Raw genomic sequence first — 144,179 nt, 5'->3', positions numbered from 1 at the left:
TCGTGCTGAGTGAAGAGGGCCTGTGGTTAATGGCGTCCTCTGGAGCTGGGTGAAGGAGACCTGTCATTCATCTGGGCACTGTCCTTGGCACATATTAGATGCTCAGAACAAGGCATTGACTCAATGGGCTCCTCAATAGGGATGGGTCTCATTGGTTTTAGAGGGATTAAAAGGCTATGAACATGGAGCTGGAGACAAAGCCAACCCTTTAACCAGGGACACGACCCTGGCTTTCCTGTCTAAATGTCCCAGGTTCTTCTGGGGAACATAAGCAGTGGGTTCTTCTGGGGAACATAAGCAGTGGGCCGTTGGCTTCTTCTTAAATGACAGCTCCGGTTCGATGGTGGCAGCTGGTGAAGGAAACTTCCAGACTGTGGTCAGGCTCTGGAAAGACAGTCCAAGGCAACCAATGCTGTCTCACTGGGTACTGGCCACAGGGCTAGGAGGCCACACCCTGAGTCTTCTTAAAACTTATCAGTTTTACACATCTATAACCAGAAAAGGTTGGATGGGCAGAAATTGAATTTTAGAATTAACTCAGTAGTTTAAAGTAATTTCTGTGTTTATGTCAGAAAGTATTTTATCTGCAGCCCTGTAACCCATGGGGCAAGAACAGCTTTTAAGGAGGAAACTCCCCGGAAGTTCACCTGGCACCCCTGGGAAGCAAATGAAGGCAGCTGCTTAGCGTAGCATTGTTTCTGCAGCTTTGAGTCACCACAGGAAGAACCACCTGCCTTAGGATGTTTGACTGACAGTCCTGGCGTGTCATTTAGGTCACTTAACTGATGGTCCTGGCATGTCATTTAGGTCACTTAACTCCTTGGCGTTTTCTTCCCCCGTGAAAGGATGTACGGTTCACTCAGTGCGCTCACATGCTCTTACCAAGCCCAGCCTCCCCCCTGACCCTATGTTCTCCACCTGGCTGAGTTTAATTGAGCCAAGAAGACTGTCAAGTCTGGCAGCCTTGAAGCAGAACAGGGCCTCGGAACTCTAGTCTGTGGTCACAACACAGAGATAGTTGACTTGAAGACAATGGGCTGTTAGGCCTTGTTTGACTTAGCAGGCCCCTCAGTCACTCCAGGAGGCTCACAGTGCAGTCAAGAGGTAGACAGGAGACATCTGGGGCTGCCTCTGCTCACAATGGCTCCTTCTCTTTCCTGAGGCAGTGTCTCAGGTTGGCCTGGAACTTACTTTGTGGCCAACGATCCTTGTCCCCCTGGTCTTTTTGTCTCCAAGGTCTGAGATTACAGACATGTGCCGCTAGGCATGGCTTCTAGTTTTGTACGGGTAGAAATATAGTGTAAAATAAATAGAAAGCATAGCACAGTATACACACACCGGTGCCACCTACCTACTCTGTAAGGAGCCAAGTGTGGTTTAACTCAAACTGCCACTGGCAAACATTTCTGTGGCTCAACTTCCGTGAAAGGCCAAGTTTATTCCGTGCCCCCTCCTCATGACTGTCACCCCATTGAAAGTTATTTTCTCTTAGGAACCCTAAATGACCAAGCCTGGCACCCCTTTCTCTTCCCACTCAGCTCCATTGCTCTGTGCTCAGTCATTGCCTTCTGTTTCCCTGGCCTCTTTATACCTGCAGCACTCAGAGCAAATCAAGGATGGGCCATCGCTCTACCCCAGAAGACCTCAACGCTGGCTGAGGCTAGGGCCAATGGGGGCTTAGAACCGAAGCCATATGCGCAAAGGCCGTGTGACAACATCCCTAACCGAGCTGTGTGGAGGGCACAGAGAAAGGATGCAGGCTTGGGCAGAACGGCAGCGCTGGTTTGATTCTTCATCATCCTGTGGCCTCCTCATGAGTGAAGAAGAGAGAATGATAACGCTTGTAAGGAATGAAAGGAGAATTCATAGAATACCCACAAGTCTTCAGTTCCCTCTCCAGGAAGAAAAGAAAACCACTTCACAAGGCAGCTTCAAAATGGGGATGTGGACACTGGTAGAATTACTAAATGGATGCCTTCATCAAACTCCTCCTCTCAGGGCTCAGCAAACCACATGGAAGAGGAGGCAGAAAGATTGTGAGAGCCAGTGGAGATGGAGGCACAAGGAAACTGTCTTTCAGATACAACAGGACTCAGAGAGATAGTGGCAGCATGCACGGGGTCCACACAGTGCCCAGGCAGATGGGGTCCCACCACTAAGAGGGCAAAGTGAAAGTTATCCCCCATCCCCAACCAGCTCTCTTCAGTTGATAACTGCCTGCAAAGTGGAGTCTCACCGGATAAACGAACCACACAAAGGGTCAGGCTCCATGCCCAGCAGGGGATGAGCTCAATGATATTTGGAGAGGTTGTTTTGTCTCATAATGCTTTGTCTGGACATATTTTACCTTACTGGTCATTTTCTTACATGTTATAAATTCTGATTTTGTGTTTTTATGGATTTTCTGTGTGCACATGGGTCTCTGCTTGTGTGTGAACTTCTCATGCTTTTTGTTTTTCTCCGTTTTGTTTTATTTTGGTTTATTTGTTTGCCTGTTTGTTTTCTTACTAGTGACGTGGGATGTCCTTCTGTATGAATAAAGCTGCATTGGCCTATGGCAGGGCAGAATATAGCCAGGCTGGAAGAGATAAAGAGTAGGCAGAGTCAAGGAGACACAATGTAGCTGCTGAAGGAGAAAGATGCCACCAGAACCTTACTGGTAGGCCATTGCCTCGCGGGGATACACAGATTAATAGAAATGGGTTGATTCAAGATGTAAGAGCTAGCTAGAAGTAAGTCTGAGTCATTGGCCAAATAGTGTTGTAATTAATATAGTTTCTGTGTGATTATTTGGGTCTAGGTGGCCAGGAAACAAACGAACACTCTCTGTTATACTAGAGAGAGAAGTAAGGTGTGAAATTAGACGAGTGGGAGGTGGGACCTGAGAGGAGATGAGGGAGAGAAAACCATGATCAGAATATATTATATGGAAAAAAAAACTATCTTCAATTAAAAAAATACATAAGCCATAGCTGAAGAGATGCCTCAGAGGTTAAGAACATTGGCTGCTCTTCCAGAGGACATGGGTTTGATTCCCAGAACCCACATGGTGGTTCACAACCACCAATATTCCAGTTATAGGTGCTCCAACACCTTCCAGTCTCCTCAGGCAGTGTGCACACGTGTGATACATGGACATATATGTAGGAAAGATACCTCATACACATAAAATAACAAAACTCCCAAAACGAATAAGAGTGTGTGTGTGTGTGTGCATGTGCACGTGCGCGTATCCGTGTCCGTGTCCGTGTCTGTGACCATACAGAGAATTGGCTGGATATGTTGAGAGTAAATCACGATTGGAACCTTCAGGAAGAAACAGGCCCGCTTCCTGCCAAACTCATTCAGCTTCATGACCAAGTTACCACAAGAACTTGTTTGCTTCTGAACACCTGGCCCACTAGTACAGCCATCAATTTGGAAAGTTTGGGTCCCTGGCATAGCCATCCCTCAGAACTTCTCCTTTATCATCATAATTCTGTAATATAGAGCCCTATTATGTGTTTATAACGTTGGCTTTGTTATTCCTGTTTTCATGGCTCCTGGCAAAACTTAAATCTAGACTCTTACCACAGAAGCATCCTGTGGGGATCTTGATGGGACCTGAAAAGCCGTCTGCTGTTCTGAAATTTTGGCATCTACACGCAATGAAGGTTTGTTTCCCTCTAGAGATGTGGGTTACCATTCGTCAAGATGGACCTGGGAAGACAGCAATAATTTTCATCTCAAGATCAATGAGAGTGGGAACTGTTGGCGTGCCCACGGGGCTTTGCAGGTTACCCCATCATTGTGACCACACATGCCTTACTTAGGATGCTCACACATCTCACGTGCTCACACTCATATGTTTGGGACACCCACAGTCACACATACACAAATTTACATGTACTTGGAGTATTGCATACATGTTCACACACAAGACCCACAAACACACATGCTCACTTCTAAGTGTTTGCACGTGCATGAGGTTCACACATCCGTGTTTGTATATTCGTGCATTCCCATATATACCTTTCACACATTTGCACACTCACTTAAATTTGCATATCTATCCTTACACACTCACAATTCTCACCTGCATTCATATGTGCACATGCTCACTTATTCACCCATGTTTGCACACACACACACTCACAATGATCACCTACACGCATACATGCATATATATGCACACTTATATAGAACAGATTACACACTCATCCACTGTTGTATATACATATGCACACTTGCATGTTCACCTATCCCCAAACACACAAACTATGCTAAGGTATCACACTCCCCAAACATGGCCTGTAACATCTGTACTACTACATGTACTACGGTCCTATAGCGCCTGTGCTGCGTGTACTACGGTACTACACCTGTAGTGTATTCCAGAGTCCAGCAAGGGCCTGGAGATTGAAATACACACACACACACACACACACAGACATGGGTCATCCTTGAAACAAGAGCACCAAGAATGCCTCTTTATTGTGTTCCAGGGCAGCTTATAAAGCGTCATCTTGACTGATGGCCATGCCCTAGCTCTTGGGATTTTTCAATTTTAAGTCCACTGGAAACCACTCCCCTGCCATCAGGAACTCATGAGGGTCTTGTGCCCAGAGCAGCTGCAAGCACAGGAAAACAAGGTGTTTACTCCAGCAGGCAAGGGGTCATAGGAAATTCAGGGTCTGAGGGTCTGCAGTCCCCAACAATGGGCTATTTCCACCTGTTCCCCCACCATTCCACCCCTTATCCCCAGTCTGGTTCCTCACTCCCTTTCAGAGCATACAATGGTGCCTTCATAGCCTTTTCTTGTTCTTCAGAAACACAGGCCCTTCCCTCTGTCCAGAGTTCTCCTGCCCGAGGCTGTTCTTGTCTACACATTTTCCCCCAAGGCCACACTTTGAGAGTACTTGGTTTGTGGGGGTCTCTCCCAGCTGGTGCCCAGTGCCAGTTGCCATGCTGACTGAGCATGGCCTTGCTCAGCATTGTCTTCTTAGTCTTCCTCCTTGTGGTTGAGGCTCCTGAACCACTAGAACCCTTCACAGGACCGCGCTGTCCTTGGCAACAAGCCTTCCACGACTGTCTAAAGCAGATGCGTTTCCAAACTATGGGCTCTGCCTCCCTGCCCTGCCCTGCTTCTCTACAGAGCCGCTCCCTGAAGCTGCAGAAAACAAGAGAGCACAGAGGTGGCCCTCTTCACAGGTGTGTGGCAGGCAGGTCCATTCAAACATTCACGGTGGATGTTTCCTGCTTTGAAGTTGCCACGGTCTGTACTCAGGAGTCCACCCTGAAGAGAGCACAACCACATCTGTTTCCTCCCTTCCAGGGAGCAGGCTCGGCACTGCCCTTCTTGCCTGACGGTGCCCAGGGCTGTACACAGCATCTGCTTCCCACTGATCTTCCCAGCGGACCGACTCCCACACAGCAGGAGACTCCCAGGGGACCCAAGAAAGCAAGGAACTTCAGGTTTCACTCAGGGTTCACCAGGTGGGGCTCTGAGGCGTTGCTTTCATCTCTGACTTGGCAGGGCTTGCCTCCCGCACCTGGCTTTAGGATGTCTCCAAGATGAAGCACTAACATGGGACCAATATCAATATTTTCATGTTGTTATCTGGTCGTATAACAAAGGTCAATTTATAAACTTCAGAGAGACCTGCACAGCTGACACTAAGTCCTTCCTTCCTTCTTTCCTTCCTTCCTTCTCTCTTTCCTTCCTTCCTTCCTTCCTTTCTTCCTTCCTTCCTTCTTTCCTTTCTTCCTTCCTTCCATCCATCCACCTTTTCTTCTTCTCTCCCCCCCTCCCTCCCTCCCTTCTTCCCTCTCTGCCTCTCCCTCACTCTCTCCTTCCCTCCCTCTCTCTTTTATAAAGTATATCCAACAGAAGCTAGAGAGCAGCTTGAAGGGTGTGTGCATCACTTCCTTGGGGTGGATTTTAATGTCAGAATGACCATGGGCAGGGCTGAGGAGAACCAGGTTCACACACAGAACAGCCTGCAGTTTTAATTCATTCCCATCCATATCTGGCCTGTTGTGGGTGGGTTACAAGGACAGCAGGCCCCAGCACAGATGACAGTCTGTCAGCTGCCGAGCTTTCTCCTGCAGCAGCCAGGCAAGAAGTTAAATCTACTTGAGAGAGTCTTATGACTGGCGTCACCTAATGCCTGTCACCTGAAGGGTGGCCAGACAAAATACAGCAGGACCTTTGACGGATTCCTGTATCAACATATGATACAAGGATATCACCCAGCCACAAAAAGAAACACAGTACTGATACTGGCTGCAAGTCTTGGAAATATTATGATAAGCGAAAGAAGCCGGTTGTGAAAGGATAAATAATGTATAATTACATTTACACAAACAGGTGTAGAGAATGGAGTAGATTTGTGGCTAAGGCTCAAATAGGAAGTTATAAAAAAATAAATAAATACTTCAGCAATGGCAATAAATAAAAGTAGACTAAATCTGCCAGTTAAAAGGCAGAGACTCTAAGCCTCTCCATGGGCCATCTGCCCTCCAGGTATTTTCTTATGTAGATCTCCAGCTCCGGTCTCAGCCCTGTGTTCCAGTTCAGGCCCCCAGAGCTTAGCACAACTGACTCCATGAGGGATGAACCATTCAGGCCATAAAACTCAGCACATAGACAGCACCACCTGCCAAAGTGAGAGCAAAGGCCTAATCCATCAAAGTCCATAGTCCTGGGAAAGTCTCTAATGTACTAACCTTGCTTTTCTGTAGTTCCGCTTCTGACTAACTCTTCTTGTTAACTGAAGTGTGTCAACGCAGGACATGGTTTTTGTGCTTAAAAGCTCCCCTGAGAAAGGCTCAGGGCTACACTGGGATCCCAAACACCCAGCATAGCTGCTGGCAAATACAGATTTTTCTATTGGCTTAAACCCATGCACGAGCAGTCTTCTCTAGTGGATACCCCACACAGCATCCTCATCTGAGACATCTCAGGCTTACTATGGCCAAAACATGGTGAGAACTTGCGCAAACAGCTCCTTGATTTCCTTCTACTTCAGTCTTCCTCAGCTCCAAAGCCATTCTTGGCCTCCCGATTTTCGCTATTTCTCCAGGATCTGCTCCTAGCAAGTCCCGTTATTTTGTCTCATCTGCCCGAGTCTGTCCATCTCCATCACTGACATCCAAGTTCACATCCCCAGGATTTCTCTAACTTGTCCCTCTATGAATCTACCCAGAGTCTCTGCTACTCTTATTCCCTATGCAGATGAAGGGGAGTGATTATATAGTATTCTATATTAACCATGTAATATATCCTGTATTTCATAGTTTATGATGACAATAATAAAACCACCCTTGTGAATCTCCCTCCAGTGAATAATTAGCAGAATGTTCCTATAAAAATCTTAAATATGGATATTTCATCTTATTTAAAGCTTTGGACTCGCTTTATGGTTGAGACGCAATCCCGAGTCCTGGCTTCTCTGGGCTACTGTCACGCTTTTCTCTCTTCCTCAGAGCGATTCACCTTGCCCTTCTTTCTGCTCCTAGACTATGTCCCAGGGTCTTGGTACTCACTGGCCCCTCTAGCCTAGATCTTCTGAGACCTGGCTCCTTGTGTTACCTCAGATATCACCTTCCCAAAGGGACCAGCTGTGACCACTTTGTCTCAATGTCTACATGAGGCCTGACCAGTTTTCTTCAGAGCACTCACCATATGCTAAGGTACCTATTAATTTTTCTCTCTCCTTACTTAAACTTCATCACAGCACACAGTCCTTGGGAATACATGTCTAGAACAAAATTGGCACCCTTTAAGCATTTTTTAAGTAAACAAACCCACACACTGTTGTCTTAGTCGGTGATAAGGTACCACTGGGAGGGTTACACTTCCACATCACTGCTCATCACTGAAGGAAGTCAGGGCAGGAACTCAAACAGGGCAGGAACCTGGAGGCAGGAGCTGATGCAGAGGCCATGGAGGAGTGCTGCTTGCTGGCTTGTTCCTCGTGGCTTGCTCAGCCTGCTTTTTTATAGAACCCAGGACCACCAGCCCAGGGATGGCACCACCCACAGTGGACCAGGTCCTTCCCCATCAATCACTAAAAAAATGCCCTATGTGCTTACCTACGCTAGATCTTAGGGAGGCATTTTCTCAACCGAGGCTGCCCTTCTCTCTGACGACTATAGCTAGTGTCAAGTCGACAAGAAAACTGCCTGCCCACACCTGAACTAGGCTGTGCACAATGGGTTGCGGCTCTGCCCCCTTTTCAGTGGACTCCTCCATGAATTCATTTCAGTGCTCATGTTACCCTTTTATGAAAAACCGTCCGAGTGATTGATTTCTGAAACTCCGCAGGCTCCAGCGTGTGTGCAGTCTCGCATCCCTCATCTAGCTTGCTTTGAAGCATTAATGACAGACGGGTTTGCAGGTGAAGCTCGCTCCTGAGGGAGGTATGCAGACGGACTAAATTCTCTTTTGCACATGACTGCGTGGAATTTGGCCCAGCCCTGAGTGTTTCTCCCTCAGTCCCCCTAATGAGTCTGGGCAGATGTTAACGCACGTCATTTTGTCTGTTTTCCTGGGGTCATGAAGACGGCATCGGAGGCACCTTCCCACCTTCGTCTTAAACGACAGAAGGTTCGGATGGTGAAACAGTCTTGTGTTCCCCCACGACTTCTCATTAACCATGCAGTGGCCGAGGAGGCTCGTGCCTCTCTTTCATATTCTCTTCTGCTTAAGCAGCTGGAAACAACGTTCAGGGATCCTCAGACTCGGTGTGCAAAACAGTGATTTGCGCTGTTGTTTAAAATGCAGGCTTTTGGGCCCTTACTCCGACCTGGGAACTTTTAAGCAGGACCTGAGATTTGTACATTTTGTCCCACATCAAACACAGGCCGCATTACCAGCTACACTGAGGCAAGCTGGGGGAGGGGGAGGGACACCAGCTGAGTCAGCGTTTGAGACGCACAGTTCTTCTTCCTGGGGTCTGGCCAAGGGCCCATCATTGCCAGAACAAAAATCCCCAAACCTCTGGCATACTGTTCACCGGTGCTGTAGAAACACCTGTCTTCTCAGCCTTACAGCTTACTAAAAGCCTCCACTCTGTGAAGGTAGCCATTAACAATTTGCCTTGGCGCCTCTTGCCAAGGACTGTTCCTGTTGTTGATAGCCCTAGTTTATGCCCTCCCAAAAGACCAAACACCACCAAAAGGGGTGAATACAATCTCAGATTGTCTTCTCTCCTTCACAGAATTGACGTAGAACTGGCTCCGCTGGCCCTTTCTCCCTGGATCGCCTCCCAATTCTTGCATCTCTCAACAGCAGCATTCCCTTACAGAAAGGAAGTGGTTCGGACACAGAAGTACCCAAGGGCTGTTTTAAATAGACTTTTAAGAAGGAGCCGGTCTAGGTTTACAGAAAAATTGAGCTGGGCATGCAGACCTCCCCCTTCTCCTCTGGTTTCCATGTCTTTAAACATCTTCTATGTTCTTGGGGTGCCTTTATCAGGATGGGTGAACTGAGATTAGGGCCTGACTGTCTATTAGTGTCCTCTGTCTACACAATGTCACAACACAGACATTGGCCTTGACCTGCTGGGTCACGTGTATCAATCACAACAACACACAGGATCGGCTCCCTGCCTATTCATTTCTCCCTCCTTTTCCTCAAATGCTATTTTTAATTTTAACAGATACCCTCAAAGGACTGAAACCAGCCCCATCACTCATTCTCTGGTTTTTAGAAATATAATTATTCCCAACGTATGAACCCAGATTACTCTTTGAACTTGACGTGATGGATTACATTGCTCCCACCGGCGTAAACAGCACCTGAATGCTATCTCTCAACGCCCCTGGCAGCCTCGCTCATGGCTGGACTGCATTCCAGAGCTGCTGTGACCCGCACTGTGTGTCTTCTTTGAAAGGCCCCATCAGCTGTCACAGTCGGATGAGGATGCTGGGCCTCCTCGGCACCAGGAAAATTTTCATTAAAATGCATAGTGGACTACAGCTGGGCCTGAGGCATCATAGTAGACTCGTTCCCCAAGGTACGACCAAGGCCAAGGTCGGGGGCCATTACGCTGTCCCAGACACCTGACTGGGGTAGGTAGCGATGTTCCTGGGCCTACTTGGGTGTCATAGGAGAGGGTCAGCAGGAGGCCCCTGGAGACTGCTTACACTTGACGACCCAGCTTGGAGAGAGTTGAAGCCTTTGATTCCTGTCCTCACATCTGCCATGCCGTCCCCCACAGCTTTGTGTGTCAGAGACTGAGTCCTCGGTGTGGGGGAGGGGAATGGCCAAAAGGTGACACTGCCCTCAGCTGGAATTGACCCCACACAGTTCCTCAGAGCCCAGGGTGTAAAGGAAAAGGCCAAGCCTGGCCCCTCACCTCTCTAGCTTCTGTCCTCAGCATGCGCTCTTTTCTTTCCAAATAGTCCATCACCATAATGTCTGGTGCCCCTCACCGTGCAGCGAAAGAGCTCTCATCAGAGCAGCGTGGAGGCAGTGCTGTGCTGTTGGCCCAATCAGGAACTGTGAACCACTCTGATCTCCTTTCATTAAGCACTACCTAGCCTCAAGCATTTTGTTATGGCAATGGAAGAGACTAAGATACTTACTGCACCTGTGGATGAAGAAAATGATCCTGTCTCTGAGGCCATCATGGATACTGACTATCAGCAAAGAAGAGTGTGAGAACAAAGTTCCCATTCTGAAACCTGTGTATTTAAATTTTGATGGAAAAAAAGGGGCTGCATAGAGAATAATAAGTTAGCTGGAGGGAACTTGTGAGCCTTTCCCTCACACACAAACAATGGAGCCTAGTGTCCGTTTCCTTCTCTTTGTGCTTGACTGAGACCCAAATGGCTCACTGTCCCTCAGTATGTTCCTGCTACCTCCCCGCTGAGATCTCATTGGCCATGACGCACTGCCCTGCTCGAGTTAGGACACTACTGTCTTTCTTCCCTGTGGGAATGTGTTCCCGGGGCCAACTCCAACAACGCTGACCTGGGCATCTCTCGGGTGGTGCTGGAGTGAGCTACAGGCTCTAGTCCCGCTGCTGTAGCCTGGAGTCCTAGCTGTCATCCCCGTGACCCAGCAGAGGGAGCAGACAGCAGAGCCACTGGTTGTGGCCACACCATGAATGGTTGGACAGCGACACCCAGAATATCGGGTGTAAATACTTCCTCCACAAGGAGTATGGACAGCCTAAAACTGGTCTTCAGGCAGGACACACACAGCCCTGACCCCTTCTCAGCTGGCTGGTGCCCAGCTGGAGTCATAGGAACCCACAGAGTTCTGAAACCTGGGGTTTGTGTAGCTGGAGTTCAGCGAGCATCTTATGGGAGGGAAGAGGGAAATTCAGGAAACTCTGGGCTCCATGCTTGCTTCACATCCAGGCAAGAACAGTTCATGGGCTTGAGAAATCAGAGGAGCCTAAGAGGCACAGCCAGAGATGAGGGAGCCAACCAGACAAGAATGGAGCTTGCTATTGGGACCTTCTCCCTCCCCAGCCTGTCCTCCTCTTTCTCCACGATGTCTCTGCTATCAAAGGATGGAGGGGTTAAGAGAGAGTCAGTTTGTGGACTCTTGTCCTGTGACCAGTTAGGAGAGTTGACTGGAAGCCTTGGATGTGACAGAGAAGGACAAAGAGAGTCCGTTCACAGCATCTGGACCACAGTCGTGTTATTATTTGTTTCACTTTGAATTTGCAATGCCCCCTGCCTCTACCTCTTGAGTATGATTACAGGAGTTCACCATTACGCCTGGCTTTGTTTTGTGTGGATTGTTTGGTGGTTCTGGGAACTGAACTCACAACCTTGCATGTGCTAGACAAGCCCTCTACTACACAGCTACACCCTAGCCTCCATCTTGTATTTTAGTGCCAGCCTTATTGAGATAGCCAGCTACTCACCATAAAAACCTTTGTACAGCAATAGTTCAGAGAGTTGTGCGAGCATCTCAGTTATCTACACAGGCATTTTTCGTGACTCTGAAAAGAGAAAAACATGCACACACCGTGTATGCATTTACAGCTCCTGGAAAGTTCTAAGCCTTTTCCTCTCTCTACATATTCACTACTCTGAAGACTTCATGTAAATGGATTCAGACCAAATGTATCTATTTTTAATGTCTGGTTTCTTTCTCATATGGTTCAGGTTGTCCCATGTATCAGTGTTTTGTTGCTTTCTTATGATTGAATAATAATCTCTCATACGGACGTACCATATTGAGTTGATGCATTTGTCTGTAGAGTTGTTGACATTTTTTCAGGTTGCATGAATTATGTTGTTATGAAAATTTGTATATGTTTTGTGTGTCTTCTATGTGCTGGGTGTGCTCGCCTTTTTAAACAATGAAGCATCACCATGATGTGTGACCTCTGGTCACACTTGTAGCTTGCCCTCTTCCATGTCCTGGGCTACGTGCAGTGCCAAAGATGTGCTCTACATCTGAATCCCTTGATGTGCCACTCTGAACCAGGGGCAGGTCAACAAAGAAGACAAAGCCTTTTGACTCTTCTGTGCCCCTCCACCCATTCTGTCCCCTCTGCTCCACCTTGGCCTGGCACATACTGGGGGTCTATTTCACATGCCAGCTAATGAAACACATCAGCCTTCTGCCTCCATGCACAATGGAGCCAGGTCATCTATGGAACATACCCGCTGCACCCTGACACCCACTGGGGTGTTCTCCAGTTGCAATCAGAGTCCAGCATCCTCTGAACTGGAGCAAAGAGCAGCTTGTGGTTCTTCAATACTGCTTACCTTTCTCTCAAACTGTCCAGCTCTGTGTGGACATCTACGGATGATGCGCAGACCCTGGGATCCCGTCACAGATGAATCAGACATCATCCCCTCCCTCACTGTCTTTCTCCAATAAATCACCTCCCTCTCAAAACCCGCAATTAGTCTGTCAAGGCTCACCTCTCTTCTGGAAACTTCTATGAGCTAACACTTCCCTCTCTGATCAGACAGTTGCAGCAGGAAGCAAGCTGGTACCCAACGGGCTCTTCTGTTCAAGAGGCACATGGGGCTGGGCTTAGCTCTCACCTCAGCGGCATGAACTGTGAAACCTAACAAGTTCGTCAGTGGTTGTTCTACATCCTACCCATCTGTGGCGGGCTCCACAGGACACTGGCCACGGAGTAAAACTCCTGTTAAGGGTGCAGCTCAGTTCCGGGCTTGTTCCAGGTCTTTCTGAGGCTTTCTCACTTTCACCATTGCTTGGTCATGTGACATGCTGACTTCCTGGTGGTTTTGCATTTCCCTTTATTTATAGTCTTTCAGGCTGACTGTCTCCGAGATCCTCGAGGCACTGTGACCGCTGACTCTGGAGTTCCCGTTGCCTGGAAGAGTTTCTGAAATCACACTAACTCCTACCTTCATTACCCACAGTGGGCAGAGAAGAAATCTCACCACAGTGGGTGTCTTGCTGTTTCCTAGTCCAGACAGGGCACCTCAGTGCACAGAGAAAGGGATGAATGGACCAGATGGTCACACTCAGACTCTAAGGTAGGCATGGTGATGTTTAACGTCCTGCCCAGCCAGCCTGCCTTCCCGAAGGCCTTTACCGTATCAGGGCCCAGAGTATCTCCCTGTACCTTTGGTCACTCAGCTACTAGCTTCTGGGGTCATCTCACTAATGGAATCTGATGGTTCCCAAGAAGAGGGAGCCTGGGCCTGGTAGTTGTTCACAATCCTGTTGTCACCTGATGTCCCCAGTCAAGTGCCTGCCATCAGCCTGAGGCTGTCACCTAGAGGTCTCAAAAATGCTTTGGCCCCTCCTACCCCTCACTGGTATAAACTGAACTCGTGTGTGTGTGTGTGCATGTGTTCATGCGTGTGCAGGTACATGTGGGGGACATGTGCTTGCATATGTATGCATGTGCACATACATACACACGTATTGCCTCAGATGTTGTTCCTCAGGTAGTCCTCAGTCCACCTTCTCTCTCTCCCTCCCTTCCTCCCCCCTTCCCCCACCTGTGTGTGTGCATGCGGACAAATGTTCATGTGGATGTCTATGTGTATATAGGTTTATATATATGAGGCAAGCTTTAGATGGCATTCCTTAGTTATCCTCCATCTTGTTTGTCTGTTTGTTTATACAGGGTCTCTCTGGGTAGCCCTGGCTGTCCTGGAACTTGCTCTGTAGATCAGACTGGTCTCAAACTCACAGAGATCCAACTGAAACTAAAGGTCTGTAACAGTGGTGTATGCCTAGCTCACCTTGCTTTTGAGAAAGTCTCTTACTGTCCGGGAGATTGCCAAGTAGGATAGGCTACTGGCCTGAGGGCCCCAGGTTTTCCTCCAGCTTCCCACTGTTGGGTTTATAAAGATGTGGTGTGTCTGGATATTCATTATTTCTTCTTCTTCTTCTTCTTCTTCTTCTTCTTCTTCTTCTTCTTCTTCTTCTTCTTCTTCTTCTTCTTCTTTCTCTTCTTCCTCTTCTTCCTCCTCCTCTTCCTTCTCCTAATCCTCCTCCTCTTCATATGTGTGCTGTATTATTCATGTACATGAATGTGTGCACATGCCTGTATGCATGTTGCTGTATGTATTCATTTATGTGGGTGTGTGTGCACCCTGTGAAGTCAGAGATTGAGTCTGTTATCTTCCTCACCTGTCCTATATCTTATTTTCTGAAACTTTCTCACTGAATCTGGAGTTCACTATTTGTCTAGCCTTGTTGGCCAATAAACTCCAACTATTTGCCTGTCTTCACACACACACACACACACACACACACACACACACACACACACACACACACTGGAGTTACAAATGTGCACTGACTTTTATACGGGTCTTGGAGATCGGAATCCTGGTCCTCACATTTCTGTAGTAAGCATTTTTATTAACTTGATCCATCTCCTCAATCCCCTAAATCCAACTTTTAAAAACCAGATTTTGGGGGCAGCCTGGATAGCTGAGTGGTTTAAGGTGTTTGCCATCAAACATGATGACCTGAGTTCAATTCCAAAACCCACAGAATGGATGGAGAGAACTGACTCCTAAAAGTGTCCTCTGACCCCAACACCCATGCTTTTTACAGGGTTACATAGAGGACTAAATAACACACACACACACGCACACACACACCATAAATACATGAATTAATGTGTGTTTTCAAAGAAAGAGTTTTAAAAAATTAAGGTGGCATATACTCCAGCTTCTTCCCACAATCCGACTGCACCAACCCTAACAACTCAGGGCGGCCCCATCCACAGAGCTCACTGTCAACATATCTGCTTCACAGAACATGCCTTGTGCTTGACTCAAAGACCAGATCTCTGACTCCCAGAGGCTTACAGCCTAAGGGTGGTTAAGTTACCTCTATTCTGCAAAACACCAGGAATTGTAGGAGGGGTAGGGCCCTTGGAAGGACAGAACAGATTCTGCTTGGAAGATGCAGGAAGGAGTTGAAGAGGGGGTGAGTACTGGAGTTGGAGGTTGGGCTGGTAAATGCAAGGGGACATCTCACAGGTTAGGGTCAGGCACACAGTGTCTCAGCCGTCAAAGTCAGATGGAGGGCAGGCGCAGGAATCTGAGGTTAGAGGTCAGGGATGGAAGGCAGAGGGGAAGGCTGGGACGGTGCCAGCATGTGCACAGTCTATTGGTGCCTTGAAGAACAAAGGTGGGCTGTCCCTGGGCATGAGGCAGAGTGGGTAAGGCAGGCTGGAGAGGGTAACAGTGGTACTACAATAATCCAGGTCAGGAACCTTTATGATACCTGGCCGGGGTAGCAACTGGGGTAAGGAAATGGTCACACAAAATTCAGTTCAGCAGAAACCGGGAAGTCACAGTGTGCACCATGGGAGATGTTCTGGAGGCAACACCCGCAGTGTCCAAAGCTGGTAAGCACGCTGTCTCTTCCACATGATAGTCTTCCGAGTGGCACAATGTCTTCATCAGACTTGGTGCTCACACAGCTGATACAACCACAGAACAGGGCAGGTATCAAATTTTTGAAAACAGGGAACAATGGGAGAAATTGATCTTACTGGTGATTAAATGAGGTGCAAAGAAATGGCTAATTACCAGGAGATGGTCCTTCCAACCAGGGGGAATATCGTCTGCTGACTCTACAGAGTCCCTGACCATGTACCTAAAGGGTCATTTGGGTGTGTGGTGATCCTGGCCAGCTCTGCCAGGCCTCTGTTTCTGCAGAGAGGTACCGCCATATTAAAAATGGCTGCTCTGGGCTGGTGAAATTACTTGGCTAGTAAAGGTGCTTGCCACCAAGTCAGATAACCTGATTCCAGTCTGAGAAACCTACAGGGTAGAAGGGGAGAACTGACCCCTTCAAGCTGTCCTCTGACCTCCACATCAGTCATATACACACATACACACACACACACTCTAACACCCCAGTTCTCAGCATAGACACACACACACATGCACTCATATATATGCATGCATTCTAACACCCCAGTTCTCAGCATAAACACACACACACACACATGCATGTACCTGAACACCCCAGGTCTCAGCACACACACACATTAATGTATCCCAATACCCCAGGTCTCAGCATAGATACACACACACACACACACATGCGTGTACCCTAACACCCCAGGTCTCAGCATACATATGCACACACACACACACACCAACACCCCCGGTTTCAGCAATGTGCTCCACCTGGTGAGCACAGTTCCAGTCTAATCCCAACTGCCTTGAGCTCAAAGATGGAAAGCTCAAAGACAGGAAGATGAGTGGGACATGTCCCCACACCTAGCTGCTTGTGTGTGAGGAGGAGGGAGACCTAGGATCCCTGGAAATCCTGCCTTATGATTCCTCCCAGCATCAGGTCCTCTCGCACCTTACTGAATCCCACCCGGCCCGGTGCCCTCTATTCAGAATCTCATTCAGTCCTCAAACTAGTGTTGGAGACATCAGTCCTGACCTGTCCTCCAGGCCTCTCCCTCCTCGTGAGCCTGTGTGTATCACTTCAGGCTGAGAGGCCATGGATGGCCCTCAAGTTACTCCCCATATAATAACATAGGCGCTCCATTGAGATTGAGAGTCCTGTAGAAGCCAGGAGCGCTGGCGCATGCCTGTAATAATCCCATGACTTGGTCACTGATGAGAGGACTGTAAGATTAAGGGCAGCTTGAGTTACATAGCTATGCATGTCTACGTCTAGTTTAGTGCTGGAAACAGGAAGGCCACCCAGGTCCTGGCCATTCCCCATATTGCACAAGGTCTCTGGGCACCAGCTCTGTTTCTCGGTGTGTGATTTGCCTTAGGACCAGCAGAGTTCTCCAATCTTCAGTGCACCAAGGGGAAGTTGCTCTTCTCCCCAAATCAGGCTGCCTGGTCCTTCCAGCTGGTGGGGTCTCTGCTCGGGCTCCTTCTGCCTTGTGGAGAAAGACCCGGCTGTCTTGGGTAAGTAGCTGAAGCGAGTGGAGTGTGGAGCATTGAGTACGGAGCCAGCAGACCAGACAACGGATGTTTGGTTTGGGCTTGGCTACAGGCGTTAATTGAAAGTTGGCACAAATACAAACTCCTTGTTTCTATGTTTCTCCCAAACAAACAAGGTTGGGTAAGAGTGCCTTCCTTCAACACCTTGCAGCCTGGTTCTTGTCTTCCTCTCCAGGGAGGTCCACGAGGCACCCATAAAGGTGACTAGTCCTGGCAGACAGAGTCTTGACCATTTACAAAGCAAGTCTAGGCTGGCTATATGGATGACCCAGTCACACATTCCAAGGACTGAACAGCGAGTTCAGATGGGAGAAACCATTAGGAAACTTCAATGGATCACCCATAGCATGCTCCTCACCCTGGAGAAACCCAAGGCCAAGAGGCTTAGTCCCTTTTCCACTATGGTGACAAAACAGTTGAGGCCAGGTAAGTTATAGGGAAGAGACAGTTCTGGAGATCTGGTGAGGGTGACTCTGGGGATGGTGTAACACACCGGGAGTATCCTTGGAAGAGTCTTGCTCTGAGAGCGGGGAGGGGGAGGGGGCGTGCCAGGCTTGCTCTTACAACCACTGACTTACTCTTAATAACCGATTAATTCCTTAATCACCTTGACAGAGTGGGACTCTCCTGACCCCAAGTGCCCCAGAAAGACTGTTGCCCTAGGGACTGAGCCTCATTTTGGTGGGGACAAGGCACATGGGAGCCACAGCAGAAAGCACCAGTGTCCAGTGCTGGACACCTGTCTCTGGCATAAACCCCTTTCACCCCAGACCATTTAAGCTTACTCTGTACTTACAATAGAAAATGGTCTTTCCAAAAATGTTGGTGTGGTGTTGCCTAAGAAAGCACAGCTAAAATACATTCAATAAAAACTCATGGAGCTAGAACTGATGTCTGGAATCAGCCAGTGCCCAAGTCTGGGATTGAAACTTCAATAGCCAATTTTTCTCAAATCCGTTTCTGTAATTTTTGTTTTTTTCCTGTGGTAGAGACTGAGCCCAGGTCTTGCCCACGCCAGGCAAGCACTCTACGGTTAAGCCACACCCCAGCCTTCGACACAAACTCAGTAGAGAGTTAATTTTCAGACTCTATGTGTGGTTAATTTGTAGTAAAATGTGTGGAAAGGCCATAGGCCCAGTCTGCCTGAAGATCTAAAGGACAGGTCAGGGCAGAAAGCAGCTGTTGGCTGGGATTTTCATCCAGGGGAAGCAGCCTGGCCCAGGAGCTGTCTGACACCCTCCGAGAAGTGGAGAGCAGCGAGGTGCTCCTGGGGAGCCTTTGGGTATGTTTTTATTGTGTGTATTTCAGCTGTGCTTTCTTAGACCACACCACAGTCACTTTTCTGGAAGGGGTTTCTCTCTTGGAATTTCAGGGCAAAGTTCTAGCATCTAAAGTGCGAGGACAATCCTTGACTCCAGGCACGGGACTCACTCCTGGAATCTCAGACTCTCAGTCCTTGGGAGGCTGGTGCAGAATAATTGTCATGCATTTCAGGCCACACGGACTTACACAGTGAGTTCCTGGGATAGTGTGAGACTGATCTCAACAAACAAACAAAGCGGGGAAGAAAAAGAGAAGAAAGGATCCCCGAGGCTACACAGAGGTGAGCGTGTGCACACGGAGGCCAGTGCTGACCTCAGATGCATTTCTCAATTACTTCTCCACCTTAGTTTTTGGGACAGTTTCTCCCTGAATCTGAAGCCCACTGATCGGTTAGACTGACTGTCCAGCCAGCCCCAGAGATCCTCCTGTCTCTACCTCCCCGCCATGAGGGTGCTGAAAATCTAGCTCATGTCCTCCCTTACGCTTGCCCAGAAAGCACTTACTAACTGAGCCATCTCCCCGCCCGTGAGTTTTTTTTTTTCTGCTTTGTTTTGATTTTCAAAGAAAAATGATCCATTTCCATAGTTCAGGCCTGTGGTTGCTGACAAAACTTCAGGACAGTGTGCAGAGCAGGCTTTGGGTGTGTGCCGAGGGCGGCTCCTGGCTGGCTGCGCAGTTGTGCGGCAATTCTACTCCTCTCCACATGGCTGGGCGTGGTTACGGTGTGGGGGAGAAGCTGGACTACTGGTTCGTGTTTTATCTGGTCCACTCTTTTTGCCTCCCCAAGTGAATCCCATCCCCAGTTCTTATGCATTACCATCTTGGTACTTGTGAAGCAGTTAAAGATAAAATACGGACTCAAGGAATGGATTAGACAAACCTTCAGCCACCCCAAGTTAGAATGGCGCTTCAGTGCCCATTATCTTCCAAAGGACTTCAACCCAACACACATGAAGAAAGCATTGTGAGTCTGCAATAACAAGCAATTGGTTTAAAATAAAAATCCAGAAGCTGGATATGGTGACTTACACCTATAATCCCATCACTTTGGAGGTTCGCTAAAACAGGAGGAGGACTTACCAGGACAAAGCCAGCATGAACTGCATAGTGAGATTCTGACCCAAAGTTTTGTTTTTTGGTTTGGTTTGGTTTTTTTCAAGATAGGGTTTCTCTGTGTTAACAGCCCTAGCTGCCCTGGAACTAGCTCTTGTAGACCAGGCTGGCCTTGAACTCACAGAGATCCGCCTGCCTCTACCTCCCACATGTTGGAATTAAAGGCGTGCGCCACCATTGCCTGGCCTGTCTCAAAGTTCTAAAATCAAAATTTCACGGATAAAGATATATGAATGACTACAAATAATTTTATATGTTATTTTATTTTAGTGTGTGTGTGTGTGTGTGCGCGCGCGCACACGCACGTGTATTGTGGAGGTCAGAGGTCAAGTTATAAGACTAGTCCTCTCTACCTTGTTATTTCCAGGAATCAAACTCAGGGCATCAGGTCTGGTAATAGGCACTTCTACCTACTAAACCATCCCACTGGCCTAGAAAACCTTAATTTAAGACCACATTAATTTAAAAATTTGTTTTAAAAATAAAGTAACATTAAGATATCTTTTCACCTGAGATTAACCAAATTTAAAAGACCAGCCACATCAAGTACTGACAAAGATGCAGACCAACTGAATTCATACGTTGCTGATAGGATCCAGAGTAGCACAACCATATTATCTGGCTACTTCTTGTTACAGAAGTCACAGGTAGACTTACAATATCAACACAATTTAAGCTTAAAAGTACCCCAAGCCCATGTACTGAAGGTCTGGCCCCTTGACAGCGGCTCTGCTGTGGAAGGGCAGAACTCAGGAGAGGTCGAGCCTATGTGCCCTTAAGGGGATGTTTGAGACTCTGGTCTCCCTTTCCTTCTCTTCCGGTGCCCCAGACACTTTTAGGTAAGCAGTATTTCCTGCTAGCTGTCCCCTAAGCCATGCACTGTATTGTACGGGCACAAACCTCAGAAGCCTGTAAGCCATGCACTCTTTTGTGCATGCACAAACCTCAGAAGCCTGTAAGCCATGCACTGTATTGTGCATGCACAAACCTCAGAAGCCCGTAAGTTGCTTACCTCAGGTGTTTTATTCCAGCGACAGAAGCTGATGAACAGAACTATGACTCACAGACTGCACAATGTCAAAAGACATTTCTCACAACAAGACTTGTGTGCAAATATTCACAGAGGCTTTGTTCCTAGAAGTCAAAACTTTCAAGTGACAATTCCCACAAGTCCATTGTCCACCAACAGGTGACTGAAAACCCTGGCATAGCCACTGAATGAGAACGGCTCACCATTGATTGATTTAAAGAAAGAAAACTTCCGACTGCGTAAGCGTGTGTGCGACTCTCAGACTCCATTACAGTGAGAGCGAAAACCCAGACAGATGACTCTGTCTGCACAGAGTTCCGCAGCCACGGAGCAGCAACGTTCATCTCTCGCGACATACTGGGTGAACACGCGCTGGGCCAGATGTGAGAAGGTGAATTTGCTGCGGAGGGCGTGAGTGGACTTCGTGCAAGGTGAGGATGGTCCATACCTGGACTGGGGTGATTTCAATGTCAGCCGCAGTGCGCGCACCCAGTGTGAGGCTCTGAGTTCAAGCCCAGAAATAATTCAGAGGCACACGCTTGCACGTGTATCTACTGCATGTAAATTAGCTAGTTAGCACACTAAAATATTTCAGTCATCCGTGGAATATTGTCTCTTCAAAGCTGGCTGGCTTTCAAGAGGATGTGTCGGGCATCGGTTCTGAGATTTAGCATCCATCACAGCACACTGAACAGGAAAGACCGTGGTTGCCAAGTTTTCGTCAACGGGACTGGATTTAGAATTACCTAGGAGACACACCTGCTGGCATGCCTATGAGGACATTTCCAGTGAGGATTAACTTAGCAGGGATGACCCACACTATCCTGTGCACTGGGTTGAGGACTGTATCAAAAAGGGAAAAGCCGCTGAGCGCTCTCCTTCCTGAACCCTGGATGCGATGAAACCACGCCCTCCCACCATGATCCACCTTGTCCCTCTCAAACCCCAGTTTAGATCCAAAGCGAAGCAAGATCAGCATGGATAAATAGAAAACAAGCTATATGTAACAATTATAAACCAGATGTATTGTAATTATACCACATGTTGAAAGAAAAAGAAAGTCCTTTTAAAATCTCTATAAATGACACATCATAAACCTAATCAATATCTTTTTAAAAAAGAGAGCTGAGCTGGGAATGTAGCTCAGTTGGTAGAGTACTTGCCTAGCATGCACGAAATCCTGGTTTAGACCGCTGATTCTGCATGAATGGGCCGCAGTGGGATGTGTCTGTGATCCTAGCAATCAGGAGCTGGAGGCAACGTTGTGGAGAATTTAAGAATAGCCTGGGCTACAAAGACCTTGTCTCAAAGAAAGGAAAAATAAAAACAAGGCATTTGAGATAGCCCAGCAGGTAAAGGCACTACCAAGCTGATGACCACATACACACGCTCTCTCTCACACACACATACACACACTCTCTCTCACACACATACACACACTCTCTCACATACACACATACACACACTCTCTCACACACACACATACACACACTCTCTCTCACACACACATACACACACTCTCTCACACACACATACACACACTCTCTCACACACACACATACACACTCTCTCACACACACACATACACACACTCTCTCTCATACACACATATACACACTCTCACACACACATACACACACTCTCTCTCATACACACATACACACTCTCTCACATACACACATACACACACTCTCTCACACACACACATACACACACTCTCTCACACACACACGTACACACACTCTCTCTCATACACACATACACTCTCTCTCTCACATACACACATACACACACTCTCTCTCATACACACATACACACACTCTCTCACACACACATACACACTCTCTCACATACACACATACACACACTCTCTCACACACACATACACACACTCTCACACACACATACACACACTCTCACACACACATACACACACTCTCTCGCACACACATACACACACTCTCTCTCACACACACACATACACACACTCTCTCATACACACATACACACACTCTCTCTCACACACATACACACACTCTCTCACACACACACATACACACACTTAAGGAGAAGAAGAAGAATGAGGAGGAGAAGGAAGGAAGAAAGGAAGGAAGGAGGGAGGGAGGGAGGGAGGGAGGGAGGGAGGGAGGGAAGGAGGAAGGAAAGGGAAGGGAAGGGAAGGGAAGGGAAGGGAAGGGAAGGGAAGGGAAGAAGGGAAGGGAAGGGAAGGGAAGGGAAGGGAAGGGAAGGGAAGGGAAGGGAAGGGAAGGGAAGGGAAGGGAAGGGAAGGGAAGGAAAGGAAAGGAAAGGAAAGGAAAGGAAAGGAAAGGAAAGGAAAGGAAAGGAAAGGAAGAAGCAGCTAAGAACTTTGTATGGTTTCTCTGGATCCCGATTCAGCTGTCTGTTCACCCTCTGTCCCTAACCTTTCGCCACAGAATGAAAGGTAGTCTGTCCAGTCCATCCATTTGAAAGGGCGTCACATGTCATTTTTAAGACCAAACTCGTCTCATTTCCTCATCAGCTCACTGCAGAAGTAAACATGGCAGAAGGGAGTTGCAGAAAGGTGAGCACAGCAAGGAAATTCTAAGGTGATTTAAGACACACCTGGGCAGGAACCATGCATGACTCAGATCCAAGAGCCGACATCCCTGGTTCCAAGACAGGCATGTTTGTGCGATGTGACCACACACCTTCCAATAGAAAGGTATTAACTATCCTCAATAAATAGAATGTCAACAGCTGGAAAAATAGACTAGAAATATTTGTTCAAGCAATCCCATTGTTTACCACCCAATTAAAACTAACCAAAACTGCAGTGCACCCAACATTCTTGTATTTCATGTGATGGTTTTTGCCAATATATACTAAAGTAGTTTCTGTGTAAACAGTGTTCTGTTTGGGAATATATTCAGGCTGGCTTTACACTCAGAGCAATCCTTCTGCCTCCACCTCCAAGCGCCTAGGTGACCTGCCCGCATCACCACACCCAGCTGATACTAAGAAGATAGTTAAAAGTCCCTTTTTATTGAATACCTGTTCCCCTTCTGGAGATCTACTCAGCTTTGTGTATGAAATAGTTCCTGCAAATCTCTTGCAGTAGTAAGACACGCTACAATGGTTGAGCAGAACGGGACTGCAGCGACGCTGGGAAAGAAGTGGCTAAGTTCAGAGCTGCCCTGAAAATGGAAACTAAAGAGGATCCCAGAAAGCAGGATGACCACAAGGAAAACACAAAATCAGGTCCTTGGCTACTTTAACAGGTGCTTCTGCTGTGTGTATGTGTGTGTGTGTGTGTGGCGAGCATATGTGTGCACATCTATACATGTGTGCTTATGTCGTGTGTGTGTGTATGCATACATGTGGTGTGTATGTCAAGTATGGGTGTGATTATGTGAGTCTTGTGCCCAACCAACAATGTTTTTTCAGACATATTATTTTCCTAAGATTTGTGTGTGTGTGTGTGTGTGTGTGTGTGTGTGTGTGTAAGCCCACATGCCAATACCCGGATCCTTACAGACAGCAACAGCCTCAAGGGTTGCAGCTACAAGTTCCCCTTAGAGTTTGGCAAACCTGGCAGGCTCTTCCTGAAGAACTAGAAGGACTGTGGCTGAGAAGTCAGAGCCATATCCTGAGGCTGAGAAGACTGCCAACACCTGAAAAACACCTAAAAACAGGCTTAAAGGAACCCAACAGGGACTTAATATCAGAAGTTAGTGCAAGTCAGAGTCTCTAGCCATACACACTTCCAAAGCATCATAACTTAAAAATGACTAGACAAGGAAAAAAGCAAGTCAAGAGTAAATGAAACCCAGGATGGAGGCCACAAGAAGCCTTCGGGTAAGTCAGATTCTGAGTTTACTGGCAAGTGATTGAAACCAACCAGTAGATATGTTAGGAGGGGTGTAGGAAAGGGTGGGAGGAAGGAGCAAAGAGACAGACTCTGGGTGGAGAAATGTGGATGCTGAATTACAGCTCTGAAAATACAGTTCTGGGGCTGACGAGCTGTCGGCAAGGCGTCACTGAGACCATGCAGTGGTGAAGGACTGTGAACTTGAAAACCTGCAGGCCTCATAATCCCAATGCAGGGGTCTGCAGGCAGGATGGCATGTTTGAGGTCAACCTGACCTACATGGGGTGGGGGTGGAGGAGGAATTACTTCTTGAAGCACAAAGAGAAAAGGAAGTTTTAAACATTGAGTGGAAGTGAGATGTGGTACACACTTGTAATCTTAGCACTTGGGAGGTAGAGGTCAGAGAATCCAAAGTTCAAAGTCACCCCTAGCTTCATAGCAAGTTCTAAGCCAGTCTGGGCAAATAAGTAAGTAAGTAAGTAAGTAATAAATAAGTAAACAAATGTCAGGGCTAGGGAGATGGCTTGGTCAGCAAGGTGCTAGCTGCTCATCTCTCCAGGTCCTGGGTGAATGCCAGGCACTGCAGTTTCTATCAGCACCCTCAGTTTTTGCAGGGGAGAGCTGCTTGTTCGTCCCGGCTGCCCGGCTAGCTTTGACCCAAAATAACCACACAGAAACTGTATTAATCAAATCACTGCTTGGCTCGTTAGCTCTAACTTCTTATTGGCTAACTCTTACATTAATTTAACTCATCTCTATTAATCTGTGTATCACCACGTGGCAATGGCTTATCAGCAAAATTTCAGCATGTCTGTCTCCAGTGGATCCATGGTGTCTCTCTGACTCCGCCTTCTTCCTCCCAGCATTCAGTTCCATCTTCCCCGCCTACCTAAGTTCTGCCCTATCAACAAGCCAAGCAGTTTCTTTATTCATTAATGGTAATCACAGCACACAGAGGGACTCCCGTATCACTCAGTATGGGGCAGACGGTCGAATCCCTGGAGCTTATTAACCAGTCAGTCTAAAGATGAGCTCCAGGTTTAGGGAGAGACCCTGTCTTGAAAAATAAAGTGGAGTGTGGCTCAGGGTATAGACCTCTGGTCTTTGTGTTAATGTTTGTGGGAGTACACATGTATACACACATACAAACATGTACATACATATACCACACATACACACATAAATATGTACATACATATACTACACGCACATATATACATAGACACACAAACATGTACACATATGCACTACATATACATATACACATACAAACAAATACATACATACACACAAATTCAGGCAAAATAAGACATTTTTAGTTAAATACTAAGCAAATTCCTTGCAGATAAATCCTCATGACATGCAATCTTATGTAACTACTTAAGTATACTAAGATTCTGTAGTTATTTTTCTTTCACTCTTTATTCTTTGGGGGCCATCACCTAACTCCTAAATAAATACACGGAGACTTATTCTTAGTCATGAATGCACAACCTTCGTTTGACTCGTTTGTAGCCATCTTTTCTTAGATTATCCAGTCTTCCTTTTGCCTCGTCTACCTTTCTCTATTCTCTATTCCTTTCTTTCCTTCTTACTCCACAGCCGGCTGTGTGGCTGCCCCCTGGGTGTCCTCTCCTTCTCCTTCTCTTCTATTTATTCTCTCTGCCTGCCAGCCCTGCCTATTTTGCTTCCCTGCCTAGCTTTTGATTGTTCAGCTCTTTAATAGACCAATCAGGTGTTTTAGACAGGCAAAGTAACACAGCTTCACAGAGTTAAACAAATACAACGTAAAAGAATGCAACACATCTTTGTATCATTAAGCAAATATTCCACAGCATAAATGAATGAACACATCTTCAACTAATATTTCACAGGATTCATTGCATTGCATATTTAAATTGAGTAGTTTACAGTATGTAATTACACCTCAATAAAGCTGTTTCTAAAAGCTTTGGGGGCTGAAGATTCAGCTCAGTGATGAATGCTTGCCTGGTGTGCATGAGGCCCTTGGGTTCAACCTCCAGCACTACAGAAATAAGTAAATAAATAAATTAGCAAGTAATTCTGGTCAACTTCTTCTAGTCTTTCTCCTCCTCACTGTCTCTTTCTTGCTGAGGTTTGATTGTAGGATTCCAGGTAAAACTGTTGCATGATAGTAAAAGAGATGCCAAATTCCCAATAGATATCTTTAAGTGGAGACTGTGCTTTAGGTTTTTGCTACCCAGACCCAAATAATCACGCAAAAACTATGTTAACTACAACACTGCTTGGCCAATGACTCAGGCATATTCCTAACTAACTCTTATATCTTAAATTAACCCATTCCTATTATTCTGTGTATTGCCATGAGGCTGTGGCTTACTGGTAAGGTTCTGGTGTCCTCCTTTGGCAGCTATGTGGCATCTGTCTGACTCTGCCTTCTCTTTCCCTGTATTCAGTTTAGTTTTCCTGCTTAGCTCTATTCTGCCCTAACATAGGCCAAAACAGTTTCTTTATTAACCAATGGTAATAAAACATACTCATAGCATACAGAGGGGAATCCTATATCAGATATCCCTGACTATCTGGTGACATTATCTCTTTCCAGAGGAGAGTCCACCTGCAGAGGTACAGACCTGAGCTCATGAAAAGAAGCCTGTTTAGTCAGTTCATCTGTATAGGGAGGACCGCTTGGGAATGTTGGGCATAGCTTTTGAGATTTTTGCTGTTAGCTCTCCTCTTTTCTGCCTGCTTATCCACAATAGAAACATATTTATGTTATTCTTCAAAGTGAAGGGAAATTTAGGAGGCAATGGTGGGGAGAGAGTTGGCTTGGAAGACCTGAATTCTGGGTTCTGTAATGTAGCTATCAAAGATAATGTACATGAAATCCCTAGAACTATGTTAGGGTGCAGTAGTATATGCTCCATAAAGTGATAGCTATTGTTATCATTAGCAACAGCATTACTGGGGGTGCTATGACTTAGGTATGGCTTGAAGTGCATCTCCCCAAAAGTTCATGTGTGAGAAGCTTGGTCCTCCATGTGATGATGATCAGGAGTGGAGAAACCTTGAAAAGACGGGATCTGTAAATAGGCCTGGAGGGCTTTATGTTTGGGGGAAAAATGAAATAGCTCTCATGGGACCTGGCTAGTTCTCAAAGGGGTTGATATCAGAGAGCAAGAGCCCGCTCTGCACTCCCTCCCCCTTCACTGTCTTCTGTAAAGCCCTCACCCAGCTGAGAAGAAGCCAGTCCTTGCACCCAAGCCTCCAAAACGTGAGTAGATAAACCTCTTTTCTGTGTAGATAAACCTCTTTTCTGTGTAAGTGTTGGGTGCAGGAGTTTGTTATTGCAATGAAAACTGTACTAAGAGGGGTCCAAATAAGCCAGAGATTGGGGCTCTACCACACAACTAGCCCTGTAAACCACATCTTAGCTCTATCTACTGAGGATGACTGTGAAGATCAGTTAGATGCTAGATGATCAGACTGTAAAGCACGGGACATAGAATCCTGACCTTTGGTGTCTCTTCTGACTCAATAATCTATCATTTGCATCAGGCCAAGGGGTGATTGTAAATAATTACTATAGTATAGAAGGCAATGAGATTTTCCAATGATCAGAGTTGCTGTAGCAATTCTGATGTTATTTGTAAAGTAAGTGTGGTAGTTTAAAGGAGTTTGGTCCCCATAGGCTCATGCGTTTAATACTTGGTCCCCAGTTGGTGGAACTTTGGGGAAAGGGATGGGGAAGTGGCCTTGTTGGATGAGGTCACTGGGGGTGGGCTCTTAAATGACACGATTTAAGAATTGTGTTACTCTCTATTAACTCTCTCTGCCTCCTATGTAGGCTCTCGGCTGTTCTTGCTACCACGTTTCACTCTGCCATCATGGACTCTAACCCTCTGGAACTCTAAACCCAATTAAATGCTTTCTTTATAAATTGCCTTCATCACGCTGTTTGATCAGGCAATGGAAAAGTAACCAACATACCACACCAGCTGTATTGCGGCTATGACCCCCATAGCCTTGAGCAGAGCATCATGGCGGCAGGGATGTGTGGCACAGGCCATGTACCTCACAGTAGCAGAGACAAAGAGATATGAAATACACTCGGTCAAACACCAGCTTCTGGTGACCTATTTTCTCTAGCTAGGTCCCTCTAATGTTTCCAGAACTTTCCAAATGGCGTCACCTAACTGATAACTTTGCCCCTGGCACATGAGTCTATGGAGGGCATTTCTTAGTCAAACCACAGCACCCACCTTGTATAATAGCCAGTGTAGGTAGCACAAAGAGAAGCTACATTTAGGGCCAAAGTCAACTAAGTTTTGTTGTTGTTCAGTTGTTGTTTTGTTTGTTTGTTTGAGACAAAGTCTTACTATGTTGCTCTGGTTAGTCTCAAATTTACAGAGATCTGCCTCTGAGTCCTAAGGCCCGGAATTAAAGGCATACCCCATCACACCCATCACTATCAAAGTTAACTAATTAAAGGTTTGGTAATATGATCCAATATTACCAATATTACCAATAAGACCCTCCTTGTATATGTTGAATGTCCAAATTTGTCTTCTACTATCAAAATATTATACACATATTTAAATATATGCACATATATGTATATACACATACACACAAATATATATATATACATACATACATACATACATACATATCCTGCCAACTTGCACCATTAGTGGACTGTAAAAAGGAAAACACGGTTCCATTAATCCAATCACTTCAGAGAGAGGGTCAATGAACTTGCAGACATATAAAGATTGGGGAAGTTGAATTAAATGAACTAAGCCCATCTGTTTGAAAGGGTTAAGCTCTGCCCACATGTCATCAAAGAGCAGGTCACTGAGCTGTAGAGCATAGCCGAGGGGACTGAGCATCTTCAAAGGAGTCTTGTCATCTTAAGCACAATGAGAGTGGCCCTGGTGCTTGGCAACCCGCCCAGTTCAGGTGGCTTGGGGTTTCCCACATCACCATAGAAAGTTTTCTTAACTTCTGGTGTTACGTTAATTATTGGTTCCGTTTTCAAAGGTTAACCCGTGCCAAACATAAGCTTTTCTTGTGAAAGATGAACTTTGCCTTCAGACCTTTTTCTCAGTAAATTGTAAGGACTCTGGCTTCCAGACCCCACAGTGATCGATAAACATCCTTGACTTTCCTCCCTTCTGAGTGTGTTAGAATTCCAGGGCTCTACAATTCTGACTATGAATCTTTGACTTGGCTCCAGCTAGGTGCGTCTTTTCCTAGTTGAACTTGATTCAAAACAGTTGGTTCTAAAGGGACATTGTTTACCGTCGTAAGTCCGCTGTCCCTGTTTCCTCCTCACAGAAAGCGCCACTTCCTCTAAAGCACACCACACGGCAGAGCTCTGGTGTTTCTTCCTTAAGAAACGCTGTCAAAGACCAGAGACGATCTGATGGACATCACAGAAGTGACACCCAGAATCCAGTGTGACATTGTAGGAGACAGATGTGGTTTGAGCCCCCAGAATGAAGGAAGGGAGGGAAGGAGCGAGGTCTTCCTAAGTCACTGTCATCCCAGACCACATAGGCAGCCAGGAGGCAGGAAGACGCTGTTCTCCACAGATTTCCAGAGTCGCTGGTGACTTGGCCAGTGCACCTGCTGCTGCACACTGGCCGTAGCTGGCATTCCTGGGCCTGCCTCTGCAGAGTGTGATTTGGGGGTCTAGGGACCCCTGTGGAGTCTGATGTAGGAGGTCAGAGGATGAAAACTCTGTATTGTCAACAAAGGCATAGGTGAGTTGAATTCTCCCTAAGGTAGCACCATAACCCTTGGTTTCTCTATTTCCTCTCTGATTCTCTGAGAGAAGAGACTGTGTTCATAGTAACAGAGAGGCGTGGCCTGCACAGGCCTGGCCTGGGGATTAGGAGTCCGATGGCTGGTGGGTCATTCAGGCCAGTTTTAGAGGACAATCTTTTCTTTAGAAAAAAATTATACATTTGATTTAAACCAATGTTTTAAACTATTACTTTAATATATAACCCATATATAAATAATATGACATTTTATGTTCCTTTTAATTTACTCTCTCTTATATTACTGGGGTACATGTTAACCAGTCTTGCATCTGTGGCACAGTGACTGCTTGATGACAGTGAGCTTCCTTATTTCACAGAGCACTGGGGGGTTTGCTGACATTTTTGTGCTGGAATTTGCAAATATTTGTGTTTTCTTGTGTTTTTCATATTGAGTTTTTTTGTTTACAACTGGATTTGAGGATGAATGCTATCAACTCTTCTATATCTACCCCAGAATAGTTAATACAAGATTAAAATTAAGCATCTCAGGAATGTTAGCACAATGACCTTCGAGAAGCCTTCTGGGCTGATGTTTCTCTTTGGGGAAGGACCTGACATTCAGCGTTGTCATTCTTGTTTGTTTGTGTGTATGTTTTGAAACCGAGTTTTGTAGAGCCCAGAGCAGCCTTAAATTCTTGACCTTCTTACCATCATCTCCTGGTACTGAGATTACAGGTGCACCACTGCACCTGCCATGAGAATTGGGATTACAGGTGCACCACTGCACCTGCCTGTGAGTACTGGGATTACAGTGCACCACTGCACCTGCCATGAGTACTGGATTACAGGGGCACCACTGCACCTGGCCATGAGTACTGGATTATAGGTGCACCACTGCACCTGGCCATGAGTACTGGATTATAGGTGCACCACTGCACCTGGCCATGAGTACTGGGATTACAGGTGCAGCACTGCATCTGGCCATGAGTACTGGGGTTACAGGGGCACCACTGCACCTGCCATGAATACTGAGATTACAGGGGCACCACTGCACCTGGCTGTGAGTACTGGATTACAGGAGCACCACTGCACCTGCCATGACTCTTTGTTTTGTTTTAATAGATAAAGAATCATACCAAGGTTTTTTAAAATTTTGTCTTCTAAAATAAATTTTAAGAAATATGTTTTCTTTTAAATTATTTCCCCAAAGTGTAGCATTTTAATTAGCATATGTGTCTTGTCTGGAAATCGTCTTTCCTTCGAGTGACTAGAGATTTTGGGGCTGACTCGAGGGTACGTGTGGCACTGATGGACCTCTGTTGTCGCTGGGCCCCTCTTATCACACTGCCTGGACCTATTTGTACTGAGGGTATTTTTCCTCCCCTTTAAAGAGATAGCTTTAAATTCTATTGCACTTCAACAATGCTGTGGAAAACCAAAAAGAAGATTTGAAAGACATCACAGAAGTGACAGCCGGAACCGAGAGTGACACTTCAGGAGACAGACTTGACTCATTCTGGGAAACGGCTTCCTTGGGCTGGGTGTGGCTTAGCATGTTGTTTTGTTTCTTTTGTTGAAGCAAACATCAGTTAAAACTCAGGGTGAAGGGAAGGCCTTCCCCATTACAATGCGTCTGAGTCCTTGTTTGAACGTCCAGTGTCACCACCCCGCCCCCCAGGCTGTCCTGTCTCTCTGCCAATCCTTTGATGTTCCACTTGAATGGTTGATGTAGGAGTGTCTTCTATCTATCTGTTGCTTTCATTGGTTAATTAATAAAGAAAACTGCTTGGCCTGATAGGTCAGAACATAGGTAGGCAGGGAAGACAGAACAGAATGCTGGGAAGAAGGCAATGAGGCAGATGCCATAGCTCTTCTCTCCGAGATGGACACAGGTTAGAATCTTCCCGGTAAGCCACTGCCTTGTGGTGCTACACACATTAATAAAAATTGGCTAATCAAGATGTGAGAGTTAGCCAGTAAGAGGCTAGAGCTAATGGGCTAAGCAGTGTTTGTGTGTTGTTATTTCGGGTGTAAAGCTAGCCGTGCGGGAGTCTGGCAGGACGAAAAGCAGGCCTGCTCGCCTCATCACTACGAATGGTGCCTTCATTCTGTCCTGCAGCTGGGGCACTCAACACCCCATGTGACTGAAGCATCTACTCATTTGTATAGAATCTAAGCACATTAGATTCTCAACAAATACTTGTTAAGTAAACTGATGTCTAGTCCCTCAATTTCTGGCCACTCCTAGCAATAGATAGATAGATAGATGATAGATGATAGATAGATAGATAGATAGATAGATAGATAGATAGATAGATAGATAGATAGATAGATGATAGATAGATGATAGATAGAAGATAGATAGATAGATAGATAGATAGATAGATAGATAGATAGATAGATAGATAGATGATAGATAGATAGATAGATAGATAGATAGATAGAAGATAGATGATAGATAGATAGATGATAGATAGATAGATAGATAGATAGATAGATAGATAGATAGATAGATAGATAGATAGAGGTAGATAGATGATAGATAGATAGATAGATAGATAGATAGATAGATAGATAGATAGATAGATAGATAGATAGATAAATGATAGATAGAGATAGGTAGATAGATGATAGATAGATAGATAGATAGATAGATAGATAGCTCCTAAAGGCATAGAAAATATAAAATAAGACCATAAGAACAGGGGTGTATACTCTAAAAATTCCCAAGAGGGGCATACCATCAAGAAAAGGTGTTTTCAAACTACCTAACTGCACGAAAAATCTCAGGAGACAACAGGACGGGGTCCCAATTGCCAAAGGTGGATGATGCCCACATTCCTGAGTCACAGGTACAGCCCATCAAAGCATATGTTCCCGAGCTTGTAATACTACTCATGAATTTTAAAGCCCCACTGATCACCTTTATGCCAGTTCCTAGTAACTCATACTGGGAATGCAAATAAATGAAAGAAGGCAGCATCTTTCCCACTTCCCGTGTGCTGAGCATGCCTCATGGTAACCGAATGTGTAAAGAGGGCACATTTTATTGTGTGTATTCCTACTGATGGACTGAGAATGGCCAAGGCTGGGGCATAGCTCTCTGGTAGAACTCTGGCTTAGCATCCACAAGGTCTTGGGTTTAATTCTCCAACACAAGGCAAGTAAATAAAAAAGGAATGATGGTGGGCCTAAGGATATGGCTCAGTCAGCGAAGTGCTGGAAAGCAAGAGGAACTGATTTCAATTCCCAAGATCCATTTAAATTCAAGTGTGCAGGAGGTGCCCTGGGAGACAGAGACAGGAGACAGGAGGGTCCTTGTGGCTCACTGGCTAGCTAACTTGGCCAGATCGTGAATCTCCAGGTTCAGTGATAAACTCTGTCTCACAAAACCAGACAGACAAAGATAAAGATCCCTGGCCTCTGAACACGTGTTCAAATAGATGTATGTGTACCTGACACATACACATATACATAAACATGCGTGCTCACACACGTACACACACACACGGGGTGGGGGACACTGGAAGTTTAAATAGGTCTTGGGTTGTTGGATGACAAGAGACTCTCAGCACCTCCTGAGCTGGCATACCTGCAGCCTGCTCACACTCAGAGTTGTCTCCAAAAAAGGGTTTGGACCTTGCCGGGAGCTTGCGTTTCTCTTTTCCACACCTACACATCATTTGGCCTCCACACAGAAATGCAAGAGGAAACGCATGCTGTCTAAATTGCCACATGGTCAGGCATCTTCCTATGAATCCCCTCACAAGTCCTGAGGGATGGAGGATGCTTAGATTTCATGTACCTTTCCCACTCAGTTTAAAGGACCAAGGACGTGGGAGAGGAAATGTGGAGTTATTTGGGGACATATTCAAACAAGGGGAAGGAAATTCAGCAAAAGTCCCAATACTGTATGACTTTTCTAAGAATACAGAATTAAAAGGCAGTTTTTTTTTTCAAAAAAAAAAAAAAAAAGATAAGAAGGACCATTTGAGATATTCATGATGGAGAATGGCAGCCTTGAGCACGGGTTAGGTGGAAGCCTCAGCTTGGCTGACTGACCACTATGCAAGGCCATGTCCCAAGGGTGGACAAGCCGGAAGACCAGTTAGGACAGTGAATTCCAAGTCAGAGTGCTGGAGAGTGACAGAGGGGAGGTGACATTTGCACCCGAGCAACTGAAGAATGGAGAAAGTCAAAGACAGGGACAGCTGGCAGCTTGACTCTACCAGATACAATGAACCCCCTCCTGCTCACCCTGGAGGTGTGGGGGCCACCATTTCACCAGTAAGTCAAGGGTGGGGAAGGGAAATTTGAATGAGGCCTGGTCCTTCACAGGCCCTGACTCCCTTCCCTTCTACCTCCTTCCATCAGCTTTGGGCAGAAAGGATTTGGGGACAGAGTGGCAGATGTCCTTGTGACACTGAGCGTCCCATCTGTGCAGAGCCTTCGGGGCAGCTTAACATGCTCACTAAGGCTGAGGTGTGGCACTGGCAAACCTGGGTAACTTTTACCTCAAAATCTGACTCAGCCTTAGAACCATGAGAAACAATGGCTGACTAAGCCTCCCCTCCTGTGGTCGGCCCTACTCAGACCCAGGCAGCAGGTGAAAGTCACGACCGCAAGTTTCTTGGGGTTGGGGGTGTGGCTCCGTGGTAGGACACATGCCTAGCATGCACAGTATCCTAAGGTTGAGCCCCAGTGCCACCAAAATTGTTTTTCTCTTCGTGTTGACTCATCTCACGGTGTTGACCCTGAAAAGTGACTCTGACAGGGATGGTGTGGTGTCCACACTTGGAGCTCCACCCCCTCAGCTGCCCGTGAGAGATGAGAGGGGCCCACAGCCCTCCGCAGCCCTCTCCAGAGTCACTCCTGGGGAGGCATAGACAGGCAGCGTCTGCAACAGTGTTGTTAGCAGGCTGGGGAAGACCAGACTCACACCACACAACATGTAAAGCCACGAGGGGTCAGATGCTGCTGGGGACCCTAACTTTATCACTCTGACCACCCACAACTGCTATCTAGTGAGCTTGTATCATCAGCCCCAGACACTGTAGCAATCCTATTATCACCTCACTTCCGCATAAGATACCAAGACCCCAGCAAGTAAGGCCTAGGAAGCTTGGGCAACTCACACAACTACCTACTGCAGAGGGCAGGCAGTCTGGCCCCCGAGCCCAGGCTTCTCATCTCTGTGTTCTGGGACTTCTCCTGTTCTGGGACTTTTCCGAGCTGGTCACTAGCTAGAGTTGTGTGACGCCGATCTTCAAGTCCATGCTACAGTGCTTTTGTGTACCATTGGCTGCAGCAATGTCCCCATTCTTCGGAAGGAGACTGTCTCTTAGCTCTCTCAGGGAATGGGTTCTCAGGTGAAGTCCGTCCTCTTGTCAGAATTCACAGCTGTGTGAGGAGGCAGAATGTGCTTGAGGCAAGCATCAGACCCTGAGACTAGCCCAACCCCAACATGCCGCCCGTAGAGTAAGTCCCACAGATTAGAGCTCATGTTTGTAATGAAGAATTACATCCTGTCTCATCCGTCTCTCTAATATTCCTAGTCCATTCCCCAACTCTCAGGGTACCTCCTGACTGCTTCTGCTGAGGTTCCTCCTCCTTCCCAGCCAAGCCTATAGCTGGTGTTTGCCTATACTTCCCTCCCCAGAGTAGCACAGGCCTAGGTTCTCCTTGTCCATATCCCAGAGAGGTCTGCCAGCCCTCCAGCAGCGAGTGGACCTTCAGCGACTGCCCACCAGGAACTCCAATTCCTTGGTCAACAACCACCATACTGCAGTTTGTTCACGTAGTTTATCTAGTCCTTTATCTTGGTTTACTGTTTCCCTCGCTGTTGTATGAAAGACTTTTCCTGGAGGGGCCACACTACACTTGTCTATTCAACCCCGAAAGGGAGCCCACTTCAAAGTAATGGCTGCACTGAAGCCCAACCTGGTGAACCCTGAGTTTTAACTGTAGTCACCAGCAGGAGTAAGGGTGAGGGGTTCCTTACAGGAGCAGGGATGGCTAAACAGTAGCTGCTTCGCCCAAAAGCCCACCCCAACATGGGTGATGTCTCACAAAAGCTGAATCCCTGGATTTTTCTGCATGACCTGCGGGCAGCTCAACAGGTCCAAGAATCTCTCCACAGTGGGGCCCCCACTTACTGCTTCCATGACCTTGGAGAAGGGCCTGTAAATTTCATATTTCTCGGGCATTAAAGTTTGTTTACTTCCTGAGTGAGCGTCCCCTCTCTACCCCCTCCCCCACCCCATTTAATCTGAAGGATATGGCTGTGAGACCTGTGCCTAGAACACAATAGGCTTCCTGAAGGTGGGGGTGCAGGTGATGGGGTTGCTAGGATACTGAGATGGCGGTGGAGATGGCGGGAGTGATGGTGCGGGTAGCGGTGCTACCAGCAGTGATGGTGAGAGTGATGACGGTGTCTGCGCTGGTTCTGAGACAGTAGTGGTGAGTTAGCAAATGGTCAGTAAGCTCCGGGGGGGGGGGGTACCCCAGCACTCTGCACTTAGAACATCTACTGTATGTCAAGACCCCTGGGCTCTCCACTGCCACAGCTGGCTCCATCTGTATACGCTTTCATTAGTTTACAAACACTGAGGTCTATCACACGTGTGAAGCTAGCCAGGGGAGGGTGCCGGAGGCCATGTCCTTCAAACTCTGGTATTGATGAGTGATGGGAAGTCCCCAGAGCAGGGAGACTTGATGTTATCAGCAGCCAGGGTTTTAGTATAAAAATAAAATATGCTTGTGCTGAAAGAGTATAAAGAAAACACACACACACAATTAGAACCACCCAGAAGTAACCAATTTTAACATTTTGAGGCCCTTCCTTTTAGGTGTTTTTATGAAAATCTCCAACGTGAACTGACAGCCTGTTGTCCTCAGTTGACAGACAGATCAAGGCCTCACAGGTCTCGGGAGATTGACCCCACTCTCTTTTCTCTGGAAAATTCCCTTTCTCCCACGAAGTTCAAGCATTGCCAGCTTTTGCCACTGAAGAAAGCCCCTCTCCATATTAGCTACACTGTCCTGTGCAGACGGAGCCCTGACGTGCGGCAGGGGGTGGCCCAGTGGTGCTCACCATGCCCAGCAAAGACCTCATGCCCGTCACAGGAACTCCGCTCACCTCCTCACACTCAAACACCAAGGAGCACCGCTTGATGCCACCTACCGGTCTCGGTTCCAGGAACACAAAGGAGAGTCTTTGCACTTGTAGGTCTTTTTCTCTGACCCACTGATACTCCATACTGTCATATGCATTTGAAGAGCATCTTTATTGTTATGTCTGTACCCTCAGGGATGCGGTTTAGTAGCTGAAGACCATCTTTATTGAGTATGTCTGTACCTTCAGGATGCAGCTTTGTAGTTGAAGACCATCTTTATTGAGTATGTCTGTACCCTCAGGGATGTGGTTTAGTAGCTGAAGACCATCTTTATTGAGTATGTCTGTACCCTCAGGGATGCGGTTTTGTAGCTTATTTACATACAAGATGATTTGAGCAGTGTCTACAGGCGTTTGGGTGTTGTTTTTTAAAAGTAGGGGTTATAACACAAAAGAAGTGCAGAGAAAACTCTAAAGAGAACCTGAAAACTATCACAGGGAGCATGTCTGGATTCCTGCATTTGGAAATGGAAACAGGAGGGGACCCCGTCTAAAACAAAATCAAGCAAGTCAAATGCTAAGTCCAACTAACTCTTATTTCATTTCAAGCAACAACCACTGAGTTCCACAGAGGCTCGCCAGACCAGGAGGGAGCCAACCAGAACATGCCGGATGTCCACGTTGTTTGAAGATTGAAGCAAGGCTTAGTTAGGTGCCCCTTGACCCTGGATATGAGGTTCCTCTCAGAGGAGAGACACGAGATGAAGTCAAATTGGTGATGCGACCTCACCACCCATTCAACTCCTTGGCCGAGCGGTGCCTTCTGGGTACACCAAAGAGGGCGGGTATGAGGAGCCATCCCCCAGAATGCATTTGTGCTACATATACAACTCGGCCCTCCATGCCTTTCATTTACACTTTTTTCTTTTGTGTGTGTGTTCACACCACAGAATACAGTGTGCATGTGGAGGTCAGAGAAGAATCTGTGGGAATCAGTTCCCTTCTTCCAACATGCGGGCTCTTGGGATCAGGCTCAGGCTTGGCAGCAAATGCCCATACCTGCTGAGTCATTGTGCAGGCCCCTTGCTTTGTTTTTATCTACGCAATCTTTAGTTGTACTGTCTGCTCTGCTGAGTGACTCGCCTGTTTATGTTCATGTTGTGTACTGCAGTGTAAGGTCTAGAGAGACATAGTCTCTCTCTCTCTCTCTCTCTCTCTCTCTCTCTCTCTCTCTCTCTCTCTCTCTCTCTCTCCTGCTTTATTCTTTGCTCTAGTTATGCCCAAATCTGCGAAGTCCCCACACTTAGCTTATCATGGCTGGCCCCCACAGCTCTGTCTTCAATATTTGAAGTAGGTCTTGGCATTTGACAGATATTCAATATCTGTTAAGTAAATTCACTAAAAATTAATACATTTCAAACAAATTGTGGTGGCTAACATGACAGTCTCAGACATTCATGTGGCCACACCTTGGCTGGATATAAAGCCACCAGCTGCAACACTGTGTGTGACAATGCAGTCACTGTGAAACACAGGGTACAAAGCAAGGCCATGCCCAAAACTAGCCTAGTGGTGAAGGCGGCCACAGCACAGGAGGGCTGCCCCTGTGAGCGCGGGCATTACAGACGTGTGGCTTCTAGAGTGGAAAGAAACAAGCCAGGTGTGGTGATTACACCTAAACTGCAGTTCCTGGAGGCTGGGGGGGGGGGGGGGGATCAAGAGTTCAAGGTCATCTCAGGCTACGTGGACCCGGTCTCAAAACAGTTATAGCAATCTTTTGATCCTCAGGTACAAGCTGAGCAGTAACTGTAGGCACTCCACTGTTAGCGTCCCGACCAGGGCAATCACGTGGAGTCGGTACACATAGACACTGTGGGGGCCTTGGAAAGACTCTGGGTTCAGAGGGCAGAAAAGGAGGAACTGAGTACATCCATCATGCTGATAGAGATTTATGACTTTGCAACCCCGAGAAAATGATTCAGAAACTAGTCAGGATGATGTCTTATTGGGCAGGTCCTTCTAATTAACTCCCTAGTTTTTTTCTTCTGCAACAGTAATTTGAAATAGAGAAATCCAACAATAATGGCCCAGCAGCATTGCCTGGTCATTACAGACCCTGTTTGAATGTGACAGGGGAACACTTCATCTGACCCCAAACCAGATCTCAGTCTCCTCGCAAGAAAACATCAGATAAACAGTGGCTGGGATTCTTCAGAAATGTCAAAGCTGGTAGATGCAAAGCCAGACAGAGGAAGATGGGCAGGCAGAAGATGACGTCCAAAGTGGCACCTCATCCTTTGCAGCTTTTGACCCAACAGCCCCGGTGGAAGAGAGGATATGAGGAACAACGGGTGCATCCACAGCCCCTCAAGAGCCTCCAGGCTCTTCCACAGCAGCCCCCAGCCTGTCAAGCTGCGGGGAGGAGGCCCTCCTGGTGTGGCAGCTCCTTTAAGAGGCACGGTTCCTTGGGTTCCTCTGAAGCTGGGCTCGCAATCTCCGCTGCAGTTCCATGTCTGACCAAACCCTGACTCTTGACAGCTGCTTCCAGAACCATCTTCCTCAAGCTGGGTCTATGCTCCCTACCCTTCTTTCTCAAGTTTGAACCAATTGTTATTTTCAGCTCTTAGGTGAGGGCCAGTATTTGTACAGCCTATCAGTTCCTCACTGTATGCTGTGATGGCTACAAGACCAGGAAGCCTTCCTGCCGCTATATCAGCTCCTTCCTAAGTAGTCATAGAATTGATGCCAGGATCCCTATGGGTACCCAAATCCACAGATGTTCAAGTCCCCTATATAAAATGGCCCACATTGGCAGAGAACCTACACACATCCTTCTGCATACTATAAGCCATCCCGAGATGATTCATAACAGCTAATACAGTGTAACTGCTGTGGAAATGACAGCCATGCTCCGTAGCTATGACAACGTAAGGGGAAAGGTTTATACATGTTGATTTTCAGAACTTTCTAGAATTCTTTTCCAAATATTTTTGATCTCCATTTGGCTGAATTCCTTAGATTCTGAACCTACAGGTATTTCCAAATGTGTCTGACATTTGGCCGGGAAGACATGACAATGAAAGTTGGAAAATATAATTTAGTAAAAAGCAAAAGATTTATATGATCTGAAGAGAAACCAGAGTACGGAAAATACAATTTAGACATACAATAAAAACCAGTGTTTCCAAATGGCACCACCTTCTGTCCCCCTACAGCAAGGCTGCCCAGAACAAGTGAGAACCCCTAGGGCCTCGCTCATGTAGTCTCAGTCCCAGCAACCTACACGGCCAGCACGTCCAGGACTCTCATCGATGCCAACAGCCAGGCAGATGACAAGTGAGCGCTACTTGTGCCCCATGCTGGGCTAGGTCTCCCTCAGGTGAGTGTTCAGGACCCAAGGCTGGGGACTGCACGGCCTTTAGGACTCGGGAAGGGAGGACACAGGCAGCTCTGAGAACACAGCTGTAATTCTGCTCCAGCACTGGGAAGTGCCTTGAAGGGAGGGTGGAGAGGTCTTAGCGGCAGGAAGGTGCACCAGCCCTGCTGCTGGGTGAAGCAATGAGATCAGGAAGGGTGAGGGACTGAGTCACCATAGCTGAAGGGTTCTCTGAAAGAAAGAGGAGGCCTTTCAGGGTTCAACACTTCCTTTCCATCTGGTCCCACCAACTTCCCAGTGAAGATTTCAGACACAGGACATCTCCTGCCCTGCCTCTCACTTTCTGACCTTGCACAAGGCATGTCTAGCACTTTCCCCAGAAGGGACAGGCAGCTCCTACATGTAGGCATTCCCCCTAATTCAATGCCCCATGGCCTCATACCCTCACAACAGGCTGTGTCCAGTCTGGTCCTGCCTGCTATCAGAGTGAACTTGCAAGACCCTGACCTGATCCAGGGCTGGGGAGAGAGAGAGACTATTAGCATGGTCTGGCAGCTCAACCTTATCAGGCTGGTTGGGGCCTCTGTGGAGCTCTCTCCTGGGCACCGGGAGCTGAGCCATTCTAAACACAGTCTGTTGGAACCTCAGGCTCTTCCTCTGCTGGCAGGCACTGGCTGACTCCTGTGATCCACTCAGGCTCACAGCCCACCTCCTCGAAGTTTCCTTTGCAGGCCCTCTCAGTGGTACCATGGTTCCTCCATGTGCATGAGGTCTTGGAGCACGCAGTCGCTTTGATTCACGGTAACCGCAGCTCTTCAGCCATTCAGTGTGGGCTGAGAGCATGGGGGTGTGCTGATTAAGACTCACAAGCTGGCGAAAATGATCTAAGCCACTGCTTTCCACACAACAGTCTCCACCCTGAGGAAATGCGGCTCCCTACCTCATGACCCTGAAACATTCACCACCCAAAATGGCAAGGCCAGTGCCTCGCCAGACCTGTTGGGGAGTCCTGTAATGGTATCCAGCAATCAGTCACATGGAGAGATGCATGCACTGGTGTTCTTAGAATGTTCTGGAAGCTTGTGCCAGCAACAAACTTCATGTTGAAGGAGGTTCTAGAAACGACTGTTAGAGCTGGTGTCTTTTCGGCTGAACTCTACCACCGTCTCATTACCACAGACATCGCTGGGCAGCCCACAATGCTCCTTAAGCACATCTGACCAGAGGATCACAGGGCACTAGCTAGGGAAAGTACTGGCCCAAACTGGAGGGCCATTTGCACATTTATGTATGTATTTGTTTGGTTGGTTGCGTGTGTGCGTGTGTGTGTGTGTGTGTGTAGAAACTGACTGTCGTCATGGAGTCAAGACTTTTATTCAGAATATTATTTATTCAAGCTGAAGGTGATTGCTTCATAATGCAGGGTCACAGGACACTCAGGGGAGGATTGGAAAACGATTACAAAAATTCTTTTGAAGTAGATTAAGATGACAGAAAACTGTAATCATCGCCTGCAAATGCACGTGTAATCACACTGAAAAGAGGTGAAGATCTCCAGCCTGCTTGCCCAGGTGGTAGGAAACCCACACCTCAGAGCCAGGCAGCGCAGGGTCAGGTGGGAATGACCAGAAGACACTCGGTGTCTACAGCTGCTCACAGTGAGACACAGGGGAGCAGACCTGGTCTTCAGGCCAACGTCGTGGGCTTTTCAATGTTGCACAGGGATTGGATCAAGAGCGTCTCATCTCGCTGGACAGAGCTTCCCGGGGAGGAGTGACGGAGACATTACAAGAAACCTACTGGGGCTGCGCCTTCTGTTTCAGCTTGGCAAGGCTCTTGAGACAGTCGTCCCTCCACTGCCTTCTGGCAGCTAAGTGTTCGGGATCATCAGGAACCTTCATGCACATGTCCTGGGAGAAGGAAGGAGGAAGAAAAACAGAGAACACATGCAGAGGAAATAGTCTGCCAGAATTTGTCTGTCATATTTATGCCAGCCGTATGGACACCACTTCCAGTCACAGAAGCACAAATCCCACAGTTAGTTAACACAAGCTCCAGACCTCCAGAGATCCCCAAGACAAGCCAAAATGAGCTGCCTACCTTAGGAAATCCTGGGGACTAGGATGCAACTATGGACAGTCAGGAAGAACTAAGGGTCAAGACTGCAGCTACTGACAAAGCCCCGCCCACAGATGGCACGGGAGGGAGGTGGGCAGTATGCACCAGCTTGCATTCCCAGCTTCCCCTGGAAAGTCCATATACCTGGTTAACTTTCTCCGCTGTGGCCCCTGAGAATTCTGGAACAGGCCCGAAAGTCTTGAGGACCCGCTTCATTCCATCACTATATCTGTCGCAGTAGCTGACAATACCTGAAAACAGGAACCCACATGCCAGCATCAACATTCTGCCGCTCCAAACTGAGGCCTGTTCAGAAGGTTCTGCCCCAGGAAAAGGGAATCTACAGAGAAGAGGCAGGAGATGAGCAACCTTCTAGCCTGGGCAAGCAGGATCCTCATGAGTCTATCCTAGCTTTCTAGAAACTCCTGAAGAGCACTGGGCCCCTCAGGCCTGCCATGTGTCCCACACCAATGCATCTCGGGGATCCTCGGTCAGGGCCAGTCAGGGGTCCTTGGTCAGTACTCTTGGGGGACCTTGGTCAGTGGATCTTGGGGGTCCTCAGTCAGTGCATCTCAGGGGTCCTCCATCTCGGGGGTCCTCAGTCAGTGCCATTCAGGGGTTCTCAGCCAGTGCAACTCAGGGGTCCTCCATCTCGGGGGTCCTCAGCCAGTGCAACTCAGGGGTCCTCCATCTCGGGGGTCCTCGGTCAGTGGTGCTCACACTCTGACATGCAGAAAGTACCCTTTCAACCATGGACTGCTAAGGGTGTGTCCTGGGCTTCAGTGCATTTTTCTCCTTCCTTTTCCCTTTTTCTTTTGCCTCCCACCCCTTTTCTTTCTTTCTGATACAAGAGCTCATGCAGCCCAGGTTGTCCACATTCAAGTTCTGGGACTACAGGCATGCGCCACCACTCCTGCTTCCTGTGGAGCTGGGGATTGAGTCAAAGATGCTATGAATGCTAAATAAGGACATCTTCAGGCTGCTCTCCTTCCCCCGCCTTCCTTTTTAGAGATGGAGTTTCATTCTGTGGCCCACGGCCCACAATAGCTTTAAACTCATGGTAATCCTCTTGCCTCAGCCTCCCAAATGCTGGCACACTACAGGTGTGAACCATCATGAATGGCTTCAATTCATTCTTCATGAACCCCAGATGTCAAAACTCAAGTCACTCCTTCCTTATCACACACTTAAGCCTCAAGGTCAGGTTATACCTTATCAGGTATTTACGAGGTGGGGAGACCCACATCAGGGGTTGTTTTCATCCCTTGCTACACTTCCATAAGGAGGGCTGGAGCGAGGCCTGCCTGAAACGCTGCTCATAGGCCATCCCAGCCCAGCCAGGCTGATTGGTTTCTCCACTGCAGGGTTTTGGTGGAGAGGTGAGTGAGGAGAAGGGGCACACAGTCAGCGCGAGCTGCTGCAGCTGCTGCAGGGCTGAGTTGGCTGATTAGCCATGGAACCCAGGTGAGCTCCGAAGGAAAGCACAAGCCTGGTCTAGCCTGGGAACCTTTCTGAAGTGTAGCCACTGGCCCTAGGGCATTCAGTTCCCACTTCTTCCCCTACAGGCTAAATCTTGGGGCTGCAAGAGTAGACACAGGTTAAAGATAAGATAAGCCAGAAGCCAGGCCTGGGACCCCAGAGGCCAACGTGTTTATAAGTCCTGGCTGTGCTGATTCTGGCCCATACTTTTCCCCTTTTGTGGTGCTGGACATGAGTTCTACCGCTGAGCTGGCCCTTAGGCCCGAGTTCAGTCTTCCAGAGCCACAAAGCCTCAGCAGTGGGTCACTGGAATAGAATCTAGACACAGCTACAGTGTATTCATTTGGAGTTGAGATGAGCAAGAGACACCAAAATGAATATATTTGAAAGATGTCAAATGATCACAAAATAAGTATATTTGAATAATAAAATAAATATTAAATATTAAAAATAAATGTATTTGAAAGATGTTAAATGATCACAAGTTAGTTTGCTTCCATTGTTATGACAAAACTTCTAAGATGCATGTGTCAATAAGATGTGTGTGTGTCTAAGATTCGTGTGTCAAAAAGGCAGTGAGAGCGGCGGCGTAGGGACTGCGCTCATCACTCATGCGCACTGCCATTGCGTCGGGACTGCGCTAATCACTCATGCGCACTGCCATCACGTTGGGACTGTGCTCATCACTCATGCGCACTGCCGTCAGGACGGCTGGGGCCAGACCTGCCTTAGCCACACCATGCACAAACCTCACATCTGCGATGTCCCGGCTCTGCCAGGCTGATTTATTTCTCCATTGCTTTGGGCTTGTGGCAAGCAGAACCTCGTGGTGGGGAACATATGATGGAGAGAGCCGCTCACCTCATGATGACCAGGATACCGACGGGAAGAGCCCAGCCTCCAATAGCCCATCCAAGGGCACCCCAGTGGTTCAACTTGTTTCTAAATGGACCCCGCCTCTTTTAAATAAATTTATTACATTTGTGTGTATGAGAGAGAGAGAGAGAGAGAGAGAGAGAGAGAGAGAGAGAGAGAGAGAGAGAAACTGCATGTAGGTCTTGTGGGAGCTGGTTCTCTCCTTCTACTATGTATGTTCTGGGAGTCGAATTCAGGTTCTCAGGCTTGATGCAAGACCCTTTGCCCCCCCCTCCCAGCCATCTTAATGGCTCGGGATTCCACCTCTTAAAGGCCCCATGTTCCTTTCCAAATAACACCATGAGCTGGTCACCAAGCATTCCACGCAGAGTCTTTGGGAGACATTTAAGACCAAAACCATCACAGAAGAAAGTGAAAAATTGATTGTGACTGCATATTTAATCAGCTTATAGTGAAAATGGAGGCCCATTCCTTCTCAGGAGCCAGCTCCATCTCCCCAGCCAGTGTAAGCAGCAGCCTGAAGGGATCTGATACACAGACCATGTTTTATCTCTGGGTTACTTTACATTCCTTCAACAAATGCTCATCTTCCACCATCCTGAAATCATGCCAATCTCACAGAGATGTTCTAGAACTTTCTCTACTGCCTTTTATAAAACTCCTGAAAATTTAAAGGGCATCTCTCTCTCTCTCTCTCTCTCTCTCTTGCAGATTTATTTATATTTTCATTTTATGGATATGAGTGTTTTGCCTGCATGTATGTGTATATATACACTATATGCAAACTTGGTGCATGTGGAGTTTGGAAGAGGGAATTAGGAATGGCTCTTCCACAGCCCTTGGAAAGTTTAACTCTGCAAAAGCTAAATCTAATTTTTTAAAAGAAGATTTATTCCTATTTCATGTATATGGGTGTTTTGGCTGCACATGTGTCTGTGCCGTGGTTGTGAGCCTCCATGTGGATGCGTGTGTGTCTGTGTCATGGTTGTGAGCCTCCATGTGGGTGCACGTGTGTCTGTGCCGTGGTTGTGAGCCTCCATGTGGGTGCACGTGTGTCTGTGCCGTGGTTGTGAGCCTCCACATGGGTGCACGTGTGTCTGTGCCGTGGTTGTGAACATCCATGTGGGTGCACGTGTATCTGTGCCGTGGTTGTGAGCCTCCATGTGGGTGCACGTGTATCTGTGCCGTGGTTGTGAGCCTCCACATGGGTGCACGTGTGTCTGTGCCGTGGTTGTGAACATCCATGTGGGTGCACGTGTGTCTGTGCCGTGGTTGTGAGCCTCCATGTGGGTGCACGTGTGTCTGTGCCGTGGTTGTGAGCCTCCATGTGGGTGCACGTGTGTCTGTGCCGTGGTTGTGAGCCTCCACGTGGTGCTAGCAGTACAACTCAGATCTCTGGAATAGCAGCCAGGGCTCTTGACTGATACTCTCAACTCTCTAATTTCTTAAGAGGTGTATGTATAGACAACGAAAGCATAAAAAGGAGTTGATTTTCAAAAGATCAGAGTTAGCTTATCTTGCTGACGCAGTTCGCTATGTGTGAGCCCTTCGGGATAAAACAGGGGGTTTACCTGAACCCTAGCACCTCCACCAACAGGAAGCCCCACTGTCTGTTGAATGTTTAAGCCAAGGCACAGTCCACCACGCCATACCTGGCTGACACCCCCCAACACTAGGTGTTCAGGTTTCTGGAGAACCATCACTATAACCTAGACCAAGGCGTCTAGTTTTGACCCAGCTCATGAACCCACACCTACATGGATTCACCTGACTTATGAGAGTCTTCCGTACTTTATGAAAATAGGTCAGAAGGGCCCCAAAACAGAGTGGCAATATTGAATGTCCTCTAAGGACAGAACTGTCAGGGAAGCGGCCACTCCAACACCAGCCCTTGTCTTTCGGCTTAGTTGCCCCCACCACCAAGGATGGCTCAACACAGATAACACCTCTAGCTGGCTTCCTTGTCAAAACTTGGGTTTAATAATAAACAACCAGTTCACCTGGAGGGGGGTCTGGGGTTCCACATTCTGAGATACTGTCCCTCCACAGAGACACCAAAGAGCTGCCAGAGACAGGCAGGATCCGGAATCTCAGCAGAGAAGCCAGGCCTGCTGCTAGGGCTTCCCCTGCCGTGCAATCAAAAAATGACCTTGTCTGTGCTTACTCTGTACTTCTCCCTCAGGCCTGGGTGAATCTTTGGGGGAAAATTAAGAAAAGTAAAAATGAACAAAAACCCTGGAAGAGAAATAAATTAAACATAACAAGCTGGATAAAGATAACATTTTAACGGTGGATGTGTAGCTCAACCCAGCATGTTACGAGGTTCTGGGTTCCATGCCCCAGCACCACCAAAAAAAAAAAAAAAAAGAAACAAAAGGTCATTTATTAAGCAAACGAGTATTTGGTTTTTTGTTGTAATTGTTTTGTTTTGTTTTTTGTAAGAGTGGTTTGTTGTTGTTGTTTTCGGTTGGGTTTTTACAAATAAACCTAAAGTGTCCGCACTTACTTTAGAAAACTGGTAACTTTTAAGGCCAAAAACTCCTGTAAGTCCAAGACTTATGAAAACCACGTCAGCAAAACAGGAAACCTCCTCCCCTCCCCAGTCTTGACACACTCCGGTGACACCCGAGAATGAGGGCCATTGGTTCCCAGCCAGATCTCATAACTTCCTAGCTCTGGGCTTTGGAACGCTCAGAAGTTGAGAACTGCATCCAACCCCTATTATCATATGAAGCCAATTAAGCTTTCTTATCGTACCGGTTTTGTTTGAAAAATTGTCGTGGCCTCCTTCCTGTCTGCCACCCTACTGAGCCTCGAGTGTCTGGTGTCATTGCTTCTGTTTCTGTTTATTTCAGATTCAAAGCTGTTCTCAGTTCCCTCCTATCGATTTCTCATAATACCTTAACTATCTTAGTTCTCTCAAGAAAAGAGAAATACGGCGGTTATCAGACAGTGTCCATGCCCATTTCAATGCTTGGCTGTGCTCCCCGCTCATAAGGGCTGGCTGGAAAGGCTTCTGGAATGATCCAAGACATCCCAACGGCACTTGAGAACTCTGTTTCACGTGAGCGAAGGCGTCGCCTAGGTGCCTTCTCCTCACGTTCAATGGTTACCCTCCCACACAAAGCACGGGAGAGACGCCCTTCCTCCTTTCAGGAAGCCTCGGGTCTTGCACTGGTATTGCAGGGCCTGTGTAGTGGGTCCACTCCGCAGAGCGTACGTTCGCCTGCTGTACTCAGGGCCGGGTCTGGGAAAGCTGCCTTGGGGAGTACAGTTCATTAACTAAAACGTGAGCTCACAGGACAACAGTCAGATCTGAGAGGCCAACAGCTCCAACCCATCACACAACAGGCATTTCCTCTCGACGTCTACCATGCCACCTAAATTCACCCAGGACGTGAGTCCTCCCTTCCCAAGTCACTAGCACCGGTTACTGGAAAGTTTTTTTCTGTCACATCAGTCACACACTGAACATAAACCTGTCTGCCTGCCAGTTCCAGTCTTTTGTTCTGGCTCCACCCACTCAAAGAACAGGCAGGGTGTGGTGATGCACTCTTATAAACACTAAGAAAGCTGAGGCAGGAGGATTACTTGACGTTTGAGATCAGCTTGGGTGACATAGGAAGCATCAGGAGAGCTGGAATTAGAGTGGAACCCTGTCTCCAAACAAAACAAAACAATGGGACACATTTATACCCTCTTGACCCTCCCCCCAGGAAATCTCTTTTGTAGCATGAATTCTAATAGGTATTAATAACAAAAACCCAGAGTCAGATATTAGGGGGTGAAAGCTGAAGGATCAGACAAGCAGTACAGACAGCCACGAGAGAGACCTTTCACCTCTACCAATGCTCAGACCAAATGGGTGATCCTGTCCCCAGACTGCTCCTCAGACTGCATCTGAGCTCTTGTCTCCTCCTGCCGTATGTTCCTCTCTCCACCCAGCCATATCACTCCTGTCTCCACCTCCCTAGTGCTGGGATCAAAGGTGTGGGATCCCAAGTGCTGGGATCACCTTTGTATAAGTTCTGTTTCTCTTTTAGACAGATTCAATCTTGTATAACCCGGGGTGGACTTGAACTCACAGAGATCTGTCTGGCTCTGTCTCCCGAGTGCTGGGATTAAAGGTGTGCGCCACCACTGCGGGGCCTCTGGTGCTTTAGTTCTGCACTCTGATCCTCAGGCAAGCTTTATTTGTTAAAACACAAACAAAACATCACTACACTCTTTTCTCAATATCTCTTGTGACATACAGTCTTGATCTACAGATTCCTTTTATCTTTCTAAGTCTCTTTTACCACTTAATAGGACTCTGTTAAAGTGTCATACATAATTGGATATGTTTACAGCAACAGGGCAGTAAAAAGGTAATAAAGGTTACTTGCAGCTCAGTGGATAAGTGCTTGCCTAGCATGTAGAAGGCTCTAGGTTTGATCCCCAGCAACACACACACAAAAGAAAAGCAAAAACCATAAACAACATTTCCTATTGTGCCAGATATGGCTCGTGCCTATGATCCCAGCATGCAACAAGAGAATTGTGCATCTATGGCTAGCCAGGGCTATGCAGTGAGACTTCACCCAGGACCAAAAAAAAAAAAAAAAAGGTTACATTTTACTATTATTTTAATATCAAGAGATAGCTAACGTGTAGGCAGCATCTTTTTAGATTTTGGTGTATCACTGCATTGGTGTGTTTTAAGTTGGTATCAGTAGATCGTCTTTGGATCATTTAACTGGAACTACCAGGTCATACTGATTCCCTTCCAGACAGTTATCTGACCTACCCCATCTTGCCAGGCCCGTCCCATAAAGCACCTGGCTTGTGACTCCTGGCCTTCAGGAAGGCCGGCCCTCTGCAGAAGTGTACGCCCACAGGCACTTGTGCATGGGCACAGGACAACTGCATCACTGGGCACTACTCGGCACTGCCTCTCATCTTTGTTCTCCGTCTTGCCTCTGCAATTCACTTCAACACCCCAGAGAATCCGCAACCTCTCTTCCATCAAGCAACAAGATGCACGGCAAGGCCCCCAGCACAGCACTTCCTTTTCTTCCTTTTGGATTCCATCAAGGACTTCCTGTGGTCCAGACCCCACGTGGACTCACATGTCAGTCCACGGTGCTCTGTGCCTCAGCCCTGAGTTCCTAGGGTTGCTCAGAGTTCTTCTAGAATCTGCCATTACCACGTTGTTTAAAAAGAGACAGCACAGGCGGCAGATAAGAAAGCTCACAGAAACATTGCACACCACAGAGCCCCATCTCTGTCCCGCATACCTTCAGCATTGAGGTGCATAGTCTCCAAGGGTCCAATGAATGCGTACCGCATGCCCAGCCCATCCGACATGACCAGGTCCAGGTCATTAGGAGACACTATTCCTTCCTACACGGGGAGAAGGCAGTGACACACAGTTGAGTTCTTTAGAAAGGCAATTTTGTTAACATTGCTTGTCCTAACTTTTTGAGGGCAGTATCCCCCGCCCCCCCCTCACTCCACAAAAAAAAAAAAAAAAAAAAACCACTTGCACTTTAATATTTTAATGGAATTTTGTACAGCCAAGCTCTCCTGTATGTGTGGGGTCCTGAAAAAGGAGTTTTTACAGCACAGGTGCTGAGACCTTCAATCAGTCTGAACCCCTTTTCCTCCTCACGAGCCCCACATATCTCCTGCAGCATTGGAGACAGTGAAGATAAAGTAGACCCAAGTTAAGGTGTGTGTGTGGGGGAGTTCTGGATATTTGATCAGGAGGTGGGAGCACGTTTAAACACCCCAAAGAATGGGAAGTGGCTCGCAGGCTTCACCTGCCTGCAAGTCGGGCCTTGTTCAGCTTTTAATGAGTTTGTGGGAAAGGCCATTCTTTGATGAAACACAGTTTAGGATAGGTTTGTTTGCTGAGGTGGGGCCCTAGAAGTTTCTGCAGATGTGAATTGCCAAGCAAGAGAAAAGTTGTGCTTAGGAAGCCAGCCAATTGGTGCACATGGCTTCAGGTATGGGGCTGAATTCACCATAGTGGCGGTGTATTCTGGTGACTCACTGCAGGTCCACTCCCTGCTGAGGACCTCTGTATTCCGAGCATCTCAACTCTCCGGAGGGTGGATATGAGGAAAGAGAAACATGTCCCCCAAACTCCTGCTGGCCAGACTGGCAGTACCCCTGTGGAGCCTGCCGCTCAGGGACTCTTGCTGAGCAGTTTCTTTCAGAGAGAGCCATCAAGACTTGATATCTGTAAGACCACTAACCATGCCACCTCTCCCATAAGCAGCCCTGGGAGGCCCCGGTCAGCCCGCAGCTGGAGGACAGAGATCTTATCCAGATACATCCACACACAGTCACCCTGTACACCTTGCTCCCGGTGACAGGCTCAGGCAAGCAGTCCACCAGACATGTCACCTCAGTCTGGGTTTGGATCTTTCCCTGAAAGGAAAATATCTGTCTAACAGCTTTCTTAAAAGAACAAGCCTTGCCAACCTGAAGGAGGGCTCTGAGATGTCTTCACGGTCCTCCAGAAGCCCCTGGGATTTGGGCATCAGGGGCTGAAGAGTCCCTTGCTGGCCTGGTCAGCGGGCACTTTCCACTTCCCAGACTCCAAGGGTAACAAGACTTAGAGCAGCTGGGAAAGGGGATTTGCAGTAGTAACTCCCCACCACCGCTGCTGTACCCCAACAAATAAAAGAGACATAGGGAGTCTTGGGTCTGTGTGTTTGAGGGAGAGGACAGAGTTGCAGAATCAAGAAGAAGATGGAGCCCACCATCCTAGAGCGACAAGCATAAGTCAGGTCTGACTAAGCAACTCAACTTCAGAGAACCACTTTCCATCGAGCACGTGAGACATGAATACAGAAAGATGTATGTGCTCAAGATGCCACACAATGCGGAGAACGATGATAAAGCAAGGCCTGGCACCAGCTCACTATCTTCTTAAAGACAGACACCCACTTTCTGTAATACCAAGTCCTGGCTTCTGAGATCGGCCCTCTGTTTATGTCCCTCAGCAACAGAGTTTGCCTTTTGCACATTTCGCGTTGAGCATTTGCATACAAGAATGCGTTCTCGTGTGACTAGATTCTGTTTCTCAATATCACGTTCTAAGATGCACACAGGGATGGGGTGAGGCTTGCCTTTCTACTCGTGCACAGCCCTGGGATTTATCCACTGCGCCACAAAATAATAATGGACGTAATCTATATGTGCCTGTAGTTTGTCCGTTCTTGTTTATTCTAGGGTGCAACTCCTATACACAAGGTGACAGAAAATATTCTGGAACACAGCCCCAGCCTATGTCTGAGAACAACTGTTGAGATCATGTTCCATCTTCTGCTCTATTAGGCAATGTGTTCTGCTCCCCAGAGCATTGCCTCATGTTCATGGCCTCAGGCACCAGCACTGTGTGCAGGGATTTTCATCACTCATTGCCTTCCAAAGACAGGGTGCTATGATGTATGTAAGTCCTGCTGACCTGGAAGGGCTCCGTGGCGTCACCCTGGGTCTCTTGCTACTACTAACCTCCCCACCACTGTGTGTTTATTTATAGAAGAACAAAGTCATTTATTCAGTTCAAAATGCTGACAAGGGTCGCTTCCTTTCGTTCTCAAAAACAAAGGGGTAGGAAGGGAGGGCACCGAGAAGCAAGAATCCACAGAAAGCCCACGGTGATGTCCAGAACCATCTAGAAGATCATCTGATATGGGAATGTCCTTCCTAGTTGCTTCTTCCTACCTGGCCAGCTCTTGCTCACCTGAAGTGGGGTTAGGGTTCCTGTACTCTTGGGACCATGGGATGTAGTGAGAGGCAGTGTGTGGTCTGAAGACCCTCCTTCAACCTAGAGTTTCAGCTCAGCATTCCAAAATGCCTGAAGTATTCACATTAGCCTCCAAACTGTGACAGATACAAACACTGAAACCACCGTATGCTCACAATGCTACCCGGCTCTTCTACAATTGGATTTAGTACTTTTAGAGTTGACTTTAAAAGAATTTTAAATACTCAATGAGCTACCCAGATTAGCTAACTTATTTTTTCCCTCTTTTTCCTTTTTGTTGGAAATAGAAGGAACCCAGGTCTCACAGGGGACAGGCAAGTGCCCTACCAACCCCCAACAGCTTGCCTTTCTTTCTGGTGCCATCTGGAGGGAAACAATCTAACAATCTATTTCCTCACTCCTCCCCCATAGCACAGACAGAAAAGGGAAGAATGTTTTATTATCTTCACTTCTGCAATTCTTTCTGCCCTGTGTGGACTATTCAATGGAATTCCTCCAGCCTGTGATTCTACCAAGAAGCTAATCTAGAGGAAGAAGGCACGCACGGGTCCTCAGTTTTGCTCCTGGACTCATTTCCACCCCAACTGTATAAAACTTGCCTGATGGTCTGTATAACACATGTCCTCGTGGCGGGGGGGGGGGGGGGGGGATAGGAACGAGCGCGGACAAGTGACTCCTGGAACCCAGATGGAGCCCAGCACACTGGATGGAACATGGAACCTGATGCCAACCCAGCTTAATGCTTATCAGAATAGCTATCGGCGCTTCCTCCATTTTGTGGCAAAATTCTCAAGACACACGTACAAAGGACAGTCCCAGGAGGCTAGACGAGTCCTAAAAACTCACACAGAGCAGCAAACACTGCCATCACTGTTTGGTCAAAGCCCGGCTTTTGTACCGCATTCCGAGAAACCTCGGGGTGAGGAGGGCCCAGACACAGTGGTAAGGAATCCCCTTTCAGTGGGAAACTTCTGGTCTGGCCTTTCTTTAAGATCTGGGACTTACCACAATTTCCACTGATTCATGGGGACTAGGAGGGGCCAGACAGTCAACAGAGAAGCAAGAAAACGTGGGGCAGCAGATGAAGTGTTTGGTCACTCTGACACACATTTTAAGCATAATTAAAGGTTTGGAGGTGTAGCAGACAGAATTCTATTAGTGGGGACACACAGAAACGCTCTCGCGCTCTCTCCCTCCCTCTCTCTCTTCTTTCCTCTCTCTTTCTCTCTTCTCCCTTGGTGTCTACAGAAAACTTGTTACAGAATATGACACCTCCCCTTACCAAAATTCACAAATAAAATGGGATGAAATTGTCCTAAAGCCTAGGTACTTCTTCCCATAGACTTTTAACTCACCACTTGGTGACTTACAACACCTAACACAGCATAAACACTATGCAATAATTTGGTCCAACATGATCACTCAGTGGGTGAAGGTGTTTGTGGTCAAACCTGATAACCTGAGTTCAATCCTTGGGTCTCATGTGGTAGGAAAGAACCAATTCCTGCAAGATGTCGTCTGACCTCCATATCTGTGCATGAATGCACTCACCCATACACACTAAATAAATAAATAATATTAAAAACTTGTAATAATATCTTGTTTAGAGAACAAAGAATGAAACTCTGTACATGTTCAGTTTTTAAAAATATCTTCAACCTGTAGTTCTTTTATCTGCAGAAGGAAAACACACAGATACAAAGAGCTCACTGCATACACACATGTACAGAGATTTAGTACCAAAGAGTTGGCTTATGTGACTGTGGGCTGGGACTGGCACGGTGCACAGTATTTAATGACTAAATTCCGTGACCTTCGCCACTTTAGGTCACCAGTTGCATGTGCTTATTTCCCTTTTTACTTGATCATCCACGCTTCTCTTTTCTTATATATGGTTGTTTGCCCTCATTTTCCCTTTGCTTTTCTCATTTTAATCTTGGCCACCTCCCCTTGTCTACGTTTTAAAAATAAACTCCCAGTTCTGTTCTTCCATTTTTGTTTAGCTGATTCCCCCACACATGGTCCTGAGTTGTCAAGCATCTCTGAGCAAACAGTCCTTACTTGGCCACCATGGTCACTTTCAGGAACCCAGCCTAGCTCCTAGGCATGCAGATAGGGTTCTCTCTGAGTTCCTCCCCTGCCCAACCATCAACCAAAACTGTCAGGGTGTAAGCCCAGTGTCTTAACTGAGAAACAACAGAAAAGTGAAGGGTAAAGAGTAGAAAGTGGTTGTATCATGAGTGAGTTCCAGACTGTGATGAGCACGGTAAAACTCAGGGCTCTGCCATCTTCAGGCACCTAAGAGGGACAGGAAGGAAAATGGATTTGTTTCGATATATCCGGCCATTGGGAGGTTACAGATCAAGAGGTCACATCAGTCCCTATGTATATGGAACAACCCTGAGCTTCAGCAGTTTCTCTGGCTCCCATGGTGTTCCCAGGTAGGTTGGCTAAGACACCAACAGGTACAGACTTAACTCCAGCAGGAGCCAAGCTTAGGGCTGTCCCTCTTGGAGACACTTATTCCTGGAGCCCTTAGAGATGGTCCAGAAACAGAGAGTTTCATTTGGATCTGGAGGTTGAAATTGAGAACTGATTGGGCACGGTAGTTTACTGATTGGAGCACTGGTCTTGAAAACTAAGGGCTAGCACAACGCAGGTCTCACAAGAACTGAGATAGGACCACGGCTTAGTTCTCTCTACTGGTAGAGTCTTATATACTGGCGTTTTATTTTCTTCTCCACACATCACTGCTCTTCTCTGCACCACAAACGTGATGCAGAGAGGAAGGGATGCTATAGACCGTTCAGCGGTCCAGAGCACATACTGCCCTTATAGAAGGTCTGAGTTTGGCTCTCAGCATCTACATCAGGTGGTTCACAGCAACCTGCAACTCCAGCTCCAGGAGTAAGAGCAAAAAAGACCTGCTCTAAACACTCCCACCCTACCCATCCACCTTCCAGGGAGATGTGAGGCAAGAGTAAATCTTACTAAGGAGAAAATAAAAGACGTCTGAGAGCTGCCTCATGACCCATAGTTACTCACGGGTTTGGGAGCAGCATGACATCTTGCCAACACTTACAAGAGTTCTTGGAAGCAGGACACAGACATTTCTACATGATGACACGGGCAGATTTTGCTAACTGTGGAAAGGCCTACTGAAGCCCACACTTAGCTCATACAACAGGACACTGAATCATGCCTAGAAAACACACATTTGTCAAGAGCCATCCGAAAGACACTAAAGAGCTTGAGTCCTTCCCCCAAGTCCCGCAGGGCAGGGTGAGAAGCAGCAGGTGGCCCTAACTGGTGAGCCTGCTGGGGACAAGTGGCAGGAGAAGCACATCTCACCCTCAGGGACATTTTGGTCACACAGCAAATGATGAAAATTCCATTTCCTGGCCTGGAGAGCCCATACCCCAAACTATCTATGAAAAGACCCCAGGACAAAAGCACAGGAGCAGAGGAGTCAGAGTCACGGTCAGGACAGAAGCAGAAGCTATTTCAAAGCAACCTGCAATGGGAGAAACATCCGCATTTAAAAGTCAACCAAATGAAACACCGAAGCCATTAAACATCAACAAATATCAGAGCACAGCATTCATGTTAGGAACTAGATGGATGAAACCCTAACTAAGATAGTATGCTGTCAGTGTGTGAAATGCTTTTATATCCTACAACCTTACTGAACTTTCAGCTCCAATGAACCTGTGAACTGCAACTTTACCTGTTCTAACAGAGGTTTGGGGAAGTCCTTAGTGTTTTCTGTATACAAGATCACATCATCGGCAGAGGTGATTTAAACTCTTTCCAATATAGATGCCTCTTATTTCTTCTTTTTCCTAGTTTATCTGGCAAGGATCCCTATCATGATATTAAGAGAAGCAGGAATATGGGCAGCTTCTGCTTTTCCCTCATCTTAGAGGAAAGGTTTTTGACTTATTGATATATGAACTCTGAGTTATGATGCTTGCTGTGGGTTTGGTATACATGATCTTTGTTGTGTTGAGGTATACTTTATCTTTCTTTTCTTGGAGACAGGGACTTACTATGTAGCCCTGGCTAGCCTTGAACTCACTATATAGACCAGGCTAGTCTCAAACTCACAGAGATCTACTTGCCTCTGCCTTCTAAGTGCTAGGATTAAAGGCACATGCCACCAATCTGGCCAAGGTACACTAATTTCTATACCTAACACATGGTGTTTGTTAGTTTGTTTTCACCGTAGAAGGATGCTGAATTTTGGCAAATGCTTTTTAACATCTACCCAGAGGATCACATGGGCTTTGCTCTTTGTCCGCTGCAATGATAGATCACATTTCACGGATTTCCAGGGGTTGAACCACTCTTGCATTCCTGGGACAAACCCCACTGGATCGTGTAGATGATGCTCTTGGCGTGCTATTTCTAATACTCAGTTTGCTACTTTTTACTGAGATTTTCAGAGAGCCAGGCTACATATCAGTTGCTCTGCTTCTGGGAGCATCTCCTGGTTACTGCTGAACCATACACTGTACACTGTGCTGACTTGGAAGTGGGGTTCTGGTATAGTTCTGGGCTCCCCCAAAAGCCCCCCTGCTCAGAAGTGTAGCCTGCTCTCAGTGCCTCTGCGTAGAGCAGCACCCACACGGAGCTGTCCTGATAAACAGCCATGCATCTGCTATAAGAACACAACAGCCCGACAGATGCGTTGCCTCGGCACTGTCACGGGACTGAGCAGCTTCGTAGGACTCTATCCGACAAAGCCATGCGTCAGGAAAGTCATCAGCCAACTCCACAGGGGTGAAAGAGTGAAAAGAGCTAAGCCTAAGAAAACTCTGACTCCCTCTGGCAACTTGGTGGCCGCAGTAGACACATTGACCACTTGACTTTCTACACAGCTGAGTGCCCTCAGTCCTGCATCCTGCAGGTAGCCAGGAGCTCTCATTTCTGCATGCTGCTGGCAGCTAGGTACTCCCAATTCCCCTTGCTGCAAGCAGGATATCTGAACAAAGTGTGGTCTCCAACCCTCCCCAGAGATGGAAGTACATTCCGGGGCTCGGTCTAGAACCCTTCCTGGAGCTGGAGGTACAGTCCCGGGCTTGGTCTACAGCCCTTCCTGGACTGGAGGTAATTCCCGGGCTCTCCATCCTCCAGGTTCCTGCTTCTCCTCCCGTAAGCTCTCTCTTCCTGACAGAAAACCTGATCACAATTTGCATCTCTGCTCAGGAAATGGAGGGGTGGAGCATGGCTGGTGTTCCATGTATGAGCAATGTGACCAGGAAGCAAGCCCGAGTGAGATGGGGTCTGGCCAGGGAGCTTGTGATCAGAGGAGCAACTCTCACCTCCTACAACTCCAGCCTTGCTTTGTTCAACCTGTTTGTTTTCGCTCTTGTTTTTGTTTCTTGAGACAGGTCTTATTTAAACCCAGACTGGTCTCAAAGTCCCATGGTTTATGTTGTCCTGGGTATCAAAACTAGTGCCTAATGCATGCTTGGCAAACACTCTACCAAACGAGCTGTATCCCAAACCCATATCTGTGCTTTACTGAGCATAAATTAAGACTTTAAAAAAACAAACAACTTTTGAGCTGGGAAGTGGAGCCGCACACCTTTTAATCCCTATACTCACAAGGCCGAGGAGGCAGATCTCTATGAATTCAAAGCCAACTTGGTCTACTTAGCAAGCTCCAAAACAGCCAAGGCGACACAGTGTCAAAAATCAATTTTCACATCTCTTTTGGAACAAGCAGAGGCATTCAATGCTTTAAAGTGGGGCTCAGATTCATACAGTATAGAAATCATCAGAACGTGTATTGAGTAGAAGTCGGTATCCATGGGAGACCTGAGTCCCAGATAAAGAGAGAGAACAAAACACATAAAAGAGACAGAGAAAAATAAAGAGGAAAAGCAATCAAGAAGTGAAATGTCATGTATCTCCATGCGATGGAGACTCCATCAACTACAAGCTAAATTGGCATAATATTCTATTAAGGAACAAAGAGCTGCCAGCCCCCTAAGCTACCCCAACAGCTGCAAAGTGCAGAGATTCTCTTTGGGTGGGTAAAACACAGTCTAAGGAGACTTTCAGGCCCAGGCTTCAAGGAAGCCACATCCAAGGCTTCTCCAGGGTTGACACCCACTAGGAAACCCTGGCTGGTCACGGGCTGGGAGGCCTACAGACTGCATTTCTCATAAGCTCCCAGGTGAGGCCCAGGAAGTCCTGAGGGATGCCACCTACATAGACAGGATGTGAGGGCCTCAGCTTAGAGAAGTGGTTCTCAACCTGTGGGCTGAGACCCATTGGATGGAAGGGTCAAACGACCTTTTCACAGGGGTCGTCTAAGACCATCGGAAAACACAGATATTTACATTATGATTCATAACAGTAGCAAAAATCACAGTTATGAAGTAGCAACAAAAATAATTCCATGACTGGGGGGTCACCACAACATGAGGAACCGTATTAAAGTGTTAGGAAGGTTGAAAATGCTTAGAGCAGCCCTGGGGAGAGCGGCTCCACCTGAGACAGAGGGATAAATTCAGAAGCTATCACCGTAAACTACATGTCGGACACAGAGACTCCCACCTGGTCTTCACCACGCCCCAGTGAGACAGGTCCATTATCATCTCCACTTCATAGACCCTGCAGCAGAGGCAGATGGATGTGGCTCTCAGTTCCTAACCAGGCTGTAGTGTGTGGACCAAGCCGCCTAACTTACTGTTTGATTTCCTATTGTGTAAAGTCTAAAATAACAGCACATTACTCCTGATGTTGAGACCTGACTGGCAGATCTGAAAACATCCGATCAGGGGAAATGGAAAGGAAAGCTTCTCCAAGCTCTGAACATACACGGGGTGTGTGTGTGGGGGGGGGGGTGACTGCGATGAGCAGGAGATTGTGCCCGGTGGGCTAGGCTGAGTCCTAACTCCTACAGCAACTTCGGGTCCATGCTACAGGTATCTGTAAGGAGCCTCAGCAGCTAATCTGACGATATGATCTTTGAAGCTCACTTGTTAACTGGAATAATCCTCCCAGCACCTGGCACTGGGGTCTGAAATGAAGCTCAATGCTGAAATTCTGGAACCCCCAGGGTGTCTTGATCAGATGCCACAGACCACACCCCTTGTGAAAGGCTAAGAGGCTAAGAACTGAATCCAGTATCTCGGGATGCAGGGGCCACAGACCGTCTCCCACAACACAGCACTGTACCTTGTGTTGGCAGATGCTGGAAGATTGCATACACGGGCTGACCTTCCTTTTCCTGCCTGAAGACTAGCCTGGCCAGGAAGGAAAACAACTGCCTCTGTCTCTCTGAGGTTTCACCAACTAAGCCGGCCTACCACAGCACGGTGGCTGAGATGCCACCACCCCTGAACAGACTATGTCGCCAGCTCTCGTCCCTCTCTTGAGTCCACTTAACTTCCAGTAGGAATGGTTTATGAACTACTATCTATTTTCCAGGTCACTCATTCTGCCTAGAAATTATTTTTTTTTGTTTTTTTTTGTTTTTTTGGTTTTTTTTGGATTTTCGAGACAGGGTTTCTCTGTAGCTTTTGGTTCCTGTCCTGGAACTAGCTCTTGTAGACCAGGCTGGCCTCGAACTCACAAAGATCCGCCTGCCTCTGCCTCCCGAGTGCTGGGATTAAAGGCGTGTGCCACCACCGCCCGGCCTGCCTAGAAATTATTGTCCCTCAAATATGTCCTCATTTCCCTCTCCCTGAGAAAAAAAGGGCACGTGCCAGGTGTGGTGGCAGATACCTTTAATCCCAGCACTCAGGAGGCAGAGGCAGGCAGATCTCTGTGAGTTCAAGGTCAGCCTGGTCTACAGAGTGAGTTCCAGGACAGGCTCCAAAGCTACAGAGAAACCCTGTCTTGAAAAACCAAAAAGGAAAAAAGAAAAAGGGCACATAATCATCTGAGGGGTTATTGGGCGCCGTGTCCTGTGAGGTCCTGGTGGGAAAACAAATAGGTATGCCTTGTCACTCACTTGTCAATCTATTCTTAAACATTTCAAGGGTGAAGAAAATGCTTTCTCCTCATTCCCGTTGAGCCCCAAGAACAGCAGTCCTGCTAGGGATTATACTACTCAGAAGGACAAAACCCACGGTAAGCAACTTCCAAGGCTTACCAACCATCAAAGCATGCCAACAGGCTGAGAACCTGCTAATGGCTTCATGATTCATTCCAGGCTCTCCACCTACCTTTCCCTGATGGGGAAAGAACTGATGGGCAATAGACTCAGTTATTGTCTGGCCAAAGACTTTTCATCACAACACAACTTCCCTCACCGTGTTAATGCCTCAGGAATATGAACTTGAAATTACATTCCCAGCCGAAAGGATCTCATCACCCAGTGACTGAGCCCTGGCAGGGAAATGTTAGTGTTTCTAGACTGCAGACCTGTATGCCCGGCATTTACCAGCTCAGGAAGGTCTTCTGTGTTCCAGATAAGAAGCCAAACTAGAAGAGAGAACGAAACAGGTCTGCCATCTATGAGACAATACTACAGACCCCAGTTCCTTCATTCCCTTGGATACCATTCTTCTCCAGAAGGTGTGGGGCTGTAGCAAACAGGTGTGCAAAGACACAATAAGAACATGCCTCTCGCTACCGCACTTTCTCTTTCTTACCTAGAAATGCTGCCGCAGCATGGGATCCTTTCACAAGTACCTGCCTCTGCGAGGTATACCTTCACAAGCACTTGCTGTGGACATGTCCACAGGGGAGTCCTTCCCATGTCACTCCTTACTTCTCTTAGGATTGGTCTTGGTTACTTAGCTACAAGAATTCAATTATGTCCTCCATTGTTAGTGACTTTAAAACAGGAAAATATATAGGTACTGATAAGTGAAAGAAAAGGTTCTGCTGTTTGGAGATTAAATGTCCCACAGAGGCCAATGTAGTGAAGCCCTAGTCTCTAGCTTGGCACTCCTGGGAGATGGTAGAGCCTACCGCAGTGGCTCTCAATCTTCCTAATGCTGTGACCCTTTAACACAGTTCCTCATGTTGTGGTGACCCCCAATCATAAAATTATCTTCACTAGTACTTCATAACTGTAATTTTGCTGCTGTTATGAATCATAATATAAATATCTGTATTTTCTGATAGTCTTATGTGACCCCTGTAAAAGGGTTGTTTGACCCCCCCCCCAAAAGGGGTTACAACAGACAGGTTGAGAACTACTGGGTTAGTGGGTCATAGGGAATGTGTCTCTGAAGGAGTATATGACCCTGCTCTTTCCTCTTCCTCTTTTTTTTCCCAGTCTGGTCACCAGAACATTAACAAGCTTCCTCTTCCACATGTGGACATGCGGTCCTGCAACAGGCTCCAGACAGCCATGGGCTGAGCCCTCCAGGACTGGAAGCCACAGTCAGTGTTTGCTCTCTAAAGGTGCTTGTCTCGGGCATTTTGTCACAGTCATGGAAAGCCAAGTGTCACAGTTTTGCTTCTCAAAATAAAATTTACAAATAAATAAAATTGACAAACCCCTAACCAAACGCAATGGGAAAAAGCAGACATAAAACATGAATTTCAGAAATAAAACCAGTGACATCACCATAGACTCAGAAGCCATAAAATGGATAAAAGTAATATCACCAAAACTTTACACTTAAAAAATGTAATACCTTGAAATAGCGAACCCATTTCTGAGCAACCATAAGCAATCCAAACTGAAACAAGAGGAAAACAGACAGAAATTCTACCACTAAAGAAACTGGATTTGTGATGTAAGGTTCCTAAAAAAGATTTCTCCAGTCTCAATTAATTCTGCTTTGATCTACCATGTAGCTCTGCTTTGTGACTTCAGAGAGCAAGAAGACAGAGCACCCACGGGGAACTGGAGAGGCGGGGAAGCCACCCACATATGGAAGCACATTCTGTTCTCTCAGTCCAGGTGAGGGTCAGGCATTCCAGCCACATGTGGAACCCAGCCCAAGTTTTCCGAGCAAAGGGGAGCTCCGAGGCCTTTGGGGCCTGCCCACAAAGGGGGACTAAGTAGTCCAAGGCTCACTCAGGTTATATGATGAGCTTCAAACAAGCCTGCCCTTCTTAAAATGACCTTGTCCCCAAAAGCCAGTGAGAGAGTAGGAATATGGGAGGGAGGAAGGAAGGGAAGGGAAGAAGGGGGACTGGGAAAGGGAAAGCTTTGCAAGGCCTGTGACTAGCCTCAATTCTGCTTTTGATAGCAAAGTTACCCTAGAGTTTTGAAGCAAACTTAGAAAACCCCAATCCAAGTTGAAACATTCCAAACAAGCTGAAACACCCCAAAATGTAAACTTAAGTTCAGCAGGCTCTATCTGAAGTTGTGAGGCCTCACTTAACTCCTTCCAGGCCAGAGGCTGAGAGCATAGCAGCCAGATTTGCAGCAGGAGGCCAGGGCTCTGCAGAGGTTTGCCCAGCCTTTGCTGATTGTAGTGGCTGAAGAGGAACCGGGCCAGAGGCAGCACAGACTTTCCCATAAGAATGTATACAACAGTCAGGTACCCTTCAGCCAAACCCAGCAGGTATAGCATCAGACACACTTCTGTGGGAGAAGGCTCATGTGGCTGCCAGTTACTGTGGGGAGATTTTTCTCTAGTCACCTCCAGATAAACCACAGTCTATCACTCAACTTTGGAAAGCTACAGAAAGGAAGGGGTCTATGTGGACACACAGAAGCCCATGCCAGCAACTGCTTCATCAGAGAGCCAGTATCCAGGGTCCCCTGCTCAAGGTCCATCGAGAAGAGTTAAAGAGCTGCTGCTAGGCTGATAGGGTAAAAGGAAACATGCTCCTGGGTTCCACCCTATGCTCTCTGCATGCCTTCCACCTCCCAGTCCCCGGGTAGAGCCCAGAGCCCCACAGACTGGAGACACTGTAGCTCGGCCCTAACAGCCTTCAGACCACCTTGCACTGGAGCACAGATTTTCCCTAGAACCACAGGAACGGCAAGACTTTGGGTTCTAGCCACACTTCCTTAACCTTCCCGTGTCTAGACAGAAGGAGCTTGCAGGGCAGTGAACTTAGCATCCCTTCCAGTGTGCTTTCCTCCAGCAATATAAGGAGATGCACCAATGCTGCTCAGATCTTCCAGCCTACAATCAGTTCCGCTGTGTGGTCAAACACAGACAATTTTTGTGAACGTCTTCTGCCTAAGTCCTACACAGGTCTCTACATTCTTTCTGAGTTGGTTCACAACTTTCAGAGTTGTGATTTAAATTTAAAAACAAAATTAAAACTTCACCAGGCAGTGGTGGCACACACCTTTAATCCCAGCACTCGGGAGGCAGAGGCAGGTGGACCTCTGTGAGTTCGAGACCAGTCTGATTTAAACAGCTAGTTCCTAGATACCCGAGTCACACTGAGAAACCCTATACTGAAAAGCCAAAAACCAAAACAAACGAACAAAAACCCTAAAAACCTAACAGATAGAAAGCCCAAATTGCTAGAGCACTACTTGTCACCACGCCGTACTCCAGTACAAAATCTCTCGAGTCTATTAGACTGCTGTTCTATCTTAAATAGACCTCGAAGAAGGTATTTTAAGTACAGGATTCCTTTCAAATATCCTGATACTGATTGATTTCTGAAACATTCTCAAGGAGTGTGATTGCCCAGCACGTACACTGCAGGTGTGGAGTGGGAGGCAGATTTCAATGCTGAGTCACGGCACAGTGTGCACCTCGTGTACGGGCAATGGGGTCACGAGGTGACTCTAACAGGAGAGTCACACATGGCATGCACACCTGTTGAAGCCTGGAGGAAATGTTGGAAGGAAATACAACACCCACAAAAGATGAGGTACAGCTGGCTTCCTGGTTCCTGTCCTGTGCCCTCTGCAAGGAGCTGGGGTGCTACACCCAGTAGGGATGGTCCAGCCGAGCCCTGTCCCCCTCGCCTGAGAACCAGGCAGTCCTCTATATACTTCACTATGACCTGCATGGATGCGGCTGCTGTGTGTCTGACCCGTGAAGCAGACAAGCCTATTCCTAACAAGTTTAGTATTTATCATGGTTTTCCTCAGTTCTTGAAATAAGCTAACTTCTTCAAGGGACTATAAATTTACTTTGTACAAAAAGAATACTTTCTCATCCTGAAACATTTTGACACCAAGAGGTAAAAACTGGTCTGGGAAAACACAACATGTCACACACAGGTAGTTTTGTACAAAGGACAGGAGAGGTTTGCAATTGTGTCTTGCTATCAAATAGTGACTTAGAGAGAGGGATCTCTCAGACAGACAGTGAACTGCTATGTTGTATTCTGTTTCCAAGTGGAAGGCCCTGGGTCTCCAGAAGAGAGCAAGGAGCCACGAGTGTCCTCTAACTCTGACAGACTTGGAAAGTGACTCCTTCATGACTCAACCATGGAGACTAGAGAAGAAGGAGGGGAAGAAGACAAGGAGAGGGAGAAAGGGTGGGAGAGAAGAATGGAAGACAGGACACAAGGAAGGAGGAGAAAGATGGGACAGAGGCCAGGAGGAACCAGAAAGGAAGGAGGGACCCAGGCACGAACCTCCACCAGTCTCCAGGCCTCGCCGATGACCGCGTACTGCAGGCGGTTCAGGACGAAGCCGTCGACCTCCTTCAGGACTCGCACAGGGGTCTGCCCGATCTTCCTCATCAAGGCATAGGTTCTGTCCATTGTGGCTGCAGCCGTCTCTGGGTGAGGGACTAGCTCAACCAGCGGGACATAATATGGTGGATTGACCTTAGGAGAAGGAGAGAAGAGTAAGAGAATGAAGGCCATGGCTGACAATGGGTGTTGCTCTGGCCCACCCCAGCTCACCTATATTAGGTGGCAGGTGGGGTAGGGACAACTTTGAAAATGTCCCTGGCTTCCACATCCAAAGAGAAGACTTGAGAAAGGAACGCATGCCCAGGGCACATGCACGCGGGGCGGGGAGGGGAGAGGGATGAGGTAAATGTGCACAGAACTGTAGGGGTTTGTTTTTGAAAAGTATACACAAGGTGCACCTTGCCATCCCATATACAATTGTGGAGAACCCCAAGCCTTCCAGACTCCCCAGGATAATAAGGTTTCTATACTAGTAATTGACATAGCTTTTCCTGTCCCCACTGTCCGAAACCACTTTCCCATCCTAGACTCAGGTGTGATTCATGTGTGCAACCCCAAAGCCTGGGAGGCAGAGGACAGGTAGACACTAGCTTCAACCAGCCTGGGCTACACAGTAACCCCTGTCTCAAATACTCCTTAGACAGAACCTCCCAAAGCTTGGTTCTTCCCTGGTCCCTCCTTATACACCTCACCCACTCTGGCAAGCTAATGTCTGAGAATTGCAGAAAACCCAGCACCCTGGCAGTCTCACACCTCAGGGTGCTAGAGACAGGAAGGCCTCATCAATGGGAGGGACCCAGTGGAGATGCTGGTGTGGCCCTCAGCTCCGGTTTTCTCGGTTCATACTTGGTTTTTTGGCTATTCCCCATAAGAACTAACAAACACCCCCCCCCCCAAAAAAAAAAAAACACAGCCTAGCAGTGCCTAATCAGCCTGTACTGTGACAATTTGGTCCATATTTAAGGGGGTAAGCCTCCTTCAGAAATGGAAGGTTTTCAAGATGGATAGCCAGTAAAACCCAAAAGTATTCATGTATTTAATGCCTCTGAGCCACCCCCTTAGAATGGTTAAAGTGGTCAATTTTATGGTATGGCTACCACAATTAAAAGTAAAGACATTAAAAACAGTATTCTGATCTCCCCAACTCCAGCTCCAAATTCTGGCATAATCCCTGCCCCAGCTAGTTATAGGCTGTGCAGCTAAGGAAGCATAGTGGTACAAGCCTTTAATCCCAGCACCTATCAGTTATGAGGCAGAAGTAGCTAGGCTTCTGTGATGTCGAGGTCAGCCTGGTCTACACGGAGAGTTCCAGGCCAGCCAAGGCTATATAGTGAGACCCAGTCTCAAGAAAAAAAAAAGTGGTATATCTGACATTGGACCCTTCAGACTCCTGAGATGGAACCTGGTCGCTTGCCTCTCCCTCCAGGAGGCTCCAGGTAGGTTGGTCTCACTCTACCCAGAACACTTGGCTTCTGACAACGAAATCAATCCCTGTTTGGAGTCAGAGACGAGCAGCAATAGTGCCTTGGACCATACAGTGGATAGAGGAAAGGGCAAAATGTCCCACGACAGAGGAAGCCGATGTCTAACAGTCTGCCCGGGATGGTATTCTTCTCATGGGTCTAACCAAGGCAGGGTAATCCCTGGTAATACCCACGGAAGTCTCCTTCCCTTCCTGGGGAATGGGGCCATGGTCTTAAACACTGCAGGACCGTCATCACCCACAGGCCACGGGGGCCACTCCTCTCAAGCTTCCTGAGAAGTGAGCTGGAAACCCCCATCTAAACATGTTCTGTACCCAGCCCTCTTCCAGCCGGCGCCAGATTGCCCAGAAGCAGGTGTGCGCATCACCGCAGGGTTCCCTCAACCAAGGCTGTAAAATGATAGGACTGACTTGATGTCTACCCAGAGGGTATCACCACAGAAAAGGCACAGGGAGCTGGCCTTTCATCCTCCCAAGAAGCTGAGGCAGGAGGGTCTCAAGCTTCAGAACGACTTGGACTACATGGCAAGGCACCGTGGAAATAAGAGGGTCGGAGGTGGAGCACAGTGGTTCAGCCCTTACCTAACACACAGGAGGAAGCGTGATACACTGGCAGCAGACACTTTATATAAGAAAGCGGGTCTTTATCCAGTTCCAGGAAGAGGCGCCCCACAGCTGACCAGGAACCTGGGTCCATCCCAGAGTCTGTGGCCTCCTTCTAGGCAACCTGACCTATACAACCAAGCACTGAGAGGCCAGACACTCTGATCCCACAACACATCAGGAAGGAAGATGAAGGGAAAGTTTTTTAAAGTGAGGCCAAAATATAAGTTAAGTATGGTGCTCTGCAGTGTTGATGGTTGACCTACACTGTATGGTGGGGACATGGAGAGTGCCTCGGTGCCCCCATGCCAGTCTCCCTAAAGCCATCAGCACACACAGCAACTCTGGCTTCCTTCCTACATAAGGAAAGTTGACGTAAAACCCATCTGAGGACAAGAATGGCATAGCAGGGAAGGTGGGTGCATGAACAGCCTTTTCTTTCTCGAGGCTCAGGCAGCGGATCTTCCATGGCCTCTGAAGAGGCAGTCCAGGAAGCCCCTATGAAGCCCACGAGGCCCTCACTGCTGACAGCACACACCCACTGTTCAGTACCTTCCACTCACCCTGGAACAGAGATGACCAGAAATTCTGCCCTGACCCTGCAAAAACCATGCCCGAGAGAACAAGGGGCTGTCCTAACTTGCTGGCTGGAGCTTCCCTGTGTGGAGGTGGAGGCCACAGTCTATTGCAATGGTAAATATCCACTGTGCCAAGGCCCTGCAGGGGCATGACCAGGCCTCCTCCTTGACATCTGATTTCCTGTCCAGGCAAAGATCCCAGAAGACTATAGGGCTAAGGACGTGAGCTCAGCCACTCTGGTCAGGACTGTGGGATTAGGAGAAAATGTAGATTCTCAAAGACTAAGGATGACTCTTGAATATTTAGGACAGTCCATATGACTCGAGATGGCCCACAGTAGTATGACAGACTCCAAAGACAGTTAACTTTGGTGATCGGATTTGCTTTAGTTAACAACATTTTGGGCTAAAACAGCACTTCAAAAAATAAAAGATTGTGTGTGTGTGTGTGTGTACACACACACATGTACACTCTTCTTGTGTCCTACCAAGACTAAGACCTACGGCCTTCTGCAAGCTGAACAAGGCTCTGCACAAACAGATCAATTTGTAATGGCTTTTCACTTTGTTTGTGTTGTTATTTTTTTTTTTTGAGAATTCTGTAGCCCCCTGCCTCAGCATCTAGTCCTGGGATTATAGGAGAGAACCATCGTACCATATTTTAGAGAGGTTTGAATTTATGCTTTAGTTTATGTATTTATCTATTATTCTTTATTTTTGTCTTTTAATAATTTTATTTTTTGAAATTAAATAAATTACACCATTTCTCCCTTCCCTGTCCTCCCTCCAACCTCCCCCACGCACTTTCAAGTTCGTAGCCTCTTTTTCTTTGTTGTTTTACATATCCCTAAATACAACGTCCTCGGTCCATATAATGTTATTCGTATGCATATTATTACTTCAGTGTTGACCAGCTGGTATTGGCTAACCAATTGGGGGCCACTGCCTTGGGGAAGACCATGTCTCCCTCTCTCAGCATTCTGTAGCTGCCTGTATCTCTTTGTCTACGGTTGAGGCCCCATGAGCTCTCCCCTTCCATGTTAGTATTACGTCTACAGGTGTCGTCCTTGTTTAGGTCTTGTAAGACTTCAGGAGTGTAGCTTCTCAGACATTTCTAGGAAACACAGCATCACAGCAGACTTCCTGTTTCTCTGGCTCTTCTTGTTGTTTCTTCAAACCCAGTGCAGGGGTTGAGCTACAGGTGCACTCATTGGGACTAGGTTCCATACAATCTCTTGTTCCCTGCATTTTGATTGGCTGTGGTTTTCTGTAATAGTCTCTGTCTGTTGCAAAGAGAAGTTTATATGATGAGGAGTAAAAACTATACTCGCCAATGGGTATCGGGCAAATATTTCGAGTATAGTTAAGAATTACGCTGGCTTAATAAAGCGGTGGTAGGGGCTGGAGAGATGGCTCAGTGGTTAAGAGCATTGCCTGCTCTTCCAAAGGTCCTGAGTTCAATTCCCGGCAGCCACATGGTGGCTCACATCCATCTGTAATGAGGTCTGGTGCCCTCTTCTGGCCTTCAGGTAGACAGAATATTGTATACATAATAAATAAATAAATAAATATTTAAAAAAAAAAAATAAAGTGGTGGTAGTGTGTTTCCCTCAAAGATCCATGACTTCACTGGCCCTGAGTAGCTGGCTAGGTTTCCAATACCAGGCAGATTTCCCTCTTGTTGAGCAGGTCTTCAATCCAATTAGACAGCTGTTGGTTACTGCCAAGGTATGAGTGCCCCTATTACACCCTAAGAATTATGGTGCCACACTGGTCACTGTTTTAACTCAAGGGCATCATAGCTGGGTAGGACTGTTGGCTGCTTCCCTCCCTTAGAGGCTTGCGTGACATCATCTGAAACATGAAAGCTGATTCTCAGGGAGGAAGATTTCGGGTCAGATCCAGCTTGGGTCCTCCAGGTCCTGTGTCAAAGACCACTGTGTCTTCAATATTTATTTATGTTTGAGTGAAGGTCTTATAAATTCTGGCAGGCCTTAAATACACTATGCCACTGAGGACCACCAGCTCCTAAGAGACCCCTACCTCCAGCTTTTGAAAGTTGGGGTTACGGTCATTTGCTACCCCACCCAGTTTCATACAATGCTAGAGATCGATCATGTACACTAGAAGAGCCATCTACCACCTAGACTTGCCTTGTGCCATCTTGTAGTGCCTAAACAAGGTGGAAAAGTCTTTCTGAGAACACACAGGTGATTTCTGAAGTCTCGGATTTAAGTAGTGTTCCTTTTTCAACTTAAATGTTTCCTTTAACCAACTTAAATGTGAAACAACTTATTCGAAATTGATGGCTTTCTTACAAGCGAATGCCTTCCACTGCAGTCATCAGTGGCTGTTCTCCAAGGGACTTTTTGTGACATCTCTCTATCACAGGAAAAACTACAACTTCATGGCCTCGATGCCTGGGTGCTTTCAGTTTCTGTCCCTGCCAACCTTAATGTCACTTGCATGTTTTGTAACTGAATGCAGCCATTTCTATTCGATGACCTTCCGGTTCTGGGGCGGCGACTCCGATGCTCATTCATCTTTCTTTCAATGGTATTTCACAATACAGCAAAAGCTGGAGTCTGGGCCGCCTGTGTCATGACACTGAGTATCTTAGTGGGTGTCTAGTTGCTCATCCCTTTTCTTTACCCTGACCAGTCTAGCACCTCCTCTCAACTGCTCTTCTCTGGAGGAAGACTTTCCGTGCTCCCAATTCCGTCTCCTCAGGCTTCAAGTACGGCCCTATGCCCTGTGTTGTGGGGTCTGGCCTGTAGGAGGCCATTTCTCTCCCAAAGCAGCATTGCCAAGGCTTCGTGTTGCTGCTCTGTGCCTACATTCACACAGTCCTTCAAAGTAACATTATGATCCTCCTGAACACTGCTGGTGGGGCCCTCCACCCCAAAAGGCTCTGGGCATGTAAAATGTTTTAAGCTCTGGCACTGTGCTTAAAAATCTAAATTTCAGAGCTTTTCAGACTTGGAGATTTTTTGGATTAAGGATGTTCATTTGGTAAAGGCTATGTAAACATTCCAAAGTTCAAACTCTGAAATACTCTTAGTCCCAAGCATGTTGGTTAAGGGATGCTGCTATGGTTTTGATAGGAGATGCTCTGTGGAGTTGGATAGATGGATGGCTCAGCATTTAAGAGCATTCTGTTCTTCCAGAGGACCAGGTCCTATTCCCAGAGGCCACATGGCAGCTCATAGCTGTCTGTAACTCCAGTTCTGGAGGATCTGATGTCCTCTTCTGGCCTCTGCCTACACCAGACATATATGTGCACAGACATACAAGCAGGCAAGTCACCCAAACACATAAACTAAAAATAAATAAATCTTATTTTTTAAAAAAAGGTCACACACACACACACACACACACTAGCTCATGTGTCTGAACACTTTGTTCCCAGCAGCTGGTGTTGTTCTGGAAGGTTCTGGAACCTTTAGTTTTCCTCACTGGAGAAAGTGAGAAATGGTCACTGTGCAGTGGGCCTTGAGGCTGACAGCTGACCCCACCCCCGGCCTGTTCTTTGCTTCTCTCCCCCATACTTTCTCTGCCAGGATGCCCCTCATAGCAAGAGCTAAAATAAACACCCCTCTCTTAGCCTACTTCCTGTCAGATATTTGGCCACATCAACAAGAAAAGCAACTAACACAGGTACCCCATCTGTATTCTCTAATCTCCAACCCCCAACCCCGTGTGTGTGTGTGTGTGTGTGTGTGTGTGTGTGTGTGTGTGTGTGCTCTCCCAGCGATGCCATCACAGCCCCGCCCCACATACTCTCCCTGGCTCCTGCCCTACGGCCTTTGCTTGTGCAATACCTCAGCTTCGAGCAAAGTTCCCATTAACCCAGTCAGGCTGGCCCTGCTCCTCTGTATAGCTTTTGGCTGGTGATGACACCATATGCCATCATATTTATCATGGCTGGAGCTACGGTGGCCTTCCCACCCAAACAGGCTGTCCTGGTTCTGCACGGCTGTACTGGGTTCAGAGTCAGGACTCCAACATCACTCACCGTGTGATCTTTAAACCCCTGTGCTTGTTCCCTGTCTTTACAAAGACACGGTAACCTCAAAAAGACTCACTGAGCCCTCCCTCACCTGCTAATTGGAGCCTGTGACCCAGCTGACCAAATAAGGCATTCCTGGTGAAGAAATATGCTTACTCAATTAGAGTGGATGGGGAAAGGGGAAGCAGCAGAGATGGGGGGCTTCAACTCAGAATTCTGTCAGTGACACCTGGAATCTGCATTTTAACAGATCTGATTCTACTGTGAATGACCTTCAGTAAATGACACAAGGCCAGTGACACACACACCTATAAACTCCTACATGATATAGACATTTTTAAATCTTGTGTGCATGTGTGTAGAGGGGGTGCCTGTGCATGTGGACATGAGTGCACACTTGTGCTAGCCACAGTCTGAGGCGAACTGACAACCCCTGGCATCAGACCTGGCCTTCTACCTCGTTTGAAACAAGGTCTCTGTTGCCTGCAGCTGCACACACAGGGCTAGCTGGCCCTCTCTCTTGTCTCTGCCTCCCATCTCCCTGTAGCAGTTCTGGAGTTACAGATGCACACACTACTATTCTTAGTTTACACGGGTTCTCGGGTTTCAAACCCGGACCCTCGTGCTCATACAGCACACACTTTATCCACTCAGCCAGCACCCAACCCCCGTGGACATTTTCACTGCAGCTCTTTTACTTTGATAATGGGGCTGCTCACCTAGCCGCTAGCCTTCTACCACATGAGTGCCCTGAGGGTTAATGGATTAAATACTGCCTGTTTTATGCCGTGCACAGATAAAAGTCCAAGGAATTTTGGATCATATTCCTTTTTTTAAAATGATGACATTGTACAATTCTAAATGTATGCAAAACTATGGAACTGAATTTGTGGTATGTGGATTACACCTCAAAAAAGCAGTTCAAGATACCTGCAGATTCATTGCAATCTATTGCCCCTAAAAATAGAATGCGATACAATCACGTCCCCAGGCTGACCACACTCCCAAGGGTTGGAGTGTACCCTGGTGCTGGACTAGCGAGTGAGAGGACCTGAGTCTGAGCCCAGCACCACAAAGGGGGAAACAAGCCAACAATGTACTCACAGGATGAGCGACAATGCACTGCTTCACGTGGGCCAGGCCCGCAAACAGCTTGGAAGGCAGCAGACAGGAGCTGGAGCTGCTTAAGACGACTCTGTCGTCCACGAGGCGATCCAGCTGGGCGAAAATCTTCTTCTTCAGCTCCAGGTTCTCTGGAGCACATTCCTGCAAGGGACACATTTGGAGGACGACTTAGGGTCAAGACAGCAGTCGGGCTGTGTTTGCTTTAGCCCTAAAATGAACAAATCTGGAAATGATGCATCGAGGGACCCATAATCCTAGCATAGGGCACCTTGAAAACAGTTGAGGCAGGAAGTTTTACTGGTTTTCTTCCCCAACCTCCAATCCGCAAAAGGCTATGAAACAGAGTTCTGCCTTTCCCAGAAGCAGGTCACAAGATCTGCAGGAGATGCCCTGCACACACAGAGGAGAGGAAAGGGGCATCTTGGCTTGGAAGACAGGGAAACAGACAGGACGAACCTACCCAGAAGGCCTTGCTCACTCCTTAGGTCAGAATCCCTCTGTCCACTGTTCATCTTAGCAGCTGGAAAACTACATGGGGTTTCTTGGATCCTCACTTCCCACTAGTCCGGTGCCACATAAATCTTTATTAAGTAAATGTGAATGTTCCTATTGGTCTCTGTTTTGCTAGTGGAACCGCAGCCATGGACCTTGCCAGAGGTGAGAAAAGATCATCCAGCTGCAGAACTCGCTCCACTACTGGTTTTAGACAGGTCTGAACATTCTCACCCTAAGAGGCCTGGGCTTGGGGTCAGTTCCATGGGTTGCATCTGGAAGCAACTCTGCCTCCATTTCCCAGAACCAGGGTGCAGGGAACCTGCCAACTGAGAATTCTCACGATGCAAAAGTCCGTCCAGGAGAAGAACCCTACAGCAGCACTCACAGGGGCCCTCCGGCGAACCGCTACAGCCCGAGTGCTTTCGTCAGCACACGCTTCCCCTATCTGCCCGACCATCACATCCACATCTTCAAGGGAAAATCTCATCCTCCAATGAACAAACGCACCTGTAGCTCCCAGAGGCACTCCGGGACCCATTCCTAATCGGGAGCCCTCTGGAAACAGTCCTTTGTTTTTAACAACTGCAAAGCACTAAATGGGGTGGGCACCCGGATAGAAAAGATAGCGGAGTGAATTTGGATTAATTACTGCTGATAACAAGCACTCTGAAATTCTAATTACAGGGCTGGGTGGGACTGAGATGGCAATCGCAAACAGCCCAGGCTGGCCACAGGTGAGGGGTGTTGCTGGGAACTTGGAGTTGAAGTGGACACCCTGCTCTGGATGGAAGCATCGCACCTACGGGGATCACACTGAGGGTCACTCTTAGCAAAGTGGGTCCCTGTTCACCTGGGAGGCAGAGACCTTCCATCATAACCTTTGTAACATTCACTTTCTTCTCACAATGGCTCGAAAGCCAAGGATTAGAATCAATGAGGTGCTCCTTAACTACAAAATCTCAAACCCCCATCCCGGACCTTGTACAGGTGGGACTGAGGTACCCCGGTTTTTCACAAACATCCTGGTGATTCCTTAAGCTCAGAATTACCATCCATAAGTTCAGAGCCACAGTGCACTGTCACTACTTAAAAAGAACGGGTACACCCCACACTTGGTAGCCTACCGATGCCAGGATCCCCCCCTCCTAGCTCAGTGGTTCTCAACCTTCCTATTGCTGTCACCCTTTAATACAGTTCCTTGTGTGCTAACCCCCAACCATAACATTATTTCGTTGCTACTTCATGAATGTAATTTTGCTACTGTTATGAATCGTAATGTAAATACCTAATATGCAGGATATCTGATACGCCACCCTTGGTGGAGTCATGACCCACAGGTTGAGAACCACTGTCCTAGTGACTCACACCAATCAACACAATCACACTAGCACTTTGGCCACTCCAGTGACTCTAACACCCAGCCAATTTCCCTGGAACATTACATTTATGCAACAGTTAAGGTAAAGAAATTCAAGAGCCCAACTGTAGAAACTTAGTGTCAAAGTGACATCAGAATCACTCCTCACAAATAAAAACTGTCAGCCAGCCTAGAATCCCAGCATCCCATGCGGGGAGAGGAGGTCAGCCAGCCTAGAATCCCAGCATCCGGGACTGGAGGCAAGAGGACAAAGAAGGTCAAAGCCACCTTCTGCTGCACAAACAGCTTGAGACAGGATGAGGCTACCCTGAGTCTCAAAAGAATATATAACAAATAAATAATAAATAAATACACCAGGGGCTGGAGAGATGGCTCAGAGGTTAACAGCATTTCTTGCTCCTGCAGAGAACCTGGGTTCAGTTCCCAGCACCACGTGGTGGCTCACAACCACCTGTAACTCTAATTCCGGGGCATCCGATGCACTCTTCTGGCTTCTGTGGCTACCAGGCACACACATGGTATACAGATACACACACAGGCAAAGTGCCCATACACATAAAAAAAAATTTTTAAAAATGTTTTTTAATTTTATTCAAATGGGAAGGGGTCCACACTGTGTTTGTTTATACTTTTTAAACCTATAATCAGGCCACGTGAAATTTTATTACAGGAAAAACCATATAAGCATCCCATCTCATACACAGAAGCAAAGAAAGGAGTCATTTAAGAACTGTAAAGCCCATTGTGTTCGGTCCGCTTATCAAAACGGGAAAGGAGCTACAGTAGCTGGCTGTTCCTACTGAGTCACTCCTGGATCAGTTAAGTCTGGAAGGTGGGTTCGGTTTAAATGGAGCCTTGTAGTCCAGCCAGAGGTGAAGACCGAGGCAGGGCTTGTGTGAGCTGGGAAAGAATGGGCTCGTTGTGCGCCACCCTGCAGACTCTCCTCTGCAATTCTATGCCTTTCTCCAGATCGTTTGATCATGACAGAGGCAAGAAAATCTGAACCACGGGAAACCCAAGCCTCCTGCAATTATGTAAGGGTTTCCAGTGGCCTGTTGGCTTGGCATTTGGTTGCTCTTGCTGTGGTAACCAAGTTGTATGAGACGGAGGGAGCCACGGGCCTCAGGCTTCGGTCCAGGTCACGCGCTGGGCTCAATTTCCTGTCATCCACTAAGGTAGCCCAGGTCTATAAAAGAGAGTGGGCCATCTTAGTCAAGACCTCAGACCCCCACAGGCTGTAATCCTTGCCCTGAGGGCTGCAAAGATGAGGCAAACAGCTATGGCAGAGAAATATAGATCCACACCGGCTCTCATCCGCACCTCCCTGCTTCTCCAGTCAGCCCGCCGTGGGCGTACTTCTATAAAAAGCTACTACATGTGAAGTATTTGCACTGACTGGCCTCACTGCTTGCCTCTAACTAATTAAACTCTGACCACATGTCCCTACAGAGCTGATTTACTATGTTTGTTTGGGTTTATTTGTCTGGAGGGAGTGGGGCTGCCACATCTAACAAAAAAATAGGCTCATACACAACCGACACCACAGGCATGACTGGATTTAGGCAACAAAATTAAATGGTGAACCCTTGGGAAGTAAATTGTGACAGAACTTCCCAGTCACACAACTCTTAACGGTTGTCAAAATCAGTTTCCTCCTTTAGTTTGTTTGAGACATGGTCCCGTAGCCCAGGCTAGCCTCCCATTCAATACGTAACCAAGGCTGACTCAGAACTCCTGACCTCCTTGCTTCTACCTTTCTGGGATCCCAAGCATAAGCCACCATGCCAGTTTTACTCAGTGTTGGGGATCAAACCCGGGGCCTGGCAACTGAGCCACATCCCTGGCCCAACTCTCACCAGCTTCCAGGTCCAGGTAGAAGCTGCAGCTAACAGGTGAGGCTAAACTTCAACACTGCCTTCCCCCGCCCACCCCCCAACCAAAGAAACTGAATGATGGGCGTAAGGTTTCCACTTACAATTGTTTAAAAAGTAAATCACAGACAAATGTCAGTGTCTCGTATATAGGAAAAGTTAGCTGGGTTGTCGAGGACGTATCAGGACTGCACTCTGGAGAATCTGCACAGTTGCAGCAGGTTGGCTCACTGGACAATTCCCAGAGAGAACAGGGCACAAGGTGAGTACCTGCTTGTCAAGTCCCACCACTGGCCACAGGACACACATTCCCACAGATGTCCGCCATGAAGGGCGAAGATGAAACTTTGCTGAGGTTTTCTTTTAATGGCCTCTACCCTGCCCTGCCCCACCCAGTCACCCTACACAATTGAAATGGCATTCCATGACTCATGTAAAATATCTGAATGAAAATGTCAGTGTGCTTTCCAAGAAAGCCCAGAAGTCTGCAGTACTTAAGGTATTTTGCACACAACATGGTTCCAGGAGCTGCTTTTAACGTGGGGGAAGAAGACTCAGGAAGGTCAGGCAGAGAAGCTGACAGAGCCCAGGGGACAGTCACTACAGGGCTGGAGGTGAGAGCATAATGGAGAATGTGTGGCAGCTAGATGTTAGCATTTAATCTCCTGCTTCCGTCTGTCCAGTGACCACCACTTTCTCTTCAGTGCTTTCCCCAAGAGCACAGTCTTTAAAAACTATCCGCTGACAGGCGACTGTCCACATTCCTGAAGAGGAAGACAGGAGAAGGGAGAGGGGAAAGGAGAGACATGAAGGGGACAAGAGCTTCCCTGCTTCAGAAGTAACTGTGTTCAGAGGAAAGAACGTTCCTTTCCAACCTCCAACATCTCTGCCAAACAAATGGGGCTCATTTCTCCCTAAAAATCCAATTAAAGTTTTGTTTTTTGTTTTGTTTTGTTTAAGTATATTACATGTGCTCACTCTGCTAGACTAGAGGTCTTCCACAATAATCCCAAACAAATTATACCCAAGAAAAATAGGGGGGCACAGTGTACTGGGCAGTCTGAAGGAGCAGTGGGGTAGAGCATACTGGGCAGTCGTGGGGAGCAGTGGGGTACAGCATACTGGGCAGTCGAGGGGAGCAGTGGGGTAGAGCATACTGGGCAGTCGTGGGGAGCAGTGGGGTACAGCATACTGGGCAGTCGTGGGGAGCAGTGGGGTACAGCATACTGGGCAGTCGTGGGGAGCAGTGGGGCACAGCATACTGGGCAGTCGTGGGGAGCAGTGGGGCACAGCATACTGGGCAGTCATGGGGAGCAGAGGGCACAATGTACTGAGCAGTTAGGGGAGCAGTGGGCACAGTGTACTGAGGGATCAGTTCCTGGAGCTTAAGTGTTCTGCTTATGGAGATTAGTGCTGTCTGCTTTAAAAAGCAGTGCTGCCTCAGGTGATGTCACAGAACCTCAGAGGCAAAGGTGGCACAGCGCTGTCCCTCCAAACATCTATTCCCATCCTCATTCCTGGGATATTTTTGTACCTTTTATGAAATCATTTATTTACAATTTAGATGCTTGACATGAAAAAAAGAATACAATAAAAACAGTTCACTTACATCTTTATTTATGCTATTGGCTTATGGAATTTCTAGTATTTCTCAGGAGGAAGAGGTGACATTGGTCTGAGTGCCATGGGCTAAGCCATTGTGCCACTGGAGCTCCAAGAGAAGTGACATTCTTAAATACTCGTTATTGAGACTTCTTTTGTTTTTGTAGGGTGTTTTTTGTTTGGGGTGGTAGAGTGTGTGTGTGTGTGTGTGTGTGTGTGGCTAGCCTTGGCCTTGCCATGTAATTAAAGATGACCAATAACTCCTAATCCTCTTGTCCCCACCTCCCACCTCCCAAATGTTAGGATTACATATATGAACCATGACACCTGCCCAACCACAGTAAAGCAGGATCTTATTCTGTAGCCCAGGCCACTTCAGAACTCACTCTGTAGCCCTGATAAAGCCCATCTCTGCCTCCAGAAGGCTGGGATTGCAGGCTGTGCCACCACACCCAGCTGCTACATTTTGAAGAAGACACTTTGCAATTTCCATTAAGTTAAAAAAAATCCATTTTAAAGCCACAGCATTTGCTTTATTTAGTGCTGACAATCAGAAAGCTTGCCTGTTTCTTTCCTGATTCCTTTATCATCTGTTCAAGCTGTCACCCTCACCTACGGCACTGAAGAGAGCACATGCCCCACACCTCCTATGTCCCCAGTGGCCTTGCTGTGTGGCTAAGGATAACCTTAAATTCCAGTCTCACTGCCTCCACCTCCCAGCTGCTGAGGTCACAGGCATGCACCGCCATGCCTGGCATTGGCGAAACTTGGCCTTCTGCAGTCGAGGCAAGCACTCTACCGTCCCCAGTCCATTTGTGTTGTGCTGTTTTCTTTGGGACAGGATTTAGCTGAATAGCCATGGCTGGCCTGGAATTGGGTATGAAGACCAAAGCAGCCTTAAAGTTTTAGAGATCCTCTTGCCTCTGCCTCCCACAAGCTGAGATTATATGTACACATCCCTCATTCACCTTTGTAAAGAGATTTCTAGTTTTGTCTGTTACGTATTGAATACTTCAACCTTTAAAAAAAATTATTTTCTTTTTGAAAAAATTGAAACCACACTGATTTTTTAATGGCCTTATTTGGTGGTTTGGGTGGTCAAGATTTCTCCTACAAGCCAGGCATGGTGGCAAACACCCAACTCTCAGCACTCGGGAGCTAGAAGCAAATGCATCAGGAGTTTGATGCCATCATGGGCTATACGAGACTTGTTTTAAAACATAACAAAATGAGATTTAAAATATCTAATACAAACAGAGTCACTTTAACCCTCAATTTCTAATATAATGCTAGTCTGTGTCAACTTGAATAGTCAAACATGAGTGGCTGGCAATACAATATTCTTTCCTAGGCTCCAAAAGAAACCAACCAAGTATTCATATGGTGTGTGTGTGTAGGGCAGAAAGAAGTCATTGGACCAGGGTCCTACACCAAAGCCATGACGTTTCCTTGAAAATAACAAGAAGGTAGGGTAGGGACCCCATATTAATAGCCTGCCTCACAAGGCCACACAAAATGAGTCTAGTGCACAGCTGCGCGTGATGTTAAGACATGTGTACTGGTTTTCTTCCGCGGTTGCTGATCCACAACTCCTTCCCCAAGGCCACCCCCATCCTGCCTTTAGCTGGCCATAAAGAAATCCTCTGACCTCTCCTGACAGATAGTAAGTTATACTCCTCATTCCAGAAGAGTCTTGTCCGTGCCCTAGAGGAAGGAATGCTGTGTGGAGCAGCCAAGCAGCCTGCTGAGGCCCTGGAGTCTGACTGGTACCCACCCATACTGCTGCTGTGAGATTGGACCCTTTTGTCCAACCATATTTCAATACCGTTGTCCTTGCTTCAATCACACTTTCTCAGGGAAATCTCCCCAACACTCAAAGGACAGGGTTCAGATGACCATCTGCACTGCTAAACAGGCAGGAGGGAGACTGTGAAGGATGCAAGCCCAGGGAGGCTTCTGGAAGCTTTGGTCTCCTCTCTATCAACCGCGGCCTTTGTGATATGCTTTACAATAAACTAGAATGGAACAAATCAATCCAACGCAGTCACCGGACTGTGGGAAGCCTGGGTTACAGGAGGAAATGCAGCAGGAAGTGAGACATGGTCCCACACCTGTAAATCACAGTACTAAAAGGCAGAGGCAGGAGGATGTTGTGTAGGAATCCCACCTCAGCTACATAGTTCCAGGAACAACAGCCACCTTGTCTCAAAAACAAACAAACAGAAGTGTAAAGAAACCAGGAACTTCTAGAAAAAGTGCAGGAGTGGGGGAGCAGCCTTAGGGGTTGGTCCACCATCCGCAAGACTGTCAGACCCAAGCGGGTAGACAGATCTCTGCGGCCCCCAGCCAGTATCTGCTGCTGTGGAATGTGGAATGTAGCCCGCTGGATTTGCAGGAAGTCACTTCTGAAGTCTGTGTTGACTGCCTGCGAGAACACAGGGACAGTATCACCCGGGACTGACACACGCCTCTGTCGGACCACAGTCCTGATGTTTTATCTCCCATCAAGAAAGCCAGCAGAGGAGTGGAAAGGGAGATGCTTAATCTAAGTGCGTAGGAGGGATTGTCTATTAGTTTATTGCCATGACCTTTGGCCTATAGTAGAATGCAACTCTCACCAGGGTTCCCCACAGGGAGGAAAAGAAAACATATTGTGACCCCAAAAACAAGGTAGATAGTTTCATGGGGGGAGGGGGACACTCCCATGTGGAAATAAACCTTTCTCCATATTGATATATGTGAGAACTTCTGGTTCTAAAACTATGAGGTGCTAGAAAACCTAGTCCTTCTTCAAACACTGGACAATTCTAAACAAAACAAACCATCCTTTTAATTGAAGTGCTTCACTGATAGAAAGCTAAGAAAATCATCTTTAAAAAAAAAAAAAAAACCAAAGCAAAAGCATTGGAGCAGATGCTGGGGCCACAGGGTCAGGAGTCCATTTCAGTGTGTGGATGGGAGCTGGTTCAAAAACCTTCCTGAAAGGCTGAAAAGATGAGACATGTTTGAAAACCATAGCCTAATCATTAAGACTCAGGTCAGTGAGAGACACTGTCTTAAAAGAACAAAATGGCAGGCTCCTGAGGAACAAAACCCAGGGTTCTTCTCTAACTCCATACGTGTACTCAGACATATGAACACGGCTACATAGTTGTGCCTGTACATACACAAACACACACATGGACACATAGGTGCGCCTGTACATACACAAACACACACATGGACACATTCAACACAAAATAAATAAGTAAATATAAATGAATGAATAGATTATGTCTTGCACGCAGGAAGACATAACATGGTAAGAGTCTGGGGGTAGAACACTTGCCTAGCCTAACAGAGGCTCTGAGCTCAACTTCTGACACCAAAAACATTAGCAGACAAGCCGGGTATGGTGGGCATGCCTTCAATCACAGAACTTAGGTAGCTGAAGCAAGGGGATCATGAGTTCAAGGTTCCCATTTCAGGAAACCAACCCCCCTCAAAATTAATATTATGTGTATGCACATGTACGAGATACATGTGTGTGCATGTGTGTGAAGTGTATTGTGTGGGTATGTGTGTGTGTAAGCGGTTAGGTGTTTGATGTGTGTGCCTGTGTGCACACAGAAGCCAGGGGAGGTGTCTAATGCCAGGGGGAGGGTCTCTTGCTGAATCTGAAGCTTGAGATTTCTCTCCTAAGCTGCATCCGACACACCCCAGCAACCCTTCTAACTACCTCCCCACCTCCCCCTCACCCTGCCCCATCACTGCTGGAATTATAGGTATGCACAGGCTCTCAGGCTTGCACAGCACGAGCTCCTAACCGCTGATCCACCTCCCCAATCCCTCTCCTCATTCCTCCTTGTAGCCGGTTCTGTGAGTTAGCAGAGCAGGGACATTCAATGTCCAGTGCGCTGACAAAGGGCCTGAACTAAGTCTGGGCAGACAATCAGTGAACATTGTCACTAATTAAAGAAAACCTGTGGGACTTGTTGATCTCATGCCATGCCTTCGGCTTGAGGACTTCAGTCATCTAGTGTGTTCTAACATGCTGTCTAAAGGAGCTGCAAGAAGAAACACGAGCCCTATTCCTGCCTTCACTAGCCAGTCCTGGACCCACGTGTTTAAAGCATGCTCCTGTCACCGTGGCTTGAGGGTCTGGGCTTTTAGCCTGTCTGACTTCTGACTTAGGGTGATTCTGCTCAGGGTCTGAGTACAAAGGCCCCTTTCCCCCTGGAAGAGTGTGTTTGGGATTGTGGTGGTGGCCACAGATAAACTGGGTGTATCTGTGGGACTTTAGGAAGGTGGATGTCTGAGAGAGGACAACTTTAGCATTAACGTGTGTTTTCAAAGCACCCTGGTTAAGGGATGGACTGGGAGCGGGGGGGGGGGGGGGGAACGGAGACGGATCTTTGCCAGGACAACAAGAAGATGTGGGGAGCTTGCCAAGAAACATGTTCTAGGAGATGGCAGACACAGAGGCAACTGACTTAAAACAGGGCAAGCAACACTTCTGGTGACTGAAGAAAGCAAAACCACACTGTGGTGCCAATCCAAACTGCCACTTAGCCGCTGGCCTGTTGTCATGACAACAGACACGATTAATGCCGTGCTCTTGGTAAAGTGAGAAGACAAACAGCATCCCCGACTAAGCAGAATTCCTGGGGGAGAACAGCACACACTGCCAACAGTTCTCACTCACCACCAGGGGGCCGGCACGATACACAACAGTAGATACACCACAGCACACACCAAAAGCTGGATCTACTGGGCTGGAGAGAGGGCTCACAGACACCTATAACTACAGCACCATGAGTATATGATGGCTTCCTCAGTCACTGCACTCACGTGCACATACACATACATATACACAACTTAAAAATAAAATCTTTAAAACCAAAAAACTAGCTAGGTAATGGTGTCACCCCCTCCCCCCCCCCCCGCCTTTAATCCCAGCACTTGGGAGGCAGAGGCAAGAGGATCCCTGTGAGTTCAAGACCAGCCTGGTCTACAAGAGCTAGTTCCAGGACAGGCTCCAAAGCTACAGAGAAAGTCTGTCTCAAAAAAAAAAAAAAAAAAAAAAAAAAAAAAAAAAAAAAAAAAAAAACTTCTCCTAGATATAGGGAAATAGCAGAATGAGTTGTTTTAGACAAGTTATTGTCTAAATAAAAGAGAAACGCAAAAGTTAATAAAAGTTAATCCTTTCCAGGCTAGGTGTGGCTGTGGTGCACACCCATTATTCCAATACTTAGAAGGCAGAATCAAGAGGATTACAAGTTCAAGACTAGCCTGGGCTACAAAGTGAGACTTTGTTTTTATTTTTAATAATTCTCACTTAAGATATTGGAAAGCATTCATAAGAGTGAAAAATTAAAAGCCAATATCCACATAGGGAGGAATTCAGAGACAAGCATTTGTACTCATCTTAATTTTCCCTTATCAATGAGTAATTGTCTATTTCAAAGTCACAGGACTTAGATGGCCAGCAGAACTTTTAACTTCCTCAGAGTGCTGGGGGTGGGGGAAGCAGTCTAACCCTCCCAGGGTTGTTTCTTAGGAATAATCGTGACAAGAAACAGGACAGTCTTCCTAAGAACTGACGCCCAGCCTCAGCTCAGCTCCGTCTCCAAGTACATTAGGGAGACCTGCTTCCGGCCTTCTGGAAAAGTCTCTAGAGGCAGAGCATCAGCTAGAGCCCTGGCTCTTTCACTGGCAGTGTCTCACAATTTAGAACTAGGGCCGAATGACATTCAGAGAAGTCAGTCTTAGCTGTGAACTCTGAAATAACAATAATTAACATGTCCGAGAAATTAAAAGAGTTTAAACATTTTTAGAATATAACAAAACTATTAGAAAAGATACAAATAGAAATTCAACAACTAAAAAAATACAATTAACTTAAAAGATGCATTTCAAAGCAGATTAATTAGACCTAGCTAAAGAAATAATAGACACATCAGGATAAAATATCCAAACTGAAGGATGGAGAATGCAGGGAAAGCAAGGCAGACACAGAGAAATGCTACATAGTAGCTCACACAGTAGCTGCGATCCCAGGAGAGGAGTGACTGTGGGTGGATGGGAAAACACGCAGGAGGAGGAAGTCATTTCCGAACCTGACTGAAGCAGTTACTTTGTTTATTTGCTTAGGTTTTCAAGGGTCTGCTTGTAAGGGTTTATTTGTGAGGGGGATGAATGTGCATGTGTGCACACACAGAGGTCAACCTCCGCCTTGGTGTTGAAGACATCTCTCCCTGGGACCGGAGACTCACTGGTTAATCTAGGTTGGCTTAGCCAGCAAGCCCCAAAGATCCTCCAGTCTCTGCCTACCCAGTTCTGGGGTTACAGAGAACTGCAGTTCTCATCGTTTCAAGGCAAACATTTCCCAACTGAGCCATTGCTCTAGTCCTTTCAAAGACCTTTTTAAGGGACAGTTTGTCTGCTACACTAAGCATAGAGCAACAAAACACTCCCTCTCGAACAAGAAAGAAGGTAAAGTCTGACACTTGAGGCTCTCTTCTGACTTCCACGCATGTGCTGTAGCACACATACACACTTTTTAAAAATATATATGCCTAAACTTTCAGTCTAAGAAAGGAAAGTTCCCTTCCAATGGAGAGTTTACAAAGTTTCTGTAGCATTGGCTACCATCAAATTAAAGCTCTCATTAACAAGAAACTTGCCCAGGGAAGTGAACTGCTGGGAGAATACTTGCCCACCAGCAGGAACAGTAGCCGATGCTGCAGATGAACAAAGTTACAAGCCTTTGTGGTTAATAAGACTACAGGAAAATAAAACTTCTGAAGTCATGAGTCTCGGTCTTAAGTGACAAAGGGCCAAGAGATGAGCACTTAGGCGCCAGCACCACCAGCATCGTCAGGTTCTCTGCTGGTCTAGCACTCACAATGGCGGACCTCCCTTAAGGAAGTGCAACCCTCTTCCTTTGGAAAAGTGCAAGGCTAAAAACATGAATGAGAGGAGTCTTGTTCCCCTAACCAGTGCACTACAAGACTTGAAAAATGATTCCCCTGAAAACCTGAGCTTAAAAATGACTGTGTCCAGCTGGGTACTGCAGAGAATACTCATGGTCCAAGTTATCTGAAAAGCTGAGGCAGGAGAATCCACTGAGCCCAGGGTCCAGGGCTATAGTGTACTGTGTTGATCTATGTTGATGTTCACACTTAAGGCGACCTCTCAGGAGTGGGGAACCATGGGACTGATCAGAGTGGGAAGATGCCTAGGAACAGCCTGAGCAATGTGATCAGACCTTGTCGGCAGTGGTGGAGCACGCCTTTAATCCCAGCACTCGGGAGGCAGAGGCAGGTGGATCTCTGTGAGTTCGAGACCAGCCTGGTCTACAGAGCTAGTTCCAGGACAGGCTCCAAAGCCACAGAGAAACCCTGTCTCGAAAAAAAAAAAAAAGATAAAGCAGTAGCCATTGTTGTTGATGTGCGCTGTGCATCACTGTGTAACTTAGAGACCGCTCACGACAAGTTAATGTGACTCGCCACTGCATTCACGTTGAGCAGCTAATTTTAGCTCAGGATCTCGAGGAAGCAAGCCCAAAGGCAGGGCCAATCAAGAGCTAGCACATATCATGCACACAACTGTCCTCGTAAGGACAAGACCCCCACTGGCAGCAGAGACACTCTACCTTGCAATAGCTTTTGTTGCTGAGAATAAACACAAGTTAGTGTCTCCTGGCCACAGGACAGAATGACAGAAAATCCTTCAGTGCAGAATGACTTCCTAATCTACTTATGGAAGCTACCAGCAGTTACCACAGCCACAGGAAACGCAGGGAAACAAGCAGAACTGAGGTTGTCCGTGACATCAAGGATCTCTTGGAATACGATACAAATGTGTTTTTGTCTCACTGACATGTCTGAAAGCAGGAGCCCTGAAATTCTCATTACTGAGCTGAAGTAAAGGGGAACAAGAATAAAAACCTCATCCCTGGAGGAGGGGTGAGAACAGATGCTGTCCACCCCAGGGAGAGCCAGGATCCCTGCAGAGGCCACCCTGGAGACATGATACCCGAACGATGGTCAGAATCTTCCCCAAACTCAAAGGTCTTAAGCCGTAAGTAAGAGATGAGCACTTTTGGGAAGGAGAGCATGGAACCAGACCTTTGTGAAGGGCATGCAAAGGGAGGACCAAGTGCTGAGGATGGAGCAGACCTGGAGAGGAAATTCCACAGGAGCCTCTGGCCAACTAGTCATCGTCTTAAACACATGGTATTACTGACAGAACTGGGAATCTTTAGCGCACCTAGGGTAACCCAACTTCGGGATAGAATTTTAAGGTTTGGAGTTGCTATGGTTACCCTAGGTAATCATAACTCAGATCTGCAGTGAAAGCCTAGCAGAAGGAAAGGTGTACCAATGCCAGACTTAAAAACTGTTTATGCCAGCATAAACTGTTATGTCCTGCTGGAGATGGCTAGATTTTAAAGTCACAAGGCATACAAAAGGCAAGAAAGATTGGCAGCAGGCACCCAGAAAACAAAGTGATCATCAGAGACTCAGATATGGCTCAGACATTGGGGTGATCTGATGGTAATTTAAATAATTATGATTAATATGCTAAAGCATTCATGAGAAATTGATTCATATGTGTTATTTCAGCAGAGACTCAGAAGCCATGAGAAGATGCCCAAAAGAATGCTAGAAAAGAAAACAACAAAGAAACAGAGATGAAGAATGTCTCTTGACAGCTCACCAGAAGACACGACTCTGAAGACAAAGGTGTCTGCATCCTTAAAGACTGGGTTGGTTGACAGAAATCATCCAAAACAATGAACAGAAAGGCCGAGAATGAAAAGAGCATCCTGAAAAGAGCATCCAAAATTGCCAGTAACAATGTCAAGTAAACATGAAACTGGGGGCATTGTGGGTGAGAAGGAGATGGGAAGGGTGGGAAGGAAGTCATTAAAGGCTAAGAATATTACACTTAATGAAAACCACAAAGCACAGACCCCAGGAGGTCAGAAGATACTGTGGGGTGGGGAGTATCTGTGGGTGTCTGTGTGTGAGTTTGGGTCTGTGTGTGAGCTTGTGTCTTTGTGTGTGTGAGCTTGTGTCTGTGTGTGTGTGTCTGTGTGTGTGTGTGTGAGCTTGTGTCTGTGTGTGTGTCTGTGTGTGTGTGTGTGTCTGTGTGTGTGTGTGTCTGTGTGTGTGTGTGTGTGTGTCTGTGTGTGTGTGTGTGTCTGTGTGTGTGTGTGTCTGTGTGTGTGTGTGTCTACAAGAGAAAATCAGATCCACTGGAGCTGGAGTTACAGGTGGTTCTGAGCCACCCAAAGTGGGTACTGTGGGGACACTTAACTCAGGTCTTCTGGAAGAATAACAGTACTCTGAAACCCTGGGCCATCTCTCCAGGCCCTGTATGTATTTTAAAACCTCCCACACTTCCTGTACCTAGATACATTACATTGAAAATACTGAGAGCTGCAAACAAAAGGAAATTTTGGAAGCAGACAGGAAAAGTGAATATATACAACAAAAGTAAAAGTTACAATAGGTTTTCTTAGAAAGGGTACAAAATAGTAAACAATGTAGTTAGATCTTTGTTTTGGATCTTGGGGGATTTACTTCTTTAGATTTTGTTGTTTAGTTTTGAGACAGGATCATACTATGCAGCCTTGGTTGGCTTGGGACTCATTATGCAGACCAGGCTAGCTTCAAGTTCACAGAGATCTCCGTGTCTCCTGAGTGCTGGGATTGGTGTGTGCCACCATGCCTGGCTGCAGTTACATCCTTAAATTCTAGAAGAAAACCCCTGCCAACCCAGCCTTGCATAGCAAGTCTTCAAAACTGAAGAAGTAAAACCATGCCTGAAGAAAGCAACAACTTAGGAAATTGGTTCTTGGCGTATCTAATGCAGCTACAAGAAAGATCAGAGGAAAGTGCATAGGTAAAGGAAAATAACCCCAGAAAGAAACTTGGATCGGGACAAAGAAGAAATAGGATCACAGAAAGTACAGCACAAGTTTTCATGCTGTCAGTTGTTCTACAACATAACTGACCAAAGTGGGAGGTGCAGCAACGCTCATATGAAAGTGAAGACAAGACAAGAGATCCAGAGATGGTGAGCTACCCCGCGGTCCAGAGATGGTGAGTTGCCCCGCGGTCCAGAGATGGTGAACAGTCCAGTGGTCCAGAGATGGTGAGCTATCCAGTGGTCCAGAGATGGTGAGTGGTCCAGTGGTCCAGAGATGGTGAGCTATCCAGTGGTCCAGAGATGGTGAGTGGTCCAGTGGTCCAGAGATGGTGAGCCGCCCTGTAGTCCAGAGATGGTGAGCTGCCCAGTGGTCCAGAGATGGTAAGCGGTCCAGTGGTCCAGAGATGGTGAGCGGTCCAGCTGTCCAGAGATGGTAAGCGGTCCAGTGGTCCAGAGATGGTGAGCTGCCCAGTGGTCCAGAGATGGTGAGCGGTCCAGAGGTCCAGAGATGGTGAGCGGTCCAGTGGTCCAGAGATGGTGAGCTATCCAGTGGTCCAGAGATGGTGAGTGGTCCAGTGGTCCAGAGATGGTGAGCTGCCCCGCAGTCCAGAGATGGTGAGTAGTCCAGTGGTTCAGAGATGGTGAGCAGTCCAGTGGTCCAGAGATGGTGAGCAGTTCAGTGGTCCAGAGATGATGAGCGGTCCAGTGGTCCAGAGATGGTGAGCTATCCAGTGGTCCAGAGATGGTGAGCTATCCAGTGGTCCAGAGATGGTGAGCGGTCCAGTGGTCCAGAGATGATGAGCGGTCCAGTGGTCCAGAGATGATGAGCGGTCCAGTGGTCCAGAGATGATGAGCGGTCCAATGGTCCAGAGACGGTGAGCTGCCCCGCGGTCCAGAGATGGTGAGCAGTCCAGTGGTCCAGAGATGGTGAGCTATCCAGTGGTCCAGAGATGGTGAGCGGTCCAGCAGTCCAGAGATGGCGTGCGGCCCACCAGCCCACAGCCACCCTTGAGCAATGACGACACAGTCTCTAAACTTCAAAGTTCCATTTGTTTGGTTTCTGGAGACAGTCTCTCTATGTAGCTGTGGATGACCTGGAACTGTCTGTGTAGACCAGGCTGGCCTTGGACTCACTGAGATCCTGCCTGTCTCCCAAGTGCTAGATTAAAGCATGCCCCACCATGCCAAACAAGACATTAAAAGCTTTATTTTTCAGAAGTACAAACAATTATTGATAGATAGAATAATGTGATGGACAAAAGCTGAGATGCACATTTAAGCATCTGTATCGCGAGTTGCACTGCATGTGAATGGCCTAAGCACCTCAATTAAAAGGCAGAGGTTTGGGGGTTGGATCCTGAAAGGTAAATGTGTAGCCCTAGATAAGTCCAAGGGAAAAGAGGGGAAACTGCCATGATCTGGGTATAGCAGCTCCCTCGGGTTCAGTGTGGGGATCCCGGCCATGGGAAGAGCTATCATATAGGCCGAGGTCGTTTTGGGTCCTTCCCTTCAAAATGAAGTAGTTCTCATGGTACCCTGTTAGTTCTTAAGAGACATTAGTCACAAAAGAGCAAACCCACCCGCTCTATCTCCTCCTTACATCTTGTCATGTGATGTGAACAAAAGGGCCCTAGTCAGAAAGCCTAACGTGTTGAGACTTTAACCTCTAAAACTGAGCTGAAGAAATACGCTTTCCTTATCCCTGCCCCGGGGCTCTCGTGGGTAGGATAAATATCTTTTCTTTAGAAAGTACCCAACTTCAGGCATTTTGTTAGAGCAAAGGAAAAAAATACAAAACGCATTCTTGTAAAAGGTAAAGGAACTACATTGTGTCTGAAATGGAGACCTCAGAACAAAAAACACTAATGAATAAAGAAGAGCAAACATCCTGGAAAGAAATGATGGTAATATTCCAAGAAGATACAGCAATCCTGAACAGTAACACCTCGGGACACACAGAACAGGGGTGGGAGAAAGAGCAGGGACACACAGAGCAGGGGTGGGAGAACTAGCAGGGACACACAGAGGGCTTCAGGATAGTGGGAAGACTCTGGTGCGATAGTTAAAGGCACAGGCCAATGTGCTCATGTCTAAGCCCACAGAATAAAAACCACCAAGAGTGAACCCCAACTTGAACTATGGACGGTGAATGACATGTTTCATTGCTTACCAACTGCATTCACTGGTGTGGGTAGTGAAAGGTGTCCTTTTAGCTACTGTGGTAGGATGGTCATGGGAAATCACTGTATCTCCTTCTGACTTTTACTGGCAAACCAACACTTTTCTCAAATAAAAAAATATATATTGGACAACATATTTTGGATATTAATTACTAATTTCCTTATAAAGATAAGTGCGTGCGTGCGTGCGTGTGTGTGTGTGAAGTAAAAACTAAGAACTGGGAAGAGAAGCAGACATATCCTCAGGACAAGCAGACAGAGACTGCAATACAACAGCAGCTGTCAGTCATATCAGCCAACTTGATTTGTTTGACCACCTGCAGGCCACTCCTCCCAAGAGCACATATGAACTAGTCACAAAGATGGTGCATATCTTGGCCACAACATAAAGACATCATCCAGGAATGCTCTTGCATTAGAACTGATGTAGAAATGTACAACAGAAAAACAATTAGGATATGCTCAAATATCTAGAAATTAATTAATACAGATCCTAATAATCCAGAATGAAAGTAGAATTAACATGGAAAATTAGAATTGCTTTGTTGAGACAAGGTCTCACTCTCTATCCCAAACTAGCCTGGGACTCACTATATAGCCATATATATATATATACACACACATACATATACACATAGCCTACGCTAGCCTGACTGGAAATTAGAACATTTTAATTTATTAAAATGAAAACAACACATAAAATAATTGATTTCAATTAAAGAAGAATTGAAAGGGCAATTGATAGTCGTACATGTGTATGATGAGAAAAAAAGAAAAATAATTAAATTATTTTGGCTCCTTTGGCCCTTTTGACTTTTTTTTTCTAAGTTCCAACTTCTCTATTTGTGTGTTTATTTATTTTGCAGTGTAGGGATAGAGCTGGGGATGCTAGGTAAGCATTGCCAATGAACCGCAGTCCAGCCTTTGAATTATTTAGATGGGGTTCTGCTATGTAGCTCAGGCTTGTCTCAGATGTAGTGTTCCTATCTGTGCCTCTGCAGTTCAACATATATTTTAATTGATACATAAAAATAAAAAAAATTAGGGGGAGGGAAATGGGAGGCAGGGGCGGGGAGGAGGCAGAAATCTTTAATAAATAAATAAATAAGAAAAAAATAAAAAATAAAAAAATTGAGGCTGAGGATATGGCTCAGTGGGTAAGAATGCTTGCTATGCAAACATGAGATTTTATTAAATTTCAAGGCTCTCCCTTAAGAAACCAGAAAAAGAGAACTGGGCATGATGTTGCTTGCCTGTGATTCTAGTGCTTGGGGGTTGGAGACAGGGTGTCAGGAGTTCAAGACCACCTTTGGCTACATAACAAGTTCAAGACCAGCTATGACAGCTTGATTCTTTGTCAACAACAAGCAAGAAAACAAGATTTCAGCAAACTCATTCTAAACACTGGTATTTCTGTTGTGGGCTGGAGAGCTTGTGCAAAGTCCTGAGTTCGATCCCTGGCACTGAGAAATCTCAATAATCATACAAATACTGTAAACAAAGGTGATATGTTGAACTTTAATACACAACAACATTATGAAATCTATACATGTATCAAAACATTACACAACACCCTACAGATATGTATAAGGTGTGCAGGTGCAGAGATACATATGCAGGCCAGAGAGGACATCAGGTGTCCTCCTCCATTGCTCTCAGCTTAGTCCTTTGAGGCAGGGTTTCTCACTGACCTCAAGTTTGCCATCTGGGGCCAGGCTAACTGGCCAGTGCACTGAGAGCCTCTAACGCTAGGATTACAGGGCACACAGCCTTTACATGGGTGCTGAGCCATAAGGGAATTTGCCAGGAAGTCCCCTCCTAGAAGTCTCCACAGCACTGAGAGCTGTGGAAGACAAGAGATACCCAGTGAACAGTTCATGGAGAGCTGGACAGAGCGCCACACTATGGAACCCGCCCCACGTTCTAGCAGTAAGAGGAAATGACGGGCGAGTTTTAAATGATGGAGACCTGGAAATCTAAAACAATGGCAGAAAAGAGGAGGAGAAGCGCATCCAAAACGAACTCAGGAAACAGAGTCACCTCACGGTGGCTGGGTGGACATAGGGGTCTGGAACTGAGGACATGTGCCAGGCATCTGGCTCAGGGAGCTGGCAGACGGAGTCGCCCACAGAACTCTCCAGACTGAAGATACGAATGACTGCCTTGGAGTAGGTGGATGTTAGGATATGCTTTCTGCACTCACACAGTAAAAGCGATGATCAAATCTGTGGCATGAAAACAAGGCAACAAAATAAACTATGACAGGTTCGAGCGCTGTCCTCAGGAAAGTTCTGGAACCCTTCCAGCCTCTGAGGCAGAGAAGACTGTCAGTGTCCTGCCAGTGTGAATATTTCCCTGGCAGCGTCCACCATCCAAGAAGCCATTACATAGCAGCACAGGCCATTTATGAGCCCACACTTAGAATAATAGCTCAGCAGCTGCCTCGCTCTTCGCCATATTTCCAAGCACAGATCACAGGTTTCACCCACTCAGCCTTGCCTGGGCCTGTGGCTGTGCCTAAATCTAAGGCTCCCATCACAGGGAGCCTCCAGCCAGGCAGCTCACTTAATTCCGGCCAACCACAGGGGAGGTCACCAGGTTTGCTCCTTCCTAGAGTAATGGGTACACAGTTTTATCTTCTAATACCTGCAGGAATGTGCCTCCCCATAGCCTTTGTTCTCAGAAATCAAAGGAGAAAAAGCAGAGAAATGTCAGCATCTGTTATTATCACTAATATCCAAGCATTTCAAGTGATACCTGGTACCTGGCGAGGTACCTCTACATTTAATTCTCAGAGTGAGGCTAGGGAGTCTTGGTATGTATGGTGCCTTGGTAAATACAGAGGCATGAGGACCCGAAATTGGCTACCCAGTACCCACATTAAAGCTAAGTGTTGTCACAAGCATCTGTGAGCCCAACCCAGGGCTGTGGAGCAGCAGAGACAGGCAGATCCCTGGAACTCCTCAGCCAGCCAGTGGACCAATGAAGTCCAAGTCTAGTGAGAAAGCCTGACTGCAAAACTAAGGTAGACAGCAAAAGGAGACACCTAGTGTCAACCACAGGCCTCCACACACTCAGAAAAACACACTACATATGTGCAAACATACACACATGTGTTACACAAACACACAAAAAAATAAATAAGGAAATTTCAGAGTAACCATGTTATAGTTTGGATTTGAAATGACTCCCAAAGGCCCGTGAGACAAAGGTTGAGTCTCCAGCCTATGACACTATTGGGAGCTAGAACTCTTAGGAGATCAACCCTAGGGAAAGGACACTGGGACCCTTGAGTGGGAGGAGCACGATCTTAAAGGGAACTGTGTGATTGGTCCTCTCCTCCCCCTCTTTCTTCCTGGCTACCAGGTGCTCCCACCATGGGGAGACCAGTGCTGGAGACGACACAGCTCATATTCTTGCTTTTTTCACATTTTACAAATGAGAAACATTTCCTGAACCCATGGGGCTAAGTACCCACCAGTGGTGAGACAACACCAGGTCTATCTGGTCCCAGGCTTTGAAGAAGACAACTAAACTCAGGTTCCCACTGAGAAGGTCAGCTCTTAATGACTCTTACGTCACTCATAACTGACAGACACCTGTGTGGGAAGCCTCTTTAAAAACTAAGTATGTTTGCATCTCTACAAAAGCAATCCTTTGTATCACTACAAAGAATTTAGGCAGCCCAGTGGTGATAGCGCACGCCTTTAATCCCAGCACCAGGAGGCAGAGGCAGGTGGATCTTTGTGAGTTCGAGGCCAGCCTGATCTGCAAGTCCTGGACAGGCTCCAAAGCTACAAAGAAACCCTGGATCGAGAAACAAAACAAAACAAAACAAAAAAAATTAGGCAAGTGTCTCTCGAAAACATATCATAAAAGTAATATTTTGTGGGATTTCAGGGGGCAGGGAGGTTTACTCCATACCAAGTTTAGTTCAAGTTCACAGTGTTTGATTTTTACCTAGGAAAAAAATAAATGAGATTCTGTTTGCATGTCATTCTGAAGGGAGCCAATTAGTATGAGAACTTAAAATCTGTCTAGCACACTCCCCACCCACCACTCCCTCTTTCCTCCCCTCCCCCTCCCTCTCTTCTTCTCACTCTCTCCCTCCTCCACCCACCTTCTCTCATTTTCTTTCTGAGTCAAATGTTTTTTTTTTTTCATTTTAATTTGCTCTTATTTTTCAATGACATGAGGAAGAGACCTGGTCAGTTGTCCTCGTCAACTTAGACCATGAAACCCAATACATGAACAAGTTCAACAGAACCGCCATATATGGGCTGCCCATGCATGCTTTAGCATTGCCAGGGCATAAATTTAAAAAGAAAAATTTCATTTCAATGATATAGAAGTTGAAAACCCCATATCTGAAATGCTCCAGAAAAGAACAGATCCTCTGGAGCATGTTGTGAGCTGCCTGGGGTGGGCTCTGGGAACCAAACTGGGGTCCTTCACAAGAGCAGCAAATGGCCCTAACCTCCTATACATGTCTCCACCCCCATAACTTTACTTTTATTCATGCTTTGTAGCTTCTAAGTTGGCATGTGATATAAAGACATGTCCCCCTCAAAATAAGCCCTGTAAGAGCAAGAAACTGTACCATGTTCCCTGGGATCTGACGGGACCTGTCCCCAATCTCTTCAGGACCCCACTGCATCCTGTATGCCCCAACGCTACAACGTTCCTGCTCCGTGGAACTGAAGGAATCGAAGGCGCTCTCTCTCCTGTGCTACCTGTGATGTGAGGCTATACCTCTCCTATTTCAAGGCCAGATCTTGACTGCCTGTGGCCGTGAACCGACTCTACCTAATAAAGCTCACCTACAGAGTAATTTCACTTCCTCTTCCTTTCTGTGAGCTACCATGACATCTTTAGCTCTTACAGGCACAGACAAAACCTCTGAGACCGTGAGCTAACGTGAGGCCTCCCCTGTCTACAGACAGCTCAGGAATGTTTTCCCAGTGACAAAGGCTTTCTCACACGTGCCTTCCACACATACCCTGAGATTTTTAAGCATACATACGTATAAATGGAATGCAGTTTTATGAGAAATTATTGTAAAATTTTCCATTTGTGCCATCGTGCCCATACTGAAGATGTCTGGAGTTTTGGAACAGTCTGGGTTTTAGATTTTTAGGTGAGGGGTGTTCAACTTGTACCAACAACAACAGTTTATGTAGAAAAGCAAAACAATTTCTTCACCAGCCCTTCCCAAACATTCTAAGGCGGACAATGGCCACAATTTACAGGATTCAGACTTTTAAGCATCCCAACTATTCTCCAAGTTTAAAGGACTAAGGACGAATAAACAAAAGTTCCTCAGCAGGGAACAGCTTGAACAGAGCCAGAAAACTAAGCTAGGAGTCCCAGAATTCCACAACCACTCCCCACCCTGCTGACCTGCTGTGTGAACTCAGGAGAGCCACTCAACCTCTTCGGACCCAAACCTCAGAGAAACAAACACAACGCGATTCAGCATCAAACCAAAACACTTCAGTGTGCAAGGTTCTCTGGGGCTGGGCCGGGGTGAAGAGTTCCTAGGGACACCTCCAGAATAACCGAGAGGTTGGGTTTCATTTTCTCCCTTAAGAAAGGAAAGAGCCCTGAGCAAGCATTTGGAGACACCCCACGCCTCACCCACCTCCTGGGCCTTCAAGGGGACAGGGCAGTTCAGCCCTTGAGCAAGGGTCAGATAAAACAAAGACAGGCACAGATCACACTGAGATAGATCTGCCACTCCCATGCAGGTGGTCTCACACCTCTCGGTCTCATGCGCTATTTTGGGCATCTCTTCTCAGCACAGACCTGGCGCTACCCCACGATGAGCTTACCAGATATTGGCAGCCATGACCCGACTGCCTCCTGAAGTCAGCCCCTCAAGGTCTCCCAGATGTCCTACTGGCAGAGGCAACAAGAAACTCTTTAACAAGCATTAAAAAGTCCAAGGGACAAAGGAAAATGTTGATAAATTTAGCCATATTGGAAATGATGATTTATGTGCATAAAAGGACACCAAGAACACAGCAGGGCACTCTTAAAACAAAGGATTTAGTACATGAAATTAAAAAAAGCTGTTAGTATGAATCCATTAAAGAATTGTTAAAAGATCTTACTTAACTGGACAAACCAGATTCTGTACCCCAGGCAGAGAGGAAGTTAAAAAGCAGCTCAGACACCCAGTCTTTCAGAGAAAGGAAGCACAGCAGACTACAGCACCCTCAGCAGAATGGAAACATTCACATGTCTCGGGAGGCTCTGGGGGAAATGAACTGGTAAGCTCCAGGAAATTGGGTGCGCGCGTGTGTAAGTTGTACACATGTGTACTTAATTACTACACACCTTACCCGGTCATACAAATAAACATCTGTATATGCGTCTATATGTGTGAATACTCACTAAAGCATTCTTTTTATTATTTAAATATAGTATTTTATTAATTCTTTGAGAATTTCATAAATCTATACAATGTATTTTTTTTAAAGACAGGGTCTCATATAGCCTAGGCTGCCCTTGAACCTCTAATCCTCCTGCCCCTGCCTCCCAAGTGATAGGCTTATAAGCGAGTACCACCATGCTTGGCTTTTTGGTATTCTTTATAATCCCACTTATAATAAGCTAATAATTCTTAGACATCTGTCAACAGAGATTAGCTACATTGTATAATAGGTAAGCATGGCAAAAAATGAAGACAAGCTATGGAGTTACACAAGAGGAAACCATTCATTTAATTCAGAATCATCCAATAAAAAACTATGGCTACACTTGTCTGTAATGAAAGTAAACAGTGGGGCTGGGAGTAAAGATGAGTGCAGAGTTCTCACTGTAATGAACACGACTCTGGGTGTGAACCTCGTGCTAAAACACGGCTACACACGCATGTGCATGCACGCACGTGCGCGCGCGTACCCACACACATACACGCATGCACTATAAGCAGCCACTGTGGCTCATGCCAGCAACCCCAACACTTAGAAGTCTGAAGCCATAAGTACAAGGCCAGCATGTAAGTATAAACACAGTAAGTTTCAGGCCAGCCTAGGCATAAGACCCTGTCTCGAAAACAAAAACAAACAAGCAAAAAATACCTAAAATGAGAAATTTCACATTTGACTAAGACCCTCTATCTGCTGCTGTCTACCCTGAAATCAAGGCCCTGTCCTCGGCTGTTTCTGGACGGTGGGGAAGCTAGCCTCCTGTGGCTCGCTCCTTCCCCTAGCAGCTGCTAGCCCAGGGCCTGACACACAAGTCCAAGACAGTCCTAAATTCAAGCTGTACTTTATCAAGTGCCTTCATGCCTATGGCACCTCACAAGTAGGTTAGGTCACATGACATGGGCTTTCCCCTGAAACCTACAGGAACAAGAAACTCCTTTGCCCTCTAGAACTGAAGGGCCTTCCCTTTCAGGACCCTGGCTTGCTATTTTTGTGGCTCTGAAAGCTCTCCGTCCCTGTCCAGGGCCCCATGGGGCTGTCGGCGGCAATGATGCTATAACTGTCCCAGCAAAGCTCTTCTGAAGGGTGATTTGTCTCCACTTCTCTTCTATGGAACCTATTAAATCTCTTTAACTTTTCTCTAATGTCATGGAGTGATCCTTGAGGACAAAACACACCTAAAACAGGGAGCTATGATTTTTGTTTATTTGGCTTTGGTTTTTCAAGACAGGGTTTCTCTGTAGCTTTGAAGCCTGTCCTGGAACTAGCTCCTGTAGACCAGGCTGGCCTCAAACTCACAGAGATCCACCTGCTTCTGTCTCCCGAGTGCTGGGGTTAAAGGCGTGCGCCACCACCGCCCGGTGGGAGCTATGTTTGTGAAGTTAGGTCTTTAATATTTTTAGTGTGTATGTGTGTGTGTATGTGTGTGTGTTTGCATGCATGCAAACATGTCATGATGTACATGTGGAAGTTAGAGGACAATCTGTGGGAGTCAGTTCTCTCTTCCTACCATGTGAATCCTAGGGATCCAACGTAGGTCACCAGGCTTGGCAGCAAGCAAGCACCTTTACCTGCTGAGCCATCTCAGCAGCCAGCATTGTTTGTTTTTTTGTTTTGAAACCTGATTGTACCCTTATGTTATTCTATACAGTTTTATATGTCTAGAATCTCTCATGAAAAATGCTACCAGCCCCACTTTAAAAATACCTGGAGAAACAGACGTCACAGCCTTCATGGGGATGCTCTTTATCTACACTAAAATATGTTAACTACTTGAATTTCACAAAAGAAGCTAAATTGCTGAAAGTTTCCAGTTTTGCAATCAGTGGGCCTCTTCTTGATCCCACATCTCCTCAGAGCTTAGTTTTCATGTTGAAAGCATGCCACAGCTATTCCACCATTTTTGGTATGAACCCATGACCCCTGGTAGGATTCACATCCCTGGCCATCCACAGAACACACTAGAAGCTGTTTTCCAACACTCCTTTCTAGAAATGCCTTTTTCCTTCCTGTAGCTCGCCGTTGTGTTTCTAGCATGCTTGGGTGAAAAGCAGATATGAGGCCTCTAGAAACCGTAGGTGAAATCAAAATACAGAGCAAGCTGACTCACACCCCTGCCATGGACCATTTTGCTATAGCCACTCATGTCTGCAGCCAGGTTTCTCGCCTAGTCCCAGTGTCTGCCAGGGATGCAGTAATGGCCTACTTTCTGCAGCTTTTTGAGGGCCCTGGAAGCAGTGGTGAATATGCAGCATTTCCTTCAGGAAATGAACCATGTATCAGATAGCAAAACCAAGTCCCTGTAAAGGAGATTTCTTTTCAGTATATCTGTCCCTGTCACTGAAATCCCATCCCCCAAGTGGCTTACAAACACAACTTTAATCTTCCCTACATGCACCCTCAACCCTGTACCCAGGCTCTGAAAGCGACCAGAAGAGCCTTCTAGAAGGTCAAGTCTGCGTCAGCATGCAATTTCCGTATTTACCCACCAAGTGCTTTCGTGACAAGTGACCAAACACCTAATCCAAGTTGCCTTGAACAAAGAAAAAATTAGTTGGTTCACACACAGGAGGACCAGATCTGGGGAAACTTGAGGTGTGAGTCCCATAGCCCCTGCAGCTTTTCTTAGTTATACCTTCTTCCTTGTATTCATCTCATCATGAAGCTGAAGGTAAGATGTCTACAGTTCTCCTTGGTCCGTGTGTGTGTGTGTGTGTGTGTGTGTGTGTGTATGTGTCTGCCAGTCTGTCGGCAGGAAACATGTCAAGGTCTGGAAGGAACCCTTGTCCTCCCCACACCAAGGCCTGGCCTCACAGGAGACAGAAGCCATTCCCACAGGCATAGAGCAGGTCAGGTCCGTTCCTACAGCCACTTCATTACACCAAGCTGAGTCTGGGTGAACGGTAAATGGGTCTCGAGGGTGTCTTAGCCCATCTCCTATGGCTAATAACACAATACCACAGACACGGAGGAGTTGAAGGCAAACAAGTTTTGATTTAGCTCACAGTTCTTGCCATAAGTTAAGGATCCTCTTCTGGTGATGGTCTCCTCGCTGGCAGAGTTGAAGGTTTCAGAGAGAAGGTTATGTGTTTAGAGAGAAGCCTGGCCATGCTGGCTTCTTTGTTTACTGAAACAGTCTTGCCATACAGCCCAGGCTAGCCTTGAACTCACAACAATCATTCTATCTCAGTCTCTGAGCTCCAGCTGTGTATTGCCACATCTGTCCCAAGGTGGTTTTTATAGCAGACCCAGTACTGAGATAACCCGTTGTATGAGTGGATCGATCCACTCATGAAGGGAGGGCCCGAGTCACTTTTGAAAGTCTCACTGGTCCCACCCCAGCTATCTCATAATGAAGATTAAATTTCAACACGTGTTTTAGGGGACAACGCATATTCAAAGCATAGCAAGAGGAAGGACCTCAGCATTTAGAGCACACTGCACAGGTTTAAGACTGGAGGTCGGTCTTTTATAGCTATGGGTCCTGGAAAAGGCTATTGGCTGAAAGGGCCTAAAATGGTGACACAGAGCTAAGCCATCTTCCCTATGAGCAGCCCCCTCCTCTCTTCTACATCCCAAGAGCAGAAACATAACATATCCAGTGTGCCTGGTGCCTGTGGAGGTCAGAGGGCACTGGATCCTGGAACTGGAGTCAGGGCGAGCTCAGCAAACTGAATCCTGGCCCTCTGCAATGCAGCATGTGCTTACTCTCTCCAGCCCCACACATGCTCTTTCTGAAGGAAACAAGATTTTTTAGAATAAGAGCACATGTTCAATTACTTGTTCACTTCTGTAAAACTGTATACAAATACCATGAAATGCATGTGGGTTAAAAAGAGACAAAAAACTCCAGTAATGTTTATTCAGGTTGCATATCTCCTGTCCTAAAATTTTGGAGGAAGACGTGTTCTGAATTTCAGTTTCTTGGGTTTAGGATATTTGCACAGACTTTGATGGTTGAACATCTCTAACCCATAAATCCCCAAGTCCAAACGCTCCTGAATCTCACATTATGAGCATTGTGGATGTGTAGTCTCAGACTGGAGATGCTGAAGAAGCTGTAGGACATCAGTCACCGAGGACAGTGACGGCTACTGTGACACTTGCATATTTCTAAGCCTGGGTGTGCATCACTGTTTCCTCCAGCATCATGGGGAGTCCACATTATCTCCACAGGCAAAGGGGGGCCAGCTGTAGCCAGACCTTTCTCTCCAGCACTGTCTAGAAAGAGGGGCTCCAGCTGCTCTCAAGCACACTCAGGCCTCACTAAAGCAGATGTCAAAAAAGATGAGAGCCCCCAGGGAACCTCAGAACTCTGGGAGGGGCCAGGAAGGTGAGAAGAACCTGGGCTGGGAACAGGATTGCGAACCAGCTGGTCCTTGGCATTGGGGAGGTGGGTATCATCTGTATTCACTACTGGGCTTCCTTAAGAGCTGGTAGGATTGGGCTTGGGACAGAAAGAAGTTGAGCCAAAATTGCGCCCTTCGGTCTAATTCACATCTCCCCCCTACTGACTGAGGTATGGAAACAAACATTCCACCTTTCTCAGCATGTGGAGGAAGATTTGTGAAACTCGTGACGCATGGCCGTGGCCGGAAGAGGCAGCAAGCAGGGCACGCAGGTCCAGTCTCACAGTGGTCAGTCAGCACGCCGCTCTCGGCTGCCATAATACTTTATTTTAAGGAGTCGCTAGGATGGTACATTTTATGTGGCAATTTCTAGACTTTGAACCACTAGTGAATCATTCAGACCAGAAATGCACAACTTTTTTTTTTCTGACTGCAAGTTAGCTCTTAAGCTGAGCCTCTGAGCTGGCCTTAGGCTGGAAGAGTTTGTAGAGTCCAGGGTCCTCAGAGAGCCACTGGGAGCCCTCAGGATGGAATCCAAACCCATCAGGAAGTAAAGAGCATATCTGGATGCCAAGGCCATGGTCCCGGCCTGCCTCCCAAACATAGTAACGTGGTCCCTGTGACAAAGTAACAAGCATGCCACCAGAAAGCCTGGTTACAGTGTTACTAGGAGGAGCTCAGTGAAGTCAGGCAGAGCCTGGAAGAGGAAAGCACAATAGGCGGACTTGTGAGGCGGCAGGCTTGAGGTAACTGATACTTCATTTCTAGCTTTATCATGGTTTATACAACAAAACAATGGCTCCCACATACGCCAATGTCTTCTCAGGAAAGTACCAAAGCCAAGCTCACTGTATGGAAGAAAGAGAAGTTTCTTGCCGCTCACTCACATTTTTAATGAAAGGCACCCATTTCCCCACGTTCTTTAATCTCTAGGGAAGGGATCCCCTGCCTGTGGGCTGGGGAGAGAGTAGATGCCAAACAAAGGCATCCAGCACAAAGAGGACAGGCTCTACAAGGACAACACAGTTGGATGCTCCCAGTGGCTACCGGGAACTGTCCCAGTTAAGGGTTGAAACAGGCAATAGAGTTTTTGCGTTTTTGTTTTTTTTTCTTAATTTGGGTTTTTGGTTTTGTTTTGTTTCTTTGGGTTTTGTTTGGTTTTTTGGTTTTTCGAGACAGGGTTTCTCTGTAGTTTTGGAGCCTGTCCTGGAACTAGCTCTTGTAGACCAGGCTGTTCTCGAACTCACAGAGATCTGCCTGCCTCTACCTCCTGAGGGCTGGGATTAAAGGCATGCGCCACCACTTCCCGGCTCTTTTTTTTGGGTGAGGGGGGATGTTTTTTAAGACTGTGTCTCAGTCTGTAGTCAAGACTAGCTTACTATATGGCCCGGCTGTCTGAACTTGAGATCCTCCCACAGCAGCCTCCCAAGGCTTACAGGCGCACACTGCTGTACCTGGCTTGACAGAATTTTAAAGACGGTATGTTTTTCATAATTCTACTTTCTGCCATAACTGGCTACTGAAGGGCTCCCCGGGTGACTCGGCGCTCACTTGAGGCTCTGGCAGCCGTCACACGGTGCCCACCATCCCTGCTTTCTCCACAGCAGGGTGAACTGTGAACTCCTCCACAACAGCTGAGTTATGAAGACAGAACATGTTCCGCAAACAACAAATTAACAAAGCAGAGGTCTGAGGTGGGGTTGGGGGATGACAAATGAAGTTCTGTGTTGCCGTGGCTGGCCCAGCCCTGGTAACACACATCACCTATGCACGGCAGCCTCGTTTGTGAAATGACTATAATGAGGGATATTTTTCACAACCAAAACGTGTATCTCAAGGTTTAGCTTGAGGAGAGAATAAGAGGGAAAGTTGAGAGGAAAACGTGTTCCTGACCCTTCTCATACACCAGTTAGCACCCCTGTCCCCCACCCCAGCAACTCTAGAAAAGGCTACTGTTGAGTTTAGAAAATGATACCCATAGTACAATGCCTTGACATGCTGAGTATACTGAATTAAAGGAATTCTATTAATCAAAGGAACTGATTTAAATTCCTAAAAGCTGCCTCTGATAAAGTTCATTTCAACCTTCCACCAAGCGCAGAGAGATCTCTCTCAAGCTCCCTGGACACACAGCATTGTCCACCTTGAGCAAGGCTCATACCCCGTCCTTTGGAGAACCAAAATGACAGTCTCCATGACCCCGTCCCAGGTGTGTAGCCAATTGCCTTGGCTTCCGAGTGATGGGATGCAAGGCTTCTGCCTGGGACCATAGAGGCTACCAACGGAAAGACGTTCTCTTGATGCCACCCCACCCACAGGGCGCCACAGTTTCTGGACACCGACTTTCAAATGAAAATAAACAACCAAGACAGTGCAGAGTCAGCAGATCTGAGTCCCCCAGGGGCTAAAGCTACAAGTTGAGTGGCAGGAAGCCCAAAAGACCAGAAAACCAAACAAACAACAGCGGACAACTTTTTCTGCAGCCACCCGAACTCCAGTCTCGTGGTCTCAGCCCAGCATGGAGGTTGGCCCCAGGAGCTCCTTATCAGTATTAAGTTGCTGGAAAGATTTCCTCATCGGCTTTTAAACAGCCAGAGTTCCTGGTGTGTTCCGTAAGGTGCCTGGGATCTAGCGAACTTGGTACCAGCAGCCACACGGCAACAACCATGAGTGAAGACGCTAAGAGAAAAATCAATGGGAACAAATTTCCCAGTTGTTAAACCCCTCCAGGTTTCTGAAGCTTTAACTATGTGTGCCTGGTATGCTGTGCTCCAGACAGAGGCTGACTTAGCATGTATGGTTTGGTTGTTGTTAGGAATGGGGGGCCTGGGGATCAGACCCAGGGTGTCACCCACAGTAAGCAAACACTTCCCTCTGAGCTCCAGCCCTAAAGCAGGTACTGAAGGATCCATAAAAGCATTCAGGACTGGACTCATGGCTCAGTGGTTAAGAGCCCTGGCTGCTCTTCCAGAGGACCTGGGTTTGATTCCCAACACCCACTTGGTAGCTCACAATTGTCTATAGCTCCTGTTTCAGGTGATCCAGTGCCTTCTTCTGGCCTCTGTGGGTACTACATTCACCTGGTACACGTTCACATGGTACACGTTCACGTGGTGCACGTTCACGTGGTGCACGTTCATGTGGTGCACGTTCACATGGTGTACATTCACATAGTACATGTGGTACACGTTCACATGGTGCACGTTCACATGGTGCATGTTCGCATGGTGCACATTCACGTGGTACTACATTCACGTGGTACACGTTCACGTGGTGCACGTTCCGTGGTGCACGTTCACAAATGCAGGTAAAACAGCCATACACATAAAATAAAATTTAATTTAAAAAAAGAACCTTGTGGGCTGGAGAGGTGGCTCAGAGGTTAAGAGAACTGACTGTTCTTCCTGAGGACCCGAGTTCAATTCCCAGCACCCATATGGCAGCTCACAACTGTCTGAAGATCCAGTTCCAGGGGATCTGACACCTTCACACCAATGCACATAAAATAAAGTTAAAATAAACCAAAAAAAAAAAAAAGAACCTTGCTTTCTACTCATTCGGTGAATGAGTTGATGTCTTTACAAGGCGCAGTGCTACAAAGGCCCTAGAAGAACCGCAGGCTCCAATAACAGCATTAATGCTGATCACAGACACTGTCCATAGAACTATAGAAATAAGGATGACTATGCAAAAACAATACAGGATGTGAAACTGGGGGTAAATAAAAAATGTAATAAGTGTTTGGGGGTACCTGAATTAGTTGTTTTCTTCTTTCTAGTACCTATCCCTAACATTTTTGTTTGTTCTTGTTGTTATATGTAGCCCCCACTGGCCTTGAAGCCACAATGTAGTCTAGGCCACCTTGTTAAACTCACTAAGGCCGACTGCTGAGATTACAAGCGTGTACCCCCAAGTCTGACTTGCCAATAGTTTTTAAAGGGCTGGTTTGTGTCTTAGGGTCTCCTGGAATTCCTCCCAGAAGCCGGCTAGCCCAGTCTGAGGAATAGCAATCAAAGTACTAGGGCTGCTCCTGGGCCCAGTCCTAGGCAAAGTCACATCCCCAGCTTTCCCCACCTCTGGTCGTCACACCAACAAGCCTCAGGTCATCACTGTCTGTCACCTGGAGCTTCAGGTCATCGTTGTCTGTCATCTGGAGCTCTGTGAACTCCGCTCATCACTGCAGTCCTCCCAGGCCATTGCAAGCCTAGGTCAAAATCTCCTAGGCCAGACCCCGCTCTCACAGATGTCAATAAAGACAGCACTGAACCCTGGAAAGCACATAGGACCATGTGCACTTGGATGAAAGAAAGGCAGCCAGAGTAAAGTCAAATTCAGACCTACGCTAACCTTCATCAGTCTGAGACCAGAGTCCACTGCCTTCTACCATTCTGCCCGGGACATGGCTTCATTCTCGGTCTCAGAAGGCAAAGGCTGAGAGCAAATTGCCATGGACTAGTTCCCTACTGACCTTGCAGATCACAGCCTGAGACACACAAGTCATTACCCACTCCTTTGTCACTGAGGGCTTGTGGGGTAAACACTCGCTGGAGGGTCAGCCCCGCTGGCCATTATCAGGCCTCGCCTGCAACCAGGTGGAATGCAAGGCAGGTGCCCTCCCTGACCTGGACTTTACTTCCCTTTGTTTGTGCCTCGACTAATCACTTTCTCAAGTCCTGATTTGGTCACAGCCTGATACAGTCATGTGTTCCTTGTCCTTGATGTTAGACATATTTCTGAGCGCTGCATGGGGAGGTTATTTTGTGGTTGCGAGAACACCCTGGGCTATAGTTACAACAAAGCTAGCTAGTCCTGGTCAGGTGCTGCACAGGGTCACTCATGAGGCCTGGTGGGGGCTGAGGTGGTGACTCAGTGGGAAAGAAAGGGCCTGGGATGCCTGGATTCCATCCATCCCTAGCACATATAAAAACAAGACAAGGTAAGTTTGAGGTGTCTAAGATTGCTGCCAGCATCACACATGCACGTACATACACACACACACAACACACAAACACAACACACACATTGTTTTGCAATAAGTTTTTTTAGGGGGTTATGACAAGGTCTAACATAGCCTAGGTGGCCTCCAATGACACAGGCAACTGAGGATGGCCTTGAACTCTTGATCCTTCTACCTCAGCAACCCACATGCTGGAATTCCAGGATTAACCAGCATGCTAAGATCTATATAAAGTTTCTTTTTATAGGTACAGAACCTATACTTTAAAATAATGATTTAAAAGAGTACAAGCTGGGTGTGGGGGTACATGCCTGTAACCCTTATTCTATGGAGGCTAAGACAGGAGAATTAATACAAGTTTGAAGTCAAGCTAGTTCCACCTGTGAAGTTCCAGGCCAGCCTGGACTCAGCAAGATCCTGTCCCAAATAAATAAAGGAAAGTAATCATAAATAAAAAGTATACTACATTAAACATACATACTAGTACCATTGTTGCTTATTATGATGGTTAAGTATTATATACTGAATGTAATTGTATCACTAGTATAAGACTTGCAGCTTGGTAGGTCAGTTTGTACAGCATCACCACAGGCATGATTGACACATTGCAATATGGTGTCAGGGCATCAACAGGAGGTAAAGATCTCTCGGCTCTCATATAACCTTATCAGTCCTATGGCAGTGGTCATGCAGTACGGGACTGTGCACAACCACAGGGGAAAACGTGCCTCACATGTACATGGTGACACATTTTATTCCGTGATGCCATTGTATCTTTGAAAGCTAAACATGCCCTAATAAAGAGGCAAAATAAAGAGGGAGGGAGGGAGGCAGGGAGGGAGGGGGGAGGAAGGAGAGAGAGAGACAGACAGACAGACGGACAGACAGACAGACTGACTGACAGAACAAACACACAGAAACAAGAAGTCAAACCTCCTGCCCAGGTCTGGTAGCACACTGTTTGAACAGGATAAGAGGGAACTATCAGAAAAATAAGAGTTCCGGTAAGAAGAAAGATGGACAGAACGTTTTTCACATTTTGCAAGTCAAATAATGAAGCTGTGTTCTTCTGAATGACCCTTGAGCAGAGGGAGCTTGCACTCCTTAGGGTCTGGAGCCCTGGGGAATCCAAGATACAACAGACGTCTCTGATAACCAGAGTGTCCAGAGCCCTCTCTGTCTCCCTCCTCCACACTTGGTGCTACCACTAAGACTCAAGCCTAAACCACCATAAGCTTCCTCCGCCCAGACCTAAGATGTGTGACAAACCAAATGAGCCGCCTTCTTCCCCCAAAGGTGGTTTTCCTGGTGACACACTCAGAAACCTTGCCCAGGGCCTCAGTCCACACATAATCTCTTCCCTTTTGCAATGTTGAGAAGACTGCCATACTAAGGTAAGTTTGTTCTTTGTCAGGAGCAGACAAAACACAGAGCCAGGAAGGCTAGGGGGAAGAGTGGGTGCCTTGCTGGTAGAGATAAGAACTGTCTCAAGGACTTTCTAGAATGCCCCGCCAGCCAGTCCTTCAGAGCTATATGCCTCGTTCACCTGCCTTTATGTACAGACGGCTGCTTCAAAGTTTCTCTGGAACATTCTGTGAGGTATTGCACAACTCCTCCAGTCAGCTGATGTCAACCCCTGCCTCAGTCAGTCCCCAAGGCCCAGGGCCTGTGTATCAAAGTGACTTACTGGGATTTCTCTTGTTTGCTGGTAAAGCTTCACTTCCCTGTGTGGCACACCTGTGGCTTGCCATAGCTTGCATCTGGATTACAACCTTTTTTCTTCTGCTTGAAGGTATTTCCTGTGGGTTGGCTTTTTGTCGTTGTCGTTTGTTTTGCTGTTTTTACCTTTGACACTTTATAAGCAAGACAGGGCCCTCCTAGCTCCTGGGACCCAACCTGCACACATCAGCACCACTAATGCTTAAAACTGAAGAGGTCAAGCAAGTTACAACTTTTTCCTCCTATTAACAAAAGATACCTGAGGCACAATGGTTAAGAAACTTGACCCAGCTACCAAAACAATCTCACAAGAATCAAACTTCTTCATAAAGAAACTGACAAGGACAGTATGCAAGGCATTGTGTTGCTTTGTAGTAACAAGTCAACTAAATTTTCATACGATTATCTGAAAAAAAAATCATTCTCACGGTCTGAGGATATACCTCAGTGCTGGGATGCTGCACAGGGCCTGCATTCTACCCTCAGAGTTAAAAAAAAAAGTCTTTACTAAAAATGTACATACTTCTTTTGTGGCCATCATTCCCTAAAATAAACAATATAACCACAATTCACTTAGTATGTATGCTGTATTAATTATTATAAATCATTTAGGGATGACTTAAAACATATGGGAAGGTGTGCATAATGTCTGCACAAATACTACACCACACCATACAAGGGTCTCAGAGTTTGGTATCAGAAGAGGGTCTTAGATCCAGTCTCCCACAAATACTTGATGGCCTTCAAGAATGTTCTTACTAGGTCAGATGTAATGGCCAGGGCCAGTAATTTCACCACTCGGGAAGCTGAGCAGAAGAACTGGAGAAGTTTGAAAGGATGGAGGGGATCCAAGAACCCTGCAATGCTCACACCACTGTCATCCCCACTTCACACAGACATCAGTTCACCAAAGGTCACTCTGGGGACAGAGCTGAGCCCTGAACCCCAGCGCTTACAGCTCTAAGGGCCAGCCTGCACTACAAGTGGCGAGCTGGGGAGGGCACTGCGGGCCTGGCACAAGGCCAGCAAACACCTTCTGCACAGCCATCAGGAATCAGCGAACATAACCCTGGATCAGCACCCCGCCACGCTCCCAACTAACAATGAAAGAGTATAAAACACAAACAAAAACAAATAAAACCAAAACATGCAACAGAAGACTCTCCCCCAGCCCTCAAACCCCTAAAATATTTACAGTCCCAAACCTTAAAGAAAAGGTTTGCTGAGCCTTGCATTGGAGTAAGCTTTATTAGCACTTGAAAAGGTAAACTGAGGCTCATTAAAATTTTAATGGTTTATTTGAGCAAACAATGATTCCTGAAGTAGGCATCACCAAACCCAAGAGAGTCCGGGCTCTGTCACTGGGTTTGCAGAGAAGGCTTGTGTGGGATGACTGACTGGCAAAAATCTGAGCAGTGGTCTCATTTGATAGTCCAGTGGAAAGTCCCTGGTTACCCAGGAGTGCTCGGGGGCCTTTTGTAATGGGCTAAGACCTACATTTGGAGAAGCTAAGGGCAAGGGGCCCACTGCAGCCCAGTGCACACTCATTAAAGTAATTTTAGACGCAAACCTTTAGCAGATGATCAATAGTAACACATTTACGATAATAATTGTTTTAGTCTTTAATCCATAAAGATTACCTCAATATGCTAAACTGTATTGTTTCCTGAGCATTAATGTTCAACTGTAAAAACACAGCTAATGATTAAATGGTAGGCATATAAATGATTTCCCAACCCATAGAAATGCACAGCTGTGAAAGTCGGTATGACAAGGACATGGAAGAAATGGAGGAGATATCATTAAACACAAATGCTTAGTCTGCAGGCTGCCATCAAACTCGATACGGAACGAAGGGCAACCTGGAACTTCCACTCCTCCCGCCTCCAGGTCCCACGTGCTGGGGATAGAGGTATGCGCCACTACTCAGTCTATCCACACGCGGATGGAACCTGTGCTCTGCGAACACTATCCCACAAACCAACTGCCATCCTCATGACCCATTTCTAAAATGCTTACTAAACAAGGGTTTGGTTTGTTTGTTCTCAAGACAGAGTCTTACACTGTAACCAAGGCTGGCCTCAGGCTCACTAGTGTAGCCTAAGCATCCTCAAACTCATGGTAAACCTCCTGCCTCAGGCCTCCCAATGGCTAGAATTACAGGTATATAACTCCACGTCCAGGCCACTTTCCTTATTTTAAGTACGAGAGCTCGATCCAGCTTTGAAATTCCACTTCTACATGTGACGTGGAAAGCAGTTTGTAAGTCACGTTTGCTTTGTTCATGTTTTCTGTGCCTTCATCTGTGATGAGTTAAAGCTAAAGCTTTCGTAGTTGTTTTTTTTTCTTGATACATACTGATGATAAAACCTAATTTATAAAAACTATTTACAGCAAGAGATGAGCAACAGTATGTACAAACACATACGTGCTAGGGTGAGGACCAGACACAAAATGATGTTTACCTCAGAAAGCTCTTCCCTGTGGGGCTCCCAGGAAAGTCTGGGAGCAGCTAGAGGGCAGACAGCTTTCCTTGCCTGCAAAAGTGTACAGGAGACACGTGGTCACTGCTGCGGGAGACCCGTGAAGTGGGGACATAAAGGTGCAGAGAGTTTGGAGCTCGTGGCAGACCTCAACTAAGTACGGATGCACTTAAAGCAAGATGCACCTGCAGCTGACTTCTTTTTTTTTTTGGTTTTTCGAGACAGGGTTTCTCTGTAGCTTTGGAGCCTGTCCTGGAACTAGCTCTTGTAGACCAGGCTGGTCTCGAACTCACAGAGATTCACCTGCCTCTGCCTCCCAAGTGCTGGGATTAAAGGTGTGCGCAACCACAGCCCGGCTGCAGCTGACTTCTTAACTAGATGGACTAGACTCCATTCCTCAAACCAGCAACCTAATGGGAAGAATCAGTGTCAACATTCAGTGGGAAACTACAGGAAAACCCACTAAAAAGAAAGAAAACAGTCAGTGGAACTGGTCCAGTGAAAATCTAGAGACTGGGGCCATTAAACAGGGAATTTACGTAAAGATCAGCATCTTAAATGTCCTGGTGGCAAATGTCAGGAGAGAGACGGACACTGTAGCAAATTGTCAGGTAAAAAACGGCAAAGAGAAAACGGCCCCTGATACATCTAAGATGTGTCTAAGATGATGTGTCTAAGATGTGTCTAAGATGGACACCGGGGACCCCTGGACTCTGGACAGTCCCCACGCACGGCAAATAGGCCTGGTCTGTGTGAACTGGAGAATGAGGGAGGGAGGGTCCCATGACTTCTGAGAGTTGGTCATGGAAACTGCAGTGTTTGCCACGTGCTATGAGATCACTCACCTGCTACTCTGTTGGGAAGACAGCCAGTGATCAGCGAGAGTCGCTGAAGAGGGACTACAAGCTCCACCCACAAACTTGGCCAATATGAGAGGTCCACCTTCAAAACGGTGCCCCCAGACCAGCTACATCTTAGGTGACAGCAGCCCTGGCCAATATCAATGTCAAGAGAGAACAAAGACTCATAATTGGTTTCTAGCCATAAATAAAGGACATTGGGCCTATAATTCGTGATCCTAGAGAAGCTAAATAAGAAGGTGAACCCAAAGAAAAACATATAGTCATCCTCCTGAATATTAACCTTCATCAGGCGATGAAAGGAGACAGAGACAGAGACCCACATTGGAGCACCAGACTGAAACCCCAAGGTCCAAATCAGGAGCAGAAGGAGAGAGAGCACGAGCAAGGAACTCAGGACCGCGAGGGGTGCACCCACACACTGAGACAATGGGGATGTTCTGTCGGGAACTCACCAAGGCCAGCTGGACTGGGTCTGAAAAAGCATGGGATAAAACCGGACTCGCTGAACATAGTGGACAATGAGGACTGCTGAGAACTCAAGAACAATGGCAATGGGTTTTGATCCTACTGCACGTACTGGCTTTGTGGGAGCCTGGGCTGTTTGGATGCTCACCTTACTAGACCTGGAAGGAAGTGGGATGTTCTTGGACTTCCCACAGGGCAGGGAACCCTGACTGCTCTTCGGGCTGACGAGAGAGGGGGAGTTGATTGGGGGAGGGGAGGAATGGGAGGCGGTGGCGGGGAGGAGACAAAAATCTTTAATGAATAAATAAATTAATTAATTAATTAAAAAAAAGAGAGAACAAAGACAGAGCACAGCTTCCAGCTAGCGGGGTACACAGCAATAAATGCACAGCCAGGCACACCACCAGAGTCTACAGAAATGAGGACCCAACAAAGGTGCAAATAGGTAGGAATCACAGAAAGGGAGGGGATGGATGGAAAGAGAAGGGGGGAGAGAAAATATAGGGTTTAAACCAATTTACCAGTTTTCTATAGTTATAACTGAAGCACTTAAAAAAAAGGAAACAAATCAAACCCAAAACAAGCAAAAGGAAGAAGATCCAGTTAGTAGAAACCAGCACACTCTAAGGAAAAACCAGAAAGAAAATAAATAAAACCAAAACTAGTTCTTTGAAAAGATTCATAAAACGGATAACCCATTTGAAGAAGAAGAAAAAAGGAACTACACTAACTGTGGGTATCAGCAATAGAGAAGAAACAGGAACACAAACTTGAGGCACTAAGAGACAAGAATGTTACTAATAACTATATTTCTATAACTCCAAAATTTTGGATGACACAGGCAAATTCCTCAAGAGACAACAACTTCCAAAGTTATTTAAGCAGAAAGAGGGAACCCACCCTGCATCTGCTGAAGAAACTGAACCCACTGTTTAAAGGCTTACAGCCAACTGTTGGGAACAGATGCTGAGAGCCACGGTCAAGCAGTAAGTGGAGCTCAGGGGAACCCTGTGAAAGAGGGGGAGGAAGGATTGGAGGGGCCAGAGGGGCCAAGGACACTAGTAGAATATGGCCAGAGAATCAACTGAGCAGGGCTCTCGGGTTCACAGGGACTGAAGTGACAACCATAGAGCCTGTACGGCCTGAGCTAGATCCTCAGCTCACAGAGTATGGTTACGTAGCCTGGTGTTCTTATGGGACTCCTAACAGTGGGGGTGGTGCCTATGACTCTTTGCCTGTTCTTAGGACCCTTTCCCTCCTACTGGGTCACCTTGTCCAGCCTTGCCATGAGGGTTTGTACCTTGTCTTATTGTGACTTGTTACACTGTGTTTGGTTGACGTCCCTGAGAGGCCTGCTCTTTTCTGAAGGGAAGCGGAGGAGGAGTGAATCTGGGAGAGGGGAGGGGCACAGGGAAGGAGGGAGGGGAGGAGAAACTTTGGGCAGAATATAATGTATAGGAGAAGAATTTTTTAAAAAGTTTGCAACCAACTGAACTGCTAGACCGTTTCATCATAAACTGTATGTGACATTTAAAAAGAAAAAAAATCAATTAATTCCAACAAGGTTGGTTGGAGGACAGTGGAACAAGCATTCCCTAATTTAGTTAATGAACCCAGTTTTATACTAAGACAAAAGGCAGATGAATAGCAACCAATTGAGGTCTTCGAGATGATTAAGAGCTCTTCCTGCCAAGCCTGATTATCTGGGTTCGATCCTGGAAACAACATGGTAGAAGGAAACACTGCATGTGTGTGTGTGTGTGTGTGTGTGTGTGTGTGTGTGTGTGTGTGTGTGTGTATTAACAGTATAAATAGACAAATATTAACCAAAAGAACCCAGAAAACATAAGAACAGTAATACATCATAAAAAGAAAGGTTTATTCTAGGCAAGCAAGGTTGGTTCAACATTCTAAAATAACCCAATAAAATTCACCATATGCATAAGATTCTGGGTTTGGTCTCCGGGGAGAGAGGGGGAAAGGAAAGAAGATAGAGTAATAGCAGATTAAGAGAAAACCACACGGCCGGGCAGTGGTGGCGCACGTCTGTAATCCCAGCACAAGGGAGGCAGAGGCAGGCGGATCTCTGTGAGTTCGAGGCCAGCCTGGTCTAGAAGAGCTAGTTCCAGGACAGGAACCAAAAGCTACGGAGAAACCCTGTCTCGAAAATCAAAAAAAAAAAAAAAAAAACAAAAAACAAAGAGAAAACCACACGGTTCTCGGAGCGAACAAAGAACATGCACTTGACAAAACTCAGAGTTCAACATCCATTCATTATCAATACTCAACAAACTGGAATCAAAGGGAATTTCCTCAACCTGATACAGACACCAAAAATAAAATTTAAGAGGAACTCTAACATCACACTTAAGTCATGAAAAACAGAACAAGATATAGCAGCATGGGTATCAAGTCTTATCTCCTGATTGATACCCAAGAGACAGATTAGTCGGCACAAAAATTCCATCAATAAAAGTCATAGCAATGAGAAAATTATTCAGATACATGGTGGCCTAAACAGAAAATCCTAAAACACCACCCCAAACTGCTAGAGATAATGAGCAAGTTTAGCGAGACCCCAGGACAGACTATTAATGAACGGAACGACTGGAGAGGGTTATTTTGGCAGAGTTATTCAAGTGGAACTAAAATCACTAGGTGCTTGCAAATACGTCTCACAGAATGCATGCACGGTTGTTACTAACAAAACACATGAGAGAATTTTTTACAAACGGGAAATAGAGGGGCATACCATGTACCCAAACGAACTCCAAGGAGCAGTCTTGTCACAAGCCAGGTCGCCATACTAACCCGTAGTCACTCGAACTGCAGCCAAAATCTCAGGGGGATTGCTTGTTTGCTCTCTCTCTTTTTGGACGTGGGTTGTGGGATGGAGCGGAGCGCATGCGTGGGTGCTGGCGCATGTACGCACGGTTCTCTGATGAAGGTCAGAGCACGGCCCCAAGCGTGTGTCGCCAAGTGCCTTCCACCTTCGGCTTGACACAGGGTTTCTCACTGACTTGGAACTTCACCACACAGAAGGCTAGTTGGCTCTAGTGTTTCCAGGGATCCACCTGTCTATGTATGCACCCCAGGCCGGCCTGGAACTAACAGTAATCCTCCTGCTGTAGCTTCCCAAATATTAGGATCATAGGTGTGTGCCACCACTCCCAAGTGCACTGTTTGGGTTTTATATGTTTTTTATTATGTGCATGTGTGTTTGTCTAAATACATGCCACGTGTGTGCTGGTGCCCATGGTGGTCAGAAGAGGATGCTGGTGCCTGGGGAACTGGAGTTATAGGCAGCTGTGAGCTGCTGGACATGGGTGCTGGGAACCAAACCCGGTCCTCTGAGACACCTCTTTAGCCCGCTGTGTGTATGCGTGCACAAGCTGGCACACGTGGAGCTCAGAGGGCAGCCTTCAGGAGTCGGTTCTTTCCTCCCACCATGGGGGCCCCAGGGAGTCACATGCACCTGTTGAACCATCTCAACCATCCCATGTGGTTTCTTTCTAAATAGTTTCTGTCCGTGATCGGCTGGATCGGTGGATGTGAAACACACACATTCAACAAAATTGTACTAAAGCCCCCTCCCCAAACTCAAGTTCCTCTGATTAAACATGAGTTCCATCCCCTCGGGGCCTGCGTAACCATTTGTGTAGGCCGGCTGTGCAGGCATCTGCCACATGCATACAGTACTGAACACTGAGACTAGCATGCTTTGTCATACATAAATGACATGTTTGCTTGTGTGTGGTGATGAATACCTGTCACCCCCGTGTTGGGAGGTGACAACAGGAGAATCAGACATTCAAGGCCATCCCTAGCTACAGAGATAGTTCCAGGCCAGCTTGGGCTACATGAGACCCTGCCACAAAACAAACAGACAAATACATAATACAGCCTTAGTAAACTCAAGTCCGTTTCTTAAACGTTTAAGAGGGTTAAAGCTACATTCAGTAGTAGAATCCTTGCCTAGTAGGCACAGACTCTGGATTCAATCCCCAGGCAGCAATGAAACAAGGAGCAAAAATCTATATTAAAAATACTTTAACATATAAAACAGGTGTCACATGCCTAGTGAGGCCCATCTCAAAAAGCCACACCACAAGGGAATCATGGAACTCCAGTTTCAGTGCACACCGTGCCAGCTCAATGCTGCCTTCCCAGCAGCCTGCGCACCCCCAACCGCCTCCATCCCCACTGAAGCGACCATTGTGAGCCTCAGTGACTACGACCAGAGGTCCAATAGGCTGCTGTTCTTTAAAGGAACACAGACATTTCACAAATGTTGCTACTTATGAGTGCAGCCTCCTGTAACTGACGCCCATGTCTGGAAGCCCTTTCCAAATGAGACCAGTACTTCCCAGGCTGGAAAGAAAGGTGAGGGTCAGGTACAAGCTCCCAGAAACCGCAGAGACTGTGTGAAAGAGGCTTCTAGATTTCAGCCCGGCCCTGTCTTTGGAAGCAAGCTCCATTTCAACTTCCTGAGTTAATAAGCCACTCTCAAGGCTCCAGCAGCCAATCACGGAGATCAGATTATGCCTCCTCCAGTAGCTAATGAGCCTTAATGTTCTCAGAGGGCGATGCTTTCAGACCGGCTTTTGAGACACAGCTTATTTTCCAGTACGTTAGACTTCTTGCCAAGCAAGATTTGGTTTCAAAACTGCACTAAGTTCTAGAAATTCAAGTTTGTTTCTTGGAGGCTCTCAACACTTCAAGAGTGCTAGGAAACCTTCTCACGCCTACTCCTGCCCTCTGGGACTCAGGTAGAGGATTACCTTGGGGAAGAATGAAGCACAGCTCACTGTGGCTTTGGCCACAGAGACTAAGCAAATCCTACACCAGGACTGTTTGGGGTTGAGGAGCTGCGACATGCAAGCTACCAGCTACCGGGAGGCATCTGCTTATCCTTAAGCTCCACCTCCCACTTTTGAACATTTCCCTAGAACAACAATTTTGAGGAAACAAACTGCTAGCACCCTATTTTTCAACAAGAGAAAGGAAGCAGTGGGGACTGGAGATGGGTGCATCTCCTGAGGCGGCTCTAGAGGGGCACACCTGTGCTGCCAGCTCTTTAGAGCAAAAGGCAGGAAGGTCAGGAGTTCAAGGCCAGTCTGGTCAATGTAAGATCCTGTCTCGAAACAAAAACAAAAACTGAGGTCCTGGAGGTTTAGCGGGTGCAGCTCGGTGGCAGAGATATTTCCTAATTGTGTGAGGCCCTGTGGACAGGCACCAGTAGGCTTTTGAAACTTCAGCTTGCTTGATATTAATAGACAGAAAATTAAGCTCAAACACTGTACTTCTGTTTGATAGTCTTAAGGAAATTAAATACAGCAAGAAGTGGATTTGTTTTGGGATAGTGGACCTAAGAAAACACTTCATTCTCTGTGACATGAATGTGTGTGTGTGTGTGTGTGTGCGTGCGCGCGCGCACGCGTGTGCACGTGCATATAACACACACACACACATAATACATAAATGCTTGTTTTTGAAATGGGATCTTGCTTGCCTTGGGTTTGCATCGATTCCCCTTGCCTCCACCTCCTAAATGATACAATTGCAGGAGTGACTCACCACACCCAGCCTTCTCCAAGTTGTGTATTTAACATTCCTGGGCATTAAAACATTAACATAGTCTTTAAGACATGCAGCATACCATTACATGGTTTTTCTATATGGTTTTGTTCATTCGTTTGCCTGGTAAACAAAGGTTGAGACATTGATAAGTACTAATTATAGACGCTGATTATCAAGTTTATCACCTGCCTATCGTGGTGGCAGCAGGACCACAAGTTCTAGGACAGCCTTTGCTGCATGGCAAGACCTGGTTTAGGCAAGGACTGGAGATGTAGCTCAGCGATGGAGACTTGTGTACTATGGCTCAGCGATGGGAAACCTGAGTGCCATACACAACACCCTGGTGTTGGGTACACAACACCACAGGGAAATAAGAATTTTAAAAAAGATTGTGTATAGAAACTATAAGCCAGGTGTAATGACTCCTAGAATCCTGGCTCTTGGGAAGCTGAGGCAAGAGGATGTCTTTGGGTTCAAGGTCAGCCTGGGCTTAGTGAATTCCAAGCTAACCTGAGCTGAACTGCAGGGTGAGACCCTGTCAGAAAAGAGACCTACACTAGTATGCCCAAGAAAATCGGTCACTTAGCAAATGGGACTGCCATGCAACTTCCCTCCCACCTCCCCTTCTGCTTCGTGTCACTCTTCTGGAAGATTCTATCAGGATAGAAATTGCACCCCAAACTCTGTTTTTAAGGGAGAACATTGAGTGTCCCGGTGATAGGATTATCCTTGGCATGGTAGAAACGTTAATCCATCTGGCCTAAGGAACCTTGAGCTGGTATTAAAAGCCACCCTACATGATTCCCACCTCAACTGCTTTCTCCTCCGTGCTGCGCCTGCATCTCACTCCCACTAAGCTTCTAGGGCACACAAGCTCATCCCCACTGTTCATCTCCTGAAAGTCCCTACCCTGGCCCCTTCCACCACCACCCCCCTAAATTCTACCTGCCAAATCCTATCTGCCTTAAACCTCCCCAGCCCTACTCACTCTCTCCAGGTTTCTGAATTCCTGGAGCCAGTTTCCCAATGCAGTCCCTTACAGGAATTAAAGCTAGCAGGGTCTGAATCACTCCTCTCAATTGTCCTCCCTCCTCTCCCAGCTCTGGTTGTACCACACAACAGAGCTCAACAGAAACATATTTGTTACTTGGAAAACAGACAGATCTCAGTTATGGTGTCTGCGGCATAGGAAACACCATCTCTAGCTCCATGCCGTTTAACTACTGTCAAAAATTGTACACAAATTACACAATATACAATTTATATAATAACTATCACTTATGAAGCAGTCCTTAAGACTATCCCAGAAAGAACTGATTTTATATCCAAGCCACTACAATGTCTTCACACTACTGAAGATTTTCATTCTTTAAAAAAAAAAAAAAAAGGGGGCTGGAGAGATGGCTCAGTGGTTAAGAGCATTGCCTGCTCTTCCAAAGGTCCTGAGTTCAATTCCCGGCAACCACATGGTGGCTCACAACCATCTGCAAAGAGGTCTGGTGCCCTCTTCTGGCCTTCAGACATGCATGTACACAGAATATTGTATACATAATGAATAAATATTTTTAAAAAATAATAATAATAGATATATTTATTTTATGTATGTGAGTGTTTTTGCTTGCATGTATGTATAGAGGTCTGGTTCCCTGCAACTGGAGTTACATGTGAGCCACCATGTGGTTGCTAGGAATTGAACCCAAGTCCTCTGAAAGAGCAACAAACGTGCTCTTAACTTCTGAGCCATCTCTCAGCCCCACGATCTGCTGTATGAGATGCTTATGGTATTATCTGCTAGACTACTTTTCAAAAATGGGGAGAAAAGTCCAAGTCCACAGGCAAGGTGGTACCTGCCTGTACTCCAGGGCTCTGGAGGCGGACCCAGGGAACATGACTTCAACCTACAAACTGAAGGCTAGCCTGAAAAACATAGCAAGAAAGTTCTCGAACACAGGTTCACTCACTACCCTAGGGCATGTCTTCCCACCCACTAGTGCTGGCTTATGTGTAAAAAAAGCTTTCCAAAAGCAGCTTCAAAGGAAGCAACATGGCAGGTTGCAAAACCACGTGTCCTGTGACGGAAGAGAAAACAGCCTCAGTGTTCAAGGAGTAGTAACTGACGATGGGGTGAAATTTCTTTTTATTTCTGGGAAGGCGGACACGCTGGGGAGGGTCAAGATGGTCTCACAGGGTCCAGGCTAACCTAGAACTCACTCTGTAACCAAGAATGACCTTGGCCGGGCGGTGGTGGCGCATGCCTTTAATCCCAGCACTCGGGAGGCAGAGGCAGGCGGATCTCTGTGAGTTCGAGACCAGCTACAAGAGCTAGTTCCAGGACAGGCTCCAAAACCACAGAGAAACCCTGTCTCGAAAAACCAAAAAAAAAAAAAAAAAAAAAAAGAATGACCTTGGACTGCTGCTGCCTCCACCTCTCAGGTACAGGGAGTACTACCCACTATGCCTGGCAGGGGTGAAAGTTCATGCAGGAATTCAAAAGCTCTATTATGAGCATCTCTGAAGAAGCAAAACATCCCTAGGCACCTGGCTAGACAGACCTAAGATGCGAGAATACGCTGGACGGAGAGGATGCCTGCTGGGAGACAGGACCAAAACGCTTTGTGAAATGAGAAACTGGAAAAATCCCAGTGGTCTGCCACACATCCACATTTCAGATCACACTCTATAGCTAGATCTCTATAGCTATATGTAATTATAACAGTGGCTGCCCCTTAAACAGACACTGTGCTGCGCTGTGCCATTTCATCGGCGGGTTCCAGGGATGCAGCCAGCTTCAGATTGAAAACGTGAAGGAAAAACCAAACCTGTGCCTCCACTGGGTGTGCAGATTTTTCTCACCATTGTCCCTAAACTGGACACTGTGACCACTATTCACACAGTGCGGCTGTTGGGTGTGACAGGTCATCAAGCTTATCTAAAGTCCACAGGAGGATGGAGGCAGGTGTTAGGGGCAGGGGTGGGGGGAGGTGGGAGGGTGGGGAGCTGGGGGGGCTAGGTCAATGCCTTAGGGATGCTGACAGCTCTTACAGCAAATCAACCCCCAAAAGAGGTGCGTTTTAATCCTATCACTGGGTAAGTACAGCCTTGCCCTCCAGGAGAGTCACCTTAGACAGATTCCCAGGTGGAAGCCCTCACGTCACTCCAGAGTGAGGTCAGCGCCCCCCTACAAATGAGAACGTGGAGCTCAGAAGTTAATTTACACTCCAAAGCTCCCCAGCCACTACCACTATGTGTTGACACTGTCCCCTGGCCTGTCTGACCTGAGTGTGTTCTAAGCCACAGGCTTCAGGGAAGGCTCCTTCTTGCCTTTGTCATTCCCTGAATTGTTCTACCCCACCCCCATCCCACACTCCCATACTCCCACAATCCCAGCACCTGAAGCACACACAGAACAAAATTCTGACCTCAAAGGTACAAAATGTCCACACCTTCCATGGTGGAATCTTACCTGAGGGTGCTTCCAGAAAAGATGGAAGGCAACCTCGGGCTTCTTCAAACCCGTGAGCCTTGGCTCTGACTCACCTGAATGTGCATGGCGCCCTCTACTGCTTCTGCGAGGTTAACGCAGCCACTGATGAGCGCCAACTGCTGTTCTGCGCTCAGGGAGCCTTTGAGAGAACCGGACTGCTCCAGAGATTTCAGCTCCTTCCTGAAAAGATGCGGAGAACAGTCGCTGTGGCAACTAAAGTCAAACTTAAAGGCAGAGCTGGGCAGACCCAATGCAAAGTCACGATGAGACACAGCCTCACACCTTTTAGATGCTATCAAAAAATAAGGAGGAGGAAGAAAGAGGAGGAGGAGAAGAGAGGGAGAAAGGGAGAGAGAGGGGAAGAGGGAGAAGACGTGATGGTGAAATGTGGAGAGACTCAAACCCTCATTCCATGCTGAGAAAGTAGACAGTGCCGCAGCTATGGAGTCAGCCTGGAGATGCCTCAAAATCATAAAAACAGAAGCACGTGATCCCGCTGCTTCTAAGTAACAACCCGAGAATTGGAAAGTCTTTTGGTGGGAGGGGGTTCAAACTTGTGCATATGTGGGTGCACAGAGAGGCATGCACGTACACGTATGAAGTATGTGTGGAGTCCAGAGGTCAGCCATGGATTCCGTTCCTCTGGAGCCATTCGCTGCTTTTGGAGACAGGGCTGCTCAGCGGGCCGAGGCTCACTGCTCCAGCTAAAAGCCCTGGGGATTCCAAGTACACACTACCACACCAGGGTCTTCACATGAGAACTGACCTGAGGTCCCCACACTTTACACGCTTCACACGGCAAACACTAATACAGTTCACTATCTCCTCAGGCCCCCAAATACAAGCTTGAGGAGGTTCTGCACAGCCGGTTCACAGTAGCGCTGTGGAAGCTGATTAACAGAAAGTAACTGGAGCGTAGACACATGATCGAGTACTATTTGTCCTGAAGGGGGAGGAGAGGGAAGTTAAGCGTGTCCTAGCCAAAAGGAGGACCACTCAGCCTCTAAAGGGGAAGAAACTCTGGCACACGCTGTGTAGCTGTTCTTAAAGGCATCGTGCCAAGTGAAATCAGCCATTCACAAAAAGGCAAACCCTGTGACAGGTCACACTTGGTTACGGTACCAAGAGCAGTCCACTAGGAAAAGAATGTAGGGCGCTGGTGCCCAGGGCTGAGGGTTTGGGGAAAGAGGAGTTAGAGGCTACTGAGTGCAGTTTCTGCTCTGGAGGGTGGAGAGCTTCTAGGAACGGTGGTGACAACCACATAGCATGGCCCGTGCCTCGTGCACCGCCTGCTCTTAAGATGGTGAGATAACAGATTTGGGGACATGTATTTTGTCACACTGAAACTAACTCCATGGTGGGGTGTGGCTATAACCAGCAGTTCATTCTGCTTCCTGCCTCAGTCCCCTGGCATGGGAGAGTCCAGTGAAAGTATCGTCTTAGCCAGGTGTGGCAAATCTATGATCCTGCCACTTGGAAAGCTGAGGCAGAGGAACATGGGTGTATGAAACCAGACTGGACCACATAGAGAGATTCTGCCAAAGAAAAGTGGAGAGTTAGGGGAGAGAGCCAGTGCCATGCCGTGTAACCTGTGCAGTAACACCGGGCATGCAGTTTGAATGCGGAACCCACATTCTCACTAACTATGCTGCCAGCACTGCTCACATGGCATGAACCACTGAACGGGCAGGGCACATACATGACCACACGCAGCTGCCCAGGCACCACCTGGGCCCCCAAGTTATACCACAGATTTTTTACCAGCAAGTCAAACACCTTTTAGTTCATTTTACATCACAGGTTTCACCTTTTAAAGAGGACATACATCAAAATGGTGTGTGTTTATAGAGTCCCACGTGATGTTCCAATACAGGTACACATTGTCTAACGGCTAAGTCACAGCACATAGCCACCTCGCATTTTGCAAACATTCAAAATCTCTTCTAGGTTTGTGAAAAATATAGTTTATATAGCACATGGGACACTTGGTTCCCACTGCTCATCCTGCCCATGCCCTTCCTCTCCCTCTTCCCCAGCCTCAGGTAATCACCATTCTACTCTCAACACGTAAGTAAGGTCACATGTGACATTCCTTTCTGCAATCATTTTTGTCTTCAAGCCTCTGATGTCCTTGATCCCAAAGCCAGCAGGGGCACACCACAGGGAAGTCAGCAGGGGCACACCGCAGGGGATCTATCTGTGGAAATGAGGGGGCCACACACTGCAAGACCCATGGGTATCTCAGGAAGAGGGTGGCAGACAGAGCTCACACAGTGTTCAAGTTTTCCCTGGGCAGTCCAGAGGGAGCCTGGGAAGTGGGCTCTCCATGTTAGATGTTGTCTGAAAGTGGTACAACTAAGAATCGGATTCCTCGACATCTCACATATGGACGGCCAGACCTATGCCAAGGCTGTGGGCAAGGAGCAGCAGGCATTCTTTCCCACCAACAGAGGGGCACATGGCATCTGCGTGGTCCTCATAATCTTCAGGGCACCCTGTGACCTTGCTTTTCTGTAACTGGATGCAGTTAGCCTTGCTGTATCTTGCTAGCACAAGGCTGGACTGGAAGTCCTGAGGAGAGCAGGGCACAGCTCTGAGAACGAGGGAGTCTCATAGCGTCAGGGGCTGTGACCTGGTTTAGTTTCGGTTTCTTCTCTCTTAAAACTATCGTTTTGATTTTGGTTTTAGGTATAAAGAAAGTACCTTCTGTTGCTGGAAATTAGGGGGAAAAGATGTGTCAAAATATATAAATAAGCTTCCATATTATCTTTAAGCAAAAGGATTTCCATGTGATGATGAATCTACACTGTCAACTTGACAGGATTTAGAATCACCCCGTCAGCACACCTCTGGGCGGGTCTGCGAAGGTGTGTCCAGAAAAGCTTAACTGAAGAGAGGAGTCCCAACTTTGGGCAGTGCCATCCCACGGGCTGGAGGCCCAGACTGAAGGAGAAAGCAAAAATGGTCGGTGGTATAATCTCTCCTCGCTTCCTGACTGGGACCCAAGGTGGCCAAATGCCTCATACCCCTGCTGCCATGCCTCCCATCATGGTACGCTCTATCTTTTGTTTGTGAGACAGGATTTCTCTGTGTGGCTCTAGCTGTCCTGGAATTCGCTTTGTAATCCAGACTGACCTCAAACTCAGAGACCCTCCTGCCTCTGCCTCTGCCTCCGGGGTGCTGGGATTACAGCTGTGCATCAGTCACCACCTCCTGGCTATGTATCCTTTCTTAAACTGTAAAGCAAATAAACCCTCCCTGCTGATGTTTATTTTTTAAGTATTTTGCCACAGCCACAAGAAAGAGATACACTAATCCATTTCAGAAAACAACCCTGAGGTGGCCATGGGCCGGATAGTATATGGGTCTCTCTCCTCGCACAGGGAGAAATGGACACCGGTAGTAGATTTGTCACCACACGGGAATTGTTTTTTTTTTTTTATGCAGGCCTCCCTATTTGTCTAATGCTGACTTTGAACTCAGGATCCTCCTGTCTCAACCTCCTGAGCACTAGAGAACACAGCATTCAATTTGGGCCTTCATTCTCTTCTTGTTGTTTTCTTCTCTATTTTAACGGTCTCAAAATTCTATGACAGAGTTTTTTCTTTTCCTTTTTTTTTTTTTTATTTTTTGGTCAAGCTGTTTCCATTAAAAAGTACTTGTTTGTAACAGTACTCTAACACACTTTAGCAAGGTTGACCCGATAAAAGTGCTAGCAATGGCTGCAATACACCAATTTACCACTAGATGTCAGACGGACATCAAGATGCAGAAAAAAAGCACTTGAGTGCCAACCTTGGGGTGTGGGCCCAGCACTTGGAAAGTGGAGGTGGATGATCTTCTAGAAGTTCATTATCACTCTGAGGCCTACCTGGCACACAACAGACTCTGTCTCAAAACCTAAAATCTCAGAAGGGAAAAAGAATGTAAACAATTATCACTGTAACGTAAGGGTGTTTTGTTTTGTTTTTTTTTTAAAAAAAAAAACTGTTAAAAAAATCCTTTTTATGTAACATTTATTTACTCATTCATGGGGGGGTTCCATGTGAGGGCCAGGTGTCGGGTACCCTTCTCTTACTCTGCCTTACTCCAGGCAGGATCTAGAGTTCACATTTTTAGCAAGGCTCGCAGGTCCCCGCAGTCCTGTCTCTAGACTACCATGGCACTAAGGCAGCAGGCGTAGGCAAGACCACGTTCTTGGTGTTCGGTCTATGAGTTAGGATTCAAAGCTAGGCTGTCATGACTGTGCAGCAAGTACTCCATCTGTCTGTCCCCAGAGTGTCTTTCTATGTAGCCCTGACTGTCCTGGACTTGTTACGTATACCAGGATAACCTCAAACTCAGAGATCTACCCTCCTCTACCTCACAATGCTGGGATTAAAGGTGAGCACCACCAGGCCCGGCCCAAATGACGCCATTCTTGAGCCCACATCTTCAGTACCGTCTAAGCCTGCACAGCCCTGTCCTGCCGTCAGCATGCTCATATCCAAGCGCCCTGGCCTCAGAAGGTTCAGGAATAGTGATCACCTGGGGCCCGCTGTCTAGAGCCAGCCGTGACATTCAGACTCCTGCCCGAGTTTTCACACGCAGCTGCTGCAAAGCAGGTCAACTCAGGCTACTTGTGTTTGAGCAGAAAAAACAAGCAAAGGAAGTGAAGCAATCGCCTAACCTGTGGCGATGGCAGCCAAGTAAGAGCAGAACCTGTGAACACCCAGATAACTGGGGTGGACTGACCCAACTGAATCCACAACCCGACTATGGACCTTAAAGCACCAGGCTCAGGTTACTCCTGGGCCTGCACCCTGTGCATCCTTCTGTAACGAGACTGCATCCGCCGCTCCAGCTGCTCATATTTTATTTTGTATTCCTCACAAACATTAGATATATTATCCCTTCATAAATACATCTATGTCTTATATTTATTCTTTCTTAAAACACATAAACTATATATATATATACTTTTATACTATATTTACACTTGTTATGCTCTCTGATAATAGATTTTATTATGTCTTCTTTATGTAACCAATGTATAGAAATATAGTAATTTTTTCCCACATAATGCTTTCTCTGCTTCCTTGGGATTTGACCTTCACAGCCTACGTTGCACCTTCTCCTTTCCACTCCCTCACACACGGTACGCTAGAACTACCAACCCTTGGGTGCGCTCACCACACTCCTCTGACTGAGCCATCTCCCTTACCTGGGGTAGCACCTTGGGCTCTGGCAGCATACGGTGTACAAGGGCTTCAGACACCGAAACAAATGCGAGGGGCTATGTTCTGTACAACACATTTGTTTACGGAACACCCGTGGATGACACGGATTAGGGCAGGGAGAGTTCTCCTGGCAGCACGAGGCCACCAGTCCCCAAGCCTTGAAGTCATTGGTGGTTGCTGACTGCAGAAGCCTAGCCAGGGAAGGCATACTCGTCCCCACATGTCCTGTCCCGGTCCCTGGGCCAGCCATCTTGGTGGGGCTGCATCCCTTCTCTGTCTAGCGGTTGGCACTGGGTCGTGCCAGGAAGTCACAGTGGACAACTGCGGACATTTTGATGCACTGTGCCTTCCAGGCTTCTGCTGAGTCACTGCTAATATTGCCCCACTGGCCAGTGCACATGTCCTGGCCCAAGTCCAAGATCAGAGTAGAAAGTCACCTTGTGCTGGGTTGATGCACACATCTGTAATGCCAGGGTGGTCCGGGTTGACACATGCATGTAATTCCTGGGCTTAGGAGGCCAAGACCACCCTGGGCTACTCTGCCTCAAAACAAAACAAAAATTACACTGCAAAGGGACCAACAAGGATACTCGCCTCACAGGCATGAACCCCCACAGGCATGAACCCCCAAGTCCAATCCCTAGTACTGCAAAACACGAAAAAAAAATGTGTGGGGGTATCAACAGGCAGGGCAATAATTTATGGCCGTTTTGTGGTCCACTATGCTAGCAAGTGGTTTCTGTTGTTGTTGTTTTATTTTGTTTTGTGACAGTGACTCCTGATCCTCCTGCCTCCACCTCCTGGGTGCTAGGATGCCAGGCACAGACCACCACACCTCACCCACTATCCCAGCTGCTCTGGCCTACTGGGTGTGGGAAAACTAAACATAAATCCCCAAGCAGGAAAACAGACAAATCCAGAGGAATCCGGGTGGAAAGACAGCTTAGTATGAGGTTCAGGCCAGGCCAGAAAGGAGGCTGGCAAGGGTAAAAAACAAGTGATCGGGTCATCCCCAGGGCATGAGTTCAGAAACAACGTCAGCTGTCAGGAGCCAGAGGACAGGGCCTTGCTTCAGAGATCATTTCAGTGGTTTATTAACTCCTGATCTATATAAAAAGCTGAGACGCTTGCAGAGGGAAATGAGTCCCGGTGACCACAGAGAGTAGAAAAGGGCCGATGAGAAATGGATATGTCACCCAAAGACAGTGATCACAGATGAAGACAGCATGCTCATACCTCAGTGAGGGTGCGCAGTCAAATGATGACCCAGGGCCTGAGAACTTGGAGAAATGCAACAAGCTGCAAATCCTAAGAAATAAACACACGCCGATCTACAGGCAGGGTTGGCACTCGGCTGAGTGGGTTTCAGCTGCCCTTCATAAAGTGCTCTGAATGCCCTTCGCTCTGAAGGCCTTGAGAGCTAGCACTACCGAGCTCGGAGCAGAGCAAGGGTGAAGCAGGGAGGCACGGGCAAGGTCTCTCCCGCTGAGATGTTGCCCTCCACCTAAGATGGTAACAAGTTCCTCACTGCGCCTCCCTCCCTGCTAGGAAAAGATTAGTCTTAAATGGCATGTTTTTCCCAGGCACTCAGATCTCCTTGTCACATGGTATGAGTTATAATTATAACTTATTTAATGTCTTGTTGTTTTGTTTTTTGAGCCAGGATCTTATTCTGTGGGCCATACTAACCTGGAATTTACCACAATCCTCCTGCCTGAGCTCTTCTAATTCTAGGATTACAGATGTGAGCCACTCACTATGCCTAGCTTCTAATGTCTTAATATTAAAAAAAAAGTCAACTTCTCCTATTCTCCATTTGTTTTACACTTTCCAAGTCAATGTGCACTAGTTCTGCTGTTTAAGATTAGTTACCAAGAAAAGGAGTGCACACCTGGGATCTCAGTGCTTTGTGAGAAGAGGCAGGAAGGTTGTAAATTCCAGGATAAACAGATACCATCTCTGAAAACGCAGAGGGGCACTTAGCTCAGGGACACTGGCCTAGGCTCAATCTAACATACAAGGGATTTCTAAGACTGTCTAGAATAGAGAGTGTGTGTGTGTGTGTGTGTTACCTAAAGAGGCCAGAAGGGGGGCTGTGCGCCTTGAGCTAGAGTGACATGCAGTTATCCGCTGAGATGGGCCTGTCAACACAGGTGTTCTTCAAGAGTAGCAAGTGCTCTTACCACTGGGCCAGCTCACCAGGGCAGTTCCTGCTAGTGCTCTAACCACTGAGCCAGCTCACCAGGGTGTTTCCTGCTACTGCTCTAACCACTGAGCCACTCGGGGAGCTGTGCTGACCCTGCCTGGGACTGGCTGCTCCCAGGACCCGATGTTCACTGCCTGCGGCCACATGGCCCACTACCACTGCTCAGCAACCTGTGCCAGTCCCTGCCTAGGACTGGCTGCTCTCAGGACCAGCTGCCCTCTGCCACCCCTCGGTGACCTGCAGCATTTCTTCTGCTGCAGCCACAGGGGATCCTGCAGCATTTTAATTAATCCGTTACACTAGGCTACAAGATGAGTCATAGGTCCTACTGAAACCTATGCTATTCCAGGCCCTGAGGCAAGACCTGTCATCTGTAGTGACCGGCACAGGCTCAGGTGACACTGATAAATGCAGATCACTGAAAACAAAATGCACAGCTCGAACCTAATGGTGCCCTCCCCCTAGAGCAGCGGGCACTCACCACAAAACTGGCAGGTAAATGCCAGGGGCCACAAAAGCCTTTGATCCATCATTTTCACAGCAGCGCTCCTGTGTGTTGGCTTCTGGCAGTTTTGGTCCTTTGAAGCCAACCGTAACACTGGGACAGTTCTGAAGCTAATGTCACTCCGCTCCAGGGCCACCAACCACAAATGCAATCACCAGAAAGCCAGTGACAAGTCTCGGCCAGCTGAAAAGCTGTCCCCATCCAAGGATACAACACCAACACTTGTAACCACCCCACCGGGAAAGGAGATATTATTTCTCCACTCAGAAATTAGACTTTGAGATAACAGATCTCCAAAAGTTGAAATTTCCCTGGGAACCTCATGCTGAGGGAAGGAAAAGACTGAAGCCTGGAGTCAGCTCAAAGAGGAACAGACTTGGCATTCCACTAGCTCATCAGTCCACCTGCAGGACCACAAGCTAGGTGATAAAGCTCGGTGATGGGCGGGACCACACCTTGACCAGGACTGCTCAGTTATGTATAACACTTACCCTCGTTTAAACCTAAGCCTTGTGTTAGGATCCCCAAAAGCAGACTATAACACTTACCCTCGTTTAAACCTAAGCCTTGTGTTAGGATCCCCAAAAGCAGACTTGGGGGTCACTAGACTTTTTATCTGTTCTTTTTCCCCATATGGCCACACTGACCAAATCTCTTTCCTCTGCTTTCCACTGTAACTTGTGTCTGTAATTGGTGTGTCAGGATGCATTACTAAGCCTAGCTTGTGGGGCGGTCAGAGCCCAGGCTTTGACGCTAAAACCTCTGGTAATGACGCTTTGACCAGCTACTGTTTCCAAAGCAAGGTCCGCAAAGCCCTTCTGTAAACTAGTCAGGTGGGACCAGAAGACGGCTTTGACAAAGTGCTGCTCCTCCCGTCTTCGGGAACAGCGTCCTCAGGCGCAGCCAACTGCAGGTGGAAATAATAATCAGGAAACTGTTTCTCATCTGCACAGAACATGTGTAGACTGCTTTCTTGCCATTGTCCCTAACAATTCAGCATAGCTACTTCTGCAGCATGGGGATTACATTGGGAATAACAAGCCACCTAGAGATGGTGGAAAGGACATGGGATGAGTGGGCTCAACACAGATTCTGTGCCACATTCCTACAAGCAACTTGGGCATCTGTAGATTCTGGTGAGGGGGGCCAATAAATATACTTCTACTAATGAATTCAAATATTCCCTGATGACTTCTACTCCCAGAAATATAGTAGGCCAGAATTTCTGAAGAGTCACTTTACAAAATCTGTACGTAGGATTCTGAGTTGGAATAATTATCATGCACGAGGGAGTAACTGCAAATGAAAAACTTCAAGGTTCACCCATTAGCCAGAAACATGCTTTTAATGGGAAGAAGTCAAGAAATTAGGTCTACTTAATGGTAGAGCACATGCTTACACATACAAAGCCTTGGGTTCAATCCTCAGCACTGAAGAAAGAAATGGAATTTACAGATGGCAGAAAATCATGGGAAAGTCATATGCCATCAGCAGGTCAAAAACAAGATGGTATCATTACACACATACTATGGCTCCCTAATGCCGTCAGGGATACAGAGCGCCAGAAACTCTGATTTACTGCTGGTGAGGGTGCAAAACAGTACAGCCACTTTGGAAGTTAGTGCAATGACTCTTTATAAAACCGAATGTATTTTTGCCATTGAATCCAGGAAGTCATGATCTTCAGTATTTATGCAAAGGAACTGAAACATGTCTGCTCTAATCTGCACATGAACGTCTACAGCATCTCTATTCACAATGTCTAAAACTTGGAAGCAACCAAGGTACTCTTCAGAAGAGGAATGGATAGTCCAGGCAATGGACTATTGGTCAGGGTTCAGTGTGGTGTGTCATTAATACATGAAGGAAGCTTAAGGGCACATTGCTAAATGAAAGATTCCAACCAGAAAGAGCTACAAACTATCTCGAAAAAGACCAATTATGGAGACAGTGAAAACATCAGTGGTTGCCAGGGACTGGGGGAAGATGTAGAAACAGCAAAGAACAGAGCATTTTTCAGCTCGTAGAACGAGTCGGCATGGTCCTATAACAGTGGACACACATGAGGGGGCAACCCACAGAATACACGATACCAGGACAGAACCCTAATGACAGTGATGGATCAAGGCAGTTTCATCTCCTGTGAGAGAGGAATGTTGAAGGCTGGAAAACATTGAATTCCGGGAAGTTTGAGGCATAGGAGAAATCGCTATACCTGCCTCTCAATTTTGCTGTGAGTCCAAAACATCTCTAAAAGCTTAAGGCGAGTGCTGCCAGCATAGCGTCACCCTGAGGAGCTGTAAATAGGGACCGAGGCTGATATTCACGTTAGGCTCTTCCACCCCTCCCTCACTTGCCAAGGTAAAGGCCCTCTTCACCAAGGGAGCCCCTTCACTGCTAGATTCACGCTCTCTTCCAGGGAGCCTTAAACCTGGCCTTGGTCGTCTCAGAGTGGCTGCAGAGCTGCCCCTATGGTACAGATAGTCACAGCCCTGATGAGTGAGACAGATGGAGAGGAACAGGGCCATCTGATTATCTCCAGATGTGTGAGCTGGGCCTACCTGATGATTTCCAGGGCGTTTGTTATCTGTTGCTGCTCAATGTCATAGAGTTTCACCTTGAAGCCTCCACTGGCAAACAGCAGAGCCCAGCTCCGACCAATGAGTCCACTGGGGAGAAAATTAAAAAAAAAAAAAAAAAAAAAAAAAAAAAAAAAAAAAAAACAGATTCAAGTCATTTATTGATCTAATCACTTTTCATGTCTCAGATAAAGCAACTATAGAAATTATACAACATCCCACTCTTATAACATTTAACAAATGTCTGAAAGTTGGTACAGCCTTTATAAATGTTGAATTGTGTGGCACACACCTAGAAGGATTGAAGGGGAAAATGTGTGTCACCTCTGCAACACTGCCACTTAAGAGACTTGAGCATCTATGTTGATACCATTCTGGGGACCTCAGAAGCCCTCACTCATGAAAACTGAGGGACAAGTGCATTTTCCCTGCCTCCCCTCTGCCCCCAGCCAATGACACCCACTTTCACTACATCCAAGCATGGCACAGGGGGCCAACACCCTTAGTCACTCTTCAGGTCCCCCTCTGCTAGCCTCTGCAATGCTCTAGACAGAAGATGCTACCAGTTCCTCTTCCATGCTTGAGGAAAGGAAGGTGACAAGGGACAAATCCCTGGCCGCTTGTCCTGTGACGAGGAGATGAAGCCAAGGGTTCCGACTCAGGGGACTTACTCTTTGTTTCAGGTTTTGTTTTTAAAAGAAGGGTAAGGATTTTTATCAAATATGTTTTTAATATAGACTCCAAGAATGTGGTTAAGGGAAAGAAAGGCAGGACTAGAGAGATGGTTCAGCAGTTAAGAGCACTGGCTGCTCTTCCAGAAGACCTGGGTTCAATTCCCAGCATCCACATGGATACTCACAACTGTCTATAACTCCAGTTCTAGGAGATCTGACAATGTCACACCAGTGTGCATAAAATAAAAGTTAAATAATTTTTTTAAAAGGGTTAAAATGTTAAACAGAGAGAAAAAGGCATTAAGAAAGACACACCAAAGAGCATGTGTGTGAGCTTCTCTAAGAAAACCCCCAAGATCTAACTGTTGTTTCCCTTGCTTCCAGACAAGGTCTCCTGAAAGCCCAGGCTAGCCAGGGAGCTAAGGAATCCTTGCACTCCTGATTTTCCTGCCGCATCTCTGGAGTACTGGACTCCAGGCTTTTGTGTAAAGAGCAAACCCACAGCCTCCCCCATGCTAGGCCGCACTTTACCAGATAAGCTATGACCTGGGCGAGTCTTTGCCCTATGTCCCATCCACCCCTCCAGACTTACTGAAAGTCAAAGGACAAAAAGTCACCATTTCCAAAGGACTAAAAACAAAGTTATAAAACACAGCTGAGCCGGGTGGTGGTGATGCACGCCTTTAATTCCAGCACTCGGAAGGTGGAGGCAGGTGGATCTCTGTGAGTTCGAGGCCAGCCTGGTCTACAAGAGCTAGTTCCAAAAAAAGCTACGGAGAAACCCTGTCTCAAAAAAACAAAAGAAAGAAAGAAAGGAAGGAAGGAAGGAAGGAAGGAAGGAAGGAAGGAAGGAAGGAAGAAAGAAAGAGAAAAAAACACAGCTGGGTGCATGGTATATATATACCTGTTATCCCAGAACTTGGGGGTCAAGATGAGAGAAGAGTCTTAAGTTCAGGGCCGGCATGGGCTACATGGTAAGTTATGTATCCAAAAAAGAAAGTCCAGAACACATCTAAGGTCCAAATCGGCTTCTAATCCCACTCATCAATCAAAGGAAGCAGAACACCTTGGAAAAATGAATAGTTCTAGGACTGAGCACACAAAATAAAGATGACCCTAGAGCAATCTGCAACACAGAAAGCCAGGAAGAGCTAAGGTAGGTGCCTGCCTGAGCCAGCACGTCGAAAGGACACATAGAACCGTTAGGAGAGTCCTCAGGGACCAAGACAATGACATTACATAGCAAGGAATCAACAAAAGCACCCTGTGAAAGAATCCCAATAGTTCATGCAGCCACACCACCCTCAGGGACACGAGCTCACACTGTGATGGCTATTCTGGGTCATCAACTTGACTACATCTGAAATGCGCAACACCCAGGCAGCTGAGTGCACCTCTGAGGGGATTTCCTTAACTGAATCTTTTTAATTGGGAACGCCCACCTTTAATCCAGAATTTAGAGGTGGGAGGAGCCACCTTTAATGTGGGTCACAGCTTCTGCAGGCAGCCTTCATAAAGGACAGGAAAGCAGGAAGCTCTCACTCTTTGCCTGCTTGCCCTCTCTCTCACTTGCTGAGATTAGAGTCGTATATTGACGACCTCATGAACTAACAGCCACTAGATTCTTGGATGTTCCACTGGGAGACAGCCATTGCTGAACTAGCTGTACCATAGTCTATAAGTCGCTCTAATAATTATATAAATGATGGATAAAATATATATATTCATATATATTCATTCTATCAGATCTGCACCCTGACTAATCCACCCTCCATCCACACCCTAAATGCAATTTATGCAGAACCACTCTCAAAAGTATAGAAAGGAAAGAAACGGGGAGCAACTCAGCCACAGAGAAGCAAGGCAAACAGGACCTTAGCCAGGTTGCTCAAGGTTACTATCAATCGTGGTGAGTCAACCAACAGTTCACTCCTAGGATGTGCCGTGATGAGAATGACCCTTGACCTCTCAACCCTTCCCCCACTGTCTGTCTAATCAGGCAAAGTATTAGAAGAACGAACAGAATTCAACTTCTTGCCTGCTGTTCTTCAAAACTGTCTAGGTCACCACGAACAAGGAAAGTCTAAAAAATTGTCACAAGCTAGAGGTGTTGATACCTAAACAGTGAATGAAGTGGCCCTCTGCATCTGTGAGGGATTAGCCCCAGGGCCCTCCTCCCATGTCCCAGTAGGTGGCCATGTTCCTTACCTAAAATGGTGTAGTATTTGCACAGAACCTATACCCATCATCCCGTATCTACAGATCCTGCCTTGATCATCCGTCAATGACTTCCACAATGAAAGTGCTATTGTACATGACCGCCATAGCTCACTATTTACTGCGGTGGTTCTCAGCCTTCCTAATACTGTGACCCTTTAATACAGTTCCTCATGTTGTGGTGACCCCCAACCATAAAGTTATCTCATTGCTACTTCAGAACTGTAACTTTGCTACTCTTATAAATCATAATGTAAATATCTGTGTTTTCCAATGGTTGTAGGCAAGCACATTGAAAGAGTCATTCAACCCCCAAAGGAGTTGAGAACCACTGGTTTAGAGGATAGCCACAGAAAGAAGTCAGGCTTTTTTTTTTTTTTTTTCAATTATTTTCATTCCAGGTTTGGTTAAATCTGCAGATGTGGAGCCCACGGACACAGACGTGTGAAGCTGGTCTCCCCCTAGGGCTGATTCTAAGCAAGTGCGGTTGTTGAGCCATCTCCTATGTGCAGGCAGGCATGGCGTGGCTGACAGTGCCTACCGCAAATGACAAGTCCAAAAAGACCTGGCTTCTGTCTGAACCCCAGGGCCCCTGAGGTTCCGCAGACGGTAACCAGGTCTTTCTGGTGCACCTCAGCGCGCAGATACAGTTTCGGCTCTGTGCAATGAAGTGGGGAGGGCAGCGCTCATCAGCACCATGACTTTGTTTGCGCTTGACAGAATGAACTCCTGCGCTCTGGGAACCTTTGTAATCTTGGCACATTGTAGAACTTGGTAAGTGTTAGTTGTTGACAGCAAAAAAAGCTGACGTGCTAGTGACAAACTCCAGATAAAGGTCAGCTTCCTGGGGCTAACCCAAGCGCAAAGGCAGCTGGCTGGAGGGATGCAGAGCGCCAGCTGTATGCCAGGCGCCACTCCACTTCTGATCAGAAGGAGCTGACAGGGGGCAGGAGACAGCCAGCTAAGGGAAGTGCTGGGAAAAAAGTAGCAGGAAGAAGGGCCTTGAGTAGGGAGTGCAGACAGGGAGGCAGAGGAAATCCGAAAGCACCACCGGTGACTATCTCACCAGGAAAGCGCAGGAGGTGAGAGAAGCCACCAGGAAGAAGTGTCCCTGGCAGAGCTGAAGTGTGTTTGCAGGTCCAGGAGAACAGGGTGACAGCGCTAGGGTGGAGGTGGCAGGAAAGAGTGGCCGAGGATGAAGGCAGAGCAGGGGGTCGGAGGGGTGGTCTCATGGCATACACAGTGCCTCAGAGGCCATGGTAGGGTTTTAGGTTTTTAATCTGGGTGTGATGGGTAGCCAATGAAAAGCTTCAGATTACCGACGTGAAGTGATTGGTTTTAAAAGTTTAAAAGGAGCTCTCTGGAGCTGGGAATGGTGGTGCATACCAGTACTCAGGAGGTTGGGCCAAGTGAATTTTAAGTTTAAAGCTATTCTGGGCTATACTGCAAGATACTGCAAGATGCTGCAATACACAGAGAGACGCACACAGACACACACAGAGACGCACACAGACACACACGCTCCACCTCAAGATGCTGGGCAGCAACAGCAACTGTAGCTCCCAGTCAGCCCTGAGATGGCTAAGGAAACCAACACTTCCCAGTGTGCTATGGCACTAAACTGGGATGTGGAGACGGGGTGGGGGGTGGGGTTGGATTTAGGCATTTTTCACTCCTTGTAGGCTAACCTGAAGATGTATTTATCCACACGGCCCCATCACAAGACAGACAAGAAATGTCTGCACTTGGGTAAACATGGGAGTAAGGAGTTCAGAAGTCCAGAGGCTGCTTCAAGATGTGGTGGTAGAGTGGACCAGGATGGAAGCAAAGGGTGAAGAAGAGTGGTCGGCTGGGTTCTAGATGCATATCTTCTTCAAACATAATTACTAGTGGTCCATATGAGAGGGGGATCAAGGATGATGCCAAATTATATTCCAAGAACAAGAAAGAGTGAGACATCACTATTGATGAAGACGCTAGGAGAGTCAATCAGAAGTGCAGGGAAGCCAATTTTTTAAGCGGAAAGCCAATGTTAAAGCGGTATGGATCTAGCACATAACTGGTTATGAACTGGGTTTCTAGTCAAAGCCTGGCCTCAGATGCCAATATGGGCACTTGCAAGGAGACTGATGAGCTTGCCAACGAAGTGAAGGTCGACACAGAAATCAAAGCTGGGCTTTGGGACAGTCCAGCTTTTTGGTTTTGAGATAGGGTCTCACCAGATAGCCCTGGCTGTCCTGGAACTCATTATTTAACCAGGAGGATGTTCCACCTCCAGTGGGGAAGTGCAGGTGACCCAAGCAAGTACAAGCGGTTGCATATAGGACTGCCCACCTAAGTTCAATCCTAGATCCCACAAAGTGGCAAGAGAAAACTAACTGCTGAGAACTGTCCTTTGACCTCCACACATGCCCAGAGCACACATGCACATGAGCAAGTACAGTGATAGATGGGGGAGAAAGAGATGATAGACAGATAACAGATATATAGATGATGGGTGGATGGGTGGGTGGGTGGGTAGACAGACAGACAGAGGGCAACCAAATGAGAAGGTGTGAAGGGGACAGAGAAACCAAGGAGAAGATAGCACCCCCCCATCTGTGTCCACCTGATAAGGTTCAGATTTGGACTGAGACTCAGTCACTGGGTTTAGCTGGATAAATAGGGATGTGGATGAAGGTGAGTGCAGTCTAGGGTGTCAGTGTCAAGAAAAGCCTGCCTGGGGAGGGGCTAGGCAAAAAGGGCCTCTGGGTATCAGCTACCAGTCTCTCGGGAACAGAAGGAATAGGTGGGCATGCTAATATATTTGGCAGTTTCTCAACTGTGGGAGTTTTGACTCCATGTTCTGTGATAACAAAATCTTCTAGACTTAATATGTGTTATATTTTATATACAAAATTTTTAATCAAACTCTTAGGGCTCCAGATGTGCAGTGATCAGTATGATCAATATGGTAGACTTTAGCCATGTGCAACTATTAAAATTTAAACTACAGTCAAGTAAATGTTAAAGTTCAGTCAATGAGCAGAACTGAACACAGTTCAAGAACTCAGTGTCCACATTGTCACAGTGGCGACCAGGATAGGCAGCAAGGTTGGACAGAGGTCTTTCCATACCCACAGGTCAGACACTGGGAGAGCCTGCATCCTTTGGAACATGCTGACTTCTCCTGGTCATTACTCCCTAAACAATAAGCAACTGTTTACATAGCATTCATACTACATTACTTACTAAGGTCCCGCATCAGATGGGGTGAAAATGACTTCGGGAATAGCTCAGCAAGGAACTTACCCAATATTTGCAGGGCCCAGTCCAGTCCCCAGCCCTAAAGGAAAATGAAAGGGGGGAGGGAGAGAGGGGAAGGAAGAGGGGAGCAGGCCAAAGAGGGGGCCAGGATATGAAGGTACTTGCCATGCAAACCTAGCAACCTAATCTGAGTTTGATCCCAGGCCCCACATAAGAGCATGGAGCAGACCAACTCCACAAAGTTGTCTCCTGCCCTCTACTCATACTGTCACACACACACACACACACACTCACACACACTCACTCACTCACTCACACACTCACTCACACACACACTCACTCACACACACACTCACTCACATACACACTCACTCACTCACACACACTCACTCACACACTCACTCACACACACTCACTCACACACACACACTCACACACACTCACTCACACACACATACACACACACACTCACACACACTCACTCACAATAATAAAAAAAATTAATTACTTTTAAACTTGTAGAACTGCTTTAAAAAAAAAAAAAAAAACAGTGAACCCCAGCCAGGTCTATTTTGCTGCTGTTTTTGTTTGGGACTCTTGTCCAGGTTGGCCTGGAACCTGATGCTCATATCTCCGCCTCCTTAGGATTACAGGTGTGCAGGTGTGCGGCCTTGCCAACCTCTCCATCCAGGTTTAAGGAACTGATTTACATCTGGGCACAACCTCTTAAATGGATGTTTCCTGGAATCACCTACAGGGCCCTGAAAGACAGAGATGGAGAGTGACAGAGAAGACAGAAATAAAGTTAATAGAGACAAGATACACGGTAGAAGGCTGGTAATAGGTACTATACAGACAGGTGGATGATTGATCGCTGGATAGACAGATGAGAAAGAGGGGTGGGGAAGGGTGAGGGGAGGCCACTTCGTGTTCATAAGGGTGTTGTAAGCAAAAGACAAACAGAGCTTTCTCATTAGAAGTCAGCGTAACATCCAATGACCCCAGGTCATCCTGTGGTCCTTAAGATGTCCCAAGCCCCCTCCTTCTAGGTTCGCTGACCATGAGTTCGGATAACTGATTGCTAGTAACTCCTCCACCTGATACACCTGTTGGGTGCAGATGGAACACAACTCCCAACATGAGATCCAAACAACCCTGGCCCTTGACCCTGGTGCCTATCACAGAAGGTGAGGCAGCACAATTCACCACAGGGCAAAGGGCACTTTTTATATTTCCCTCACCATTCAACCACTGGCATCCACCAGGAAGGACAAAGGTGCAGTTAATTCCACAGTTCTGAGAGAGAGAAAATGGCCGGAGGCATCCTGACACTTTCCTCCCAAGGTTCCAAAGGAAAACCCCTGAACTTGAGACTGGTCTGCAGACAGGGCATCGGGTGGGCAAAAGCATAAATGGGGACATGAAACCACTTCTCAAATAGTTATCAACCAATATGAGTTCCTAGGTTGTTACATGTTGATAGAATTGGAGACCGCTAGCCAATAAAAAGTGCACATAAACGCCCCCTCCTTACTGAAAAAAAAATAGCAATGAAGGAAAAAAGGGAGGCATGAGCACAGAGATCAGTATGGATGAACTTGGGCTGTAAAGTGACTCGGCAGGAGGCCGTGGGACACAAAAGAAAGAAAAGCCAGGTGTCTCATCAGGGTTCTGCCCCCAGAGGCTTTCCAGCCTAGCCCCACGGTGCATATGAACCTTCCTAACAACCCAGGCCAATCTCTATCAATTAGTATCATCGTGGGTAAATCACTTATCTGTGTTCTTAATAAAAATAAGGGCACCGTTTTCAAGCTGGAAGTGGAGGCACTCCAGTAATGGGAGTTAGAGGCAGGAGAATTAGGAGTTCAAGGATAGCCTCAGCTACTTAGAGATTTTGAGGCCAGCCTGAGCTACACTGAGACTCCCGTCTCAAAACATTAGAACACAGTCTTCGCAGGATCATAGCTAATATTCGGTTAGTATTTGATGCCAGGCACCTCTGAATAAGCCCTGCAACACTGAGCCTGCATTGACAAAGGTAGAAACCTCGGGGTGACCCACACCGACTTGAGGAACACATTAGCTCTCCTCAGGGCTCCACCAAGCCACAGCCGTCACTGCGTCTCCTGCCAGGCCAGCTCCGGAGCGCAAGTGCGAAGCGCGTGGAAGAGCGAGATACAGCCTGATGCCCACCCGAGGCACCCACGGCCGCCCGCGCGAGGCCCCGCGTTCCGGACGCTGCCAGGGCGCCAACCATTGCAGCGCAGCGCCACTGAGACTTTTACCTGCCCACGATCACCACCCCGCCCGCTGCGGGGGACGCCATGGCAGATCCGGGCCTGGTGGCACAGCTGAGCAACCAGAGGGAGAAAGCGGAGCAGCCCGGCTGTGAACCGGAATGGGGCTGGGCGCCAGGGTGGGCCTGGGCTCCAGCGTGGGCGTGCCCGAGCCTCTTGCAGCCGTACCCATTGGCTGCCAAGCTCCGGGGCGGGGCCAAAGCGCAGGAGGGCGGAGCCTGCGACTAGGCGCAGGGTTGATGACTCTATCTAGCATTGAGAACTGGGGAACTTGGATGAAACCGGGAAGACCGGACACTTCTAAGCTGAGCAAGTTTTACTTTTTCGTTTCTAACAGGAAACCGTTAAACCAGTGTCCCTAGGAGCAGATACTGCCAGATTGGCGCAAAGCTTTACCCCGGAGGCGCTTTCAAGAAGATATTCCTTTAAAGACATTTAAGACAGTTCCAGTTCGGCACTTTAAGGACATTTGTTTCACTGTTTACATTCGACTCTACACTGGAGATGCAGGTCTGGTGAGATACCTGCCGCCTGGCTTCCCTGAAGTGAACTGAGGCCCGGGTACTTTGGGACACCTACAAAGGAAAACTCCGGATATGTCACTCTGAGAAACGGAAGGACGCGTTTGAATTCCTTGTAACGTGCCACACGGCCTCTGCGTGCCTTATTTCCTCCTTGCAGAAGAGTGCGGTGTTGCCACGTGCGTTAAAAATGAAAAGAAAAGAAAAGTCCAAGCCAGCCCCGAGTGGCTTGCAGTACCACAAATGCTCTCCCCAAACCTGGGAGGCTAAGCCAGGATTTCCGGCCCACTCTGGGCCTCACATACTAATAGCAAGGGGGGCGGGGGCAGAAAAGAACTTGTCTAGTGTCCTGGCTCCTGGTTCTTTAGTTAAGAACAGAAGACAGAGAAGGAGGGGAATCACACTGCCTGGCACAAGCTTTGTGTTCACACACCACAATCAGAAGTGGAAACACATCGTCGTCAGAAGTTTGGGCAAAGCTGAAACAAGAATACGCTACCACTGATAGATTCAGGAGAGTAGACCCTTGCCTTATTCCCACCCCTTGTGGAGAATATGGAAAGAGGAACCTCTAAAGAGGTTTAAGGTTATTTGTTTGATTGTCTGTTGTTTTTCCACGACAGGGTTTCTCTGTGTAGCCCTGGCTATCCCGGAACTGGCTTTGTAGACCAGGCTGGTCTTGAACTCATAGAAATAGTCCTGCCTGCCTCCTGAGTACTGGGATTAAAGGCGTGCGCTGCCACCACCTGGCTACCGACTACTCTTTAATTAGATTTGAGGCCCCACAGTTATGGCTGGAGCCGGGCGATGGTGGCGCATGCCTTTAATCCCAGCACTCGGAAGGCAGAGGCAGGCGGATCTCTGTGAGTTCGAGATCAGCCTGGTCTACAGAGCTAGTTCCAGGACAGGCTCCAAAGCCACAGAGAAACCCTGTCTCGAAAAACCAAAAGAAAAAGAAAAAAGAAAAAAGTTTATGGCTGGAGAGTTCACAGGCCTTAGAGGGAAATTCGTTAATGATGTTTTTGCAAATGGACTTGTGGTCAAAGTGCCTTCTCTATATACACTCAGACAACCCCACACTCCAATAAAGGGTGCAAAACTAGTCCAGCAGATAAAACCTCAAGCCCTGGGTATATTATCCAGGGCTCCTTAGTGAAACAGAATTTATAGAATGTGGCTTTTCTTTTTCTCCCTGGCCACGGGAGGTAAATAGATCTCCTTTATCATGCGGTCTCCACGACGTACTTCATTGCCACAGGCCAGAGCATCGAGTCCAGGTGATCCTCAGTGAGAGAATGACACAGATAAAACTACCCCTTCTTTAAGCTGATCACCTCAGACATTCTGTAAAAGTCAACTAGAAGTTGATCAATGAGGTAGCCACCAACCACATGTATTGACTGCTACTTTAAATATGAGTGAAATACCAAGGAAATTCATTTTACTTCAGTTAATTCTACTTTCAGTAAATGACCGTGTGTATTCAATATTGGATAGCTCAGTTCTAGGCAATGAGAACAATAGTAACCAAGACCAATAAAGACTTAGTTTCATGAAGCATCTTCTAAGTAAAGATACTGAAACTAAACGAAGACAAGTAATCAGCACAGAATACATGGTTTGGGATTCAATGATTAGCAAAAGCCTCTTTGGGAAGGTGAGATTTGAAGTGATGAAAGATGTCTGGTAGTGTTTATTTGTTTGTTGTTTGTTTCTGCTTCTGGCTGGAGGAGGGTGTGCGGATTGATCCTTGGGTCTAGTGCATAGGCAGGCGAGCATTCTACCACTGAGCTATGTGTTCAGCCTGAGATCTGGGGTGCTGAAATAGCTCTGCTGCCCGAGAGAGCTCTCCAGTCTTTCCAAATCCAAGACTGTCTTCAGCAGGAGTGATCTGAAAGCCCACACTTCATCCGTGATGGCTGCTCTTTTCTCTGAGCTCCTGGGATGCTGGCCACCAGCACAGCAGTGTAGCCCTCAAGCCTGGGATGCTGGTCACCAGCACAGCAGTGTAGCCCTGGGATGCTGGCCACCAGCACGGCAGTGTAGCCCTCAAGCCTGGGATGCTGGCCACTAGCACGGCAGTGTAGCCCTGGGATGCGGCCACCAGCTCCGCAGTGTAGCCCTCAAGTTCCGGTTATTCGTTCACTCGATATTGTGTTTTTACTGTGCAAACCAGCTTGTTAGCAAATGATAAAGTTTAGTCTTCAATTAAATTGTAAACATCTCATTTTTTCCTTACTAAGCACACGATGGGTTTAATCTTTAAAGACAGTCCTAATAGCTTTCTCTCACTGTTTCCAAAACCAAGGGAAGGAACAAAGTGTTCTTCTGTTTTGTCTCCTTTTCCAGTTTGTCAGATGCACCGCAGGTGAGGACAGCCATGCCCCTGGAACCTGCCAGGCTTTAAGCGGTCTGCTGACAGGACCCACAGGTATGGGTCCGGTCTGCTTTGACTAAAGGTCAGAGAGTTGGAACTTACTTCTGCTCTCTCAAGGTTATTGTCAACAGTTCAGACAACAGGTGTGGCTAATAGCCAGACCTAGTATTTCAGGTATTATGTAGACTTGTTTCTACCTCAAACAAAAGTCTAAGAATTCAACTATGTTCTTACTCCCTTAGGGAGATATCTATGGATTCCACCCAGATAATGGTTTGCCTACAGAATGTTTTGATATAGGGTTTTGAGCATTACTTGTCTTGTTCTGGCAACAGAATGTTTAGCTAAGAATGTAGCCTGTAATCCTTCAGCTGGTCAGTTCATCCCTTGTATCATGTTAATGCAGTTTTTATCTTTCTCCTCATTTCGGGTAGGGGTATTTAAGCAAATGGAAATTAGACGTGGGCGATTTTCAGTATTCCTTTTTCTAATCCCACTCCCATACCCTGGTGAGTAGTTATCCTCATCGAAGCTGGGCTCCGACAGTCTGCTCTACTCATACCCTATAGAACAACAAATCAAAGCCATGGACCCCAGAGCAGACAAAGAGCATTGCTTTCCAAACAAGTTGAGGTGAAATAAAATTCAAAATAGGCAAGCCAGGAGCGTTGGCACATGTCTGTAACGGCAGCCGGTCTATAACAGAGCTGGTCTGTAACGGCAACTGAGGCAGGAAAATCTCTTGAGTCCAGAAGCTCCAGAGCAACCTGAGCAACAATATGGGACTCAAGCTCAAAATAAGAACAAGTTTAGGGCTGGAGAGATGGCTCAGAGGTTAAGAGCATTGCCTGCTCTTCCAAAGGTCCTGAGTTCAGTTCCCAGCAACCACATGGTGGCTCACAACCATCTGTAATGGGGTCTGGTGCCCTCTTCTGACCTGCAGGCATACACATACACACAGACAGAATATTGTATACATAATAAATAAATACATATTTAAAAAAACAAAAAAGAGAAGAAGAAGAAGAGGAGGAAGAGGAGGAGGAGGA

General features: G+C 47.0%; 1 protein-coding gene across 1 annotated transcript; it reads right to left on the bottom strand.

Annotated features, from left to right (window-relative positions):
• Positions 1–42,200: 42,200 nt before the first annotated feature.
• Cryl1 (crystallin lambda 1) lies at positions 42,201–140,329 on the bottom strand. The gene is made up of 8 exons (XM_057786291.1): positions 140,221–140,329; positions 131,781–131,888; positions 121,343–121,469; positions 73,491–73,652; positions 65,651–65,845; positions 50,691–50,796; positions 43,204–43,310; positions 42,201–42,851 (listed from the first exon to the last, which is right to left on the bottom strand). Exons 1-8 carry the CDS (start codon positions 140,259–140,261, stop codon positions 42,738–42,740), a joined length of 960 nt encoding a protein of 319 aa, XP_057642274.1. The 5' UTR covers positions 140,262–140,329; the 3' UTR covers positions 42,201–42,737.
• Positions 140,330–144,179: the final 3,850 nt, after the last annotated feature.

The sequence above is a fragment of the Chionomys nivalis genome, chromosome 12 (genome assembly GCF_950005125.1).
Source record: "Chionomys nivalis chromosome 12, mChiNiv1.1, whole genome shotgun sequence".
Taxonomy (NCBI): domain Eukaryota; kingdom Metazoa; phylum Chordata; class Mammalia; order Rodentia; family Cricetidae; genus Chionomys; species Chionomys nivalis.
Note: the sequence above shows the minus strand (reverse complement) of the source record. Positions and strands in the feature narration are given on the sequence as shown.

Bases quoted from the DNA above. Each gene is read 5' to 3' on its own strand.
- Cryl1 (XM_057786291.1), bottom strand. From the start codon at position 140,261: ATGGCGTCCCCCGCAGCGGGCGGGGTGGTGATCGTGGGCAG. The intron at 121,470-131,780 runs GTAGGCCCAGCT...GCATCTTTTCAG, and splicing joins AACGCCCTGGAAATCATCAG to GAAGGAGCTGAAATCTCTGG. The intron at 42,852-43,203 runs GTATATGGACTT...TCCTTCTCCCAG, and splicing joins CAGCGGAGAAAGTTAACCAG to GACATGTGCATGAAGGTTCC.